This window comes from Hypomesus nipponensis, chromosome 1 (genome assembly GCF_054491055.1).
Source record: "Hypomesus nipponensis isolate SF chromosome 1, ASM5449105v1, whole genome shotgun sequence".
Classification (NCBI taxonomy): domain Eukaryota; kingdom Metazoa; phylum Chordata; class Actinopteri; order Osmeriformes; family Osmeridae; genus Hypomesus; species Hypomesus nipponensis.
In genome coordinates, this window is record NC_140361.1 from 16176403 (window position 1) to 16283504 (window position 107102).

Sequence of the window (107102 nt, forward strand, 5' to 3'; positions counted from 1 at the left end):
GGACGAGGAGAGTCTGCGTTACATCAGAGGCAGATTACCCAGAGACAATAGGGTGGCGGGTCTCAGCTAATCAGCGGAACACCGAGGTGTGTCCCGTTTCTCTCCTGACCCGCCCTCACCGTGCGCTCGCCGCACGCTCCCCGTACGCTCGCAGAGGAAAGGTTTTCTCCCACCCTTCTCCGATTCAATCACGGTCCGCTCCATCCCCTCGAGCGGACCATCGCCACGGCAAACGCGACCCGGGCGGCGCGTGACACCATCAATTCAATTACCCAGGAAATGGATCCATATTCAGGGCGTCGAGGCAAGGGGCCTCGCCCGGCAGGAGGGGAAAGACAAAGAAATGCACATTTACCGAGCGTAATAAGTTTCATTTGAAGTCGGTTTGAAAACAATTCGCTTCTGCATTTGTCCCTGTCAGATCACATTATCCGCAAATGAAGTTTACAAAATATCAATTGAATTTCTATAAGAGGAAGCGTGTGCTGGGTGCGCAGTGGCCGAGACGGCCGCATCATAACACTGAGGGGCCCCTGGTGGCTTTCAAATATGGCCAGTCAGAAGCAATCACACCCAGAACAGACCATGCTAATCCATTCAATTTCATCCTTTATACCAGTGTCTTTTCCCTCCATAAACACACACGCTCACACACACACATGCCATATCGCTGTTTGCGACAAACGCACACACTCACCCTCATATACTATCTCACTGTCTGACATACACACACACACACTCTGAGTCAAGCCGAGCAGCTGGTTGCCACTCTGTCTCTCAGAGAGAATCTCATCTATCTGTAAATGTCTGAAAGAAAGTTTGAGGCTGACCGGCTATCTGATAAAGCAGGAGAGGTGAGTAGAGAGAGGTTCTAGATGAGGCACCTTACCATAATCAATGTCATGGACAGGTGGAGACAGAGCTGAGGGGAGAGCTCTGACCATCTGCCCTTGTTTACCTGCTCAGCTGACTCTGAGAGCTATTACTGAGGAGAAGAGGGGAGGGGAGGGAGAAGGACAAGGAGAAGGAGAAGGAGAAGGAGGAGAGGGAGAGTGAGACGGAGACGGAGGAGAGAAAATGAGAAAGGAGGAGAGGAAAAGGACAGATGGGTAAAGGAGGATAAATAGAGGTAGATGAGGGGAGAAGAGAAGAATGAAAAAGGGAAAAAAGGGAGAAAAAAAAGCCATTCAATCAGGTATTTTGATGGTGTTGCCATTTAACCTGCTGATTTTACCGTAAAATTCTTCTGGTCGCAATGCCGCCCGACATCATTATCTCCTGTTAACGGTTGTTATTGTTGTTATATACACCGGCATCACCGTGCCCGTCAGAGTAATTACAAATTAAACATGTGAAACTTCCTTGATGTGTCGCGGCGGGAAGCGAAAGGCCGTTGGCCTCTTACTGATGTCAAAACGTTGCCACGCATTATGGAATTAGCCACAGATACAGGCCGACACACACAAGCACACATGCACACGAAAACTCATACATACACACACAGACACAGGCTGTTTGCTGTAATTACTTGCTCCTGGTTGGCTAAGGAGGATAGTGGGAGCAACAACTGGACACAGAGAAGCTGGAAAACGCTGTTTAACAAATCAATTTGTGAATGCTTACCTTGTAGAAGGGGCTGATTGTTCCAGAACCTTGTAGAGAGACCACATACTGGGAGGATCCATTACAGGCCTAACAGAGCCCCTCCTACCCTGCCAGCTCACTGGAAGTGTGTAATGGGAAGAAAAACCAGGAGCTGACACACATCGTCCTGGTATTGATCCAGCGGCGGCTACATTAAGATGAGAAAACACACATCTGTCTGACTGGCTGTCTACCTGTCTATCTGTCTGTCTGTCAGCCAGTCTATCTGTATGTCTGTCTGCCCGTCTGTGTTCTTGTTTAAAAACCAACAGAGTGAAGAGGGAGTCAAGTCAGTGAGGAGAGGAAAAGTGAAAAGTGAAAGTGTGGAAGGAAGGCGGACAGGAGCAAGTAGGTGAAACCTCTGACAGTGTGCAAAAGAACAGAGGAGATGGAGGAATGACATCAGACAAGGGAGTAGAGGAGGAGAGGAGGAGAGAGGAGAGGAGAGGAGGAGAGGAGGAGAGAGAAGAGGAGGAGAGGAGGAGAGAGGAGAGGAGAGGAGGAGAGAGGAGAGGAGGAGAGGAGGAGAGAGGAGAGGAGAGGAGGAGAGGAGGAGAGAGAAGAGAGAAGAGGAGGAGTGAGGAGAGGAGGAGAGAGGAGAGGAGGAGAGAGGAGAGAGAAGAGGAGGAGTGAGGAGAGGAGGAGAGAGGAGAGGAGGAGAGAGGAGAGGAGGAGAGAGAAGAGGAGGAGAGAGGAGAGGAGGAGAGAGGAGAGAGAAGAGGAGGAGTGAGGAGAGGAGGAGAGAGGAGAGGAGGAGAGAGGAGAGGAGGAGAGAGGAGAGGAGGAGAGAGAAGAGGAGGAGAGAGAAGAGGAGGAGAGAGGAGAGGAGGAGAGAGGAGAGAGAAGAGGAGGAGTGAGGAGAGGAGAGAGGAGAGAGAAGAGGAGTGAGGAGGGGAGGAGAGAGGAGAGGAGGAGAGAGGAGAGGAGGAGAGAGAAGAGGAGGAGAGAGGAGAGGAGGAGAGAGAAGAGGAGGAGAGAGGAGAGGAGGAGAGAGAAGAGAGAAGAGGAGGAGTGAGGAGAGGAGGAGAGAGGAGAGGAGGAGAGAGGAGAGAGAAGAGGAGGAGTGAGGAGAGGAGGAGAGAGGAGAGGAGGAGAGAGGAGAGAGAAGAGGAGGAGTGAGGAGGGGAGGAGAGAGGAGAGGAGAGGAGGAGAAAGGAGAGGCGTCAGGCCACCGTGGGAGAAGAGGAAGTCAGATTTGACCCTGGAAGCATTTGCATGTTAAGTGCAGTCAATCTGAATTGATCAGAGCCAAATTAAATGCAATGGGTTTCAATACCGTGCCTGTTTACACCCCAGCCTGCCGGCTGCTACATATGGACATATTGAATTCAGATTAGCAGGCCAGACCGCCACACACACAAAGAGCAACTTATCTTTAATTAAAATCATGCAGCAGGACCTTTTAAGGCCTGCTCGGTTACGCTTGAGAAAGCTAGAACAATCACACGCCTTCACGAAAGCTTCTAAAGGCCGCTAACCAGCTACAAAGTGGGTAGTAGGAGTAGAACTGTAGCAGTGTGTGTGTGTGTGTGTGTGTGTGTGTGTTAGGTGGGGGAGTGTTTGTGTGTATGGTAAGCAAGGTATGCTTGGCATGCTCTGAGAGACCATCATCAACACAAATTACAGACACACAGAAACACACAGTAGCAATCAGGACACTGAGTTCACACGCTTACATTGAGTTCCACTCTTTCAAACAGTGACTCAAATGTTGACGTAAACGGGCCTCCGTCCGTCTGCATGGCAGTTTTAACGAGTGCACTAGCTTGCTTTCTGCTTCAGATAATTGAAGAAGCTCATCTAATTAGTGAACAAGCTCGTCCAAGCATTCAACCAAGTGGTCATTCATTATAAGTGGTGATGTTGCCTTGCTACTATGGTTTCATTTACGAGCAAGCTGTTAGAGGGTACGTGGTGTGTGTGCGTACCCGCTGAGTGCGTATGTGTCCTCGTGTGCAAGCACACCAGTGTGTCTGTGCCTGTATTTGCGTTTGACAGAAGAGTTGAAGCAACGCAAGGAATTGAAAAAAAACTGAAGAATTCATACAAGCCACTCACATCAAAGAGGGAAACTGTCCTGGTTGGGTTAGAATTGAAGGTAAACATCATTTGGGTGAATATGATTGAACAGTAGGCACTTATGGGACAGATCTATTGATATCATTGTGCTGGATAAGCCCAATAGAGTGCACCCATGTATTTGAAAGCATTTCACTAACAGTAATCGATCCAGGTGTGCTAGCTATCACAGCTGGGCTCGTTGCTCGTATCATGGGAGTATCTAGATACTGGTTACCTCAGCTGCTTATCTGCTGCTGAACTAAAGGTGAAGGTGTGACTTTATTATGTAGGCATGCTGCTGACACCACAGCTGGGACTCCCTGTGTGTGTGTGTGTGTGTGTGTGTGTGTGTGTGTGTGTGTGTGTGTGTGTGTGTGTGTGTGTGTGTGTGTGTGTGTGTGAATACTACAGGGACAAGCAATTCTCTTTATCTCCCTGATAGCCACAGCCAGAGCTCAACGACACGGAGGGCAAAATAACTAATTAGCAGAATCCTGGCGTTCTCCAGCGGTAGCTCGCTGCCTCGGCGGGGCTTCGAGGGAGAAACAAAAAAAAAAGAAAAGAGAAAAAAAAAAAATGAAATCAATAACGTTGTGGGCAGAGAGGAGCGGAGCCGCTTAACATTAACAATTACTGTGATTAACAATGATACTCAGGAGTCATTTCTCAGGCGCAGGAGGGCTGATAAGCTTGTTTATACAGGCCTGCTTTTCAGCCACAGAGCTATTCATCACATGGAGACCAGGGAGGAGAACAGCAGCCCACCACAATTAAAACTCCCCCTGACCTTGTGACTGTGTGTGTGTGGGGGGGTTCCTGTAGGGGATAGGGTGGGGAGGGGGCTGGAAGAGAGAGGTTGAGGAGTATGGAAGAGAGGGAGGGGGGCAGAAGAGTCCATGCTGCCGTGAAAACACTGTCTCTCTACTGGGGATGGTCTTCCAACCCTGTTTGTTCAGTACTGAACAGGTCAATGATATGAAATGATGCTTCCAGATGAGTGTGTGAATCTGAACTGTTGATCCTTGTCTGAACCGTGCTTGACTCCCACCGATTAAATGACACACTTTAATATTGATGAACAAATTTAGAGAAAGAGATGAAGACAGAGAGAGAGAGAGTAAAAGAGAGAGACAGAGAGAGAGTGGAAGACAGAGAGACGGAGAGAGAGAGGGGCCAGCACGACAAAGACTGGCCTCACCTTCCCGCTCCAGAGTTCCATTACCGACGCTCTCGCCAACACAAAGTAATGAGCCATAAAATTTAATTCAGAAATGATATTACCACGGAAACGTGATGGAGCGATAGAGAGGGGAGGACACAAAAGAGTACTGGAGAGCTTGCCTTTGATCACCTCTCCTCTCTGATGCTGCTCGATTGATCCTGATGAATCCACTCTCTGTTTCTACACTTTGGTTACTCTCTCACACTTAATTCTTCTCTCTCTCTCTCTCTCTCTCTTTCTCTCTACCTCTCTATGTCTCTCTCTCTCTCTTTCTCTCTACCTCTCTATGTCTCTCTCTCTCTCTTTCTCTCTCTCTCTCTCTCTCTCTCTCTCTCTCTCTCTCTCTCTCCCTCTTTCTCTACACCTTAGTTACTCATACAGTCTCTTTCTTTCTCTCTTTCTCTCTATCTCTTTCTTTTTCAGGAGTGTAGGCCCTCGCTCGTCTGAGTCAAATTACTGGCATGTCCTCATCTGGGCCGGGTGGCTGAAGGCTTCCTGGGGATGGAGAGCGTCTCCTCATTCTCCCTGTTCTGCTATCTCATTGACATGGTCTTCCACTCCACTCCCTCAGTTAGGACGGGATAACAACACTGGAGGTGCCCTAACAGGCCCAGACACACACAGAGTAGAGCAGGGAGAGAGGAGGGAGAGAGAGAGAGAGAGAGAGAGAGAGAGAGAGAGAGAGAGAGAAAGGTGGAGGGCAGAGAGAGAAGGAGAGAGAGAGAATAAAAGAGAGAACGGGAGAAGGAACGGGAGAGGGAATAGGAAAGAGAATGGGAGAGAGGGAGAGAGTGAGAGTGAGAGAGAGAGGGAGAGAGCGAGAGGGAGAGAGCGAGAGGGAGATAGCAAGAGGGAGAGGGAGAGAGCGAGAGGGAGAGAGAGATGAATCCACACTAACGTGTACATCTGGCATGTACACTTCTGAGAGAGAAGGTATTAATTACTTGTCATAAAAATGAACATGTTGTTGAGGAGACAGAAATCTTCTGAACAAAAGTTTTGACATCAAAACTATCCCTGTCATTGTTAGAGGTGAAAATCCTGGATCAGAGACGCACACACAAACACACACACATCAATTTACACTAACTTTAGAGTTGACAGCAATCTCAGATTCATTTCATAGATTACCGCACCAGAACATGTGTGGAGTGGCGCAGGAAGCAGGGGTTAGGGACTTCCTGTGCAGCCTGATAGAACCCTGGATGTTGGGTAGGGGGGTGGCCATGGCATTAACCCTGTGTTTACATATGTGTAACCAAGAAAACCAAATTATGCATGGAGCTGGTCAAAGGTCAACATTCGAACAGAGAAACCTTGAACAGCCTTGCATCTCCCTGCTGGAACTACAATTGAATCTTAAGCTACAGTTATCCTACTTAAATTCCAATACATCAAAACAAGCAAACATTTACTTTTTGTTCTCTGAGAATTAAGTAGTAAGGTTAAGAAAACAAGTATATTTTTTATCATCACAGTTAAAGACACACATTTAGATAAAAACTTCAGTATGTTTTATTGTGTGCAAGCATTCAATTATTGTTATGACTTTGTGTGTGTGTGTCAGAGAAGGGGGCGTATTAATTTCTCCGTCTCTGTGAGGGAGCTGCTTGGGTGGGGGGGTGGGGGGAGGTGGGCGGGGTGGAGAGGGAGTGCTGACTGACCGCTGGAAATGAGATAGATGCTATGAGGGGTTCCCTATCACCCGGCAACCGGCCACAAGCTTACCCTTATCAGCACCCAGCGCCTCGTTTGTTATTTCTACTAGAGATACAACCCCCCCATCCTCCTCCCAGCCCCCCTCGCTCCCCGCACAAACACACATGCACACTCACTTAGAACAGTGGGGGTTAATGCAAGCCCGGGAGAGGGAAGGTGACTGAGGGCAGATTCTCTTGGCTCTCATCCCTGCTACATATGTAAGTCCATAATAGACTCCTGAGCTTCAGGCTGCCTCCAGACCCCTCCCCACACTCCGAACATCACACTCTTAAAGGGCTGTGTGCTTGTGATTAGGGGCCTCAACGCTGCGTGGCCATCTGGACACACGCGTGCAAGCACACACACCCACACACACATACAACAGTTTATTTAGAGACAAATATATGTGCATGGAGCAAAACCTACACACAGATTTATTCGACCCCTTTTGTCTTGCGTTTACAGCATTTCATCCTGCCTGAGTCACAGTTGAGACAGTCATGAGGTCACATCCATCTTCCTTCTTGTATTCCCAGCTGTGAGAGACTGTGTCAGGGGCATGACCCCCCCGCCCCCAGCAGACAGGTCGTGCCCCCCCCCCACAGCTCTGGTGCCAGGCATATTCCCTCAGGTGGGTTTTGAGCCACTCACCTCCTGGTTCCTACATGGTTCCCTCTCTCCCAGCATGCAGTATAATTACAGCAGTAACAGCACCGGAGCCTAATAGAGCAGAACATTGTAATGATGCTTAATTGTCTAAACATCTCTGCTTTGCTCTCCTCTCTTCGAGGCAGGTGGAGGGTTTTTTCTCTCTCTCCGATTAACCCCCCCCCCCCTTTCTCAATCTCTTTTTCTTCCTCAATTTTTTCCTCTTTTCCTCCTCTATTGTACTTTATTTGTCACTCCTCTATTTTTCTGTGTCTGTCTCTCCTCTCCTCTTCTCTCCTCTTCTCTCTCTCTCCCTGAGGGCCAGCACTTCACAAGCGTACCTCCCGGAAGCCGTCGACAGAATTAACACATTAACTAGTCTATTAATTGATAAGAGCTAATTAATGGAAATTGGGCCAGATGAGTGAGATAGCAGGTATGTGTGTGTTTGTGGGAATGTGTGTGTGAGTGTGTTTGTGGGAGTGTGTGTGTATTGACACCGCTGTCAGCCTGAGGGCAGAGGGTTTGACCTGAGCATGACCTGGCTGGACCACCTTGCCTTTTCTGATAGAGACCTATGACACACACACACACACACTTCCAACATGTTAATCTAAATAACTGGGCTGCAGGTGACTTGTGCGGTGAAAGAGAGGAGAAGAGAGGTGAGGGAGGAGGGAAGATTACCTTTCTTCTTATAGTCTCTCTGGTGTCTTTCAGATGTCTCTGGTCTGTTTAGGTTCTGTATAGAGTTCCTCTCGTACATCTTTAGTTTCTCTCTGCCTCTCTGAAATGTAGTCTCTCTTAAGCACCTTGGTTCTCTGGCCTTCCTATTGTCTCTCTGATGGTTCTCTGGTCTCTCTAGTCCTCTCTCTAGTCCTAATGTCGAATCTCCAGTGTCCCTGCTCTCACTGCTCTCACTGCTCTCACTGCTCTCACTGCTCTCACTGTCTTTTCACTCTTTTTTTGCTTTCTTCTATCAGAGTTCTCTCTGTCAGACTGGGAGACTCTCTCCCACCCCCCCAGCCCCCCCACCCCTCACCCGAAAGAGCTTTCTGTCACAATGGAGAGGCAGAAGTATATTGAGTACTGTCTTTTGTGTGAGGAATACATTTATCTCACCATCTTAATAAGCCTGACCATCATTTAGTCCAAATAAGACCCTCTCCGTCCGTCTCCTAGCTCTGCACCTTGGGCTCAGAGCCAGGTTTAATTATGACATATTGATTTTGTAGTTAAGCCTTGTTTGGCTTAATGAAATCTTTTGTTGGCTCTAATGCTGTCTCCTATTGTCCCCCTCCAGCTCTTTGATTTTGTCCTCAGCTTCTCTGTGCGTTCCCAAAACGTATAATCTCCCTGTGGTCAGCCTGCACATCGATGGCTCTCCCTGAAACAGGCGCTGTCGCCATTTATCTCCTGTTTCCTAAAGCTCTTGCATTGACTCGGCCGCAATCAATGTCCTAAATGATGTAATTATCAGCAAGTCTTTTTTTTCCCCCTGCACATTTAAAGTTGAGGGTTTATTTTAGATCAATTCAGACCACTTTGTGTGCAAATTGCACAATTGCATTGCCTTCAGATTCCCGGGCCAATCCTGTGTGGGTTCGAAACTGAGAGGTGAATGTCTAATGAGTGTGGAAGGAGGTAGAGGAGGAGCTGTCCTTCACAGCCTGCCTCGCCTGGAGGAGAGAGGCCGGGCCTGGGGATAGGGAGGCTAGGTTTACAGGAACTTCTCTCGACAGGACTTCCTCATTCTCGTACTTGCTGTTCCTATGATAAAACGGTTACATGGCTACCGAGCATGCTGAGGACGTGTTGTGAGGAGGCTGGGGGGGGGGTTGAGGTTGGAGGAAGGTGAAGGAGGAGAACAGAGCAGGGGGTGGAGGAGGCTCCACCGCCCTCCTCCCCAGGGCAGGAACAGGCTGATCAGGCCTGGGAGAACAGAGGACTGGGGGTGGTCAGGGAGTCTCTCAGCTCCGCTCCCCTTGACCCTGCTCCTGTCACCTCTCTGCTTCAAGACCAGACACTGATCTGAAGACACACACACACACTTTCACACACACAGGCACACGTTCACACATGTTCACACACATCAACACACACACACACAACACATATACCCAAACACATATTCTGTAAACACCCACACATACAAACACATGCACAAACATCTATGTTCTTCACCTCTCGGGGGGGGGGGGGTCTCACTCTGGGGTTGGGGGGTTTGTTGGGCTGGGGTGGAAAAGAGTGCGGCAGGCATACTGGTTGACTGGCTGCAGAGTCTAGGGGGAGAGAGAGGGAGGAGGGAGGAAGGCAGAGAGGAGGAAAGGGAAAGAGGGGAGCACGGAGGGGGAGGAGGTCTTGAGGCCAGTAAATCAGAGCACGCTTGTCAACATCCTGCCGGAGCAGGAACTAGTGGACTGAGAATAACAAATGGCTGTCATTGCAGAGGCAAAACGCTGTGATTATAATTACCACATCCCAACTGACCTTGCATAAACTTTCATCCCTCTCCAATGGAGCATTTAAATAGGCTGGATCTACCAGCAGCCCCAACAGACTGCTTCTGAAGGCAGCCTGTTAAGATCACTGCCAGGCTGTTTCTGCTGGACGGCTGTTTCTCACTGCTGGCTGTATCTACTGGGTGACAATGTGGACTGCCTTAGCTGTTTGGCTGCTGTTTTCCTGACCGGGTCAAGGTTAGGTTAGGACAATTGTCTGACTGTTTTCATTATCCCGAATCACTTTTACCTTAATATCTTGTTTCTACATGGCCATAGGTTAGAACTAAAGAGATAGAGGAGGAATGATGGAGGGAAAAGCTTGAAGATTCTAAAAACGCAAATCCTTTTTGGTCACAATGCCGCAGTTGCAGGTCTCAGTCCATGTTGCAAGGCAGCACACAAACATACACATACACACATACACACACACGTGTGTTCAGCATAATCAAGGTCCGTACGCACAGACACTGTTGTGCTCTCTGTGGTGTTCCTGAAAACTGGAGTACAGTAGCACAGCACCAGCAGTCACCACTGGAGGGCGCTTAACATGAGGTTCCGCTGTACCTCATACAGTATAATGTACTAAACAAATGTTGCCATCCACTACAGTGTATGGAATCATGACGTGTGTTTGTGTGTGTGTGTCTGAGTGTGTGTGTGACAGTCCTCCGTAAGGATCTCTCTAGGCTGAGCCAGGCTGAGCCAGAGGAGGTCAGAGGTCAAGTGCTTTGGCCCTCAGGGTCAATTGAGTGTCTCTGCTCGGTCTCCTCCATCATTAGACTGCTCTCCACAACTCCAGCCATCACCCTCACCTCAACACTAACACGATATGAAGACCTGAAAATCTGCTTGTTGTGGCTGGACAGACCATCCTATGTTTTAATAGGAACCCATTATCTCCCCCAACAACTCACCAGCTGACCTCTATTGGCCGAATGTCGCATATAGATTTTCAATAATGTCATGTTTTCCGCCATAGACCAGAACATGTCTGAGTTTACATTTGGAGGAGAAAGCTGGCAGCAGGTTCATGATAATGCAAATGTCATTTAAACGTTACTTTATTTTATTTAATGTCTCTGGTATGATAAACATATAATTCTGCATATTTTATTGATTGATGACAAAAAGGAGGTTTTACAGTGGGTTCTGTTCCCAGGATTCTATTCACAGGATTAGCTGGTTAAACCAATAACCAAATGTGTTTATTAGCATAATTTAATATGAACTCAGTGTAATTAACAGCTAAAACGTCCTTTACAAACGGCCTGCATTAAATTAGGAAATTGCTTACCCCGGCGATAATTTTACACAATATCACACTATAATACTGTGTCAAGCACACACACAGACACTCACATACACACAGCAACATAGCAGTGCTATATTACAAATACATAAATCATAATGTTTCAACAAAAGCAGAATTTCATTTTGTGCTGGCGGCCGTTATCTGGCCGGGCTGGTATATAGCTGTTTGGTCCTATAATTTATTACTGAGCCTGAGGAGGTGCTGGCAGTCAAGTCTATTACCACCAGCTTTGTTAGAGACCTCCACACACACACACACGCACGCACACACACAAAGACACACACAGACGCACACACTCACACGTAATCTGCCCTATCTCAGTCACTTACATATCCGGCTGGCATTATCATCAGCAGCAGTGTTGAATATTCCTGAGGTGTGTCATCCACTCCACACTCCTCTAATATATCAGCTTTACACTGATAACACAAGACTATAACAACAATTACCTCCCATTTTCTCATTTACCTCATCCAGACCTGTCTGACACCACCATCACAAATGGAATTATTATGAACAGATTAGAAAAAGTATTTTTTTAAAGGCAGCAGAATATTCAAATCTATTTTCACAGACAGAGAAAAGTGGACCTAATTGTTAGATTGAATTAGGTGGATATTCTTGTAGTGTGATCATTCTAAACTGTGGCAAGGATTTGCTATCTGCTCTAAATTGGTGTAGTTACTAGACGCGTATTGATGTGTGTATCGAGAGCAGTCACGACAAAGTATGTGTGCATGCGTGTTTGTGTCCGTGTGTGTATGTGTGTGTCCGTGTGTGTATGTGTGTGTCAGTGGGGTTGAGTGTGTAGAGCCTCACAGGTCAGGGCTCAGCCATGCATGTGATTGGCTAGCTGAGCTGTCATTAAGGCGGGGCTGTGGTGATGCATATCCTGTCGCTGAACGAGCATGTCGATGGTCTTCCAAGAATGAGATTAGCTTATTATTATCTCTATTATTATTATTGTTCTTCTTATTATAGCCGTATTATGTATCACCCTACATCATCATCACTTTATTATTGGCCGTGCAGTTTAGTGCAGTGCAGTGTTTTGCATCTCCGTTCACTTTCTGACTCCAATTTAAAGAGAAATGTGATAGAGAAAGGAGGGATGGGTCTGGCTAGTTTAATATTGTCTTAGAGCCAACATCCAGCCAGGTGTTTAAAGAACCTTCCACACCTCTCGACCCCTCACCGCTCAGATCCCCCCAATCTCATACACACACATTCACACACGCACCTCGACCCTTACCCTTCAATCCCCTGTGCACTGCACATAAATTAATTGTTCAAGTTCATGTTTTCCTGTCCAGACCAGCCACTCAGTGGAGCTTTTCAATCTCATGATTGGATGAAGTGAATTAATATTAAATGAATACAAAACCCTAACAAAAAACGTGAGGGTGGAATGACACAATATTCATTACCAGAACCTACACATTCCATAGACTATCTGGTGTGGTTTATACCTTGATGATGTAGTGTGCTTATAGTGTGTGTGCGCGTGTGTGTGTGAGTGTGTGTGTAGTATCTTGGGTAGGTCTGAATCCGGAGCATGGGAGGTCAGAGCCACCAGAGTGGTAGGATCATGTGACCCACCAGGAGTCAGACCCTGCCCTGGACCTGGAGGCCTCTGTTCAGTGTCAATGGTCTGGAACACTGGTCTCACTACTGGGACCACTGGGCCACAAGCAAATAAACACATAAACACACACACTGACCCTCTCTCACACACACATACACACTGGTCCCCTCTCTCACACACACATACACACTGGTCCCCTCTCTCACACACACACACACACACACACACACACACACACACATACACACTGGTCCCCTCTCTCTCATCACAGACACACACACTGACCCTTTCTCTCACATACATACACACACACACACACATACTCACACCCCTCCTACGCACACTTCGTCTCAGTGAGGGCCCAGTCAAGCGCATCTTTTTCTAGCAATCTGAGAATAAGACAGAATACCAGAGCGGCCAGATTAAAGTTTCCGCCCAAAGAGAAGAAGAAAAGCTATTACACTGCTGTTCTTTTGTTGGCCCTCTCAACGTGACACTCTCTCTGTTCTGGCTCCAGAGGGGCCACGGAGGGGAGCAAAATCTTTTTAAATGCAGAATACTTAATTAATTCTTCATGTTTAGTGAATTAAACACACATCAACGCAAGGAGCCTATTGGATAAAGGGTGTAATATTATTACGAGGGGGACATCTTAAAATAGTTTTTTATACCAACCCTACCCCCACCCAATCCAATCACACACTGTTTACACACACACACACTGATACATTTACCCTGAGCATTTGTGAACTGGACAGTTTGTTTATGGTAATAGAGAACAGTGTTTTTTTCCCTCATTCCCTGGGTTCACAGTAGTCAGCGTTCTGAGGAGCTCTGTGTGTGTGCGTGTGTGTGTGTGTGTGGGGGGGGGGGGGTTGTGAATCAGGGGGAGCAACATAAAGCTGCAGTACAGGAGACAAAGATGGAGTTCAAGAGGGTCTACTGGTGCTGTTATTAGAGAGGATATTATTAACCTCTCATCTAGGGCTGCAACACCTTACACACTCATAGATAGAGAGAGAGGAGGAGGGGGGCAGAGTACAGAGGAGAGCCGTAATCTATTCAGTGTATATTCAGGTTGTAATGGTGTTATTAGAGGAACAAGAGAAGATTGAATGGGAAGAAAATCCCATTACTATAATTATTGCAGCATATCTTTATGAAGGTGTGTGGTCTGGGTGCATTGCACTGTGTCCCTAAGAGCCAATCAGAGAGGGAGAAGGAGCTCTCCTGGCTCTTGCAGGGCCTAATGTGTTGTAATTGACTCTGCAATTTTCTAATTGTGATTGCCAGACTAATTTTACTCTTGGCTGTGCAACTAACACTGTGGCCTAATGAGAATGAATTGCTGATGTGGCACCTGTGGGATCCAGCCATGCCTGCATTACCAACATAAGTTCACAATCAGTAGCCTACATTTGGTGTAGTTAGTTGAAGTATTTCATTACGGGATTATATGCTTTGTGGTGGATATGAATCAAGAATAATTTGCAGCTGTTGTTCAGCAATGGCAGCTGTGTACATTTTTGATCAACAATAAAGTACAGCAGATTGGTTGGTACACAATTATTTAGTTAATTGTATAATTTTTGAGTCAATTTGATCATTCTATTTTGAAGAGAATTTCTTTACAACAAAAATCCCTCTGATAACACTGTATATCAAGACACTGGTTCAAATATCATCTTTGCTCGCTTGTTTGTGTTTGTGCGTGTGCTAGAATGCGTATGTGTCTGTCAGGCATGTGTGTGTGTGATTGCAGTGATATGTGTGAGCAGGCAAGCGGGTGTGTCTGTGTGTGTGTGTGTGTGAGCGTGAGTGTGTGTGTGTGTGTTTAGCTAAGCCCCCCGAGAGATGGCCGGTCTGTAATGAAAAAATGGTTCCTCCCGTGATTTTAAGTGCATGAGGAAAGTGGGCCAGACACTTTCTAATTTAGAGGAAATTTAAGAAAATGGTTCCATTCCCTTTTTCGGCGATCAGGTTGTTGGACGCATCCTGTTAGGTTCGGTGTGGGTGGGGGTGGCGAGGTGACAAATGCGTGGGGTTTAGCTGGAGACTGTAGGTATATTAGAGAGACAAGAGGCCAGATAGCAGCAGGCTGTAGCATCACAACTGGAGGGAACATTAATCTCCAGAAAATTAAAATCTCTGGCGAGGCGTTTAGGATGGAGGCCACGGGCTCTGACCGCCAACTTTGATAAAACTGCCTAAAGGAGAGGAGAGATTTAGATAAATGACCTTAGAGGGAAGAATCAACAGGGAGAGGAGAGGAGCAAGGGAAAGAGGTGAAGGACCTCCGAGACCCAGAGTCCCTCCCACACACAACCTACCAAACACTCAGTCAGTCAGCCAGCTAGTCAGTCAGCATGTCAACGAGTCAGTCAGTCAGCCAGTCAACCAGTCAGCCAGTCAACCAGTCAGACATTCAGCCATTCAGCTAGTCTGCCATTCAGCCAGTCATTCAGTCAGCCAGTCAGTCAGTCAGTCAGTCAGCCATAGGGACAAAGCATTGAGGCCTGTGGTCATGCCTGGTGTAGCATGTGAAGGGTGTCTGAGGTATGTGTGCGAAGTGGGTGTGAGAACTGTGAGGAGTAAGTGAAGACTGTGAAGTGTGTGTGTGTGGTTGGCCGGTGCAGTGAATAGTATGTCAGTCAGGCCGTGTGACAGTGTGACGGAGGCTTTAACAATGGGCTCTCTGATCCTCGGCTCACCTAGCTAACACAGTCAGCTGCAGGCTCTAAGCCTCTACTGCTCCAGTCCATCAAACCTGTCACACACGCAAACACACGCACTCACACACACCTTCAGTAGCACAAGCACCGCACAATGCATGCGTACACATACACTAGCACACACACAATTACACAAACACACAATAAATGCATGCTCACATAGACACACACATAAATGTAAGAACCCTGTGTGTGTGTGTGCGTGCGTGTGTACATCGTTGTACACCCCAGTTTGGGTCAGGTCTGACTGACAGCAAGTCATCCTCTGTTACTTTTTTAACCTACACTTCCTACCTTCGTTGAACTGCTTCCTCAAACACTGTACTATGTGTGAGCATGCAGGTGCAAGTTTGCGTGCATGTGTATGTGTGTCTAGCCACTCATTTCATTGTGTATGAGTAGAGACAAATACACAAGCAAACTCACAAGTCCTCCTTATCCGTTTTAACACGTTTGGAGGCTATTCTAGCAAACATTCTGGACTAATCTGTCCAATAGGCTGCCGTGAAATTGACATTTTAGAGTAATTGTGCTGCGACAACTATCCAATCAGAGACAGCGTCAGTCTGGAGGTCCGTAGCACAGCAGGAAGATGTTCATTCGTTAACGTGGCAGCGTTACCGTAGCGGCAGGCCTGGGTTGCCGCTGGCTATGGGAGGCAGATTACCATGGGTACCGGGAGAGTGATGGAGACCATGGCCTGTCGAATGGCTTATCTGGAACCAGGCCCTCAACACCACCACACACACACTCACACACTAACCTCTCCTCTCTCCAAACAACTGACACTTTATGTAATCTGCTGGGTATCAAACCCAGGTATCCCCCCCAAAAAAGCTACCTTTAGACCAAGAGAAAACAATAAACTTACTATTCTCAGACTCTTCTTCGAGGAGATGAGAGCACTTTCCCGAACCACCTCTCTACAGTTATGAGGTACTGCAGGCTGATAATCGTTTTTGTCAATTGTTTAGGTTATTGTTTCGTCTTAATATTCTCTAGACTGTAAAAACAATTGTCATAACTTTCATGGGACGTCACAATTCTATTGTCTACAAAATTTAGGTAAAAAGTTAATTGGGAAAGTTTATGGTTATTCTGTACAATACTGTAGTAAACAGAAAAAGGATTTGAGATGTTTTATTTTATTTGAACAGTTAAAAACATTTGGTCCAGTTTTACATATTTCTGATATTTCTCATTTACCTGGCAGGTTATTTGCCAGCTTAAGAGATCACAAACATTCAGTGTCATTGACATTTGTGGAATATTCATGTGTTTTACAGATTTTCATAATTGAATGGATCAGTTTGCATGTCCAGGCTAACATGATTAAGAATGTTATGTTAGACAGTGAAGAATATGACAATTTCACTGAGAATCAGTTCGACCTGTTCATGTAGTAATTGTGCAATTTTAGGCAATTGTACATGCTTTTGCACACTTGCCAAAACACATGCAATTTTCTTTAATGAATAAGACATTTAACTCAGGTAAGAACAAGAAATACCCTGTTTAGAGATTATACATTTGCTTCTGTTATTCTCATTCAAACATTTAGGCAAAAAAAAAAAGAAAAACTGTTTTATCTCCAGGTCAACACAGTCCCAGTAATTTATATATTAAAGGTTTAACCAGATAGTGTAGAGATTACTAGATATACTAAATTATGCCGGATAGCATAACAAAATAGAATAAAGAATAGAAAAGAGAACTGAATAGAATAGCATACAATTTACTATAAGATTGCATTGAATAGCATGACAGTACAGTGGAATAAGGCTGATTCCCGTCCTCTGGAGAGGATGGTCACAGGAGACCAGTCAGAAAAGAGAGATGGAGAGAGAGGTGGATGGAGGGAGGGAGATGGGGGTTTAGGAATTCTAGTGGCGTCCGTCCGTTTTAACTAGTCTGTCTACCTCTGATGTCTTCCTTTTCTCCTTCCATCCCTTCCTAACTCAATCCTCCCTCCCTTCACCCCCCACCTCTTCCCAGCATAGACAGGCCCTGGAGCCAGCAGCCAATCAGAGCTGATTATGGTCATAATTAGGCCTGTGATTTTTATCATGGGTGCTTGGCACCAAGGCTAAACAAACAGCTAGGTGGCTGGGTCCCTCGGGGCAGCTTTCTGTAATTAAAATCAATAGGTTCCTCTGAGGGCCTCGTTAGCACGCTAGGCTAGGCTAACGCTTCTCCGCTATTAAGCCTTCCTCCATTGCTGTAGCTATATTTACATATAGGTACCTCATAAGAGTTGTGTTTAGCCTGGTGTACAGAATGTAAGCTATTGTATTCACATCCTTTTGTTGCTGACCTGAGTGAAGGGTGTAGATGGCGATGGAGTGTGTTTATCTTTGGTCCCCATCTCCTAGACAACAAGGTGGGCCTGACCTTGCCAGTGTCTGGCCTCCTGTCCTTTCTTTGTTAACGATCACAAAACAACACTGCTACTGGCAATGCACACACACACACAGACACACGTACAAATGCACTCAGACACGTGCACACACACCAAAACACAGGCCGACAAACGCACACACACAAGCATGATCACGCACGCACGGTATGGGTGCTAGTTATACACTTTCTCGGTCTTTCTTCACTAACCCTCTCCTCCTCTAAAGCACCTTCCCATTAGCGAAACTGCTACAGTCTACTAACAGATTGAAACTGCACGTCCTTTAATGATTTCTTCCTATTTCCTCTCTGCTCCGAGAACAGGCCCAAAGAGGTCGACAGATTGGGGTAATGGTGTAAATTTTCAGTCCAATTGAAGTTTTGGATCTATCTGCCTCAGACTCATCCATCATAGAGCCAGCGTGTGTCTGCAGGCGTTCAGATGGGAGGTAAATGGGCACATTTGTCAAATGAGGCCTGGGTGAGAGGGTGGCACACACACACACACACATAAATCCCTGAGAGGCTACGTAGCCTGGCCAGCAACACACACACACACACACTTCTGTATAGCCTATGCAGTCTTGTACTGGACTGGTAGGGGAGGATAAGTCTGGGCAGCACAGATGAGATGACAGGACTACACACACACACACACACACATACACACACAGCTCTCACCCTCTCTCTCTAATAGTTGTGAGGCTGACAGACTCTGTGGTGATGCATCGTGCGCCTCTTCCACAGCTTTTCAGAGTTAATTTTCTGAAGATTGCTTGCCCATTCGAGAGGAGAAGCAGCTGAGTGGTACCCCCTCTCCTTCAGCCACCGCTGGTGATGAAATGTCAGTATTGTTCAGCAGGGGTCCAGCCACCCAGCCCTAACCACTAGTGGCTGCTTTTAAGACAGCGCTGAGAATTACTTGACTGGCGAAACTAAGGAGCAATTAGACAGCTCGCCCGCAAAGCGGAAATTAGAAATTTGCTGTTTTGGGGGTCTTCAGATGAGACCGGGTTTTCTCCTCTCACTCCTCTTCTCTCCTGCTTCACTTCTCCCCTCTTTTGCCTTCTTCCCTTTTTCCCGTGTGAAGACCCATGCAGTTTATTTTTATATTATATGAATGATGTAAATAAACCTGCAGATACAACAGAAAATACTTCTGAAGAATGGTAGAGGAGAGGAGGGGAGGAGAGGAGAAGTGTTTTGTCACATCCCATCTCTGTCAGTGTCACTCAGAACATTCTTCTACATTAGAGAAGTATCTCATCACTGTCCCCCATCCATATTCATCTCATCAACCAGCTCCGCCAACCACAGGCAAGCCCTGGACATGCTAGCCAATCACAGAAGAACCAAGATCGACTGGCAACGTAGTTTGGTTGTCCTGGAGACAGCAGACACCTGTCACTACTAATAAATGCTCATTGGAATTCTGATTGGTGTTTGGATTTAGGTTGGTAGTCATCGGATGCTGTAATTGAGTGAGGGATTCAATAGCAAGGAGCTGTTGATGTATTTCATATCAATAATCACATACATGAATATTACATGACTTGATTTCCTGATAATCTACATGTTGTGTCCATCTCTAGTGAGGATGTGTGGGAGGGATGTAGAAGGGAGGGAGGGAGAGAGAGGGGGAAAGGGGGAACAAAAAGAGAGAATGAACGAGGGATGGAAAGAGAAAGAGAGACGGGGAGATTGGGATAAGAAGGCAAACAGGGAGTTGCAGAGAAGTGGAAAGAAAAGGCTCAGACATCTGACCTTTATGTCGACTGAATGGATGCCACACCGACTGCTGCTCAGTATACTGAATGTAGTAGATTGTTTCAACTGAAGCCAGGGACTTGATGCTATCACACACATGCAATGCACATCCACAAACACTCATACACACATACACAGGCCAGACAGGAGTGTATGTGTGTGTGTCTGTGTCTTTTGGCCTCCAAAAGCCTGTGATGGCATGTTGCTGTGAAAACACACATACACACACACAAACACACACACACACCAAGTGACTGTCACCCTCTCTTCCTGACAAACGGCTGCCATTATAGCTCTCTGACAGAAGCTCTCCAAGGGCAATTTCTAGAAATTATTTCAACAATGAAACAAGTGAAATGTCACCATTCACTAATTATGTTTATGCTAATTGTTAATTAGGCCTTTAATGGGCAGGATCTTAATGAACAATAGGCAGCAGAGTGCTGGAGGATCGGCGGAGCCGTGGAAGAGCTGTAATTACCAACCTCTGGTGATTAACACAGTCTTACAGGCCTGCTACAGCCTCCGCTTAATCTATGATGGATAGAATAGCGCCTCTGTATAAATATATTCAACCAGTGACAAGGCCTAGGGCAGAGGATCATTTATCCTGCCATAAAACAACTCTCTTTTCTGTGCTGGACGTCTGAGTTTAGAAGTGTGTGAAGAGGGTGGTGCTTCGTGTTCTGTAGTTACCATCTCTCTATAGTTATCACCTCTCCAACACTGTCCTTCCTACTTGTCCTGGCCTTTTTATTGTTGTAGACATCAGCAGAGCTCAGTCTGTGTTTGTGCGTGTGTATGTGTGTGTGTGTGTGTGTGTGTGTGTGTGTGTGTGTGTGTGTGTGTGTGTGTGTGTGAGCAGGGGTGGAGATGGGAGTTGCCAGGTCAGAAGTATGGATAATGTAGAACGAGGAGGGTCACAGGTTCATAGCAAGACTAACCTGGAGTCAGGATTGTTACTGAATGTCTGTGTGTGTGTGTGTGTGTTTGTGTGTGTATTTCTGTGTGTGTGTGTGTGTTTGATAGCCCCTGTCTAAGGGGAATATGTTCAGCCATAAAAGCTGCGTGCAGGAGAGTGGATACATTGTGTGGGAGAGATAGAAGACGCCATTGAAGGAAATCAATACCATATCAGTGTGCTAAATTGTTGATAACACTATTGGCTTTATTTGCTTTTCTCCTATCCTGTCCTTGCTTCTCTGTGAGTGAATGTGCTTCAAGCCATGATGTATTAGAAGGCCCGAACACATTTGGGGGGGTTGGTATTGAAAGAACAGTGGGCCTATCACAGGAAACATATTGATTAGTTTGTCTGTCTCTGAGGTGAATTTTGTTGTTTTATAAACCTGGGCATCTCTGAATGAGGAGCTGTGATTACATCTACCAACACTGAGGGATATTAACCATTTTTATTCATTTCAACTTATCAGAAAAAGGGGGGACTTAGAGAGAACGGAAACAGATAGCTGGTTGTCTTTGTGGGTGATTAAATTAGTTTCAAGCATTTGGCGTCAAATTCCTTGTTATAATCATCATTAAGTTTCGCAACAGCGGCGACGCAAAGGTTAACTGTGTAAATGTCTGTTATGACAATGACATACCATAAGTAGTGATGCATTGTCAGACGATGCTATGCCCAGCTACCCAGAGACAGAGTCAGTGAGTCAAGATGCTGTATAATTGTCTCTCAGTGGAACATGCTGTATTAATTATCTCATCTCATGCTCACATTTTCGCGTTTGATTGGATCTGACGTTAACAAGATGGCCAATCAGCAGGTTGATATGACAGTTTCTTAGGAATCCTCTCCAGAGCTAATTAAGAACTACTGACCATATCTTCCTGCTGGAGTCTGGTTTATAAACTACATCACTTCCTAGCCCTTGGATCTGACCAGCAGAGACTAGGCCGGGACAACAAGCAGCAACCCGGGTGGGGCGGTGCTGCCCTGGGGTAGTAAACCAACATTTTATTAGCCTCCAGCCCTTGGGTCTAATAAAGGCAGAGTTATTGCCAGGCAAAGTAACTTCTCCAGGTCAACCTCCAATAAACCAGAAACCAATCAGTGACCAGTTCTGTACTCCAGCACGTTAAACCCTTCGTTCTGAGAGGATGAGCTGTAACTCTGACACTGACTGGAGCTGAGGAACAACAGATACTTCTGTCACCTATATGCTACCGGTTTGACCTCCTGACCAAACATGGAGTCATAAACAGAAAACACTGGTGTTTTTCTCTTTGGCCCTGTGTGTCCACTGAGAACTTTCTACCTGTCCCTGTCTCTCTCTCCTGTCCCCTGCTTCATTGGAGGCCATTTTTCATTTGTATTTGTCATTTGTATTTGTTTTAATTGGCCTGCCTGGTTAAATAACAATTCAATAATACAATAAAAAGTATGTTGAGAGACCAGTCCTACTCATCTGTGTAAGGTATTTAACCAAATAACAACTGTTGTCTTAACAACCACTATTCAATGAAGGCTTAGATATGTCACTGTTAAAGAACTTATCATATAAATAACACTCTTCGTTTGTTTCTGAAAACTAGTGATGCAGTGTCATTTTTTTGTCCAGCAGAACTTACTAAACATATCAAAACTGAGGAACTAAAACAAAACAAAAAACACTTAGAACTATCAGTACAATACCAACACTGCTGGAGTGTGATATCTGCCAATCAGACAGCATCTTGCCCAGCGTTACCAGGGCGAATACCGTGGTGACCTCCAATCAGGGGCCAGGGATGCGTGGCATGGCCTTTTCCTTCACCCTGAACATCCCTTCGCCTCTGCCACACCAGCATTTGGCTCAGCCAATAGCAAAGCTGGAACAGGAAACCTGAGCCACGGAGCGTGGAGGATTTTAAGACCTACCGACCGCAGCCTTGTGGATCCCACTCCTCCCCACTCCTGCTGTTGGGAACAGGAGGTCTCTTCCCCTCCATGCGCTCTGTCCAGGCCCTCTGTTCCCTGGAGCTTGCTCCACTCCTCTCTGCTCTCCCCCTACATTACTCTCTCCAGGAGAAGGGAGATAGCTACCCGTGTTAGCTACCTGTCCCTCCCTCCATCATCTGTCATCCCCTACATCTCACTCCTCTCCTCCTCTCCGGGTCTCTCTATTAATGACGTAAATACATGTATGGACAGAATACATATCTGTGTTTCTTTGTCACCCTCTCGCTCGTATGCCTCTCTTTTCTCAACTGAACCTCTCTTCCCCTCCCTGCACTGGTCCTCTCCTCCCTCTCTTCCTCCCTTCAGTGTTTTATATATATATATATAGTATGTCCCTGACTGGCCTCCGTCCTCAGATTTCTCATTACCAGCCTTAATAGCTCCCGTCGACCTCATCCACACAGCCGATACTATCTGACCCACAGAATTAATTAATTATAGCCCAAATATTATAGATTATTAAAAATAGCATAACTAATAGTGTAATATCTCAAGCTGTCTAGTTTAATAGTCAACATTGTCTTGGCGGCTCTTATCAGCGCAGGACACCCGGTCAGAATATTGATTTCTGCTCATTTTAACTGTCATGTGCCATCGCTACGGCGATGTCAGGGTTTTACCACTCAGACCTCATTTGAAATCTTTAAACTGCCCTGCATCGTTCACTCTCCTGAACCACACACCCAGCCTACTCCCCCCGACCCATATCCTAAACCCTGTCGTCCCCCCCCCCCGCGCCCCGCACCGCCACCCGCCCACACACACACATGCACACACACATCATATCCGTACACACAGAGGAATGAGCAAGCACACATAGATGCTGTAGAAACTGATTCACAACAAAGGACTCTGACCCTGGTATTCAATCAAACCCTGCAGGCCGGACAAGCGTGTTTCCCTGTCTGTGAGTGTGTACCTCGAGCGCAGAGAGAAGGGGGTGGTGCTGGTGGCAGTATGTGGAGAGCTGTTTCATCTGGGAGGAATGTCTCAGCCACTAATTATACTAATTATGATTCATTTATACGATCAGATTAATTTAATAATCTGGGGGCTGAGCCAAGCTCGTTAACCTTAATTAAGATCATTAGGGTGGGAGACGCTCCCTGATGCTGGTCGTGTGTGTGCCCGTGTGTTAACATATGAGTGTGTGTGTGTGTGTGTGTGCGCGTGTGCATGCGTGTGTTTGTGTGTCGTGGGTGTTTTAGAGGCAGTAATGTGGTTGCATAAGTGTGCATGTGTGCATGTGTGTTTGTGTGGTGAACAGGTAACTTCCCTCCCATTAGCAAGAGAGCAGTAACATGTAACTCTTTTTATGTTAGGTGCTTTGCATTATATTCATCTGTTTAACCGGTATGAGCCAGATTGACAGACTGGATTTATCTCTTTACCATATGATGCCAGTGTAGATATGTCTGATCTTATTTTGACTGGATAGACACTTAAGACACATTGTCTTTCGGTTTCTAGACACCTAGATCTAAATAAGGCATTATGAAGGCTTTGATATACGCTAAAAGGTATATTTACGACACACAAATATTTTATCTGGCCCCGTCACATTCTTTGAATGAAACAGACGTATGTTTGTTTGTGAGTGTGTGTGTGCGTGTGTGTGTGCGCGCGTACGTGTGTGTGACCATTTTTGTTTTATTTAATCACTTGTTAGTAACACAGAGAGCCGGTGCCCAGGTGCGGACCAGACTATTGTCTCTTAACAACAGATGACTCTCTCTGCCGTTGATTCCGGTGCCGTGAGATCTAACTTCAGTGATTAACGTGAAGATAATTGACAGGTCCCTGCCGGTAATTCACGCAACGTCACGGGCAACCCCTCTGAAGGGTCTGTTTAGATACACGCGAGGCTGCCGCGCATGAAAGTAGCCTCTGGCTGGGGAGCTCCTGGGACGAGGGTCCCAGAGGAACCCTTGAAAGAAACTATTTACATGCAAATGGCAGGGCGTGCTACATCTAAATCTGGAGAATAGACTGCGAGCTGAAACGTGGAAAATCTAATTATGACACCAACTCCCCTCAATCTGCCCCGCAACGGCAAGACCTCCGGACACACGCGGACCTCAGTATGAAATGTTGGTTAATTCAATGCACAAAATTGGGCTATTGTATTAACGTGACGTAATTTTGAAGGTACTTAAACCAATCCAATCACTCGTGGTACAAAAGTAGGGAAGAAAACAGAAAATAAATGACATTTTGAATAGTTTTTGTGTCAGATAGAGTTAGGCTATATGTGCCAGAATGAGCCGGCTATAAGGCCAAAGTGAGGTGGAGGTATTGCCTTTGATCCTACTGTGACCGACAGACACAGGGACAACGTTTTCAATGGTTGTTCAGAAAACATTTTTCCATGACACTGATATCAGTGTTATGTAGGGCCATCCATCAGCCTAAACGTTACAGTATGCATTAAGGTCAAATCAATTGGCCTACGTCTGAATTGGTCTCTACGGAGGCTAAGCGACGTTCATAAAGTCATATCAATGGGCTGCTTGAATTTGTATCATTCAGCAAACTCCAGTCCTCTCCTGAAGCAATTATCTTCATATTTAATAAAATAAACGGTGAAAACATTTTAAAAAACGTCGAGGACAGCCTATTGAAATCACTATTGGCACAGAGACTAGATACGATGTGAATCTAATAGCTGTTAAATTAAAGCTTGGCCTTGCGCTGGGGGGCTGTCTCCCGGCTCCCTCTGGGCCTGCCCCTCTGATAGGATAATCATGTTCATCCCCACCAAAATTATGGCTGATTGTTTTACCCATTATTTTCCCCAACTTTTAATTTCTAATTTCCAAAGGATCATTGCCCGTGGTAATTGCAAAGAACTGACCTTGTATATGCCACCAGGGCCCAGACGTGGGAAATCCAATTTTGTTAGGTTTAGCTCTGCCTTATTTTATTTATATATATATATAGCCTATACCCGCCGACAAAATGTGTCATATAGCATCGCCAACATTTTTGGTGCATAAAACGAGAGTAGGCTATATGGAATATTAAGTTCAAGATTGGAATAAACATGTTGTGTTTCAAATCAAAATCCAATTCTTTGGTCCTTTATTTTCTGGCACAATAATGACGTCTCAGATTAGAAATCAATATTTCACTGAGAGTGGTATTACTGAGTTTATTCAATGCATAATTGAGTTTTTGAAAGTGTCCCATAATTTGCATTAAAGATAACGAATCTTAAAGGTGAAGTTTATCAAGCACGAACTTTATCAGGAAAAAGTAATGTCTAGACAGAGATGTCTAGTGAATCATGTAGACTTTTTTGTTGGTGATGAAATCCTTAATATTAGGCACTTATAAGAACAGTACAATCAGAAACCATATAGGCGTATACAAATGGAACATTACTGACCAAATTAATTTGTGCTAATATTATGAAATGTATTAAACTGATAAAAGTAATTGCCTAGGCTATTATAGCCTAGCCTAGCCATAGTAGTATAATACTACTAGTATAATGCTCCTATGGACCAGTTGTAAAGTTTGGTATTATAATGCTTTTGTAGGCTACGTTTTTAAAAACATTTTTTACCTTTGTTGTTTTAGAATTCGTGTTAATACAGCTCTTACGAAGACATAATTTCCAAAGCGACAGTCAGAGATGATCGTTGCTTATTCTCTTGTAAATAATTCATAAAACAATCATTATCGTGGTCTATGATCGGGTCAGAGGCAAAGCCTATTTAGGCTCTTTCCAGTCCAGTGAACTTCAGTTGAAACCACGCGCTGACAGCTGAGTACATCACTGGCTGCACCATCCTTCACTACCTTGCGCCTCTGTTGGCCTCGCGTGCGCAAACGGAGATAATAGGCTATTAGAGGCATGGGATTAATTTGTAGCCAATTACAACCCGCAGTTGAATATGAATGCATAAATAAGGCGTAGCTTGTGTGTAAGTTTTGGCGACGGACCGAGAAGGGAGGGGGCGTGAGAGAGAGCGAGGTGCGTGCGCGACATAAACGTTAGAGGGTCCTGAGGGGACGGTTAAAAACCAAAAAAGGGGTTGAGCACTTGAGATCAACATCGAACAGAGCCCCGTCACCTGCTGTCATCCGTGTGTACCGCAGAGAGGGGAGCAGCGCTAGAAAAGATCTGGCAACACTGGCAGGGCAGGAATTCTAAGCACAACACACAAGACCTTAACCAGACTCTAATTGCATGCGCTATTATGTCTTCGATTGTGATAGTGGTTTAAGTTTAACGCTCGTGCTGGTAGACCTGATAGTAAAGCAGAGGAAGACCGCGCTCCCGCGCCTGTCTGGAAAGTCATGAATAGGGAGAAGACTGGGGACATCATCGTTCCGCCTGTGTCCGGTGTAGCTGCGCAAACAGCAGTGATCGTCGTGGCCGCCCCGGAGAGCATGGACAACCACGGGGAGAAGCGGCTCGTTGCCAACGAACTATCGGTTTTCTCTTGTCCCGCCGGCAGAGAAGTGCAGCTGGGGGACAGCCGAAACAATTCGCCGCCACAGGAACCGGCTCCGGTGGCGATGCCCACAGTTCACCGGACCACCTCATTTTCCGTTTTGGACATTTTGGACCCAAATAAGTTTACGAGCAAAAAGCATAATCCCAACCGGACAGGCACTGAATTTGCCTTTGGGGAAGAGAACCGTGGAGACGACTCAAACCATGCCTTGGACCAGAAGTCATATGCAGAAGATTACGAACCGTGTAAAAAACCTACAGGCTTAATAAGTGAGTATCTCTCCTTTCTTCCGTCTACATCGACGTAATAGTGAAGGATAAAGTTCATGGTCAATGTAATTGTAGGCCTATTACCTCAATATTGTATTAAATCTCTAAGGCTAGTACTATATTACAATGTTAAATCTTTCTCTCTCGCTCTCCCTCTCCCTCTCTCTCTCTCTCTCTCTCTCTCTCTCTCTCTCTCTCCAACTGTTTCAATAGCCTAAATAAAAATTTAAAAGCCAGAAAATAAATAATTATTTTACAGACCTATAGCCTAGATATTTCCATCTAATGTATTGCTGAAATCCTGAAAGGATGCTTGTCATTAAAGCATTAGTAAATGTCAGATGGATAACAGGCGAATAGATTCACTTAATAGCCTATTTCCCGAAACTAACTTATTGGTGAACTTATTTGGGGCAGAAGTTTCAGCTAGCCTTGGTGCCAGATCTACAGTTAGCTTTGTAGGAGCATATAGGTTGCTATTTCAATGGAAAGCACAGGAGTTCATATATATATATATATATATATATATATATATATATATATACTTATAATTTTTTGTTTATATTTTTTGTTGTGTATTTTATTCACTATGGACCAACGTTGAAAATGGTGCATACTATAGCCTATTTAGCTGATTTTGTCACTGAATAGCCTCAGACTAAAGGCTTGTAATATCTAAAGAAAAAACAATTAAAAGCCTTCGATTACATTTAATTGAAGGTGCCTGGCGAGGTTAAAGTTGCGAGAAAATGGTTGGAATCGGCCTAGAGTGACATGCATGCAACGGCAGATCAATATCCTATTATCGAACAGAGTATATCTCTTTCAGCCAGCTTGCCCACTCGTCTTCAACATCTAAATTATAAGGTTAAAATTTTGATGATTACACTATCAAAAGCTATTATAGTTATTAGGTAAATATTGATTTAAAATACAGACATGGATTCATATTTGTCTCAGCTGCTAAAATCTACTAAAAACTGGACATGTATCAGTGATGTGTTTCTGAAAAGGTATGTTAATCAATTGAATGTAAAGTCCTATTTGTTAAATGCTTGGTCAATGTAACTTCACCTCACAGTTACCTTGCCACAATAAAATCATGTCAGACACTGAGGTACAATTTTGTTAAAGGTACACACAAAATTATGACAATCCATGCCTAACAAACTATTGGACGTGCATACCAGCGCGTAAACGGATTTCTATGGATTTCTGTGTTAGACAATATAAAGTCAATGACATGTCACAGTCTTTAAACAAGTAAATACAATTGTCAGTAGGTTATTTTAGAAGAAAGACAACTGATGATGTATTCTTGTGTTCATAAAGCAAATGTGTTTGATTTTGCTGTGGTGTTTAAAACAATTTGATTAGTGATCAGTGTCTTGTAGTTAAAATTACCCAGACCAGACACAGGCAAGGAAAAAGTTAACTGCTCACTCTAGTTAAGGGTTGTTGACTTGAAGCAAATTAAGCCAATTTCATTCTCAATCAAAAAACGATTAAATGACGGTATACCTATATGCGTAAGGGCATAACAGTAATGAAGATGTTATTAAAGACTCATACAAATGGTAGTCAGAATGACATGTAGGCTATTAATGTTAACATTTTTACCTATATCCTCTTTGCTACAGAACTTTCATACTGGTAATATGCCAAGACATTCAATCGATAACATCACACTGAAGACAAACTATTAGCCCATCTCCTTTCTAAATGACGTATTTACTATAGCTATGATGATGAGATAAATCTTGTCGTTTTTATTTGGTGATGTGGAGTGGAGAGATAGTGGCCTAGTAATCACTCTGTTTTTTTTGAAAGAGAAGTCTGGTCGGAAAAAGTTATTCTGCATTGACTAATAGCCTACATGGCTTCGAAGCGTGGGAAGTTGTTTAAATATTAGGCTACATTGTTTAAATTTATAGAATTTCATTCGTTTTTCAAATATAGCCTACTCTAAATAACAACATTTCCTTTCATGTTTATTTACTTTCAGAGGACGGATTTGTGTTCAGGTCAGACGAGTGTGAGAACGACTTCAACCGAGGATCGCACTCTGACAGCGAGGCCCCGGACGAGTTGTGTAGTGAGGAGAGTAGCAGCGCAGTGACCGGGAACGGTGAAGGGGAGCTAGGACACCACGATGACGACGATCCTGGGAGCAAGAGCCCAGTGTCTGGAAGTCAGCAGAACCAGCAATCAGAGTCGAATGGACAAAGTCATCAAGCTAAGCCGAAGAGGAAGCGCTCTGGCTCGGACTCAAAGTCTGGTAAGCCTCGAAGGGCTCGGACTGCTTTCACGTATGAACAACTTGTTGCTCTTGAGAACAAATTCAAGTCCACTCGATACCTGTCGGTGTGCGAAAGGCTTAACTTGGCACTGTCACTCAGCCTGACGGAGACCCAAGTCAAAATCTGGTTCCAAAATCGACGAACCAAGTGGAAAAAACAGAACCCGGGAGCAGACACGAGCGCACCGACAGGCGGGGGCGGAGGGGGCCCTAACGGACAGGGTAACGGACTGGGGGGCCTGAGCCCCCTTAGCCCGTCTCCCCCCATGGGTGGTCACCTGTCAATGCACACGGGCTATCCGGGTCACGGGCCGGGTGGGCTGGTGTGCACCACGCAGTTACCCTTCCTTTCCAGTCACGCGGTTCTGTCTCCTTTCATGTTGGGGTCACAGGCGTACGGCGCGCCAGCCTTCTACACCTCACACCTGTAACGAGGCCCACCGCCCCGGAGAACTTTCGACTGAACTCTAATTTCAGACTGTGTTATTCTAACTGACATGGTGATATTATTTGGTTCACCATGAATTATTTATAGTTTTAAACGGACAGAGAAGCTTGGTCGGACCGGTTTCCCGAGGCACTACGTGCGTCATACGATCATCGTTAGTGCCTCGTTAGGTTACCATTTGAGGCATTAGCTGAGCAATGGGCAGATACACACACAAACACACACGCACACTTACAAATGTGTCCATGTTGTTGTCAAGGACAAACTACCGATAAAACGAAACCCGCATCTTCACCGCAGGTCGAAGAGGACTTTTCCTAACAATGTATTTTACTTTTTATTTTGATAGAATGTTAATACTCGGGGTCAAAGTGTAAATACAATTGTTAACAAATATATGTTTAGGTTTTAATTCTGAATGCAGTTTTAAAGATTATTAGAAAAAGTTGAAGATAAAAACGACATTATTATGTATCAATATTAAACATTCATTTACATCTGGAATGGCTTGAAATATTGTAAGTACTGTGTAACTAAACTGTGAACGTTTTAAACATGTTTGTTCTCCTATTATTTACCATATTTATTCACTCACTCTAGTTTCCTGGAAACCTATTGGCAGTCATGAATGCTCTTTCACTGAATTTGTTTTTGATAAGATAATAAACAAGTTAACTTTGCAAACGAATAATTTGATATTGGTATTTAGTAGCATAGGCGAGATTCTGTTTTGTATCAGTCGATTTATTTTCTCTTTTCTCGCAGCGAATTAAAACACTTTTGGAAACTAAACACCTTATTTCACTTTTTTCTTAAACAATTGTACGTCTGACCAGTCTATTCTATTTGAACACTGGACTAGGAAAATTGTCCAGTTTCAAATATTGATAGGATTGGAAAATGTAGCCTACACGTAAAAAAAAAAGCCTGCATCTGGCTAATTTATTCACGTCATGTAGGCTATGCTATTAGCCTACACCAAGCTATAGCCTATTATGTTAAGAACATTTGGCATTTAAGATTGAAGGAACAAATTCAGCCGAATGATTTTGGACTCATTGATGGGTCAGTACATTGACAAAGGCTCCCCTCGATCGATTGTAAAGGGGGTAAGCCCGTCGTGATAATTAAAACGGAAACTTGTTTTTCAAGACTGTTTAGTGTTCGGTCAAGTGGCTCCGTAAAGATGGCTCCCTATTTGGCGTGCGACACGTTTAAGGAGCGCACAAGCCTGAGATGCGTCTTATTGAAGAACATCGATAACAGAGACACAGATAGGCCCATACAGACTTGCCACGTTTGCAAAAAGTCAACGAAATTAATTATTGACACAACAAAGAATAGGCCTGGCCTACTATTATTTATGATGAAGGCCTAAAGCACAAACAAACTTGTAAGATTAATGTACAAATACATGGCTTGTGAGGCTTAAAACCCTGTTATTAATAATCGCCATAGTCTTGATTAAGATCATAGCCTATTATTAATTTTAATTACGCTTATCGAAAACCACATATAGGAGGAAAATGTAGGTTTGATAAATGCATAGGCTAGGCAATTAAACTAAGGCACAAATAGAAGGTGACACCGGGTCTAAGACCGGGTTATTTTATTTATACCGGCATGACAACTTACAATATGTCTTCCTGCAGTGCCCCACATTGAACGTTATTTTGAATGTTGATGTTTCATATCCCATTAATATGAAATGTTTCATTCCATAATAACGTGCGGAGGAATGCTTGTCCGCCAATAACGCCTAGTGTCTAGCATGCGTCTCCACAGCACACACATTATCAACTGAACATTTATAGAATACCTTCTTTAAACTTTTTTGTGAAAATAAAACGAATAATGATTTAGGCTGTTGGGCACATGCATGCTTCTATCGCAAAATTAAACAAAGACATTTGATCAACATTTTTGGCGCCGGTTTGAATATGTCTGTATATATAGGTATATATATATTGTATACAAAAGCAATACGAGTTGCTTTTGTATACAAATATATATATATATAGGCTGTATATAAAATATCATCTAAATATTACCAACACAAAAGATAATTATTATTTGGCCCATGTCAATCTTTATTATTATCTCATTTTATTATTATAGGCCTAATCCAAGTAGGTTTACTAATCGTATAGGCTACATATTTTGTTTGCATCATCGTTTAAAGAGTTATTAATTTGAAGCAGACAGGTAAAGTTTTTCTGTATTTTCCCCAAATTACAAATTGACAATCTCAATTGGCATATTCTGTCTAGCCTATGCATGTTTCTTATTATACTTTATGAATAATTATCCATGTGACATGCAGTGGATATGCAGTCTACTAATGCTCTATAGTGTGTAACCATGTAGCCTACGGTTTGATGTATTTTGCCTTGGTGTCTATGCAGCCTATAAGCCACCAAGCTTAGTTGCCATAGAGAAGTACAGATGTCAATGCTGAAAATATTACAAAAGTTTTGACTATCTGTATGTAGCCAGACACACAAAGACGACCACTTGGCAGTTTAAATATGATTTGTGGAATATAGGCTACAAAAGACAACCTAAAGTGTCTTGAACAAATACTTGTATCAGTTGGCGGCATTTCGAAAGAGGCATGCATGTTCCAGTAGTTTATATGCTTCTTTCGCTACTCAACAACTCTTGGTAGAACAATTGAATCAGCCCACTGCTTTGATGTTATGCTTTATTGCTCAGCTGTCAATGTTAAATATTTACTCAACATGAACATTATTTCGTAGGATATCAGTCCAAACTGGGTTGATACCTTGATACCTAAATGTTATGATTGAATAAAACCACATGTAACATGCCCACCTTGTTTAGTTCTCACAGTGGATGCACAACCAATCATCAGGCACATTTGTTAGCATCAGTATTAAACTTTAGGGTTTTGACAAAGAGGGAAGGACAGGTATGAAGAGATAAATAATAAATATAGATCGGCTGACCAGTTCTAAACTACACACTCAATTTTAACACGTCAAATGTAGAGGACAGGCTGTGTTAATTCTACACTTTTTGTACAAAAAAAGACACAGCAACAAATTCAGAATATCAACATGAATATATTCTTCAAAAATTCCTGAGGACGTTACAATAACAAACATTTTCGAATTCCAAATAGTTTCACAAGTAAGAAATGTATCATTTCATTTGTCAACCATTAAATTATTTAAAGAAAACATAACTCTAAAATAAATCTCATACATAGACATCAAAATGGCATACAAGTAGAGCATACAAAAGTCGCTACAGTAGTTAAGAGCTGTAGTTAATTGAGAGCATAGTTGAACTGGTTCGAAAACTTCTCATGTTTCCTTTTGTCCATTTTGTTCATGACTTCAGTGACTCTTCGCATTGAACTCCTGGAACAATGACACAAGGAGAAATATGAATGAAGTAATACACGAATAAATGAATGAACCCATAATCCATCAAGGAACAAATTCAGTGTCAATTTGAATGACAGGTCTCGATGGACAGTTCAAACATCTGTATGCTGTGTCAGTTGTCTCTCGGGACACAATCTACCACTTATCTTTCTCTCTCATCATCTCTGGAGAGGCAGCTAGCTGGCTAACTACTCACTTGTTGAAGACCTTCTTCTCCAGGCGTGAGCGGGAGGTGTTGGCGCTCTGTTTGAGGTCACTCAGGTTGGGGTATTTCTTCTTCTTCTTCCCCTTGCCTTTGCCCCGCCCTTTACCGTACGTCCTAGAGGAGCCCAGGTCCTCCCCTGTAGCAGCCTCGATGTCACGCATCAGCTCAGCGTCCCGCCACTCTAACACACACACACACACACACAGATACAGATACACACACACACACACACGCATAAACACGTAGACACAGACACACAGACACACACAAACACAGACACACAAACAAATAAACAAACAGACAAACAAACACATTATCATCCAGGACACCTTCACAACAAAAATGTCTGACATTGCTAAACATTGTGTAAACGAACAGCGTAAACAACAGTATATCTGTATCAGTGAGAAGGCCTAGTCGTTCCTGGCCGGTAATCCGATAATCCAAACCACAGGTACTGTCCTGCAGGGTGGCTGGACCCGTCTGATCTGGTCCAGGTCTATAGACAATGAGCCAGCATGTTTACAGAGGCTAAATGCGCCTTGGTTGCCTGAACAGCTTGTGTGAACATGCCGTGCGTGCGTGTGTGCGGTGTGTGAGTTAGTTGAGCGTGAGTTTACTGAGGTGTGTGAGCTAGCCAAGGTGTGTGTTGTGGGACTTCATTAAGTATGTGGGTAGGTAGCTAGTCAAGGTGTGTGTATGGAGGATTCATCTGTACTGTACCCCCCCCCCCCCCACACACACACACACCCACACACACATACCCCTGCCCCAGAGGAGTGCCCTTGGTGTGTGGAGGTTAACTGCTCTATCAGCTCAGCCTCATAACCGCCAACAAACCACACGGTAATTGAAAAAATGTAGTCTATTTTGGTCTGGCATTAGACCCCTCTCAATCACCCCCCCTCCGTACTCCCCCCTCCCCTCCCACCCCACCCCCAAGTCCCACAAGCCTGTAAAAGAGGGGCCCAGTTTTAGTTACAAATTAATTTGGGGAGGTGTGTGCGTCCCTAGGGGTGTGTGTGTCGGTCGGAGGGGGGGAGTGAAGGGGTGGGGGTGCCCGTTTTTTGTGTGAGGTGTGAGTGGGGCTGGTGAGGGGGTTGAGGTGTGTGTGTATGGGGGGGGGGGGGGGGGGGCTCTATTACACAAGGCCCATGATCCCTGAGTGGTTTAAGTCATGTCTATTGTGTGTTTTGATTCCCAGGCCAGGATGAGAGGGAGAGAGGGATGAGATGAGATGAGAGGGGAGGGAGGGAGGGGGGTCTTATTAAGTTAATCTGTCTGAAGCCTCTGCACCAGGCCCCTGTCCTCTGTCAACAGCCTCTCTACAGCTCCAGCTGTGGCCCGGGACACACACACACACACACAGAAACACGCTCTACAAACATGGCAGCTGGAAGTCTGCCAGCCCTTTAGGACCGGCAGCAGGACCTCCTAGTGTCTGGTCTGGTGTAAAAGATACCCTGGGATGGCCCTTGGCATTAGCCTGGCACACACACACACACACACACACACACATCATTCAAGTACGCACGCAAACACACGTATACAGACAGTGACACAAAAGGCAAACACGTCTACCCTACACAAATATTCACATCACACACGTTTACAGCAGACACACCTTCATGCCACACAACCCATTCTTCTGTAGATATCTCTCTTGTCCACTATCATGCAGCATTCTAGGATGACAATGACATCTACGCTATTCACTATCTAAAAGCTATGCTAAACCTGGCTAAGTATGCTAAGTACGCTAAGTAGGCTAAAGCGGCATCCCCAGCTAGCTAATTATTATCATGGCTTCATGTAAGAAAAGCTCATTAAAATCTGCTTGTGTCTTAATGTGTAAAGACGGATTGTGAGCCTGGTGTCGCTGACACGTCAAAGACGTGACTTGTCTGTGGTGCTAACGAGCTAATGTTGTTGCGGTCTGGGCAGGCCTATTCTGAGACAGGAGGGGGTGGACAATGGGGTTAGAAGGTCGGGTAGGCCTGGGATTGGGACAGCCCCTGGACCCTTTCAAACTGAGACAGACAGCCGTGTGTCTGCGCTCACATTATGAAAGCCAAACCCTGCCCTGGGACAAAGAAAACAAAAAAAACTATTTGCGTCCGTTAGAGACAAAATCAATACAACGGTGGGAGAGAGAGTGACCACAGGGAGGGCTGATCAGTTGCAGGTGCGCACGCACGCACACACACACACACACACACACACACACACACACACACACACAGGTGGTAATGGGGTACCAGCCTGGCCTAAAAGGGGAAAGACAGCATGTGTGTATAGATATATATATTTGAGTGTGTGTGTGTGTGTGTGTGTGCACGCATGTGTTTGTGACAGTGCCTGCCTGTCTGTCTGGATGGCTAGGTCTGATGAAGTAGTGGATCAATAGTGTAGTTAGTTACAAAAGATGCTATTTCACAAGCGAGTGGCCAGCAGGCAAGCCAGTCAGACACCTAGTACCTGTTTGTTAACAAGCCACTGCAGGGAGAGAGACCATATCCTCTGGCTACCTGGCAGTGACACACACACACACACACACACACACACACACACACACACACTAATGGGCTTTTAGCTGGGCCCGGTTGTGCTGGGTCAGGAGAGAGATGGAAGGACAGACAGATCTGGCCCAGTCAAGGCCAGTCTTTTATCCCTCTATTGGCCATCTCTCCAATTCTATCACCTCATCTTTACCTCAATCAAAAACTCCCTCATCCCTCTCGCCCTTCGTCCCTCCTCTTCCTCCTCAGTTCTGGGCTGGGAGGAAGGACTCTGTGTGCTCTGGGTCCAGCCATACACCAGGGTGATCATGGCACGGTGTGTGTGTGTCTCACCAGGCTGTTCCTCTCGCCGTTTCCTCTCCTCCCTCTCTAGGCGTGCGGCGTCCTCGGGGTTAGTGGGGCGGCCTAGGTCGTCACGGGGCACGATGACACCATGGAACGGACACTACACACACACACACACACACAGGTCAACTTGTCACCACACAACTGCAGATGTCTGCGTTTTTCCAGGTGTGTGTGTGTGCGTCTGACCTTGACCCTGTCCTGGCGTTCACACAGCGCCCCGTTGGACAGGGGCGCCCTGCAGGTGTGTGTGACGGGGGTGAAGCGCCCGGCGAAGGTGATGTAGCGAGACTTCATCTGGGCGCTCAGCTCCGGGTTCTCCACCTCCTCCTCCACCTCGTTAGGCACCCAGAACTGGTGCTGGGAGGAGTACCTGGAGGAGGGGGAGGAAGACATGGAGGAAGAGGAGGAAAAGGAGCATGAGGAGGAGGAAGAGGAAGAACATGAGGAGGTGGAGAAGAGGAGGAAAAGGAGGAGCATGAGGAGGAAGAGCATGAGGAAGAGGAGAAGAGGAGGAAAACGAGCATGTGGAGGAGGAGGAAGAACATGAGGAAGAGGAGGAAAACGAGCATGTGGAGGAGGAAGAGCATGAGGAAGAAGAGGAAGGGGAGAAGGAAGAGGATCAAAAGGAGGAGGGAGAGGAGGAAGATGACAAGCGCTTTAACACTCTAAAGGCGCTAAAGGTTGAGCCCAATTATTGAAAGAAAGCCTTTATTGCCAAGACATCGCACTACAGCCATTGCATCCACTGAGGCCTCTGACAACAGCACCCTCTTGTGGACACATACAGTGACTGCAATCAGAAACCGAAACGCCAAGCAGCAGCTCACCCAGTGCCCACAAAGCAGCACTGTCATCTCAACCAGCAATGTGATTCTTGTGGACTGAAAGTGTAAATAATGCTGCAGTAGTAATATGAGGCTATGGATATAATATGTACATGGTGCCCGAACGGCATATATGTATTGATAATATCCATGTCATATAGGGTGAGTAATGGTGAGTACTTGATGATCTTTCCAGCGGTGGGCTGCTCCTGGCCCCAGTAGTACAGGTCCAGGCCGAAGGGGACGACAGGGACGTCAGCCTGGCCCTGGCTGGACCCTGGGACTGCATCACCGGACGAGCCTGCTGTCTGCTGCTCTGGACCTGCTGAAACGCTATTGCATACAGAGAGAGAGCATTCATACTGGTGGTTTGAGAGCGAACGAGAGGAGGGCGGAGGCGAGGAGAGCAGAGAGTTACCGGCCCTGCGGGAGGCGCTGTCTGAGGAGGCTCAGTGTGGCAGCAGCACAGGTGGGGTCCTGCTCCTCCTCCAGGGCTCTTCTCTTGCTCCTAGGGAGCGGCTGGGGGTCCTGGGGAGGAGCCCGGGGCTGGGGCCGGGCCCAGGAGGAGGCTGGCTTCTTGCTCCTGGAGGAGCTGGTGGAAGGTTCGAGACCTGGTGGGGAGGAGGGGAGGGGGCCAGGGTGACAACAACACGTCTACAAATGAGCGGTTGCAGACCCCTGGGTGGTCTAGCGTGTGTGTGGAAGTCAGACAGGGCTTAGGGCTGGAGATGAGATCAAGGACAACCTATAAGCCAGCAGCTTGCCCCAAACAACCCCACAGCTTGCCAGGCCAGGTCAGACCAGGCTAGACCAGGCCAGGTCAGACAATATGAATGGCAATCCAACACAGCAGTTGTTACCTCAGAGAACAGACTGGCTGACAGGTCAAACAGTACCTCTCCTCTCTCCAATAAAAGGAGCCAGAGAGTGTGATAAAAAAAAGACAGCCGTGCAACAGCGGGCAAGTATAACACACCTAATGCAGTGCCAGTCAGTAAAATACTGCTACTGTGACACTCCACCTCCCCACAGTGACCCTGCTGCCCCATCCACCCACCACAGTTCAGCTGAATGCATTTATAAACCTGCCCACTCCCATGTACAAGTAGCCCACCCCCTACCCCTTGGCCTCCATCACTCCAACACATCACACCATCCTTCCATCCCTCTGAATTACCACACCATCCCTCCATCCTTCCCTACGTCGAGGCCAAGCTGAAATACTACCAAATCCTTTCTTTTCTCTTTAAATTGACCAAAATGGTAGCTATTTGTCTGCAGCAGTAAAGTAGCAGGTGTTAAAGAGATAGATCAATAGGAGGAAATAGAGAGGGCCAGTGGGCTGGCCTGGGGAGAGAGAGGAGGAGGAGGAGGAGGAGGAAGAGAGAGAGAGAGAGAGAGAGAGAGAGAGAGAGAGAGAATGAGAGAAAAGAGGGAGACAGAGAGGGAAAGTGACAGAGGGAGAGAGAAGGAGAAAGAGCCGAGAGAAGGAAGTAAGGGAGAGAGAATTAAAGAGAGTGAAAAAGAGAGAGGGAGGAGAGAGAGAGTATTGATTTTCCTGAGTTCAGCAGGCCTTGTAATTAAAATGTAAATTTGAAAGAGAGATAACGTCCTGACAGGAGAAGCAGGATAAAGGGATAGATAAGAGATCAGCCGTGAAAAGAGCAGAGCACAGAGTGGAGGAGAGAGAAGGAGAGAGAGAGGGGGGGGGGGGGGAGCGGAAAGAAGGTGGGGGGGAATAAAAGAAAGAAATAGGAGCTGAAGAAAAGAAGTGAGGCCGAGTGCTTTGTGATCTGGGTCCCTACAGATGAAAGCCGGGCTCTGAAAAGACAGACAGCCAGGAAGACTGTCCATAAAGAGATAACAAATATCTCTATTTTTTTTATTCTCAAAAACATCGTCAGTATCTATCATATTATATCCACCTGAGACACAACTCATTACGACAGAGGGACAGTTGATAGTCTGACATTCCTCCGAGACAGTGGCAGACTGACAGGATATCTGTAATTACACGCGCACACACATTCACACAAGTTTGTGTGTAAGGCTGCCATGTGTTTTGCAAAAGCAACTTCAGACTGCTAAAACAGATCTATCTACCCTCGCTCTCTCTCTTAAAATACTGTGTACACAAGAGGACCTCAATATAACCGTATAACTTCTAAGTCCAGTGTTGCCGGTGTGTGTGTGTGTGTGTGTGTGTGTGTGTGTGTGTGTGTGTGTGCAGGGGAGGATGTGTCCCAGGTCTAGGCAGAAGAAGGTGCAGGTACAGGTAGTAAATTACAACAGGCCTAATGGGACCTCATTAAGAGGGTGGCATTGTTAATTTGGCATGGCCTCTACAGATCATTACATAGCTCACTAATCAAACCCAGCCTGGCTCCGGAGACACACTCGCACACACACACACACACACACACACACACACACTGACAGACACCATACCATTAATGTCAACACACAGGAGGGATGTCTCGGTCTAACTCCAGACTTGACGAGAGCAGGTTCAAACAAAGACACAAAACAACATTTTCAGACGGGGGTCGTTGCCGGTGACAGGTGCAGTGGGCAGCACTGCGCTCTGTAGCACCTGGGCTAACAGTCTGCTGAGAGGGAGCGTGGCTGGCCAACCGCGCACACTGACCCCTGACCCCTGACCACAAGTCAGCCTTCCACAAACAAACACACTTTAAGGGGCATTCCTTCACACCTTCTCTCTGTTAATCTGTGCCTGTCCGCTGTAAGAAAGTGTGTGTGTGCGTGTGTGTTATGGTCTCCAGGGGCCAGGGTGAGATCTTATGAAGATTACTACGATGGCAGGTTCTCCTTATTGCTGTTTGTTTGTCTCTTGTTTGTGCACGTGTGTGTGTGTGTGTGTGTGTAAGTGGCCCTCCAGCTAAGTCAACTGACCGTACTCCTCTCTTAGATGCTCTGGAATGTGGGGTTCAAAGCCTTCCTTCTCCGGCACCTCCTCGAAATCCTCATCTTCATCATCCGATGCTCTCATCTGAAGGGTTGAAAGAGACGTTTAACTTTGTCATACATTACCGCACCCCTTCCGACCCCTAGACGGGTAGACTGGTGCTGGTGTGGACACAGGTGTAGAGGCTAGGTGGGGGGCTGTCTCGATGGTTGCGAGGAAACCTCAGAGTGGGCAGTCGGAAGGGGTGTGTGTGTGTGTGTGTACCCTAGTCTAGGGTAGACTGTCTAACTCCTGGGTCTCAGCCTGGCTAAGTCTAACTCCTGGGTCTCAGACCAGCTAAGTCTAACTCCTGGGTCACAACCTGGCTAAGTCTAACTCCTGGGTCTCAGCCTGGATCAGTCTAACTCCTGGGTCTCAGCCTGGCTAAGTCTAACTCCTGGGTCTCAGCCTGGCTAAGTCTAACTCCTGGGTCTCAGCCTGGATCAGTCGAACTGTTGAAAAGGGGGGTTTACTCCGTCTTGCAGGCAGGGAGTGGGATCTGGCATCTGGGATGGAGAGATGAGAGGATGGAGGGAGTGATTGGAGGAGTGTGTGTGTGTGATAAGGAGGCTGGTCAGAGAGAGGTCAGGTCCACAGAGGTAAGCTGCCTCTCGCCTCTCAGGAGGTAGACTGGAAACCCTACCCACTCTCACCTCCAGATATACCAAACACACACACACACACGCTCATGCTATCACAGCGCACACACCCGAGGGTAGCTGCCCGACACAACTTTCGACAAAAATGTAGAAGTGATGTTCGGGTTCGTGTTCAGACACATTGGCTGGTCTTTTTGACGTAATTTGACTAATTTCTTTTCAGTGAAAATACAGTGTAACAATAAATAAGAATGATGAACCTACTGCCTACCGGGTGTCAAACTCTTCCGCTTACATGAACTGTGTCAGCCCACGGTTAGAGACTGTGTGCGGCAGTATTCTGTCACACACCCATGCAGCACACACACCCACACATGTTGGGGAAGGTGGACGTGGTTGTCCCTCTGCGCGAATCAACAGGGCTGGCTGGAGCAGCTGACCAGTGGTACCGCCCCCTCCCTGTGGTCTGCAGCTACAGCAGATCTTACTAACCTCGCTCAGGTGAATGAGCTCCATCAATATAGCCGGAAGAGCAATGAGATGAACCCTCCCTCTCTTCCTCTCGCTCCATCGCTTTCTCTCTCCCTCCCTCAATTCTTCTCTCGCTCCATCTTTCCCTTTCTCTCTCTCTCTCCCTCCCTCCCATACTCTACCTCTCTTCTTCTCCCTCTCCCACTCTTACTCTCTCTTCCTCCCTCCCTTCCTCTTTTCCTCCTCCCCCCTCTCTCTTTTCTCTCTCTCTCACTCCTTCTCTCTGTCTCTCTCTCCCGCCCTCTCTTCCTCTGTTGTCCCCCAGTGTTGGGTGCCCAGTCCTATACGCTGTGCTGCATCATCACCAGTCAAGGAGCTGTTTTGGAGTAACAGAAACAGAGAAGGAGAAGGGAATTCATGACCTTTCGCCCTCCTCCCCCACAGTCCAATGACCTCCTACCCCGTCCTTTTCTCCCCCTTCACTCCTCCACCCCTCGTCTAAGGCTTTGCCCTCTTCCTTCTTCCTCTCTCTGTCTCTTTCTCCCCTTTTCGTCTCCTCCTCCCATGCTCTTTCCCCTCCTTCCTCCCCATATTATCTCTCCTCTCCGCTCTTCCTAGAAGGGACTTCACATCAGTGCTAAACAGAATTTATGCCTTTTAATTTCCTCTAAAGGTAGTTAACCATTCCTTGTGCTACAATGCATAACAGAACGTGTTTAAATCTCGGGGTCATTTTCATAAACACTCCACATAGCGCCCGTAACCTTCACTCTGGAATGCTGTGTAGCGGCAAACTGTTCTCGCTCGCACGCTCTCACACATACACACCTTCATTCAGCTTCATTACGTCCATCATAACACCTACGTCTGCTACGAAAGGAAAGAGAGGGCAAAAATGACTTCTCCTTTCCTTCTTTTCTTTGTGAGCGCGTGTGTTTATTAGCGTGTGGGCACAATGTTGACTGTGGCATTTTATGATCGTTGCTCTCTAGTACTACCCATCATTTAGAGATACAGAGACAGAGGAGAGAAAGGGAGGACAAGAGACAAAGAAAGGAATGGAGAGAGAGAGAGAAGCAGTGGATGAAAGCACAGGGAGAATCACAGAGGACTCATCCGCCTGCTCTGGATATTACAGACGCGGATGTTAATAAATTAAATCACACTTAATTAAACCACATAATTTTACAACACTAACAATTCAATTACAGCATAATTAACCCATAATTACCACTCTGTATATTCCGAAAGAGACAGAGAGTGACAGAGAATGGGAGAGAGGAGGGGGGGGGGGGAAGACTGCTAGGCATCGAATGCACAAAAAAAAAAGCTTGTATTGCTTTTAATGCAATTAAACATTTAATTACATAAATATCCCAATTAGAATTTGGTGCAAAAATTTGGCAGTGTCAACAAGCAAATAGCACCCCAAAAAATACTTACCCCTGAAAAGAGCTCGCAGTGCCAGCTAGTCAGCCTAACTAACTAGTCACCACCTGGCACACATCCTTCCCAGTCAAGCACTGCTTTACAAACACCAAACTAAATAAACCAAATACCAAAACTAACACGTCTATGTGGCGCACTGAGGGAAAATAAAAGACAAACACAAAAACAACGATCGAGCCCACAGAGATTATGAAATGACTGAATATCTATCTAAAGCGGAGATGACTCCTTTCAAAATATAGACTCAGTGACCTCACCCTGGAATTAAATCCAAACAATTGTATGGATGTTTTATAACTGATTGTTTAAGTTCTTAATATGTGTTAACAATTGCACGTGTTGACCCTTCACTGTGGACTGCTTTGGCAAAACCTTTGACATGAACAATCATGCCAATAAAGCACATGGTACTGAAAATAGGGAGAAAGACAGAGAGAATGAGAGACTCGAGGCCAAAGGCCAACACATGAGGACAGACAAAAGACACAAACTAGAAAGACAGTGTCTCAGTTTGTGATGAGACTACAATCGATTATTAAACGATAGGCTAATCTATTAATCAACCAATACGGATGACAGTTGATAAAGGACACTTTCTATACAAGCTTGATCAACAACAAATACTGAGAACGTTTGATACTGAGTACACAATGGCTTCTTCTGCCTATGAAAACTTCAAACACACCACACGCTACCCCACCCAAGTTTGATACAATCACTGAATACACAGCAACACACATTCACATGTACGAGACAGAGAGAAAGAGAGACAGAGAGAGGGGAGAGAGAAGGTGCTTCCTCCTGCACAAACTTTCTCTACATTTGTCCCTAACACAGACCCAGTTATTCACCTTCTGTGGAGGGAGGGGGGGAGGGTGACAGTTGCAGAGCAGGAGATTGTACTTTTGTTTATTCCGGCTGTCTCTCTCTACCGCAGGGCAGTTATTCCTCCACTGATAGATCCCTTTACTACACCCACACACACACACACACTACCACCTGCACAACAAACATTACTTTACTTTTAATTCACCTTAATTCTGGGGTGATAAAATCTGTGGTGTCGTGGAGAGGTGGCAAAGCTGTAACTCTTGTACAAACAGAAGAGGAGGGAATTAGCTTTTATATAGAAACATTTTGCTGACACAAACACAGTTAAAATATGGCCTCCGCTCCTCACGCACTCCTTTGCATTTAAACCAACCAGTTTCTTATCCGGCGAGGAGAGAGCTCTCCACCATTTCTCCTTTTTACAAAATACCGGAGGAAAGTTTTCTTGTGCGGGGAGATAAACTAGCAGTGCTAACTAAAGCACTAGGATGTATCACAGAAGGCTTAGCACTGCAGCTTCTGCTGAGCCTGCAAACAATACCGTCTGGGAAACCTCTCCATCTCCGTCTCTGGGTGTCTCCCTTCATCCTTTTCTCACTGTCTTTATCCTGCCTCAATCTATCTATCGATGTATCTATCTATCCATTCATCGATCCATCCATCTATACCTTGGTATGTTTGGGATTGATAAAACATTCCCCACCACTCCTGGTTTGTTTGTCTCCCGCAGTAGCAGTATTGACCGTGTGTGTCCCACCTCGGTCCCCTTGCCCGGGTCGGAGGCCTGGATAATGAGTGTGTTTAAATAACACAACACACTCCTGCAGGGTAAAGGACCTTTCTGCCCTCCTCCCTCCATCCCTCACCTCAGCCCCCCCTCCATACATCCTGTATGGTCTAATTAAGTCTCTAAAGCATGTCTATTGCTCCACCCAGGTCCCCCCCCCCCCCCCCCCCCATGCCCCTACACGCCCCAGCCAAGCGCTCCCCCTTAAGTAACTCTGTTATCCTTTTAAAAAATGATCGCCGAGGGCCGCCTCGGACAACTGAACTCTCAACTTCATTTGTCTCTTGGCAAGTTTGATGGCTATGCGTTTAAAAACCCATTCAATCTTATAAACTAAAAATTAAATGTGCTCAGCTGTGATGGTCTTCTGTGCATCTGCTATTTATATGCTAATAACCCCCTCCACTGTGGAAGCTCCAGCAAATTATTACAGCAAACCAATAACTCAGGTGTATGGCCTGGTTGGTGCGGTGGCGGGAGGGAAGGGGGGGTGGGGATGGAATGAACCATCGTACGCTGTCAGAAGGAGGGAGGGAGGGAGGAAGGGAAGGGAGGAGGACACGGAGACCTGCTGGAGGTGAAGAAAAAAAACTGAAAGTTGTTCTCTATTGTCTCTGCAGACAAGTTAATACTCTGCTCTGAAACAGCACTCGGGCCGTGAATACACACATAAGCACACACACACATTAGATTACATTCTACATTACCATGCAGGGAGATGGGCCAGTGTGAATATTGCCAGGCTTTAATGCGGCCAGGGTATTATCTCAATGCATTTACGTCCCCCCACATAACAAAATGTAGCAGAATGAGATGGGTTTCGGTCCGCAGGAGAGCCCAGCAGCATCATGGGAACGTTAGCTAATGAATATCTCCATCACACATACATGTATATGTAGCTGCTGTTTGATTGGTTCAGTGCCCAGGAGGCCATGACCAAATATGGTGTGTTATTCCAGCGGTGGCGTTTGATAGAAAGAGGCCTTCCTGTCAGGAAGTAATGAGGTGAGAAAGACCCAGGAAATAAGAAGGGAGAGGCTGGGACAGAGGCTGGGGAAGAGAGGCCATGGAAGAGGCCAGGGTAGAGAGGATTGCAGTGAAGGTGAGACAGAGAGACTTGGAGGAGCATTACTAAAAGGTAGCATAGAGGCTGGTACAGTCAGGCTTCTGGGAGTGAGGCTGGAGGACAGTCAAGAAGGATATTCGGAGAAGGAATGGATGGATGCAAAGAGAGAGAGAGATGGTTTAAGAGATCATGAGACCAGCCAAAGGTAATGAGGCCTGTCCCAGGTCTCAGTAAGGGGGGCTTGATGATTATACTTACTCTCCAAGACCCATGGGATTTCTACCATTGACCCCCCCCCCCCACCACCCACAACCTCGACTGTTCTCCCCAGGGACATCCACTGCTGGGGCCAGTCTGGTCAGCTGACACGTTAGCTTACATCTCCATCTCCTCAGCCACACAGACAGCCAGCTTATAGACCTGAACCTCAAGTCTCACACACACACACACACACACACACACCCACACAGACACCTCCTCATCATTACTGCCAGTTACCCTAACGCAAACTGTCACGACCAGCCCCACCTACCTTTAGCCCTAACACACTTGTCACACAGTTAACATCCCTATCATGGATGAAAGGGGGAGTGCCCTCTTATTCACACACACACACACACACACACACAACATCAATGATGTTTCTCCGTAGCCTGATAAGGTGCCTTATCGTAGGTAAACAACAGCATATCCTTGCAAGCTGCATGTTTAACGGCCTGCTGCTACAGGGACGGGGCAAATTTGTCAGATTAACACAAAAACACACAAACCAACACACTGGCAAACACCGTAGTGACCAGGAGAGGAGAGAAGAGGAGAGAGGAGATGAGTGGAGGAGACGAGTGGAAGAGAGGAGAGGACTACTGTCAGCAAGTACATTAAGTGTCCTGTTGTTTTCCTTCACTCTTTCTCCTTCATGTAAATCCGTCCCGCGGGACAGAGTCAGGCTGCTGATTCCTCCATTTTCCCTCCAATCAGAGCCCAGTTTATTGAGTCGCTGAAAGCAATCCCCCAGCGTGTCACCATGGCGATAAAAGAAATAAAGTAATGGAATGCTTTTAAGGGTAAAAAGGAAAAACTAATTATGATAAAGGGCTTTAAGTTGTAGCTTTATCATAGCGCGGGGCTGCTTGCATGGAGAATGGGTGCTGGCAGTGATAACCCTTTAGAGAGAGATGTGGGCTGCTTTGTCACTGTCACCGCTGGCTGGCTCCCCCTTGCACCCCCCTTGCACGCCTCCTACCCGACAGACTGGCATATCAGCTGTCATTATGAGACGAGCACTCATAACTACAGCTGCTAAGGATGGACTTGTGGAGGGAAGGAGGGGAGGAGGGGGGGGGGAGAGAAAGAGGACAAGACAGAGAGCAGAGCAAGAGAGGGAGGGATGGAGGGAAGGGTTAGGGAGAAAGAGGTCAAAGAAAAGAGAGGCAGTGGCGGAGATGAAGAGGTAGAGACACGGGCTTCCTCCCGGCGCTCTGTCCCTCACCCCTCAGCCTCTCTTCTCCCTGATGCCCCGACTCTTTTACTACAGCTGTCCATCCCTGTCTTCCCTGGAGCTCTCACTCTATTCTCCTGCTTCCAGTCCTGCTCCTTCTGTTCTCAACTCCCATCCTCCTCCCCCTGCTCCCTCCCCCTGTTCTCTCCTCCCAGCCCTGCTCCTTTTACTGTGTCCTACTACTCTCTCCTCCCAGCCCTGCTCCCCCCGCTCTCTCCTCCTGTTCTCTTCCCCCAGTCTTGGACCTCCAAGCCTTGCTATTCCTCCCTGCCCTGATCCTCCTGCTCTCTCCTGCTGTTCTCTCCTCCCTGCCCTGATCCTCCTGCTCTCTCTTCCTGCTCTCTCCTGCTGTTCTCTCCTCCCAGCCCTGCTCCTCCTGCTCTCTCTTCCTGCTCTCTCCTGCTGTTCTCTCCTCCCAGCCCTGCTCCTCCTGCTCTCTCTTCCTGCTCTCTCCTGCTGTTCTCTCCTCCCGGCCCTGCTCCTCCTGCTCTCTCCTCCTGCTCTCTCCTCCCGGCCCTGCTCCTCCTGCTCTCTACTCCTGCTCTCTACTCCTGCTCTCTACTCCTGCTCTCTACTCCTGCTCTCTACTCCTGCTCTCTACTCCTGCTCTCTACTCCTGCTCTCTACTCCTGCTCTCTACTCCTGCTCTCTACTCCTGCTCTCTCCTCCTGCTCTCTCCTCCTGCTCTCTCCTCCTGCTTGCTCCTGCTCTCTCCTCCTGCTTGCTCCTGCTGTTCTCTTTCCCCAGTCTTGGACCTCCAAGCCTTGCTATTCCTCCCAGCCCTGCCCTCTCTTTTTGCTCCTCCTAATAGCCCTGCTCCTAGCGGAAAGTGCCGCTCCCCTCTCTGTAGGACATCCAGACAAATCCTAAGAGAAGTTCACTGCATGTTTTCTTCTGTGAGGTCAGAAGAATGTATTATTACGCTGTGCAATACTGCCCTCTTCTGGTGAGGTCTCTACATGCTGCCTATGTGAATTACCATCCATTGAGCACCCCGGGTTGGTGCATGTTTGTACTTACCACTTTACGGTGCCTGGTGCAGTAGTCTATGTGCAGGTCCTGGTGTTTTCTGATGGCAGTCTCTAAAGCCTTCTTCAGGTCCAACGCCTGTCTTAACAACTGATCCTGACCCCCTGCTCTGGTAAACACCTGGACACAAACACACAGGTATGCATTCACACACAAAGTAATGAATGGTCTTTATGCTGCAATACTGTATTCCATGGGTTCATTTTTGGAGTTCCACCTGGACACACACACAAACCCCTCACCTGGACCCAGGCCTTGACAGCAGGCAGGTGTTTGGAGCTAATTAGCTTATGGAGATCCTTAACCGTGGTTACCACAGCCTCATTCTCTTCCGTCTCTTTCAGACGCAAATCTGAAATGAGGTGGGTAACAGTGAGTGTGTGGCCTTGTGTGTGTGCGTGTGTGTGTGTGTGTACAGTATGTGTGTGTGTGTGTGTGTTCACCTGTGGAGAGGTTGAGGTCGAGACTGTATTTGTGAGAGATGAGGCCTGTGTTCCGTATGAAGGCGTCTTCATCCAGAACCTCTTCCATTTCACTCTCTTCGTCGCTAGACTCCTTCTCATCCCTCTCTTCGTGCAGGTCTTTGCTGCAGCAAGGCTGTTCATCACGGTCTATGGAGGACATTTCTGTCCCATCATGCGTCACCTGGACCGAAGACCTTTTCTCATTGGTTGACTCTGTCATCTCATTTGCTGGCTTTGAGGACTCTGAGCTCTGATTGGTTGATACTGGTGTTTCAGAGGCTGGTTCTGTGTTTGGATTGACTGGTGCCTCCCAAACTGAGAGGTCAAACTCAGAAGGCAGCAGCAGCTTCATACAGGTGTCCATCTCAGTCAGACACTCTTGTATCTCCTCACAGGACTCTGCGAACACCCAGGGGTCAAGGGTCACATTTATGGCTGACTGAATTCTCATAATAGCACGTACAATACATTTTTGGTTGGAGCAAGAAAGTCCAGTTTTTAAGTTCCATGGCTGAGTGCAGGTAGACATATGACAGGAGAGGCATACCTTCCATCTCCATGGTGGCCTTCTCAACCTTCTCCTTGTAGATCCTGTCAAGCCTTCTCTGCTTCTCCTCCTCTCTCTTCCTCTCCGCCAGAGTCCTGGCCTGGACATCATTGAAGTCCACCTAGAGCGGGAGGAAGAGAGAGAGAGAGAGAGACAGAGACAGAGAGACAGGGGGGGGGAGAGAGAGAGAGAGAGAGAGAGAGAGAGAGAGAGAGAGAGAGCCAGAGAGAGCACGTTGGCAGGTGTCCTTGACTCTCTGGATAACTGAGCGCGGCATATCCTCTCACCTTCTTGACCTGTTTCAGGAAGTGGTACCCCAGGGCCAGCTTCTTGTAGGCCTCTCCGTATGAGGCGTGCCAGGCCTGAATCGTCTGAATGGCCAGGGTCTTCAGCTTACGAGCTACCTCTACATTAGCAACATTCAATAGCACACGTCACACTTTGTGAAGGAGGACTTTTTTTTTGGTAGTGAGCATGGTGCCATTAAAAAAGACACAGAGGCGGGACAGTAAAGCCCAATTTAAGACTAAGCCGTGTGAGAACATAATATTTTCATTGCATATTATATAGACTTTATGGAATTTAGGGGATGTTGGACATTGAGCTAACGACCCAATGAGGATAGTGTTCAGGTTACCTTTAGGTGGGGGGAGCGGCTGGTCGGAGTCTGTCTCCACGGTGAGGTCCAGAAAGTCCTGGAAGTCGGAGACGAGGAGGAGGCGGAAGTGGTGCGAACGGGAGAAGAGCTCTGCGGCCATGTGGAAGGCAGAGAGGCGGATCTCAGCATGCTCCTGAGCCAGCTGAGACATCAGCAGATTGTAGACATGCTCAATGTAGTCGTTAGAGGCTCTGAGAGAAGACAACCACAGTACAGTACATTCAGGAGGCTACAGTACAGCACATTCAGTAGGCTACAGTACAGTACAGTACAGCACATTCAGTGGGCAGAGTACAGTTGTAGATGCTCTGGGAGAGGAGAGTCAGGTTATAGTAAAGTATCATGGTATGAATGTGTCATTTTAATTGTATTTATCAGACACTCTACAGCAGTGTTTCTCAACCTCAGGTCCTCCTCAGGACCCACTTTCCTGCATGTTTTAGATATTTCCCTGCTCCAACACACCTGATTCAAATGAATGTTCATTATCAGGCTTCTGCTGAGCTTCATAACGACCCATTCATTTGAATCTGATCTACAGTGTACAGTAAGGTAGTCATTAGAAACACTTTAAGATGAGAATCAAACCAGAGTTGAGTAGACTAGATTAAGTAATTGTATTCCTTCCTAGTTCCTACTTGCATAGCTTCTTGAGCTCTTTCATCTTGTCCTGGTTTAGCTGGGGCTCTCCAGAGGTAGTCAGCTCCTCCACTAGCCCAGACAACTGGTCTCTCACGGCACAATCCATCGCTCTGCAATCTGACAAAAAGTCAGCCAGTAACCCACCATATCACATTTAAGCAGCTAGCAATTGGCATGTAAACAAAGAAATACATCTGTCTGTTGACTAGTTCGTTTTTACATATCCAGGGCATCACGTACGTGTATAAGGCTTAGAGCACAGCTTCTGGACTGAGGCAACAGTGTCAAAACATCATCGCTAAGTCATTTAACTAGCTGGTGACTGAAATACATCTTAGATCCATAGAGTTGCATAGATCTCCCGAGTATCTCTGATTTCTACGGCTCGACTGTGCTACGGGGTGGGGTGCGCATGCGTTCACTGAGCGGAGACGTGAACCTGTTTGGGCGTCGCGTTGTCCGGCTTCTCGCGACATTTTGCTTTAACACAGGAGCGGATTTCAAATAATGAGCGGCTAGCGACTTAAGGGTTCGGAGTGTGCTGCTGTGAATTTTTTAACTGGATTTTAATGTAAGCAATGTATACTGTGTTGTTGTAGATGCCATGGTAGATATATATAGAGCTTTTTTCAGCTATGTCATTATCCATGCAGTTTACAAATAGCTCGCTACTAGCTGTCGTTGGCTCTTATTTGTTAAGTTAGCCTAGCTAGCCTACTGTGTAATCGATGTTTGGTTATGGAAACGGTCGAGCTGTCGTTTTTTTGTTTTTGTTTTCTTTACGTCTTTTGATTTCTCAGATGTCTTCCGTGGAAGAAAACGAAGTCCCACTGCTGAAATGCAAGCTGAAAGAGATGGAGGAGCAGCTGCAGAAGTCTGCACAGTATGGCTTGCAGCTTCTGGATGGACAGCAGGAGCTGGAGAACCGTATAGAGGAGGAACGTATAGAGATGACAAACACCATGGAGGTAAGACAGGCCCGTGGAATGTCAGTATCCAGCCCTGAATCAGATTTATCAAGGCTCAGCTGTCATTTGTTCTAAATTTGGTGACTGGAGCACCCTGGTCTCATCCTCAATAACGATTATTATTTTCGGGGCAGTCTTTGGCCTTACCATCATCTCCCACTCCTCGTTCTCTCCATATGAACAGGGTTAGGGAAGATGCACGTTTAGCCCACATTCAAAAGTACAGCACAGTATAGCCAACATGAGAAAACAAAGACCAAAACGTCACTTGACGTCTGTCTGCTTTGAGACTTAATAAGCTGTGTCTCCCCCAGGCGCTGGAGCAGGAGAAATACTCCCTTCAGCGTGAGGTGGAGCTGAAGAACCGCATGCTGGAGAGCCTGCGCTCCGATTACGAGGCTGTGAAGAGCCAACAGAGGCTGCAGCTTGAGCAGCTGGAGGCCCAGCTGGAGAGGAGCCACACCGTGGCCCTCAGGGAACGCAGAGACAAGGTTGTTGAATATGTTGGGGGCTGTGTGACAGTTTGAAAGTGTGAGGTGTCGGAACAGCTGAAGACCCAGCTGGGGACAAGGGGACTTGGCTGTGGCCAGGTGGTACCTGAGGATGGTTACAGTCAGGATGGATTTGGATGGATTGTCTGTATTTGATGTGTTTTCTCGTGTGTGTCTCTCTCTTTCTGTGTGTGTGTGTGTCAGATTGAGCACCTCCAAGCGAAGCTGGAGGAGACCAGCTTGAGTGAGACGCAGCTGAAGCACAGGCTGCAGCTGCAGACGGAGGCCCTGAGCAGCAAGACGGAGGAGCTGAGAGCTGCGACGGAGCGCGCCCAGGACACCGTCTCCTCAGAGATGATGGAGCTGCAGGTGGAGAGGATGGAGCTGGAATCTGTAAAGGTGAGCTGAACACCCGAACACGGCAAACAGAGAACACCCAATAGCATGAGGTGGGGGGGGGGGAGTACCGTGGAGGTTGGCGCCATTGTAAAGAATAATTATAATACGACAGCGGTGCAAGACAACTGGAACGCACTAGGTGGTACAACACGAGAGACTGCAGGTGGAGAGGATTTAGCTGGGAGGTTGGCAGGGTGTGGGATCAGACGTGCAAGCCACATCCGCACCCTTCTGAGCTCGTTAGGGTTTACATACACCCGTGTACGTACATAGGAGGGTTTCGTTTGTGGACGAGGAACTTTTATTTCTTCTTTGTTAGTTCTTTAGAGCAGCCTCAAGGAGCCCTGTGTTCAATCTCTCAAGGACACCTAAACTGTCTTGAGAAGCTCCTAATGGAACGCGTGATGCGAGCGTTCTCCTCTCTGGTCCTCTCCCCCCAGGTTGAGCTGGAGAGCTCCCTACAGGATGCCCAGTACAGGCAGCAGCAACTGGAACTGACCAACAGCAACCTCCAGCGGTGTCTGGAGCGCCTCACGGAGGAGAAGGAGGAGCGGGAGAGGGAGGCCGTCTCTTGCTTCAACGCACTGGAGGTAGAGGCCCACCCCCCACAGGAACAAACGTCTTGTCTCTGTCGTAGAAAAGCGGGAAATTCTGTCGGTGAATGAAAAGCTATCTATGGTTGAAAAACAAACATGTTTCGGTGTGTAGAAAGCCCGGGAGGCCAACCAGGACCTGCAGATCCAGTTGGACCAGGTTCTACAGCAAGCCCAGGACCCCAACAGCAAGGGAAACTCCTTATTTGCTGAGGTAGCTACTTGGTCTGCTATACTGCTGCTACCTTCCAAAAACATCGACGTCATGCTGTACATAGACGGTGTTCCAAATAACGTGTGTCTGTGTGTAGCTGGAGGACAAGCGGGCGGAGATGGAACGCCAGTTGATCAGCATGAAGGTGCAGCACCAGTCGCTGCAAAAGCAGCATGCCTTCTCCAAGCAGCAGCTACACCGCGTGAAGGTACCCCACACTCCCCACACACACACTGACCAAAGAAAAGGGAGCACCGTGTCTCACAGCAAAACCATCCCCCACACACACTCGCGCGCGTCACAGATGTCATACCATCACTCGCCAGTGTCACGCCACTGACCATCTTTCATAGAGACTGCTTTAGCAAGCGACACCGCCGCAAAGCTAGCCGTTCGTTGGCGTGGTGGTGGTATTGAGGGAGGGTGTGAGTTTAACGACCAGTTCTACAGTTACACTTATCACACACACACACACACACACACACTGGCCAAACACAGAGAATCCCCAAATAAACTGTCCTTTCCTTCTCCCACACCTGCCCTATCTTCTACACTCATGTTCTCTTACTGTGTGTGTCAGGTCCAGAACGCCACCCTAATGCAGCTGCTGGGGTCCCGTGCTGACCCTGCCCAGCTTGAAAGACTCCAGTCCATGTTGTCAGAGAAAAACAATGAGATCCAGGCCCTCATGATACAGCTACGACGCTTGGAGAAAGTGGAGGTGAGGACACACACACACACAATGTTTAACATGATGAGTCAGACTCTCAAACAACATCTCAAATGTATGGATATCATGCTTTGTTGTACAACGTTATCCACCCACTGCAGAGAGTGTGTGTGTGTGTGTCCAGTTATCATTGAAGGCCCAGCCGTCATCTGCCCCAGCGGCAGAGGTTGCAGATGAAACTTACTACACTGACCTGCTGAAGATGAAGCTCTCCAACGCAGCGTGAGCGCTCACCCCTAACCCCATCTCAGTCACATCCCACACAGCTACATGCTCACGCCGCTAATAACGGCCCCCCCCCACCATAGCACAATTTGGCCGTCATCTTAAGCCTGGGATGGAGATTTTTTCCTCGTGCGTGTGTCCTAAAGGAAAGATGCAGAGCGTCTAAGCGAAGAGCTGTCCATGCATCGGATGAAGGCCTTGGCTGAGAGCCAACGGGCCCTGGAGTTGGAGAGGAAGCTGTTCAGCTCGGAGCGGGCCCTCAAGCAGAGCCAGAGTGACAGCATCCGGCTGCAGCTCAGGCTGGATGAGCTGCGCCACAAATACGAGCCCAACGGTAGCTAGGACCTTCTCACGCCGCACTGCTCTTGTCTGTGAGCGTCGTCTGTTACTTGCATGAACCCACTTTTAAAAGTCGTTTTTGGGGGGATGTTATAGGCTTTTAGCGTTTTTGTTTCCCACCCCTAAAGTTGTATAAAGTTAACCTTTCGTTCGTTCATCCCTGCCGTGTCTAGAGTCTAATAAGCTCCGCCCCCAGAAGAGGAGACGGGAGAAGATACCCTTGGATCTGCCGCCTCCTGCCCTCCCTCTGGAGATCAAAGAGGAGGAGCCCGTTGTCACGGCGCTTCAACTGTTGAACAGCATGATGGAGGAGTCGAAGGTCAACAACGGTCACCCTGTTGCCACGGAGACTAGTGTTGTCAAGGAGACTCCCGCTGTGGCTCTGCAGCCCCTCATCCTCCCTCAGCCCCACCACAGTAGGACCGTCCGCATCTGTGACGACCCCCCCACCACCATACCCAGGTGAGTAGTCCTACACACACACGCACACCAACATCACCACGTATACACAACACACACCATAACACACACTATAACCAACACCCCAGACACAAGCTCACAGCAACAGTCTCCATCTCTCAACGGTCCCCCGTCCCCCCCGACACCTCACACACTCACCACCAGCAACCATAAGAACTGTGTCTCAACCATGCTCCAACTCCAGACTGTACAGGCCAACCTTGCAGAATAGCTCCTGGTTCTCCAGAGTCCTGACTTGGTGCCCCTACTGTCCCCAGGTACCCAGATATTGACTGCATAGCAAAGACGGAGGTGGTCGTGGATGAAGACAGTGCGAACGAAGAGAGGAGGATGCTGGGAGGAGAGCAGGGTGGGGGAGTGGAGAAGAGGATAGAGCTGGAAAACATGGAAGGAGAGGAGAGGAAGCCAGAGGAAGGAGAGAACAGACAGAGAAGGAAGAAGCAAAAACACCATGAGATCATCCATGTCACATCTGAGAACACTATGGAGAATGAGTGTGCTCAACAGTAGTGTCTAGATACTCCTGTCTAGAATGGAGATTTTGTAAACTATATACTTTTGTTTATACCTTTTAATAAAACATTAAAGATTACATTTAAGGAAATCTATAAGGTACTGGAAATTTACGAATGTTTTAAAAGGGTTGGATTTATTTCGATTTTTGGATAATTTACCAAATAACAATGATGCTACTTCAATACGAATTTTGGCAAATTCATAATATATTTAAAGACGAATGTCACCCATGTCCCATCTGTAATCTAAGAGAATGAGCACAAGCAGAGGCGTTGTTAGACATAAAACTACTGGGGCACAGGCCCCTATTCATATTCCTTTTTTCTGTCAAGCTTGCTGCACACAATGCACAATAGGCTAGAAACTCCCCTTGCTTAACCCACTATACAACAATTAAGGGACGCAAGTTTGATATCCGCTTTGGAAGGGACATCAATAGTTAATGCAAGCACGCATATTTCTATTGCATTCATTTCAACGCAAATACTGTTTATTTTAAGTGTTGATTGGGATACTGCGTTCATTTTTTCAGAGATTATCAATCTAAATGAATGCACTGACTAATAAAGTAAATTGTTGTAATTCAAACTTTAAATTTTACTGGGGCACAGCTGATTTATACTAGGGCACGTGCCCCAGTAAAAATGGTCTAACGACGCCCCTCAGCACAAGAGTCAAATAAATTGTCTCATTTACATGTATGTCATTGTCAATACAATTATTTTATGAATATATGTTTCGTAGGATCCTTAGGTGTGTCACAGAATTTAAATAGTCCATGTTTTGAATTTTACGATACGAAAGCAAGTGATTCATCAGAACTTTCAGTGTAAAATTATATTTGAATATGTAAGCCTTTAGATTGGAACAATCGGTTAATTTACCCGGGTAGCACCATGTGTGGAGTTTTTAGTGGTGTCCTTGAAACGCATGGTTCTCGATTTTATCAGGGATTGGTGGAGACAAAACGAGGTAACCCAATGTGCATCGTGATGACGGTCCGGGGCGGAGTTACATATGGCTAATGTCAGCCTTCCACGTCCATTCGTGTACGCAAATGGTGCAATCGGAGTCATATTTGTTGCAACAAAGTATATATAATCATAAGTATTATGATTAGGGGAAGTTGATGAGTATATTTTCTTACTGCTCCGTTTATTTGTTTTTGGTTTCTCCATTTGCTAGGACAGGTGAGGGAACATAGCTAGCAAACTGAACAGCAGTATCGTCAAGTCGGGAGTTTTGAAATTGAAAGGGGTTTACGTTACAGTAGATAATTTTTGTGGGGGGGGAGCCGTCATAATGTTTGGTCGCCCCAAAGCAGGCCCTAGTAGCCACCTGAAGAATTTAGTCATCTTCGTTGTGTTCAGCCTTCATTTCGTTGATATCCTGACCGATAAAGTATGTTATTGATCAAAACCACGGTTAAATGCAGTCAGTCTGTGTGCCGAATTTGTTGTATTAATATGGTGTCTTGTTTGCAGTCTCCATCTGCTCTGACCGTGGTGGATAACCCTGAAAGCACCGTGGAGGATGAGGAGGTTCACCTTGATGGGAAGGGAGATACGGAGGACCTTGAGGTGGTCCAGCCGACACTCTTGTGGCAGACTCTGAAACCAGGCAAGTCTTCTCGATAGGCTTAGACCTCTCATGTGCAGGAAAGTGGTGTATTGTAGCAGTAAATCCCTGCCCACATTAGTTAACCGAGGATTGAATCCCACCTGCAGTTCTAACACTCTTCAAGGTCTTCAACCCTGGTCCTCAGGGACCCCCTGTCCTGCACGTTTTAAATGTTTCCCTGCTCCAACACACCTGATTCAAATGAATGTTCGTTAACAGCCTTCTGCCTAACTCGATAACAACCCAATTCATTTGAATCAGGTGTGTTGGAGCAGGGAAACATCTAAAACGTGCAAGACAGGGGGTCCCTGAGGACCAGGGTTGATAACCTCGGCTCTAAAGACCTCTGTCACAGCCTGAATGAGACAGGTTATGGTGACTGGGTTACACTGGCCTATGTTTTGACATTCTTCATGTGCTTTGTGTACAGGCCAGGCGGTACCGAGAGGTTCTCACGTGAGGTTGAATTTGCAGACTGGACAGAGAGAGGTTCGGCTGGGGGAAGAACAGCTTAAGTACCTGGGAGATAAACACAGGTACTGCACACAGTATGTGGTACCAAGTCAACTCTTATTTATTTCCTAAACGCTCAGTTCCCTAGCCACAGACGGATGTGTTTGCTGTAGAGTCCTGTGATGCTAATCAGCTTTTTATATGTGTGTGTCAGGGAGGTGGAGGACAATGGCAAGGCTCCATTCTTTTCCACTCAGGAACTGAAGAACGCACTCAAAATGTTAAAAGAAGGGGTGGAGCCAGAGACCACAGAACAGGAAGAAATGGCCAAGGTATGTTTTTTTGATGAGTGGAGCTGGATTTGATAATATATCTTTATTTTATTTTTTTATTTTTTTTTTACCGTGAGTTTTAGTACTCCATGCAAGTAAATCATTCAAACTCATTCATTGGTCTGCGTGTTTTTTTGCATGCGCTCGCACCAGGAGTCGGTGCGGTCCCAGTTCCGTCCTATCGAGGAGCTGAAGAAAGACATGGCCCAGTTAGACATCCAGGTGGAAACGGACTCCCAGATCATGGCCCGTCTGGTGGCCCAGTTCAACAGCTCCTCAGCCAGCCCGGAGGAGCGTCTCAAGGTCCTGCTTGACCTGGAATACCTGGTGCATCAGGTTAGCAGCTCGAAGAAATTAAATACTGGAGGAATACTGTAAGGGTACTTAGGACATATTATGTAAATAATGCGTGAACGTTGTAAGGCTACCTTGGGAATTAGGATAACTGTAGGCAGTCTACTAGAACATTACATTGTAATGTTTTTGTTGTTGTGAACAGAATTTAAAGTTTGAGTATGTGTTTTCCCGTGTTCCCAGGTAGACAATGCCCAGAACCTGGCCTCTATGGGTGGTCTGAAGCTGGTGATAGAGAGTCTGAACAGCACTGACCATCGTATGCAGGAGAACGCTGCCTTCGTACTGGGGTCTGCCCTATCCAGGTATACACATACAGACACACTCACAACGCAACATAGCAAAAATATAGTCTATAAACACTACTGGTCAAAAGTTTAAGAACACTATTTGTATTGAAATATATGTTGTATAATGTCTCAATGTACTCTCAGTGTAATACAATTAAAGAATAGAACAAATAAACATTCGGATATATAAAATTACAAATTAAAGTAGTTGCTTTCCCCCTTCTGCCCAGTTAATTCCCAACTAGCTGGATGGGGTTTAAGTCTGCGTGCGACTGTGGACTTCCGACTCCAGACTGAATGGACGGTTCTAATTACTTTACAAAATGCATAATTTAATTTGCTCCTACTGCCTGCAGTAACCCAGTTGTCCAGGTGGAGGCAGTAGACTCTGGAGCGTTACAGAAGCTGCTGACCATGCTGGCCACTCCTCATCCCATGGCCGTGAAGAAGAAGGTGAGACTCCCTGAAAAGATCCTTTCTTGACTCCAAAAACTGCGTCACGCTACAAAGTACACATACTCTTTATTTATTTGAAATAGCTGTTTCCTCTAACAATTTTCTTGCACAGAATGCATCTGTAGCCGCCTCTAATGACCCTGTGTGTTTGTCTGCATCTCCAGGTGCTGTTCGCCTTAGCTGCTCTGCTCCGTCACTTCCCCTTTGCCCAGAACCACTTCTTGAAGCTGGGGGGTCTGCATGTGTTGGGAGAGCTGTTCCGTGGCATGGGGGGCGAAGTTCTGAGAGTCAGGGTGGTCACTATGGTCTACGACATGATCATGGAGAAGGTCCGTACAGGTCGGAGGTCAAGGGTTATCCGTAGAGTGGGGAAAGTCACCTTCAGTGCTCATCATATGACCCCCTCCCCACTCTCTCTCTCTTCTCCAGGAGCTGAACTCCCAGACAGGACTGGACATCATCCCTGACACTGCCCACCAGGAGCGCTTGCATCAGTACTCCCAGATCTCCCTCCTGCCCTTGTTGGCGGAGCAGGGCTGGTGCGGCCTAGTGCCCGAGCTGCTGGAGTCTCCAGAGCACGACTGGAGGGAGAAGGCCCTGCGAACCCTGCTGGCCATGCTGCGTCCCTGCCGGGGCCACTTCCGACAGGACCGGGGCCTGACGGACGTGCTGGGGGCCCTGAGGGGCCAGTACCAAGAGCTGGTAGTGATGGAGACCAGTTTGGGGGAGGAAGGAGGGTACTTTGGGGAGATTCTGGACCTTCTGGATACCCTGGTACTCAGGCTCAAGTGACCCTAAGGCTTGGAGAGAGAGTATGTAGAGGGGGTGAGGAGGCAGCAACCTGGGACAAGAGCCTGGGGTTGGTTCGTGGCTGAATTGGGGGGGGGGGGGGGGGGGGGGGGAGTGGACCTCCAGTAGCAGGGTTAACAAAACCTCCCTAGGTTTGGGAAAGACTCTAAAGATACGACTGGCTTAATGCCTTCATTTGTTCTGAATGAAAGGGGTACCATGTTGCAGACACTGGACCTATTTTCAGACAGTGCAAGATACATTACCTCTGACGAACACACAATACCACAACGCTGAAAGCAACAGCCTAGCCTTGGATCGTCTAAGCTTGCCCTGCTGATAGTGAGGCCAAAAGATGGACAGGTATTGCAAGGTAATACATGTATGTATGCAATGGGTTGTGCTATAATTGTTGATAGGAATTTGTCACAGAAATGGCTTTGTCTTTTATTGAGGGAATGTGAAATAACCGTTTTTTCATTCAATGTCAGGAAGCGTTGACAATAACAGATGATCTTCTTCCTTCCAGTCTAAGGTGTGTTTGGTATCCTTCATGGAGAGACTCAAAGATAGATATAGCAGCCTAGTGACCCTGAAAGCCAGGTTCTAGCAATCAGGAGGACTGACATAATCTGAGCTATCCCACCATGCCTTGCTGATAGTGAGACCATAAGATATTGGAGAGGTAAATGTACTGTAGCTTTAGCAAGAAGAAGGTCAAACAGTGGGGTATGGATGATGTAAAACTTTATTACATTTAAGTGCTACATGTATTATAGCCAACCATGGCTGTGATTGGGTGGTCAGTTTGGAGACCATCCTCTCAGATAAGTTTCCTGTCAGGCAGACTGGGTGGATGACTAGACCTTGCACATCCCACTGTGCACCACCATGACATGCAGGTTCTTGGCCCTAGAGGGAATCAGAGATGGTGGATCACAAATGTGACTGATCACTGAGACAGAAGAACAACTTGAGGTGGATGCAGACCAGTATGGTGGATTCTACTACGCAAAACAGATTTAGTGTACAAATGCATGTGTCTCTTCCACTTTCTACATAAACTTCTGTACATAAAAGTATTTCCTTGTTGGTCTCAACACTGCTGTATATTGTGTATTATTTATTAAAGCATAATTAATGAAGACAGTAGTTGTTATGTCAGTCGTAATAGTTTGAGTCTCCAAAGAATGCCCATATGAATTGCAAACCATGGCTACTCTGATGATAAGATCCAGATTGTTGTTGACGCACGTCAGAGGGTCTCGTCAAACACTGGGTCCAGAGTAGCTGGTCAGTATCGGTATCAGGGTCAGATAAACACCTGCTACCCTCGAGTCGTTTCTCACAATACTGGTGAAACGTTTTCAAGTTCATGTGTAAACCGGGGGGGTGTACCAACATTCTTATTGGAATATTCCTAAAAACATACTGATGCCCTGTTAAAAAAAAAAAAAATTTAAGCTACGCATTGCGTCCGACTTACATGTTGTTTTGACAGAGGATACACTCTGTGCTGTAGGTGAGTCCATCACTCCCACACACAGGATCAAACTCCTTGGAGCACATTGTTGCATCATACTTGTCACACTGGGGCTGGATGGAAGAGAAGAGCATGGGTTTTGTGGTTATTGCTACTAACTAATATGTTACATCAACGTTCATCATCATGCTGTCCTTTTAAAGCCACACAGAGTACAGGGCTGGATGGCAGGTGCCAGTGTAGTAGAGATGGTTTGGTATCATGCCTTTATGATAGTTTTGCTTCATTATGAGACTGTGGTTCCAGACCAACTGTTGTAAGTCTGACTATATAAACATTGTTTACTTATGTCTGCATTCTGATACAAAAACCTAATATAAAGGCCTGGCTTGGTGATAATCCTGTAGTTATCTCACCTCTCTGGCCTGAAGATCGGTTTCGTCCTCAGCGAAGACTGTAAAAATAGATAAATACAAATTAAAAATAAAATCTGAAGCTGTACTCTCAGTTAGTGTTAGGTTGTCTCAGGTGCGTGACATTTAAATTTTGTCTATGTTCATAACCTTGATCAACGGAACAGTAGTCATCATCAGTCATTATGATTGTGTGCAGTGCCGGTCCTAACACATTTGGCGCCCGAGGCAAGGTTTACCCACACACCGCCCCCCCCCCCAGGGCATAAGCCTGGGTGAGTGCCCCCCCCCCCCCCAATGGTCAACCACAAAACGGACATATGATCTGCTGCAGTTGGCGCCCTTTGCTGGTTGTGCGTTCGAAACTCGAGGACAGCAGCAGGGTTCATTTAAATGGATGCACTTGAGAAATTGCCGCACCCCTCTTCATGCCGCCCTAGGCAGCTGCCTATCACCTGTAGGAAGGACCGGCACTGATTGTGTGGAATGATTTTTGATAGGAATGTGGCAAAACTGGTTTTTCATTAGTTGTCGGTAAGAGTTGAAAACAATACATAATATCCCTCCTTTCAAGACTTTGAGGTGTGTTTGGAATCTTTCACGGAGATCTATTTCCAGTAACACGGTCCACAACACTGTGACCTTCACACGACTTCACGTCAGTCTGTTGACCACAGTAAATCACAGTTTCACATCCATCCTTTATCTAACACTAAATGTTTTGTCAGGAATGCTGGCACGCTCCATGTCAGGGGGTCTTTAGCTTGGCAGCCAACCGAGGAGGAAGCGCTGTTATTGAGGTGAGAGAAAGAAGGCTGCTCCCTTTTTCAACAGTGTCAGTGACAGGGACCAGACAATGGGCAGGCCAGTAGCCAACAGTGCCACAGGAACGCCAGGAAACAACTAGACTGAGAAGCCTGGTTAGAAAATGGCATCCGTGTATGTGGATGTTACTCGCTGACAAACAGGGTTTGTGAGGGATTTTTTAATGGGCTTTCAATCAATAAATGGTTTACTACTTCAAGGATGCAGCCGCTGTTTACAATTTCTTCTTAGTAAAGTGTATTATTATCAACAGAGAGAATTGTTTAAATCTCACTGCTGAACAATGTTGTGTCAAGAGACATGTAGGCTATAGACAGTCTCGTCTTGTCTCGTCATCTAACGCTTATCTGGGGGTCGGGTCGCGGGGGCAAGCAAGCAGAGAGGCCCAGACTTCCCTCTCCCCGGCCACTTCCACCAGCTCTTCCTGGGGGACCCCGAGGCGTTCCCAGGCCAGCCGAGAGACATAGTCCCTCCAGCGTGTCCTGGGTCTTCCCCGCTATATACAGTCACTAAGTTTTGTGTTTTCTAGCAAGAATGACACATGTAAACACATAGGTAGCGGTACAGACTATGATGTCCCTTAAGGGCTAACACATTGCTATTAGTTGTGATGTTGATGATGGTTCTAATGTAGGTCCTACAGACGGTTTTGGTGGTACTCACCTGAGAGAGCCAGGAGCAGAGTGCAACAGAGCACAATGGTGATCTTCATGGCTTCAATTAGGCTGTTCTGTTCTTGATTATGTAATATATCGTAGTTTGGCTTCAGAGGCTGCAGGTATCTGTGTTTCAGTCTGTTCCCTGACTCTCTTTTGTACATTCCCTGACCTGTCTGTCATGAGAGACTCCACCCACATTTCCCCATTACCCCTCCCCCCTGGTCGGATGGATAGTTGATGCTGTCATGGTAAAACAATTACTTTGTCATTGCTACAGAACAGCTGTACGTTGTGAACCCATAACTTGTTCACTGAAATATTTCTTTTTGAATAACAGACTAATGTACTTTCTTTTCAGTTTTTGGTAACCAAAACCCTTTTTTGTATACCTCTGGATGTTTACTCCTTACCTTTGTAACATTTCCGGTTGTTTACAGGACTTCAATGGTTTAAATATAAATTTAAAAAACAAACATTCCGGGATTTCTTAAACTTTTGTCTGGTAGTGTGCATATCTGTGTAGCGTGTGTTATGTTAACTTAACAAAATGCACTGATCTACAAAGCACCCCATTTAGATTGTATTACTTTTAGTAGATTTGTCAGATTTTCAGCTGTGGAACTGGCACTGAGCTGCACTACAGTAAGCAATTGTGACAAGGATCTTATGAGCCACAAACGGGCATGCGAAAAGAAAACACTTCTGACATAAAAAGCTCTTCTGACGTTAACCTACTTAGTCGATTGTCGGTGTCAAAACAATTCATACAAACACCATACAATAGATTACAAGCAAGACAACCCATAACTTGCTCAAAATCATCATCATTAGTTCATCTCTCCAAAATAGATAGGCCTATGTAGGTAAAAAAAAAAAATCTGTGCCATCAAAAGAGTCCTTGTTCACAAACAAGATAGTCAAATTGCTTAGCCATGTTGTCCAAAGACTATAACATAGTATTCTGAGTATTTTCTGATCTAAAATATGGCTCAGGTTTTCATGTCAACAATGTACCCCATTGTTGACATGAAAACCTGAGCCATATTTTGACTAGACTATATTTGACTATATAGACTATTCAACAGAAGACCAATATACATATTGGTTTTCCACTGCCTCATTATCAGACTGTTGTTCCAGACCAACTGTTGTACATCAGACTATATGCAAATATTTACTTATGTATGCATTTTGATACAAAAATGTGATTTAAAGGCCTTGCTTGTAGTGAAATCCTGTAGTTAACTTACTTCTCTGGCCTGAAAACTGTATGAAAAGAAAAAGACAAATAAATCTAAACCTCTCAAACTTTCAGTTAGTTAGGTTGTTAGTTAGGTAGTTAGGTTGTCATCATGATTGCATTCAACGATTGAACTTGAATTGCATGAATGTGGCAGAACTGGTTTTTCATTAGTTTTTGGTAAGAGTTGAAAACAATAGATAATCCATTTCCAGTAACATCCCTGTCTCTGTTCCACTGTTGTCTTCATACCACTTCACATCAATCTGTCGACCAGAATAAATCACAGTTGTCTTAAAAGCTCTTCTGACGTTAACCTACTTAGTCGATTGTCGGTGTCAAAACAATTCATACAAACACCGTACAATCGATTACCTGCAAGACAACCCATAACTTGCTCAAAATCCTTTGTTCATCTCTCCAAAATAGAGAGGCCTATGTAGGTAAAAAAAAAAATCTGTGCCATCAAAATGAGTCCTTGTTCACAAACAAGATAGTCAAATTGCTTAGCCATGTTGTCCAAAGACTATAACATAGTATTCTGAGTATTTTCTGATCTAAAATATGGCTCAGGTTTTCATGTCAACTATGGGGTAAGACTATTCAACAGAAGACCAATATACATATTGGTTTTCCACTGCCTCAGTATCAGACTGTGGTTCCAGACCAACTGTTGTACATCAGACCATATACAAATGATTTACTTATGTATGCATTTTGATACAAAAATGTGATTTAAAGGCCTTGCTTGTAGTGAAATCCTGTAGTTAACTTACTTCTCTGGCCTGAAAACTGTATGAAAAGAAAAAGACAAATAAATCTGAACCTTCAAACTTTCAGTTAGTTAGGTTGTTAGGTTGTTAGTTAGGTAGTTAGGTTGTCATCATGATTGCATTCAACGATTGAACTTGAATTGCATGAATGTGGCAGAACTGGTTTTTCATTACTTGTCGGTAAGAGTTGAAAACAATAGATAATCCATTTCCAGTAACATCCCTGTCTCTGTTTCACTGTTGTCTTCATACCACTTCACATCAATCTGTCGACCAGAATAAATCACAGTTGTCTTAAAAGCTCTTCTGACGTTAACCTACTTAGTCGATTGTCGGTGTCAAAACAATTCATACAAACACCGTACAATCGATTACCTGCAAGACAACCCATAACTTGCTCAAAATCCTTAGTTCATCTCTCCAAAATAGATAGTTGTTCACAAACAAGATAGTCAAATTGCTTAGCCATGTTGTCCAAAGACTGTAACATAGTACTCTGAGTATTTTCTGATCTAAAATATGGCTTTGGTTTTCATGTCAACAATGGGGTAAGACTATTTAGCACTATTCAGACCATTGTTAAGTCATTTTACATATTGATCTTACTCACCAGCTGCGTTATGGGAGATGCACTATCTATATTCCTAGAAATCTGTGTCACTGACATCTCACTCACCAACTGCAACACAGGCATTGTGTAATATCTATCTATATTCCCAGAAATTGTGTCACTGACATCTTACTCACCAACTGCATCCAGGGTACTGTGCCCTATAATTACAGGAATCTGTGTGTGTGTGTCTCATTAACATCTTAACCCTTGTGTTATTTTCGGGTCATTGTGACCCTTCAGTCATTGTAACACCTCCCACGTGTTGCGACAACTTTACCTCATACAAAAATTCACCAATTTTTGCAATCGTAAAAAACTGTAAGGTACTGACAACAGACTGCACAATTAGCTACATGAGTTCAGGCAACTGAGAACTTTGTTCAGCCAATGGGTTTTGTGTTTTAGCAATGGAGAAAAACTGTAATTCCCAACTAGCTTGATGGGGTTTAAGTCTGGAGACTGAACTCCAGACTGTATGGACGGTTCTAATTACAGAACGCATAATTTAATTTGCTCCTACAGCCTGCAGTAACCCAGTTGTCCAGGTGGAGGCAGTAGACTCTGGAGCGTTACAGAAGCTGCTGACCATGCTGGCCACTCCTCATCCCATGGCCGTGAAGAAGAAGGTGAGACTCCCTGAAAAGATCCTTTCTTGACTCCAAAAACTGTGTCACGCTACAAAGTACACATACTCTTTATTTATTTGAAATAGCTGTTTCCTCTAACAATTTCCTTAGACAGAATGCATCTGTAGCCGCCTCTAATGACCCTGTGAGTTTGTCTGCATCTCCAGGTGCTGTTCGCCTTAGCTGCTCTGCTCCATCACTTCCCCTTTGCCCAGAACCACTTCTTGAAGCTGGGGGGTCTGCATGTCTTGAGAGAGCTGTTCCGTGGCATGGGGGGCGAAGTTCTGAGAGTCAGGGTGGTCACTATGGTCTACGACATGATCATGGAGATTAGGATTAACAAAACCTCCCTAGGTGTGGGAAAGACTCTAAAGATACGACAGGCTTAATACCGTCATTTGTTCTGAATGAAAGGGGTACCATGTTGCAGACACTGGACCTATTTTCAGACAGTGCAAGATACATTACCTCTGATGAACACACAATACCACAACGCTGAAAGCAACAGCTTAGCCTAGGATCGTCTAAGCTTGCCCTGCTGATAGTGAGGCCAAAAGATGGACAGGTATTGCAAGGTAATACATGTATGTATGCAATGGGTTGTGCTATAATTGTTGATAGGAATTTGGCAAAGCAATGGCTTTGTCTTTTATTGAGGGAATGTGAAATAACCGGTTTTTCATTCAATGTCAGGAAGCGTTGACAATAACAGATGATCTTCTTCCTTCCAGTCTAAGATTTGATTCTAAGGTGTGTTTGGTATCCTTCATGGAGAGACTCAAAGATAGATATAGCAGCCTAGTGACCCTGAAAGCCAGGTTCTAGCAATCAGGAGGACTGACATAATCTGAGCTATCCCACCATGCCTTGCTGATAGTGAGACCATAAGATATTGGACAGGTAAATATACTGTCACTTTAGCAAGAAGAAGGTCAAACAGTGGGGTATGGATGATGTAAAACTTTATTACAGTTAAGTGCTACATGTATTATAGCCAACCATGGCTGTGATTGGGTGATCAGTTTGGAGACCATCCTCTCAGATAAGTTTCCTGTCAGGCAGACTGGCTGGATGACTAGACCTTGCACATCCCACTGTGCACCACCATGACATGCAGGTTCTTGGCCCTAGAGGGAATCAGAGATGGTGGATCACAAACGTGACTGATCACTGAGACAGAAGAACAACTTGAGGTGGATGCAGACCAGTATGGTGGATTCTACTACGCAAAACAGATTTAGTGTACAAATGCATGTGTCTCTTCCACTTTCTACATAAACTTCTGTACATAAAAGTATTTCCTTGTTGGTCTCAACACTGCTGTATATCGTGTATTATTTATTAAAGCATAATTAATGAAGACAGTAGTTGTTTTGTCTGTCGTAAGAGTTTGAGTCTCCAAAGAATGCCCATATGAATTGGAAACCATTGTTACTCTTGATGATGAGATCCAGATTGTTGTTGACGCACGTCAGAGGGTCTCGTCAAACACTGGGTCCAGAGTAGCTGGTCAGTATCGGTATCAGGGTCAGATAAACACCTGCTACCCTCGAGTCGTTTCTCACAATACTGGTGAAACGTTTTCAAGTTCATTCTGTAAACGTTAAGGTGTGTGTTCCACCATTCTTATTGGAATATTCCTAAAAACATACTGATGCCCTGTTAATTTTTTTATTTTTTAAAGCTACGCATTGCGTCCGACTTACATGTTGTTTTGACAGAGGATACACTCTGTGCTGTAGGTGAGTCCATCACTCCCACACACAGGATCAAACTCCTTGGAGCACATTGTTGCATCATACTTGTCACACTGGGGCTGGATGGAAGAGAAGCGTATGATTTCTGTGGTTATTACTATTACAAGTCTCTAATATGTTACGTAAACGTTTGTCGTCATGCTGTCCTTTTACAGAGTACAGGGCTGGATGGCAGGTGCCAGTGTAGTAGAGATGGTTAGATATCATGCCTTTATGATAGTTCTGCCTCATTATAAGACTGTGGTTCCAGACCAACTGTTGTACATCAGACTGTATAAACATTGTTTACTTATGTCTCCATTTTGATTTATTTATTTATTTATAAAGCCTTTGCTTGTAGTGAAATCCTGTAGTTAACTTACCTCTCTGGCCTGAAAACTGTTTTCGTCCGCAGCAAAGACTGTAAGAAAAGAAAAAGAGAAATAAATCTGAACTTCTCACACTTTCAGTTAGTTAGGTTGTGTCAGGTTCATGACCTTTAAACGTTGTCTAGGTTCATGACCTTAATCAACTGAACAATAGTCATCATGATTGTATGCAATGATTGTTAATATGAATGTGGCAGAACTGGTTTTTCATTAGTTGTCGGTAAGAGTTGAAAACAATAGATGCCCTCCCTCTTTTTAAGACTTTTGTTTTTGTTCTGAGATGTGATTGGAATCTTTCACAGAGATCCATTTCCAGTAACATCCCTGTCTCTGTTTCACTGTTGTCTTCATACCACTTCACATCAATCTGTTGACCAGAATAAATGACAGTGGCACATCCATCCTTTATCTAAATGAAATGTTTTGTCAGGAATGCTGGTAGGCTCCATGTCGGGGGGCTTTAGCGTGGCAACCAACACAGGATGGAGCACTGTTGTTGGGGTGAGATAAAGAAGGCTGCTCCCTTTTTCAACAGTGACAGGGACCAGATAATGGGCAAGCCAGTAGCCAGCAGTGCCACAGGAATGCCATGAAACAACTAGACTGAGAAGCCTGTTTGAAAATGGCATCTGTGTATGTTGATTTTACAAAACAAGGGTTTGACAGGGACAAACAGGGTTTGTGAGGGATTTTTAAATTGGATTTCAATTAATAAATGGTTTACTACTTCAAGGATGCAGCCACTATTTTCAAATGTTTTCTCGGTAGAGTGTATCATTATCACCAAAGAGGTTTGCTTAAATCTCACTGCTGAACAGTGTTGTGTCAAGAGACATCCAATGTCGGCTACATACTGTCACTAAGTTAAATGTTTTCTAGCAATAATGACACATACGTAGCTGTACAGACTGTGATGTCCCATGAGGGCCAACACATTGTGATCAGTTGTGATGTTGACGATGGTTCTAACGTAGGTCCTACAGACGGTTGTGGTGGTACTCACCTGAGAGAGCAAGGAGCAGAGTGCAACAGAGCACAATGGTGATCTTCATGGCTTCGATTAGGCAGTGTGTTCTTGAATATGTAATATATCGTAGTTTGGCTTCAGAGGCTGCAGGTGTCTGTGTCTCAGTCTGTTCCCTGATTCCTATTTTCTACATTCACTGACCTGTCTGTCATGGGTGACTCCACCCACCTGTCCCCATCACCCCTCCCCCCTGATCATGGGGGTATCTGATGCTGTCACTGAGTTGTGGTAAAACAAATCAGTAAGGTACTTCCTTGATGACTCATTTAGCATTATGGAATGTGATGATCTGAAACAAAAGGCATAGGCTTGGTATGAACATTGGTGGGGGACTAAACGTTCTTATTACCGTATGTGTTAACACTACCCCTGCATGCCATTTATTATTGGTGGAAAGGTTTCAATGGTCTCTTGACAGTAAGGAATATGTCCCTTATGTACACCCCAATGCCTATTGAATAAAACATATAGTGAAAGTCAACCCCAGATAAGAACACTTCTCAGCACACCCACTTGTTGCACAGTTTTTATTTAATTATTACATTACATTAATTATTGGATTGCTTTAGCACGATTTTCAAAACAGGGCCCGTGTTTTCAAAACACTACACACAATTAGCACAACCACACACCCAATTAGCAAAACACTACAGATCCTTTGCATAATTACATTACATTTACATTTAGCAGACGCTCTTAGCCAGAGCGACTTACAGTAAGTACAGGGACATTCCCCCCAAGGCAAGTAGGGTGAAGTGCCTTGCTCAAGGACACAACATCATTTGGCACGGTGGGGAATCGATCCAGCAACCTTCTGATTACTAGCCCGACTCCCTCACCGTTCAGCCAAGTTTCACATTACTCTGTTTGCACGAGTTACACTCTTCAGTGATAAACCTAAAACACTTTTAGCACTTCTACTTCCCTATGATTAGAGTAGGCTACCATCAACAAAGTACAAATATAATGTACATTTACCAAACACTACACAAGACCAATGTCGCAGACTGAAGAAACCCATTTATTTCTCAACACACCCAAAATGTTGACATTGAGATTCATAATACTGTTAAAAAAAATGTCACTTTACGTATTGTACTGTAAGTTTACTGTAAAAACCAAACACAACAAAACTAGACATTGTCTCTTCACCTGGATCTGGCCAGAGCATTTCATCAACATCGCAGGCAATGTTGTCATTAGCAATACACCTCGGAAAGAAACGTCTTGAATGACGAATCCATCCTTGCATTGCTGCTACCTCCATCTGGTCACAGGCCTCCTCCATGGCTTGGATTAGGGGTACCTCAGCCTGGAGACGGAGATCATATACCTTCCACCGTCATGACGAGAAAAACTCTTCTATAGGGTTGAGGAATGGAGAGTATGGTGGAAGATATAGGACGGTGAAATGTGGATGTTGCTGAAACCAGTTCTGAAACAGAGCGGTGGAAAGACACATTGTCCCAGACGACAATGTATTGCATATGATCGATTTGATTTGCTGCGGTTATGTTGTGCAATTGGTCCAAGAATGCAAGTATGAGCGCTGTGTTGTAAGGGCCCATATTGGCATGGCGGTGGAGGACCCCATTCTGTGTAATGTGTTATATTACCCCCACGTTGCCCTGGGACATTGACTATAGCCCTGTGGCCAATGATGTTTCTTCCCCTCCTTCGTGCTCTCGTCAGGTTGAACTCAGCCTCATCTACGTAAATGAACTCATGCTGGATCTCTTCTCCATCCATTCGTAAAGCTCTCTGAAGAACAATCAGGCAAAATTGTGTAGTTCAGTGTAGATGTCGTATACATATTACAGTACAGTAAAAGATGATGACACAGTATGCAAAATCGCACTGCTAAAGTTAATACATACCTCTGCATAATCATGCCGCAGTCGTTTCGTCCTTAAGAAATTGCGCTCATAAGGCACTCGATTAATTTGCTTCATTTGAATGTTTTTTTTTTAGGATGTGTGCCAGTGTTGATGTTGAGACCCGATGGATACCGTTGAAACTGGCGTGGTCATTGACAATGTTAGTTCGGAGCTGATTGAGTGTAATAGCATTGTTGGCCATAACCATGTTTACTATCTCCCTCTCTTGCTGTTCTGTGAACATAGGAGGCCTTCCCCCTTTGTCGTTCCTGACCCTTAATCCTATGTAGAAAAAAAAACTATACAATAGTACAGTAATTTCACAGGAAAAGGTAACAGAAGTGCTGATAGTGCACATAATACAGTACTGTAAGCAGTTACTGAAACTGTGCAGATGTGTTTGATATGATATTTTTACGATACCTATTTTCCAGTCAAAATGTTTTTATCACACTTGCCACTGTGTATCGGCTTAAATTTGGCTGTACTCGCAGTCCAGCCTCCCTCAGCGTCAGGCCATGGCTGACAACGTGGTCAACCAGTGTTGCGCGGATCTCATTCGTCAGATTCGGTCCTCTTTGAGCACCTTCTTGTCTTCCTCTTCTTCCTCTTCCTCTACCTCTACCTCTACCTCTTGCATGGCCTCCATCTCTTACTCTGTTGATTTCTCCTTTGTTGATTCCTCTTCCTCCCCTTCTTCCTCCCCTTCTTCCTCCCCTTCTTCCTCCCCTTCTTCCTCCCCTTCTTCCTCCCCTTCTTCCTCCCCTTCTTCCTCCCCTTCTTCCTCCCCTTCTTCCTCCCCTTCTTCCTCCCCCTTGTCCTCCTCCTCGTTCTCCTTCCCGTCTTACTCTTACTCGCATCAGATACCCCTATGATCTTCTCTGACTCTTTCCATTGTGCTTGAAAACCGATGAACTCACCTGCTGCTTTTTATAGTGCTTACACACCTGATTGGTGTGTCAACAATTAAGCAAACAAGTGTTTGCACACCTGTTGACTGTGTTGAACCAATTGGTTGGAAAGTGCGGTCATTTGACAGTCAGTGCTTGGGTGTTGCAAGGAAGTGACTTCATGATAGATTTTTGTGTGTAATATATGTTAAGTGTGTTTAGTGTTTTGCAAATCACTGTGTGTAGAGTTTTGCAACAAGTGTGAGGTTGTCAATGTGCTCATAGTTGTGCAAATATGGGCTGATGTTTTGCTTCTTGAGTGTAAAGTTTTGCTAATACTTTTAATTTTAGTGTGTAAGCTATCCAAAAAAACTAAGTTGTTTTCTACTCTGCGGGAATACTTCCTGAAGGACTTAAAAGGTCTAACTTGTTATGTTGTCTTCCTTTGTTTATATGGCCATTTTAAATGTAGAATCTGGAGCAATCAAAACTCCAAACTCGAGAGGCAAAGTTATTGCCAATATTCACATTTTCATTCAATATGTTCTCTCCATGTTGTCTGTACCAAACGAGGAGACCATTATGTTCATGTTGAGGTCAGTGCTGCTGACTGGAGCTCTAATGAGTGGCTGAAAGTTGAAGCAGAATCTTAACAAGACTAAAAATGTACGTACAAAGTTGAACTGTAACTTCTCTAAGGATGCCATCTACAATGACAGACAATAATAACTATAGAATGTCTGTCATCGGCAACGTGTCTTCAAGAAAAAACAGCCCTTTTGTTTACCTCTCCTATTCAGTACACAAGAGGACTACACGTACATTAGAAATTATGTTGCAGTCGACTATACTGTCTTTCAGAGAGCAACACTTATTTGAGTTTCAGTTTACTTAAGTTTGCTTTAATAGCAAAGATGCTACATGAATTGCCTACGCACACCTGTGTGAATGAGTACTGTTAGCAACAGATGGCACCAGTGAGCCACATGTGGCAAAGAGAGGACTGGAGAACCAGCCTTGTTCAACACTACAGCCTAGCACCTGTCACCTCTGTCGCAATGACTAGTTTGTACACACAAACTGATCTAAATAAATCATATGAATGCATATGTGTACAGAACATAGATTGAATGGTAAATGGGTAGCCAACACAAACCTTACAAAGCTTTTGTTTTAGCCCATTTGTTGTGTGTGCTTTTATATTTCATATGAATTGTTTTCTATTCCCCTTTGTTATCAGTGGGTGATCAATAATGTTATGAAAAACATTTGGGAAAAGGTTTCTGTTTAATTTTAAATCCAATTAAAGTGAAAGAAATAGAGCTTCCGCAAATGAAGCCTTGTCACGTCACAGCCCTTCCTCTGGCCTGCAGTTACAGTCCGCTCGTGCCCGCATGAGCTCGTTCTGGGAAAACTGAGCGCGAGCTCGAAGGCACAGAGACAGGCTGAGGAGAAGCTAACTAGTGACAAGAAGATGGCGGAGTGAGTGGGTTGCGCTTTGAAGGAAAGCTGCGACCCTTCAATTCGGTAAAATATTCTCTTGGAACTGGAGAATTGTATCGAAATTGAATCAATCGTCGGAAATTGAATATTCAAGATTCATATCGCCCCTCTCGTGGAGGTGGTTCGAAGAGATTATCGAGTGGGGCTTCGAGTGACTGGTGTCATTTTTCGTACCTCGACGCTAGCTAGCAGCAGCCTAGCTAGCCAGTTACTCGAGGCCACTGGATGATTGTCAACGTAATCCGGTCACATTTGGATTTCTGCTCAGAAGAACTGTTTTCATATCTTTCGTGGATGAGTTATTTCCACGAATATATGTTTACAAGCTAGCGAAGATATAGATAGCTGCCGAACAGCAAAATTGCATTCTAGACCCATTAGCTACATTGTTTCAAGTGATCGCCCACGGCTAACCAGGACTCTATGTTCTGATAACGAGCTGCGAGAGAAGGGGAACCGACGGAGTAGTCCCACTGAATCCTGTTTAACCTGATCGGGTGGTGCTCGTGAGTGTGTGGATATGGCCAGCAGCAGCGGCTCGAAAGCCGAATTTATTGTCGGTGGAAAATACAAGCTTGTCAGAAAAATTGGATCCGGATCATTCGGAGACATCTATCTGGCAATTAACATCACAAATGGAGAGGTAAACTTGATATCGTTCATCAAATGTAGCGTCAAATAGAGCTGAATTTGGTTAGCTAGTTAAAATAACTAAGTTCGCCAGATCAACTGGCCAACATCGGTCTGACTCGCCAAGACCTCAGTTTTGTTCATCTTGGTGGCATTTTTTGTTACTTGGCTAGTATGGTATTGAGTTTCATGCTATTTAGCCAGCCATCTCGTTGGCTGATACAACTTTCCAATCCTTTAAAAATTACGTTTAATTTGTTCAGTACATCCAGGTCTATTAACATTGGTGAGCTGCACTGACTACTTGCAGTTATGGAACTGGTGCAGTGTTATTTGCTTAGTCAGTGATCTGGAAATGAGTTATAAGACTAATCAATTTCTTTCCTTTTTAACAGGAGGTAGCAGTCAAATTGGAATCACAGAAAGCCAGGCACCCACAGTTGTTATATGAAAGCAAACTGTATAAAATTTTACAAGGAGGAGTTGGAATCCCACACATAAGGTAAGAACATACATTTTAAGTTAAAATTCCATTCAGTATCCTTTTGTAATGTGATGCCTGCACTGTGACATTAAAACATTTATTATTAGGGGGGCTACAATATCTTTTTTTTTTTAGTTTACACGAGCTTGTCAGGCTAGCTGGTATTAGCCATAATCTCCTTGCTGTTCTATTCTCGGTGTTTTAATTGTAGGATTTTTGGAATCCTCTAATATATCCACGGAACATCATTTAGACGTTTAATACTAATTATGTCGACGTTTTAACTTCGAAAATGTGGACTGAATGTGTAGGATTGATTACACATTCATAAAGGTAGCTAGCTAACGGCGGTGGTTGGAAATGGCCGCTTGTCTTTTGTTGTGTTTGTTCCAACATGTCTTCCTTCTGTTAGAAAATGGCGGCTCAGCATTGGGGAAAACAACTCTTAGGGCCTAGTGGTTTTGTCTATCAAGGTGACTTCAGCGCTCCAGTACCACAGACTTTGAGCCAGAAACGATATTTTTTTTTGATACATTTAATTGTATTTAGTGACTAAACAGCTAGGTTAGTCTTTCGTTTTGAACATTGTCAGGCAGGTTCTGGCTGCCTGTAAAGGACAGCATCGTGTTAATGATACATGAGGCCTCCACCCCTCATGCTTCACTGTCTCTGATTGAGTTATACTGACCTTTGCTCTTATGGCAAAAGCATCTAATTATGTAAGAAGGAAGGCATGTTTTTGGTTACAGCAGGCTTGGTGAAGAAAAGCCCTCATTTGAAACATACTTTGGCCTACTGCAGAAGCTGTTCTCTTAAAAAATTATTAATTAAATGTTTAATTATTTGGACAAGTCTTTATCTTTGGCCTAGTAATTATTATATATTTTCACAGATGGTCACCAAATTGAAATTAAATTAGTCTCTGCTGACTAGTATATTGTTTAACTAGTGCAGGGCCACATGGTGTGAATTAAAAATGTGAACAGACCTTGGAAGTGTGTGTACTATTTACATGTTTTTGTGTATGCATAGGTGGTATGGCCAGGAGAAGGACTACAATGTCCTAGTGATGGACTTACTGGGGCCCAGCCTGGAGGACCTGTTCAACTTCTGCTCCCGCAGGTTCACTATGAAGACTGTCCTAATGCTGGCAGACCAGGTATGCACACCCACTGTCAAGACAGTTTCAAACAGTGCAAAATGTAATACGCAGATTAAGTTTGGTCAAAAAAGCCACATTGGTTGTTTCTTAATGTCAGAGGCCATTTGTCATGACAACTCCTGATGTGTCAGCTGACCCCTGATCCAGTACACTATCAAACTTAATTGGCTTCAGGGTATACTTAACGTACAATACCAGGGAGTTAACCCTAGTCAAATAAAGCTTTTTTTTTTTTGTTCTTGTCGGGACTTGGCTGCTAACAACTTTAATCTTGTATGGTCTTGAAAGCACACCCTATTACCTTACTGTTAAATACACCAGGTATAGTAGTCTGGACTTTAGTCTCTTGCTCAACCTCTAGTTTCCCAAGTAACAGTCAGTTTAAAACATTACTCTACAGTTGAATGTTGGTGCTCAGCCATTTTTTTCTGCGTGCAGTGTCTCAATACTCTGTAAAGACAGCTTCAAACTGACATGCGAGTGGAACTTTGAGAGACAAACTCAACGTTGTTATGGTGAATTGTTGCTACTCCACTGCACGGTACCATCTAGACGCCACTCATTCTGGTCCCAGGTGCTTGGATCGTGGTCTTCAACATGACACACAGCACTTAGTGGATCCTTTAGTCTGCAGTCACAGAGAATGTCTGCACCTCCTTAAGGCGTGGTTCTGCGGCCTGCCATTCAATCAAGTAGTCCAGTGAATGAAAAAATAAAATGTAGCACCCGCTTTTATAGACAGCTGCCGCTATAATAGTAGCTTGGCTATTTTAAAATGGCGGGTATGTGCAGGATGCCTCAGGATGTGTAGTCAAGTCTGTACAATGCAGTGGAAAACAACCACCGCTTACATTTGGATCTTCCTTTATTTCATCCCTTCGACCATTCTGAAGCACAAACAGTTGGTTACACATGTGGTTTGCTATTGCAAATGTGTACCAAATGATTTGCGATGTTCACTGAATTTAAAGTGTGTTGGAATGAACATATTCTTAGAAAGGGTTGTGAGCTGTTTTAAGAGGGTTCTTAAATAAATCAACTTATTTCCACAAAAGACCACACATGGCATGTGGCCCCCTCACAGGCTTAATCTGACAAGGAGAGTTTTTTTCCCTCAACAGATGATTAGCAGAATCGAGTATGTGCACACAAAGAACTTCATCCACAGAGATATCAAGCCAGACAACTTCTTGATGGGCATTGGGCGTCACTGTAACAAGGTAAGCCTCAGCTTCTCAAGCCCTGAACCTGCCGCTGCTTCCAATAAAATGAGTTTTGTTCATAACAAATGTATTGGTTTGGTTCGTAAAGGGATAATTCACTTCAAATGAATTAAATGGTGGAACCATTTTGTTTGAAATGAGTCTAGTGGAATCCCTCAGACTTCAAGTGACTTGGCAGAGTTGCTTGGTTGCTATTTAACAGTGAGTTTATATTTGTCTAGTGGCTGTAAGGCACCATTCATTTTAAATATATTGATTGAGTTGTAAGTGGACTACCCCTCAACAATTTGAGTGAACTATCCCTGTTTAGGTTAGTTATTAGTTTGATCATTTGTTTACATTCTCATGATCATGGCCAAGTAAGTAATAATAAAACGTATCAAGGACTGTCACCTCCCCACCTCCAGTTCTAATCCTGCAGTTATTCATTATTAACAAACCGCATTTCCTCTGAGTGGACATTGAATGTATCTGAGGGAATATAACTTACCGGGTAAGCCCGCCCTCCCTCGCAACCAGTGCTTTCCTCAACAACATGGCAGTTGTAAGGCAGTGGCACCTATAGAGATCAAATTGAACACGGTAGTTACTGAAAAGTAACAGTGTTACGCATGTCTCTATGGTTCTATTGTAGTTCTACTGCATTTCTGGGTCTGACAGCCATGCTCTGAATTACCACAGGCATCTGCATGTTGTGTAACCCCATTTATTCTTTCCCCCCCCCCTCACAGAAAAAAAAATCCTTAAGACGTTTTTTTAACTTTGATGATTTTTTTTACATATTTAAACTGTATCAAGTTGCCTGATTTTGTACTTTTGTTTTAAAATTGACTATCCTGAGCCCTTGCAGACAGGCAACATTTGGCAAAGTTAAAGCATGAACCGTGAATTGACCCTGACCAGGCCATAGTAACTGGCGGTCGTTAGTGTTCCATTCCATAGCTGATTGATACATCAGCTGATCAGACCAGTCCAACCAGAACCAAGCAGCACCTGTCTGGGTAAATTAGCCTCGACTGAAGCCTGTGTTCCCATTTTTGGCAGTGCTCTCTGGAATCAGTGTTTACCATTGTGTGTCTGTGTGAATGCCAGCCTCTCCAGCTTCTTTCTTTTGACATACACATGAAATTGTCCCTTTGTTTTATACTAAACTCCACCGCCTCCGTCGAGAGTGGCTGCACACCCCACCTGTAGGACGTCAAGCTCTGATTCGCACCCACACCTGAGAGGTCCTGGGCAGGCCAAGGTGGCAACTCTACCCCCTGGATGGAAGCCGATCATAGCTGTTGGCTTAAGCATCTAGCCTAGCGGCTAGTTAGCATTTGCATCACCACCTGGCCTAACGTTAGCCTTAATGTGAGCATTAGCGTTATCCAACCCCACGCTGTCCTGTTGTCCAGGTCTACTGTATCTCTCTTCTGCTTTGCTGCGCACTTCACTTCCTGCCTTTTGTCTCACAACGGTTCCGGAAGCCTAGCTGCCTCCAATTCCATGCCAGTAGAACGCAAATGTTTCAGACCCTATCTTATCTAGACCCACACTCCATTCAGACCAAACACATTCAGCCAACATTGTTCATAATTCAATTCTGGATTTAGACATCCTTTCCCATCCACCTACACACCGCCAGTTTCCTGTCAGCTTGGCATCCCTGCAGACTAACTGCTTGTCCCATCGCTGTGTCCTTAGTTGCTGTCTACAACTTGCTTTCTTAGCAGGATCTGCTCTGTCCACTATCTGCCTACACCTACAATACCTTAAGCCTCAGACACTTTCTATACTGCTTTGGAAAAACTCTTACCCTGAATTGATACTCTACTATTTCCTCCTTGATAAACCAAATCCACAAAGGCCTCCCTGCCACAATCTTGTCTATGGTATCATTACATGATACAAACACATTTTACACAGTAATTACTACAAAACCACCCTTGGAATGCCATTGTTTTATTAGACATACTAGCCAGGTTCATTAGATTCTTGAGATGGGTGGGGGGAGGGGTGCAGGGTGGGCTTTTGGGTGGCTGCGTTTGTGTTGAAAGCTTCTCACGCCGCCTTGTTGTCAGGGCGCCATGTTAGAGCATGGCTTGTAGTGGCTAGCCGTCTACCTGCTTCCTCGTTTTAACCCTAGTGGTGCCAGTCAGACAGCTGTAGCACGGTGAGGTATTTTTCCACTCCCGGACTGTTTTCCCAACCTAGCGAAGCTAACCTAGAAAACTGAGGCACAGCTAGCGTTAAATGTCGCAACATCACCAAGCCCAATGCAAAGTTGAGTGAGAAAACAAACACAAAACAGGCTTACAAATAATGTGTTTCAATAATAGTTCACAGAACACAGTAACGGCAGGTGTGGCAGTATCAGCCAACATTCTGTCTGTGTGACTGCAGCCAGTCATTCAGGCAGCGGGGCCTGTGTATCTGGCAGGGCCTACTCCTCCCCCGCCCCCCTTCTTTGCCCTGCTGCAGCAGCCCAGGCTGGCCTCTTAAGCCCCGGCTCTCTCTCAAACGTCAGCCCCAGGAGGAGTAAATGGAGCTAACGCTAGCCAGTTAGCAAAAGGAAGGAGAACAGCCCTCGGTGCGCTCCTTCCCTTCTCCTCCTCCCTCCTCTTCCTCACCCCACCCTCTCCTCCTGGTCTTTTTCCGAGCCTTGGTGTTGCCTGTCTGCGCTGGCCGTGCGTTAGCGCGCGTACGTTCGTGGGGTTGGTTGTCAGCGTTCCTGTGCTGATGCAGTGCACCCTCTATTGTCTGTTCAGTGTTTAGAATCTCCCGTGGGGAAGAGGAAAAGAAGCTTGGCGCTTAGTTCTGCTCAGGACCCATCTTTCTCAGGATTAAACCAGGTCTGAACACCCATACAGCCGCCTACCGCTCCCCCTGCACCCCCGACTGTTGCCTATGATTCTGACACTGACTGGAGGGGTTTCTGTTCCACAGACCGTTTTATTTTTGTTGGTTTCTCTACCATTTTTTTTATTTTTTTTTTATCTTATTTATTTTTGTATGTCATTATTTTCGTCTACAATTATGTTGGCATTAAACCAGACACACATGCTAAACATCTCTAGAGATTATAATCTAATTCAGATGGCAGTGGTGTGTGTTTGTGGAGATGTCTGAAAGACTTGACTGACTGGGGATGATATTTTCGGAATCTTTTCATTTCCACGATTTTCTTGTTTTCTACGTCTGGTTGCAGTTGGCTATCTGCCCAAGCAAACGTTTTTTGGTTGCTGAGTCACATGACCATTGTTCTGTAGGAAACCTCACAGGCCCCAAGGAGGGCAGGCCCAAAGTGTCACATGACAGCCCCTAGAGCAGGAAGTAGAACAGTAGCCATGATCTTGCCTCGGAAAGCATTTTTCCAACACCTCCATAATCAAAGGAAATGTCTCAAATGTCAGTTCTTTTGTTTTTCTATTTTCTACACCCCTCTCTCCCCCCTCTCCTTTTCTTTTTTTTCCCCCTTCCTTTGCCCCCCCCCCCCCCCCCCCCCCCCCCCCCCCCCCCCCCCCCCCAGTTGTTCCTCATCGACTTTGGTCTAGCCAAGAAGTACCGTGACAACCGAACGCGACAACACATCCCCTACAGAGAAGACAAGAACCTGACCGGCACCGCTCGCTACGCCAGCATCAATGCACATCTGGGCATCGAGCAAAGGTAGACATCCAGGGGCCACACCCTGCCGTGCTAAGTTGGGCCTACACCTCACTCCCCCAGCCCAAACACTCCCAGTAGCTCAGCCACTGACCATACTCGGTACATTCCTGCACCACTAGTAGGTTGGACAGTTGTATTTTTTCTTGGATGCAAATATGTTATGATGTAAACTAGGATTGTGTTAAGTGAAGACATGGAGAACACAGTGAGACTGAAACATTGGAACACACTGAGGTAGTCGGGCTAGCCTGTAAAGCAAATCTTGATCACACAAATGCCTTTTTATCAGCTAGAGATTAGAGTTCAGACATGAATATGTTTAATGTGTCATCACTGGTTGGCAGGAAAGAGTATAAAAGAGTCCCCTGTTAGAATACTCATCCAAAAGCACAGTTCCCTTTTTACTCTTCTGGAAACTACGGCCTCAGATCTGAAACGACTGCAAAGGTGAAGACATGTTTTCCAGCTGTCTGCCTGTTACCTAATCCAGCAATTGTAAGATCCGTGACAATCTGCAGTGTTCCCGGGGAGATGCGGAGAGAGAGAGAAGGGAAAATCGGATGCATCATCTGAGGCCTCAGTCTGACTCCCTGCAGAAGCAAAGCCACGTCCCAAGGGGACGGGGCCTCATGGCAACAAGCTGATCTCATTGGTTCACTCTCAACTGTCACGAGCAGCTGTCTTTCTCATTGACCCAGAATCCAGTCACTGACTGACAGTGAAGTGTGCTCTCTCTCATGCTGTCCCCCCTTCCCCTCTCTCTCTATTGATCTGTGATGACATATGTACTGACCGCTGTCCCTCTCTCTCCCCCCAGTCGTCGGGATGATATGGAGTCGCTAGGCTACGTGCTGATGTATTTCAACAGAACCAGCCTGCCCTGGCAGGGTCTAAAGGTAGGCCAGGCAGGTACTCTAGGGCGCCACGTCCAGACATTTAAGAGCCTAACTTGCACCCCCTCCGAAAAGTATGGAACACTGTTAGCCGTTTGCAGAACGGACATCATTTGGGAACTTCAACTTTAATGACATTTTTGCTTGTTTACAACTGTTTTCCAAGGCCAACCTAAGCAAAAATGAGGTGATTGTGAACAGAGCCTGTTAGCAGCTAACGCATACATGTGGGGTGTGAATTGGCCTTGTGGGGGTTGAGTTAATCCCAAGGGGTAAACGAAGACACCCCATGTAACCAAAAACTTTCAAGGTGACACACTTGTTTCATTTACCAAGTCACACTGCAAACAGCTAAACGAATGTGTGTGTGTGTGTGTGTGTGTGTGTGTGTTCTTGCCTGCTAAACAAACCATACTAAAACGAACTACAGGCCTTCAGAACTGAAACAACCCCCATTTGAACAACCCTCAGTTACACAAAATGGATACTTCTTACTGGCGTCACTAGTCAATGTATCGACCCAAGGTTAGAACCCTTGAACTAGCCACTTAAGGTTAGATACCTGCACACCTAGCGACCCCCAGCCTAGCAGCTCTGCAGCGTAATGCTGCTTCATCCCCTAGCGCAGCCTCATCTCCTCATCCCCCACCGATCACTGTCTTTGTGAGAGGGCTGGTCTTATTATAGCCTGGCAGGGTTATATAGGGAAAGCCAGGCGTCTTAATGTAATCGCGGGCCCTCCTTCACACCTCACCGTTACGACCGGGTTGAAACCTTAGTCGTCTGTTACAAACCCTGCCAGTCAGAGAGCACAGCTAGTCGATAGAACCAGCCAAGAGGAAGGATCAGGGAGTGGATCAGCCCCGCAAGGTGTGCCCTGTGACTGAACGCAGGCACTGTAAGCTTTGTAAGAAGAGCATGGAACCTGATGGACCGGTTTGGATTGACGTCGGTTTGGAGCCGCGTTAACCGTACAGAACACGGGCTCCCACGGCAAGACCTGCAGTAGTTATCCAATGAAACGTTCAGTCCGCATGTGTGAATTGAGGTGCAATTTCGATCGCCAAACATGACTCTTAAAGGCGCGGCACGCGTGGGCCGAGAGCGTCCGTATGGAGCGTGTGCCGTGTGAGGCCGGCCGGCGTCGTGGTGTCGGTGTTGTCCGTTTGCCCTGTGTGGTTGAGCCTGACAGCGTAGTGATAAGTCTGCGGTGCACAACATTTTCATTTCTCGTCCACATGTTCCACAGGCTGCCACAAAGAAACAGAAGTACGAGAAGATCAGTGAGAAGAAGATGTCCACGCCCGTGGAGGTCCTATGTAAGGTGAGGCGGCAACACCACCTCTTCCCTGGCTACAGAGCCCCTCCCGGTCCCCTGGACGTGAGGAGCCTAGACGGGCGGAGCTTAGTGCCCCCGCTTCCTGGATAAGCAGAACTGATAGGCTACCCCGGGCCCTGCAGAGAAGGACTAACTAACCTTAGATTGGGACTAGGGCGAGAGTAAGTGATCCCAGGGTTTAGTCATGGCTTAGTCGGGACCTCCTGATCCCCCAGTCTGTCTGCCCAACCTGCTTAACCCCACCCCCCCCCCCCCCTCTCAGGGTGCAGGCTATCTATAGAAGGCCTGTGAACACCAGGCTATATACAGCCCACACCAGGGAGGCTAAGTAGCCAATCACAGACCTGGCTTGACTTTTAATGACGGGTGTCATGGTTCTGTAACCTCTTCCCCCCCCCCCCCCCCCTCTCCTCCAGGGCTTCCCAGCAGAGTTTGCAATGTACCTGAACTACTGCCGTGGCCTGCGCTTCGAGGAGGCTCCAGACTACATGTACCTCCGCCAGCTTTTCCGCATCCTCTTCAGGTGCTCCTCACACACACACACACACACACACACATGCAGTCTCACACACACACACGCAGTCTCACACACACACACGCAGTCTCACACACACACACATGCAGTCTCACTCACACACACATGCAGTCTCACACACACACACTTGCATTATCTCATCCACACAGAAATTCAAAGGTTTATCCCTAGGAAGGAAGTGGCTGGATAAATAAACGAAAGAGGCTGAACTGAGTTGCTCTGTTTTGGTGTCTTTGTGCGTTCTCTGTGTGTCCGCTGTGTGCATGTGTAGGACCCTGAACCACCAGTACGACTACACGTTTGACTGGACGATGCTGAAGCAGAAAGCAGCCCAGCAGGCAGCCTCCTCGGGGGCCCAGGGGCCCCAGGCACCAACCCCCACAGGCAAGCAAACTGACAAACCCAAGACTAACATGAAAGGTTAGTAGCAAACAGCCAAGCGACGTTTTCAGCAAAAAAAAAAAAAAAAAAAAAAAAAACTAAGCAAAAGATGAAGACACCAATTGCTTTTGTTTTGTCATTCCTCCTCGACCCTCCCCACATCACCACCCCCCAGCCGTTAAAAACAAACATGGATTTGGACATTTTTCCCCCCTTATCATTTGTGCAAAAACAAACAGTTAAAGACATCAGTGTTGGTGAGAAAAGCCGCCCCTCCACCCCCCTCCCCTCCCTCCTAAATATAGATAAATACAATTTGGACAATTCAATTGGTCTGTCTTGCCAATGCAAAGACGTCCTTGGGAAATTTGCCTACTAACTTTGTACCCAACATGTGTGTATTCTTTTGTGGGACAAAGGGCTTTATGGGCTCGTCTGTGGATGTTGAACCAGCGTCGCTGCTCTCATTTCCCTCTTAAGAACCCTTATCTCTCTATTAACCCCCTCCCTCTCCAAGCCCCAGGGCTGCAATCAACTCTTGCCTGATTCCTTTGACCAACCATTGTTTCTGGATCTTGCAGCTTTTTGTTGATCTGCTAAATGTTGAGAGAAGGGGTGGTTGGGTTGGGTGTTGTGGGCGTGGGGTGGGGGCGTAAGGGGTCTGTCTAGTCGAACTAACCATCTTCTCACTATACCTCATCTCATGTCACTGTGGTCTGGTTTCTTCACGGTGATGTCATTCTGCTGTAACCCCTCCCCCCCCCCTCCTCCTCCTCCCTCCTATCCCAGAGGGTCTTCTGGTTGCCAGGGGCGATGGCGGAGGCGTCCAGCCCGCTGGTATCCTGTCCTGAGGCGGGGCCAGGTCTGCCAGGTGATGACCAGGACTAGGATTAGGCCTGGGGATTATAACCCTGCTAGAATAATAATCTGGGGGGTGGGGGTAACCTGCCAATGACCCCTGACCTGTGTGGTATCCACTGTGTGAAGTGAATGAGTATTGGCATCTTGAGGAGAATCACAGGGATTACAGCCGGCATAATAATCTTTGGTGGGGTGAATGAGTGGAAACCAGCCTTATGGCCTATTATGGTGAGGAAGAGGAGGTCTTGATTTGACCTCCTCAAGTCTTGATTTGAGCATAGCATCAGGAGAATCTCATACTCTTTTGAGCTCTCCCCCCCTCCCCTCCAATCCCCTTTTGTGCAGCCAGCCCCCTCCATGACTGTGCTGCTTAGTACAGCCAGGTTATAAATAGGATTTGCTGATGACGTGGTCGGGCTCTAATCCTTTGTGTACACAGTTCTGTTACAGCCCTGAACTTCATGGTTAGCCATTCAGCTCTCCTCCAAACCCAGCCCTCGCCATTCAGCTCATGTCCTCCATCGGTCCTACCAAGCAACTGCCATTCATCTTTTCTGCTCTACACCTACCTTCTCTTTATCCCACACCTGGAAAGGCCTTAAATAGACCGATTAGAATGAAGTTCTCACTTGCCCGTAACCGTAGCCCACCCAACACGCTTTTTGGTGTGCATTTCTCCCGTCCTTGTCTTCAACACATTAAAAGAGCTATTTTGACGTGTTGCGGAGGCTGTAATTTTAGTCCTGTAGCCAGGCAGTGATAGTATAGAGCTGGTTGGTCCAGTCTGGAATCTGTTTGGATCAGCCTTTTGCCCTGGCAAATTTTTAGTCAGTATCAGCCCCTAACCACCATGGAGTCAGTATCAGACTCCAGCCTTTATGTAGCCAATATCAGAGAAAGAGTCACTACGAGACCAGCCTGTAGCCTAAGATGTTGAACCAATCCCAGACCAGTCTAGCCCCTCAGTCCTAGCCAAAGCTAGGCCAGACCAGGCTAGCTCCTCAATCCTAGCCAAGCTAGGCCAGACCAGTCTAGCCCCTCAGTCCTAGCCAAGCTAGGCCAGACCAGTCTAGCCCCTCAGTCCTAGCCAAGGTAGGCCAGACCAGGCTAGCTCCTCAGTCCTAGCCAAGCTAGGCCAGGCCAGGCTAGCCCCTCAGTCCTAGCCAAGCTAGGCCAGACCAGGCTAGCTCCTCAGTCCTAGCCAAGCTAGGCCAGACCAGTCTAGCCCATCTGTCCTAGCCAAGCAAGGCCAGACCAGGCTAGCCCCTCAGTCCTAGCCAAGCTAGGCCAGACCAGGCTAGCCCCTCAGTCCTAGCCAAGCTAGGCCAGACCATGCTAGCCCCTCAGTCCTAGCCAAGCTAGGCCAGACCATGCTAGCCCCTCAGTCCTAGCCCAGCTAGGCCAGACCAGGCTAGCTCCTCAGTCCTAGCCCAGCTAGGCCAGACCAGTCTAGCCCATCAGTCCTAGCCAAGCTAGGCCAGACCAGGCTAGCCCCTCAGTCCTAGCCAAGCTAGGCCAGACCAGGCTAGCTCCTCAGTCCTAGCCAAGTCAGGCCAGGCTGCTTATTGAAGCAGCAGCCGTTTTGGTCTCCTAGCGACCTGGCTGGTTTGTCCTCTCCGTTGGGTTGTAACAATGAAGACATTGTTTACCCGAGTCTGCCTAGTCCGCCTCCTCCCAGCCCCTCTGGCGTCCCAAGGGCCCGCACTGCTCTGGAATGTATCTGGAGAGGCCTGACCCTTCTCAGCCCCAGCCTCAAGCACTCCCAACACCTTCTGTACACAGCCTACATCTGATGGCAGCTTGTGTTGCAGATCGCAGGTATTTAACAGAGAGATGACAGTCTCGTGTAAACGTTTGTTGCGGTGGAAATGTCATAGTGGTGAGGCGGGGAAGCCAGCCTGCTAAAGGGTGATGGCTTTATCCGTCTGGTCCTATGAAGAGCTTGTGTGAGGGCTAGTCGTCCACTGCCGTAGACGCACATCAGCAGCTCTTAGGACCGTGACAGACAGCTATCAGCAGATACTGACTGACTGGAGCTATCCAAGTCTTCCTGAAGTCTGCATTGGCTAGAACTAAAGCCAAAGAGATTCTGTCTATGTTGCGCTCTTATCTTGGGTAGGCTAAACAACCGAGCCTACAACTAGAGGCAACAAAACTGGTTTAAGTGCTTTTTCAGCGCCGAGCCCCAGGCTGAAAGCCTTCAATCAGACGTCCTGCTACCGCCTCATTTAGCCAGGGAGATGGGTGTGGCCAGGACCAAACAGTGTGATAACCTACCCAGAGCGGCCTATCACATAGGGCATCTGCCTCTGACGTGTCCTGTTTTGTCATTGGTGGGTTCTTGTGGTGTTTGTTTGGTTGGGCGGTGCCCTCCTCGGTGGTACTGTGGTGGTGATGTTGATCAGATCTGCTCAACGTAGTCCAGCACAGAAGTTTCCTCGTCTCCTTTATGAGTCAGGATCAGATGGATTGGGACACACTTGCCAGACTACTGTGTGTGTATGTATTTGTTATGAGCAGACTCCACAGATAGTACCAGTTGTTTGTTTATCCCAGGTAGTCACATAGGGTGCAGGAAAGACTGGATCCTATTTCCCCGGGTTGTGCTGGAGCAGTCCAAGACTGTGTGTCTCTGAAGTCAATGGGAGCAGAGGTGCCTTCATGAATGATGCATGCATCCTCTTCATCAGGCACACTCAGGCCGGCTTTATTATGGAATCTCCCTCTCTCAACATCTCTCTCCTGCACCTCTCAACACCTCTCTCCTACATATCTCTCCTACATATCTCTCCTACATATCTCTCTCAACATCTCTCTCAACATCTCTTTCAACATGTCTCTCAACATCTCTCTCAACATATTTCTCCTGCACCTCTCTCAACATCTCTCTCCTCCACCTCTCAACACCTCTCTCTCCTGCATATCTCTCTTGCACCTCTCAACGTCTCTCTCCTGCATCTCTCTCCTGCATCTCTCTCAACATCTCTCCTCCACGTCTCTCTGCATTTCTCTCCTTTACTCTCAGCATCTCTTTCTGCATCTCTCTCAGCATCTCTCAGCGTCTCTCTCCTGCACCTCTCTCAGAATCTTTCTCTTTGCAACTCTCTCAGCACTTCTCCCCCTGCAGCACCAGCTCAGCTGCAGAACAGACCACGGCTGAACCATGACAGGGCACTTTTTATTCCAGGGCTGGAGTTGTCTGGCTGTGTCCTGGCTGGCTGATAGCCTCTCAGTCCTGCTGGCTAGAATTATGCTGTGTGTCTCGTAGTTTGACCCCTCTTCTCTTTTTTTTCTTTTCTTTTTTTCCTCTTCTCTTTGCTCTTTGCTTTCTTTCTTTCTCACTCTTGCTATATCACTCCACTTTTTTGTACCTCCTTTTCTCTCCCATCTTCCTCCTGTATCTCCTTACTCTGCAGGTTTCTGAGTAAGAAGCCAATGATGTGAAGCAGAGCAGTGTGGTCGTAGCAGGATATGCCTCCCAACCAATCACAACACCAACCCCGCCCACCTCGGCATCCAGGACACACCCACCAGAGCCTGTCAGCCGGTCGCCGTGGGCAACCCTTTCTCCTGATAAAGAACTTTTGTTCCATATACTATATATGTTATGGCTCTATATAGATACCATGCTCAGCATATATCTATATATTGGTATGTATATACTATATCTTCAACACACAGAAAGCAGGCTTGGTATGGAATCTGTAGCCTTCTCTATTGTCCTGTCCACCGAAGACGATTTTTGTCCTTTTTATTTTGTACGTTTTTTTTTTTTTTTTTTTTTTGTAAGAAATGGTTGGCTCACTGTTGATGTGATGGTGCACCATGCCAATGCTGTTCCTGGCCCACTCCTCCACTGCTACCCTCCAGATGTCTAGCCCCCAACCGCTCATCCCCACCTGCCCTCTGGCAGCCTCCTCTCTCCATGTTCCCCTTCCTCACCCCCCTCACCCTCCCCAGCCAGGCGTGGCCCACACAGACTCTCCCTTCAGGACTCCTCAACCAACCAACCATCTTCTTCCTGGTTCAACTCCTTGTTTATTTCTCCCTGCTCATTTTGAAGCGAAATGAAAGTTGTAAAGTGAAACTGTTCTACTTTTGTTGTTATGAATGAATCCTGGGGTAATACTAAGCAAATGTTGAATTTCTTTTCGGTTTTTTTTCTTCCGTTTTTTTTTTTTTTTTCATAAAAAGGTAATTAAGATTCTGCCTGCTGATATGTGCTAGAAGAGCTTCTAATGTCAAGATGAAAAAAAACATTCTAGTGACTACTAGATTTCTCCTTAGGGCGCTGCATTAACTATATTGTACCTGGTATTCTGACGTCTCAAACAATGAATAAAAACCATAAACTCCGCACAAGCATATTCATTATCGATTAGGCACCACTGAATTAAACCTCTGTAAATTGCTTGGGGTGGGGAACAAAAAATCAACGCATCAATAATCGTAATTTTATTTTCTTTCTCTTTTGAGATGTTATTGATGTCTGTTGAGAAAATGTAACCTTGTTGTTTTTTTTGTTTTTTTTTTAGTTTAATCGCTACAATGGCCTCAGTGTTCTGTGTTTCTGAGACAGAGGAACATGTTCACTCCTCCCACCAATCCCGGTTTCAATTTTATATACATATATACACATTTTTTATCAGAACTTACTTTTTTTCAGTTTTATAGAGTTGTCTTTCCCTGTTATTGAATCGATGGTTTTGGGGACGGGTGTTGTTCCGTTGTTGCTCCCTAGCCTATGGCTCTTACCCTATGCTCTGGGAAATTCTCTCCTTTTCGCTGGTACTCCCTCACCTTTCTCTCTTCCTCAACTTTTTTTATTGCTAAGAAAGTTTTGGAATGGGAGTTCTTTTCTATCTGAGTCTTTTTCCAGCAAGGATGGTTTGAAGATTCTCTCAGCCTCTAGTCATTGCAGCTGCTCATCAGTACTGGCTGTCCCTCCTGACCCCAGGCCTAGTGCTAGAGTAAGGACTGCTGGGCTCTCTAAAAGTGTAATTTATTCCCTTCTAGCATGTCAAGAATAAATGGAAATGACTTGTCAGAACCTGTCCCAGTCTCTAATTTGAAGACTTATTCTAGAGGTCCGTCTTACGGTCTAATAGGTCTGACATTTTTTTTTTTTTTTCTCTCTTCCCATTTGCTTCTCTTGGCAATCACGCTGACCAGTATGCTATCACACACAGCCCGTGTCTGTGAGCAGGTTATACCCGATAACACCTAAGACTTGGTCAGAATAGAAAGATATTGATAAAATGTCTACTCTGGCCAGGGGCATTACTTCTCTGGAGGTTTGGTCAATGGAAGGGATCCAGAAGATGTGGCTGTAATCTAGAGACAGTTCCTGGGAAATGACAATGGTATTGTTGGGGTGGTGGTGGGTAGTTGTTAGGTGCTTGTGGTGTTATGAAAACAAAATCTTCCAGGATTTATATCTGTAAATATTAAAATGGCTTCAAATGGTTCTTGTGGAAACTTCTTTTATCATAAAAATAAATCACCATACTCGGGTGTAATGTGATGAGTCTGGTTCAGAGAGGGAGGAGTCTGGGTTTCAGCTCCTCTCCATCCTTGACACAATAAACCCAAAGTGATACGCATGTAGTTGGTCAGCTCAGTAGCTATGGAGTAGACAATGGGGGGGGTGGGGTCAGAGTGACAGAAGGCCCCCCAGACCCCCAGCCTATCCTGTCCCCCCTCCATGTGTGTGTATTGTTAGACCAGTGTCACTATAGCTCTTTTCTGAGGTGCTGTCGAAGTAGTAATGCCAACTTCCTAGCATTGTTTCACCATAGCCTGGCTTGTTTGGTTCATTTCTAGATGACGTACGTGGCTTCTAACACTGTTCTGCCCAGTGCAATGCTCTGGCACCAGGTTCTCCAGTTTACAAGGACTATTATCTGGTGACAATAAATGGTTCAAACGTTTGTGTGAAAGCCAGTGATCCCTTTGTCCATGTCTGTTATATTTTCTTCTTGACATTTGTGAATTGATCAGTATTTGGGGTCCAAGTCTTAATTAGGGGGGTCAAATCCCCCCACCCCCGCACACTGGTTCCACTCCTGACCTAAATCTATGCAAGTTAACAATGGAAACTGGAGGTAAAGTATTAGTTGTGGACATAATCGGTTAATTTTCTCAATTCGCAATCGGCCTGGAGTTGCATAAAGCAACCTGCCTGGTTCTTTACTGTTTACAGAGCCCACACCCAGTGGAGCAGCCTACTGGCCTGGTCAGAGCAGAGAGAGGCAGCTGTATACATCAAGTGCTGATCTGGCTTCCCCCTCCTGTCGTCTCTTCCTCTTCCCGTCTGCCGCCAGTGCTCTAAACGTAGGCTAATCCCTATTCCGTTTAAGCTCTCTCGGGTCTTTTCCTCCCTGTCCCCTCACGGCTCTCGCAGCACACAGGACATGCCAAAAAGCTATCATGTTGTTTCCCATCGCGTAGGCAGCGGGAGTGAGGAATTACAGAATAGTTTGCCCGTAGGAGGGGTGGAAGGAGGGCATGGTCCGTTGCAGGGAGGTGTGGGGGAGAAAAGAGAGCGAGATGGTTGCCATTTACCGAGGCAGCAGGATTGGGGGATGGGCAATCCATTAAAACGATATGTCGACAGCAGAGCTGGTAGACTCATGACCGCCGCAGTCAGTTTTGCCAGTATTCCCAGGCAATACTACTTTTTCGCAGACATTATGGCGTTTATTTCATTTAGAAAACCAAAGTAAACTGTAATGAAAACCAAGTTTCAAGTATCTAGTGACGAATTTAGTTAAATCTGGTGCGATAAATGAAAACATTAGACTTTTAAATGTGTTTGTTTGGTTCCCAACACGTTGCGCCATTTGTGCGCATGCGCACGAGTGGCAGTGCGCATGCACTGTTGCAAATAGGCAGTTCAGGGGCATCGCTGGACCCTGCCCCAGTATGCCTATAAACCTGCTGTGCCAAAGTAAAATCTTAAATTTGAGTTTTAACTATTTACAAAGATTGTTTTTATATTAGCCAACATGAAGTTCAAAAAACGGAATTTGCTCTCAAATTATGCGAAAACAAATTTCTTCCCTGTTACATTAGGGTTAGTTAACGTTATTTCCATTTGCAGTTTCACTGGCCCATTTTACCTGAACAGCTGGCCCATTTTACCTGAAACTGCTCGTGCAAAAAAAGTTGGCACAGCTGATGTTTCAAGAACTGTAGGGCCTGAATAATTATATTTTATTACATCATTTCAACACAAAATTACCAAAAACAATAGTAATCATAAAAACACATAGAAAAGGCATATATGGTATTGTATTATTATCTCAAACGATTTACCAAAAAGTGGCCCATTTTACCTACATAATTACACAACATACAATAAACACACAATAGAAAAATATGTACCTTTTATGATTTTATGCATCCACCATATTGTGTCTGACGACAACATTTGGCAATACTACTTTTACAGTGGTGATGGCACCTCTGGGTATATTCTCGCTCTGTGAATGTGTAACGGTACCAGTTAAGTTAGCGCGTGGTTCAGTTGGCCTGCACATTTAACCCACGGCCAGTTATGGCTGCCTGCCATATAGGCTATCACTTCTCTTTAATGTAGGCTACTGAAAGTAGATAATAACCGCGTGTGTGTGTGTGTGTGTGTAAAATTGTTAAGTGATCCTGTTTTTCTGCTGGTTCGAGAAGCTTTTATGTATGTGAAAAGTGCAGACAGGTCAGATTGTTGCCTAATACTCAACATCAAGTAGCTAAACAGAACATAATGAAACGTATTAGTTACCCTACCCATAGTTGGACGGGCCTTAAAGACAAGTTAAGGGAATACTTTTTACATTATTGACTTTTGACGACTACATGATCAGCTAGAACACAACACAAGGCACGAATACGGTAATTTTAAGATGTAGCTTACTTTGTATCCACATGTGTGTATTGTGGATAATAGCATTTTGGTTTGCATTCATTAAGACTACGTTAACGTATACATTCTACGCTCCTGTCATACTGAAATCGCCAGCTTACAGGCCAATTGCACCGAGACCGCGCCCCAATGTGGCGTTCGTGTGAAACTGCGCTACAGCATTGTGTCAAACAGGATCAAACAGGAGAAGGGATCGTATGTCCATGCGTCAGCTGGTAGACAGGGACCACAATTGCAGCTTTATACTTCGGCTCACATGTATAAGCACGCAGGGATCTTCCAATAGCCCACAGAAGATCCTGTGTCTGCAGCTCAAAGGTTATTCACTCTCTTTCACTGCCTCACATACAGTTAGCGTGTTCTAAAATTGGTTATCTGTCATGTTATCGAACCAGAAGTTCTAAACAGTGTGCTACTGCCTTGCTATATAATATAGCTATACATTTTTTAAAGAGTTACGTATGCGTTTCTAAAGCTTTTTCACATAACCATTGTCATGTCATGAGCACAACTTAGTGTGTTAGTCACATACAATTATGTGTTGAATAACTAGTAAAAGAGCGGCCACAATGTAAATGCCCTACATACTGGCCTCTCCAGAGTCCTCCATAACCATTGATTTAGATTGTCTTCTCATTACTGCCATCTCCAGATCATCTTCTCTCTCCTGTGTGTGTGTCTGTTTCCAACGTGTTGTCGATCAGCATTGTCTCTGTAGACCCCCCTCCTCTCTCCTGCAGGTGTTGTAATCATCCAGTGACCCAGGCAGGCATCACCTTACTTGCTGAACGGGGTCGTGCTCACATACTAGGTATCGCCCCCCTCATGTTACAACACTGCTATTATGAAATATGATTTGGAACACATGGAGTGCCACCCTCCTGAGGGATGAGAGGAATGAATGGAAGGTAGAGAGAGGCTTTAAGGGTGTTTTTTTTTTTTTTCAAACTCTGGATAGTTCTAAATGTTCTCTTTGCTCTCTCTCTCTCTCTCTCTCTCTCTCTCTCTCTCTCTCTCTCTCTCTCTCTCTCTCTCTCTCTCTCTCTCTCTCTCTCTCTCTCTCTCTCTCTCTCTCTCTCTCTCTCTCTCTCTCTCTCTCTCTCTCTCTCTCTCTCTCTCTCTCTCTCTCTCTCTCTCTCTCTCTCTCTCTCTGGGTAGTTCTGAATGTTCTCTTTGCTCCCTCTGTCTGTCTGTCTCTGTCTGTCTCTTTCCAAGGCTCCTCTTCTGTATTTCAGATTCCTGTGGTGAGGACTTGCTTGTGCATGTGGATCTACCTGGAGCAGAGAAGAGTAGTTGAGGCAGAGCTGGGGGATGTGTTAGTCTATTATAGATGAGCTGCTGTTCTTCTGGTAGGGCACCTCCGGTGGGCCACTCTAACAGTCACTTTCTGTTCCTGCGGAGACCGGCCACCTGGTGGTGACGCTGGCTGGACGGCTGGTGTGCTATAAACCCGTTACAGGGCACTAGCACACCGATACCCAGCATGCACCTGCCAGACTGAGGCAGAGATCACAGGGAAACACGCCTTAGGGAGTGCTCATTGTGTGCATGTTGGAGTGCTCCTGTGTGTTTGTGTGTGTGTGTGTGTGTGAGTGATTAAGTGAGAAACTGTGGTTGTGTTCCTGGAACACAGTGAATCAGAGAGACACGGTATGCCAGGGCCGCACCCAAAGGTGTGTTAATCTTGGCTTATCAGCAGGTTAGGGGGAAGTACTGTAAATCTTGTACTAGTAGGCACAGCAGAGAGAGAGAGAGAGATAGAGAGAGAGAGAGAGAGAGAGAGAGAATGAGTGCCACGTGAGTGACAGAGAGTCATTGAATACATTCGAAAGAAAGTGAAAAAGTTTGTGTGTGTCTGTGCATACATGTTTGCATGCATGCCCCTCCCTTTTGTCTGCGTAACCTTTAAGAGTGGCATGTGATATTTGTACCTTTACAAGTCATTACCTGTACTCCCCCTCCTCCCCCCTCCTGGCCTCCGACCTTTTAATGAGTAAGAAGAGCAGGTTACGGAACCAGAAATACCCGTTCTGATACAACAGATTCAAAAAAACATGACTTCCCTTGATATGTGTTCTGTACAGTTCCATTCTCAGTTCTGTTTCACACCCATAGAGTTGTTCTTAGCAAATAGATATTCTACCTGAAACTAACTTGACCTCAGTATGTGTAATTTAGAAAAAAGGCTTTTTGGTTATCTTGGTAGAGCCTGAGGCGTTTAGAATACCAAGTCACCTTCTTGACATCAGGGTGCTGTTTTCTGATTTTTTGCAGAGAAAAACTACAAAACACGTACAACACCTATATGTCTGTATTCAAAAATAACGTGTATTACGAAATACAAAGTAATGTGAAACGGTGCCTGTTTTTCTGTGTAGTCATGCTTTATGAACCAAAAATTAAAAGCAAAATATAGTTTGTCGTTCGATCTGAGTGGTTTTGGGAGATGTCAACAATGCCACCAACATGATGGTTGTAAGGCGTGGTCGAACTGCATTCCTCATCGCCTCCCAGCCTTGATATATCCTAAAGTTCTGACCCCCCAGTTTGTGACCTGTCTCAGTCAATACCTCGTACAGCCTCTAACCCCAGAGTTTTACTTTACCTCTCCTTTCCAACACAAACATGATTATAGGAAGCATTCAATGTGTGTGTGTGAATACCCCAAGACCAATAGAGCTACATCTTATCATGTGGATCTATCATCCAAGATTGTAGAGACAGGCTTACTCGATAATTGCGGCCGATACCCGAGAAAACAAGCAAACTAGCTCACCTGCGACCCCTGGTGGCTGTAGTTCTTATGAGAACACATAGAAGACGTTTCCTCTGTTTAGGCCATGAATGAGATGCTACATTTGCTTTCCATCAACACAGTTTCTCACAATTCTGCAGTACTGACAAATTGCAAGGACAACACAACACGATGAAGACATTTTAATTCAAGTTTAATAATTGAATTAATAATTGAAGACCACTTCAGAAATGAAGTGGTCTCCGCCACAAAGCCCATAAAAAAATGTTAACCCCTGAAGACAACGTTCAGAAAGTTCAACAGAAACAAACATGAAGCTTGACATACAGCCAGTGTGGATTGGATATGACTTCAGCACAGACGTACAGCAGAACTAATATTTCATCTTCATGGCTATTAGTTGCCACATGACAGCCAAGAACAAACATTCACAACACACAGGGGTGGTAATCTATCAACAGAGAATACATTGGTCACCACGATGTTAAGCCCCACCCCCAAGAACAGTATTTCCAGGAATCCCCCTAGTGATTGGCCAAGGGATTCCTGGGAAAACTGGACCCCGGGAGCGAGGAAGGAGGAGATGAAGATCAGGAACAGTTGAGGATGAGAGGAAAGGGTGGAGATATGAATGCTGGTGAGGACCAATTGAGGAGTTCATTTGCGGTCTTTTTTTGAAAACAGTGTCACAAAGGGCTTCAGAAATGCCCAAAGATCTGCCCGAATAACCAACCTAAACCTTCACAGTGGAAAAAAAGAATGAACCCTCAGAGAGAGAGAAAAAAAAGGAAACATTAAAGGAGGTTTGATGAAAAGAGACAATCGGTGACGCAGAAATCTCTCTCCTTCCCGAGCTACAGTGCTTCATCTCAGACTCCCAACTGACCAGAGATGCAGCACTGCACCTAGGGCTGGAGGAACCACAGCCTACTCCCTCACACTGGGCAAGAAGTTAAGGACCTACCCCCCTCCCCCCCACCCCTCACCTGGATGTGGGGGACTAGGGTCTACCGCCTTGAGGAAGGCATGGGACATGAGGACCAGACTGTTCTCGTAGATCCTTCAAGATCCACACAGACTCTTGTACCTTACCTGTCTTCTCCTCTACCAGGAAAGAGAGAGATAGATTAAGCTGTTGAACTCAAAATCTTGCTTTTCTTCGTCACTGTTCCCCTCCACATCCTTTAGATTGACCCTTAGTGGACCCTGTCCACACACCTGAAAGAGAGAACAAGGGAGGATCATTGGAAGGATTGTGAGTATCACAGAATCACCATCACGTTTCTGTACACACACAAACACAAACATGCACAAAGACGATAAAAGATGTCTGTGTTGAGGTGTGTGGGAGCTGTAAATGTTCTGTGGAAGTATGTTTGGCGTGGGCAGTGTATACAGGAAATAGCTTTGACCCCTGCCTGTAAAACTGCACATCTAACTGCTGTGACTTCCTGTCCCTCTGCCCTCCACCCCAAACTCTAGCCCCTCATCCGCCTATCTCCCCCAGGACTCCACTCCTGCAAACTCCTACTCACATTCCTGTCTGTCTGTCTGTCTGTCTGTCTGTCTCTCTCTGTCTCTCTCTCTCTCTCTCTCTCTCTCTCTCTCTCTCTCTCTCTCTCTCTCTCTCTCTCTCTCTCTCTGTCTCTCTCTCTCTCTCTCTCTCTCTCTCTCACACACACACACACACACACACAGACACAAACGCAAACAACATGCAGCCAAAAAGCCAAATCAAAAAAGACAAACCACAGAGAGGCAGCGGAGAAAGACAGGTCAGACAGACAGGCAGGAGAGAGAAACAGACAGGAGAGATAGACAGGCAAGAGAGAGTAAAGTCAGAAACAAACAAAAGACAACCAGACAGAAAGAAAGGATTGATGGCCAGGAGAGACAGTAATGTGTGAAAGACAAATAGACAAGAGAAACAAGCCGCAAGGAGAGAGAGACAAGCAAGAGATAGCGACACAACCAGCCTCACGGTCCAATCCAAACATCAGCCCTGCAGGACACCTGACCACAGAACTAACAGAGCAGAAGCACGCTCAGCCGGGTAATACACACGCGCACACACGCACACACGCACACACACACAAAACGGAGGCACACCACATGCTCTGGGATAGGGATTTACATTAATACTCTCATACACTTCCCACTGTATTATATTTCCCCTACTTTTATACCTTGGGTGTGTGTGCGTGTACTCACCCCTCCACTGTCCCTGGCAGCAGTAATGGCTGTCACTCACTCCTGACCCTGTCCTCTAGGGGGCGAGAGAGGGAGTGCTTTGTATCTTTGTCTCTTTTTGAAACTGTTGGATTGACTTAAAGATTGTGTTCTTTCCAACTGGACAACATATTTCCATGCTGTTAAATTATGATGAATTACCCACTCAAAATGAGAGAGAAAGAGATAGAGACAGAGAGAGAAACAGAGAGACAGGCTTTATCAGTGTCTCCTGCTGTTCTGATGAGCTTTCTGGTGGAGCGCTGTTCCAAATCTCCAATCTAATTTAGGGACCATCGACCTCATCTCAAAGGAGGACCACAGGACAAAAAAGGAGGTGAAGAAATAGAAGAAAAAAACGAGGACAGAATTCCTATGGAGTTTTGAGCCGCTTCCAAGAACTGGGAGCTTTAGGTTGTCTCTATTCCGTCTCCTGGAATCTCCCCCCATTAAGACCTTATAAGGAAATCTGGAGCCATTTTATTTTTGGGATCATGGAAAATGTAGCAGAGCTTTCGATAAACATTCCCTGGTTCGGTCTCTCGCAGGCTGCGATCGCAAAGAAAGATAGTTTGTCACTGCTGCTGTTCAGACTGCCAGACCCTCCCCCACCTCTCTCTCTCTCTCTCTCTCTCTCTCTCTCTCTCTCTCTCTCTCACACTCTCTCTCTCTCTCTCTCTCTCACACACTCTCTCTCTCTCTCTCTGTCTGTGCCTCTCATTGCCTTTTCCAGGCACAGGCAACAGCAGCCCCACTTAAAAAGGAAACGAGATACAAGGTGATTGAGAAATCAAAAAAGCCTCTCCTCTCCTGTATACTCACCAGATGTGAAATAACCTCTCTGCATGTCTGTGTGTTGGGGTCTGAGTATGTGTGTGTGTGTGCGTGTGTGATGATACTGATACCACCCAACGTCACAGCTAATCACAGTCATTAAACAGGACAAACAGGACCCTGATCCCACAGCCTGTTTCCCAGACTCCTTACTCTCTGGTTCAATGTCACCTTCCTCATCCTCACAGTTTCTCCCCCACAGCCCTTTGCTGACCAGTGTCGAGGAAGTGGTTCGGTTAGCAGCCCTGGCTGAAACTTGAGAGCCTAAAGTTAATAGAGGTTTTAGCTTGGTGAGCTGGCCCAGTCTCACAGACATAGCTGTAAGGAAACCCAGAGATGTCAGCACCCTCCTGCAGCCTCACAGACACCCTGACGGGTAGCCCAGGTAAGGACGTCCCTTCTACCAAGACTTCAAGTCTGCTCAGGCTGAGACAGCCAGAAGACTGTCAGAGGTGGCTCTATTGTGGTTCTGATTCCTGATTGGGCCTGCGGGGTCCGAAACATGGTTAGCCCCCCCCCCCTTCCCGCCCCCCCTCCATCACACAGCCCCCCACCCTCACCAACACCCCCACTCTCACTCTCACCCATACCCTCATCCCCTTAACTCTTCTGCTTAGACAGCCAGGAAACTCTCACTTGAGAAAGACAAGCTGAAAAAGACATCACCACCTGCTCACACCGTTTGTGTCTGTAAAGCACTCTGTGTGTGTGTGCCTGTGTGTGTGCCTGTGTGTGTGCCTGTGTGTGTGTCTGTGTGTCTGTGTGTGTGTGCCTGTGTGTGTGCCTGTGTGTGTGTGCCTGTGTGTGTGTGCCTGTGTGTGTGTGTGTGTGCCTGTGTGTGTGTGTGCCCAGCGAAGTGCTCCAGCGTGTAGCAGAGCCTCACCTCCTCAGCTCTGGTCATAGTGTTTAGACAGACACAAGCTTCTCCTGATAACAACCCTGCCGCATGCCCAAACATTACCATATATGGTTGCCTCTCATTTCTCCCATCTCCCTAAATCTCCAGGACAGGAAGGGCCAGCGTGGGGGCAGGGGGGGGGGGACTGGGGGTGGGGGGGCTCCCTCTCCTTTACCCTTCTTCTCTTTCTCTGTTTTCTCTCTTTTCATCTTTGTGGGTTTGTAAGAAATAGGTATGACAGGAGGGTGCGTGGCAAAGGGGGTTGTGATTCAGAAAGCCTCAGGGAAGAAATCAGAGAGAAAAGTGTCACCAGCCTCCATACAGGAGGATGAGGATGATGGGGATGAAGGTCAAACATCACCAGTGTCATCACACTCAACACTCCAACCCAAACACCCCAAACCTCAACACTAATGACGTGGCGCTGTACAGAGCGGATGCCAGTTATTGTTCTCTCTCACATGACCTGTCCACTTACTGTAGACATTACTGCCTACTGGGCCCCTTCTGGATCAATCACCTCTGGGTGGGCCGGGAGAAAACACTTCATTTAGCAGACCCTTTGATCAAAATCGCTGTACAAACAGTATGTGTGTATGTTTGCGCTTGTCAGAAAATATAATATGTAAGGACACCTTTTCCGTTTTCTCTAGCATCAGTACAGAGATGGGGAGGAGGAGTTTACTAGCCAGAGAGGAAGTGACACAACTCTTGAAATATTCCCAGAATGCAGAGGGATAGGATCTGGAATGTCAGTTAGGGAAAACAGGGTAGAAGGTCCTGCTACTATCAGCATCTAAAGACACACAAACTTAACCTGTGTGTGTGTGTGTCTGTGTACAGGCAAATCTGTGTCTGTCTATGTCTGTGTATAGTGGGTATATGTGTTTGTGCCGTTGTGTGTTTGTGTGTCCAACAGAGCCCATATGAAGCCTCTCCTCCTTTAGCCATGTGAACAGACGCCTCTGGCCAGTCCCTGAGGAGTGCCCCCCATCCCCCCACCCTTCTGGTGTTCATGTGAAAGTGACCCTGGGAACGGGGGTCCCCTGGGCCTGGGGGGGCAGAGATGCTGGGGGGGGGGGGGGGTCGGAGTGACGCAGGGGGACAGGCTGGAGACTGAGGGCCACTGGAGGGTCATGGGAAACCATCCTCAGTTACAAACACACACACACACACACACACACACACAGACAACATGATACACACACAGGGTCCCGAAGCTCTCCAAACAAACACAATATTTCCTGTCATCGCTCTATCATCCACAATTTCATTGAACTGTCCATGCAAGCCTTCCATCATTCCGTTTCTCCATCTGTCCATCAGTCCATCCTCCCATCCATCCTTTCATCACAGTTGAGATCTACACGCCATTTGGCACTTCAGCTCTACAACGGCTTCTGACTCACATCGCAGATGAGGAGCACAGGATTCTATGTATAGTTCAACAAGGTATGTGTGTGTGTGTGTGTGTATGTGTGTGTGGCATCACCACATAAGCATGTCCTTCCAGACCCAGGAACACCCAGCTGGATACATCTGCTATAGCTTCAATCCATCTTCCTTCCCCTCTGATGTCTCTTACCTGACATCTATCCATCTCTTTAGTCTGATAAAAAGGCCAACACCAGCCTATTCATCCACATCACTGCTTCAAAAGTGACTACATTACCCATTAGCCCCACCCACCCTGCTCTCTGTCTGGCACGTCTGGCGTGTCGCAGGTGTGTGTCGGCCAGACAAAGACCCCCTGACCCCCAAGGGGGGAGGGAGGGGAGGGGGGTAGACCTGTACGTTGACCTGGAGCCCTGCCCCATTCCCTGCTGTCTGTCTGCCTGCCTCCCCCTCCTCTCCCCAGGGTACAGCCGTACGCTAATCAATCACCGCTTGCTGATGAGTGGGCATCTCCATGGAGACGACTGCCGGAACTTCTGTGTCCCTGAGTGAGACCACTACACGCCCGCATCGACAACCCCAGCAGAGAGCAGAGACATCAGATAAACCCCAAACAGCAGAGAGACCAGCTGAGAGTGGTCTTACCTGAGTGCTGGTGTCTCTCTGATCCTAGTCCTGGTCCTGGCCTGGTCCTCGCCTCCGATCCTGCCCAGGAAGGATGAGGTCTGCTGGAGGAGGCCTGGAGGTCTGGGCGTACAGGAACGGTTGAGAGGTACAGAGAGATAAAGACAAAAACAGACAGAGGGAAAGGTAGAAAGAAAGGGAGAGAGAGGGAGAGAGCCAGTATTCGAGGTTCCTCCAGACTCCAGACTGCCTTATGAAGTGGGGCCGGCCTGAGAACCACACACACGTCTGTTACCTTATAAGACCACAAAAGGCGGGTCTGCAGCCTGACAACGCCCCTCTGGCTTCACGATTGGCTAGCATCAGGGCCCCCCATGACCTCTGCTGTGACCTGTGGCGTCTGGGGAGAGGGAGGGGGAGGGGCAGGGTGTTGGATGGGGGGGGGGGGGGGCAGGGCTTGTTTCCCCTGCAAAGGAGGCAGCATTTGACCATTTTCATATTTCTTCTAAATTTGGAGATTTCTGCGCGTGCAGGAGCCTTGGCCGCCTCACCCGAGGTCCATGTGGAATCCATTACAGGGAGAGGGCTGCCTGCCTGGGAACGGCAAAGACTACACGCACACACAAATACACACGCAGACATGCATTTACACACAGGCGCGAGGACACACGTTTGCACACACATACACACGGATGCAGACACATTCAAACGCGCACACAAGTACGCGCTGACACACGCACAGCCACACACACATTCTGACGCTACTTGCTGTAATGGACTTCCACTCCTAAGATCTTACTGCCCCATATGGGCAAACCTCTGGCTGCAGACAGAGCTTTGAGAGAGGGGGAAGGAGGAGGAGAGAGGGGAGGGGAAGGCGGGGAGGGAGAGCAAGAGAAGAGAGGGAGGCTACGAGGGGAGCGAAAACGAGAGGAAAGAACAGGGAAAACTGAGAGGAAAGAGAGTTTTGCTTGCTTGGTAAGTGGAACCGTTGAGAAAAAAATGGTACCGACTGTCTTTCCGGCATAAGAATCTCTCTCAAACATACACATAAACACACAAGGATGCATACTGCATGTACACATACATGCATAGACACTGTGCCCCCCCTGTCAGGCTGTGTCACTCAGACAGCAGGAGAGACCCCATGACCCCGCCACCGACCCGGAACAGGAAGCAGCATCACAACCGTGTCCACAAGGATGTCCTATTGGTCTAATGACCAGGAAAGCTGCACCGGCAAGGCCAAGAAGCCAGGTGGTGGGGTTCGATTCCCACAGGGTTAACATACCCTGTAATAGGCAGACAGACTGGTCTGTGTCGCACACAGAGACTACTGCACTTCTGCAGAGAAACATTCCAGGGGGAGTGTTTGTGGGGGGGGGGGGCAACAGGAAGTGAGAAAAGCCAAGGAATCAGCTCATCAAACTAATTGGTCACGGAAATTTTTATTTTATTTTTTCTGTGGCTGAGTGAGTATGAGAGGGCAAAACAAAGAATGAGAGTGAAAGAAAGTAAAATAAAGGGGAGATGGAGGCGAGAGAGAGATTGAGAGTGGGAGATGGATTGACAGTACAGAAAGAAAGGATTGAAACAGTTGAGAGCAATATTACCAGAGAGAGTGACAGAGGAAGAGGGAGAATAGACAGACATTTTATAAAGAGGGTGACAACCGAGTCTAATGTCTATCAGTGTATCATTTGTGTCGTCGTGTCATGTTTGTTGTGTCTGTGGTTCTGTCAGTGTCTGTTGTTGTCCTCATGTCCTGACTCACTGACTCACACAACTAACTACTCAGGCCAAAGCCTTGACCTTGTTTCTCTCTCACACACATACACTCACACACACATACATACAGAGAGGATTTCTCCTTGCCGTGTCCAGCTGCGAGGTCAGAGAGATAGAAAAGATTGGTCTCCAGAGGTCTGCTGGGGGGTCTGGGAAATGTCACTCATTCAGGGAAGCCCCTCCTTCCCACACACATAAGGGGGATAGAGGGTCTTTATTAGTGGAGTGAACTTCGGAGCTAGTCTAGGTCAACCCTCTCCCCCCCACTCCTCCCCCTTGCCTCCCTTCCACTCATCCTCTCCCTCCCAGGCCTTAAAAAGGCAATGTTTGGAGTAGAGAGTATGTTTACATCAGGAGAGACAGGGGCCATTAACCAGACCAGCCAACCAGAGACTCACGTCTTGGCAGCCCCTCCTCTCCTCTGCTCCCCTCCTCTCAACAAGGACAAAAAGGATGGATTTAATAGAATGGTTTTCACGTGAAAATGTCTCAATGAAGAGCATCAGAAGTCTCCCCTCCTCTCTTATGCATGGGGACCTCTTTTCCTCACATGGACTTACAGACCGATGTTTAAACTGTGTTTATATGTGCATGAATTATATGTGTGTATGAACTACTGTCTTTACATACGATTTGTGTCAAGTTCTGGAGATCATTTCAACATGAGACAACAAAATCGAAATGCTTCATGTGGACATGTTCTCCAAACCGAGACACACCTTTCTTTTAATCACACAATCACACTTTCTAGACCGCTCCATCTCAGAGAGATGAGTCACATCAGAGAGAGTCACCGTTAGTAAGTGACGCAAGATTGCTTCTAAACATTCTTGTTATATGGAAAATATTCCATAACATATATAGAGAGCAAAGACCCTCATGATCTTGGTCAGAGCCAACTCCAGTAAGCTTCTTCATCAGAGCTGCAGGGCTTTGGCCAAAGCACTTCACAAAATCCTTTCTATTGCTGTTAAGACCCAACTACAGTAGAGTTTGATTGTGTAGTTTGAGCTCCATTTCAGTCTGAGTTCAGCCAGAAGACTACAGATCCCTGGTCTGTCTCGCATCCAATGCGATTTTTCAGGTTTATCTCTCCTCAGTGGAGTCAAAGGGGGAGGAAGGGGGCGACAGAATCCCAAAGAAGATCCAGACACCAAAAGGAGGGGAGGCTGTAGAGGAGCCTTTAGAAGAGGTGGTGGTGTGGGTGGAGGAGAGATGGGGTCATGGGGACAGATAGACAAGCGTTCAGGCAGGCACACAGGCAGGCTGACGTTGAGAGACAGGTCTAGGACTGACAGACAGAGGTGGCAGGACAAGGTCCTTATAAGGGTAGATCTATCAGCCCTCAGCAGAAAGACACAATTTATCTGTAGGAACAAACCCAGCACTTCCAAAGGAAGACACAAGAGGCTGTTACCCTGCAGACTCATTTAATGCCATGAAGAAAGCGAGAGGGTGCACAAGTTGTGTTGGAGAGTTAAAGATGAAGGAAGAAAAATATTGACAATGAGGAATTTTAAGAGTCACACACGAGCAAAGAATAGACATATTAGTGCAAACACTGATATCTGTTCTATCTGGACCCTAGATTCCTTCCTCTTGAGGCCAAAGTACAACCAGCTTTTTTCCTCTCTTACTCTTCTCCCTCTCTCTTTGTCTCTTCCAGGTTTAGTTCAGCTCCAGCTACTCTGAAGGGGACATAACTTGCCTCTTTTGGTAATTGTAGCGTGAACAGCGAGAGAAGAAACCTGTTTGGAGGGTTTGCTGTCTGCATCTCCAAGGCGTCAACAACCTTGACGACCATGTTTACGTTCCAACTGGCACACTGAGGCCCTTTAACGCGGGAGCCAATCAGAGAGCCAGATTGGGAATCAGGAAGAGAATGTGTCTTTCTCAGAGCTCCTCCCGAAAATCAGCTGATGTACGAGGATGACTTACTGGCACAAACTTCCAGTTTGAGCGTTATTACAGGGTTATGTGTTTCCTGTTCCCTGGAGGATAGGAGCATCTGAAGATGACACAGCTTCATCACCTAGACACACCACAGGTCCCAGGAAGACAGCAATGTGTTAGTGCGTGTGTAACCGAGTGAGCTTGTGTATGAGATGTGCTGGGCCTACCTCCACAAATCTCTCCCGTCTTCCTGCTTAGACAAGACGAAGGAGACGGCTCGTGGATATGGCACACCTCACGTGTGTCACAGGAGATAAACACCCAGACAGGAGAGAGTCCAGACCTGCTCACGCTGCCTGGCTGGGGGGGGGGGGGTGCAGGAAGACATGGAGGAAATAGATATGTCCAAGGCGGGTGAGTGTGAGGCAGGAGGAGGATGATATAAGTAGTGAAGCAAGAGGAGGCGAGGGGTTGGGGGAGGATGAGAGGCAGAAGGATGAGATGGGAGCAGGAAGAAGAGGAAAGTAGATGAGGAAAAGGAGGGGCATGTTTGAGTCTGTCTTCTGTCCTGCTGAGAGGCTCATGGGTAATCTGAGATGTTGAAATCTAACTCTCCTGAGTGTGTCATTCAGAGCTCCGTTTCTTCTACCTTCATCCCAGTTCAACCCAATACACAGACTAGTTATCTGACTGGCTTTCTGGGTGGAAAGGAACCAAATCTCAGACGAAAAAAAAAAAAAAGATCTCAGAAAGCCAAACCACACAAACACAATAACACAGACGCAGTGCATTTGATTCTGTTTTCCCTTTTTATTATGTGAAATAGTTGTTTTTTTTATATATAAACATATAAAACAAATCTTGGAAGATCAACGAGACACAGGGATGTCTGTACACTGGGCTGTGTCCTGCCTGACCAGCTGGCCGGGGTCTGTACAGAGGAGAGACATGGCCGGAGCTATGAGCACGGCCTGGGAGGGGGGAGGCACCTATACCACACACACACACACACACACGTGTACACACACACAGCAGCAGCAAACATGGGCCCATCTTCAACGTCATTATCCCCCCATCTTCATTAGCATCATCATCATTATACCTCTGTTGGTCCGAAACTCCAGTGTGCTTCATACAAGCCTCCATGATGACAGTCCCAATATGACACAATATACTGATTCAGCAACCCCACCAGAGACCTGATGCCTATGCCACCTCTTACGTCCTGTCTCTCATGAAGGACAGGAAGCAGAAGGAATCGTCAGAAGTCACAAACGACAGACATGGCCACCCTTTCCACAGCATCCAGGGTTAGGGTGAGCTCCAGGTCCACTCCCACAGTAGCAGCAGTATCCTAAGGAGCGTACGTGTGACCCCTGCACGTTTCCTTTACAGGTCCAACGTCTCCTGGTCTGTTGGAACTAAATCCCAGTCCTGCAGGAAAGAGTCGTCCAAGATCGGACGCCCGGCCAGGACGCGCTGAGAGACGTGGCGTGGAGATTTGAACAGGCTCTTACAGAGGGGACCACTCTAACATCCCCGCCTGGCCTCCTCCACAAAGCCACTCCACCAAACCTGGGTCAAAACACTACATGAAAGGTCCTGAAATATCTATCTGTGCTCAATTGATCTTGCCTGTCACAATAGAGCTCATTGGCTTGTCTGAACATCAGCAAACTCTTACGGTATAAGGATCGGGTCGGATTAGTCCTCTGCTTCAGTCAGACTGTGAAGCTACTGGTCCACCCCATAGATCCAGATGATCAGTGAAGGTGTTCTCTGCTCTGCTGGGCAGCCATCATCTATCAGGCTCATTCTTTATTCTATTCATTGGTTTCTTCTTCCTGGGTTAGCATAATTGTGCCACACATCCTATACCAACACAATCGCCACACAAGCTCTGAAACAATATACCACTCATGCACACACACACACACACACACACAACAACGGGAAAACTTAAAAGAAAATAAA

General features: G+C 46.1%; 7 protein-coding genes and 1 long non-coding RNA gene across 22 annotated transcripts; 5 read left to right on the top strand and 3 right to left on the bottom strand.

Annotated features, from left to right (window-relative positions):
• Positions 1 to 27041: 27041 nt before the first annotated feature.
• Positions 27042 to 30370, top strand: nkx1-2b (NK1 homeobox 2b). Its single transcript, XM_084697284.1, has 2 exons — positions 27042 to 27264; positions 29270 to 30370. Exons 1-2 carry the CDS (start codon positions 27057 to 27059, stop codon positions 29992 to 29994), a joined length of 933 nt encoding a protein of 310 aa, XP_084553410.1. The 5' UTR covers positions 27042 to 27056; the 3' UTR covers positions 29995 to 30370.
• A 2335-nt stretch (positions 30371 to 32705) lies between these two features.
• uvssa (UV-stimulated scaffold protein A) lies at positions 32706 to 50725 on the bottom strand. 3 transcript variants are annotated; one of them, XM_084697282.1, is made up of 15 exons: positions 50567 to 50725; positions 50323 to 50436; positions 49664 to 49875; positions 49314 to 49432; positions 49027 to 49147; positions 48459 to 48878; positions 48258 to 48367; positions 48007 to 48135; positions 40234 to 40330; positions 37739 to 37931; positions 37501 to 37653; positions 36683 to 36866; positions 36482 to 36593; positions 33621 to 33810; positions 32706 to 33397 (listed from the first exon to the last, which is right to left on the bottom strand). In XM_084697282.1, the coding sequence occupies exons 2-15, from the start codon at positions 50430 to 50432 to the stop codon at positions 33304 to 33306; spliced, it is 2244 nt and encodes a 747-aa protein (XP_084553408.1). In that variant the 5' UTR covers positions 50433 to 50436; positions 50567 to 50725; the 3' UTR covers positions 32706 to 33303. The 3 variants fall into 3 exon arrangements, with proteins under 3 accessions (XP_084553408.1, XP_084553407.1, XP_084553409.1); XM_084697281.1 differs by having other exon boundaries at positions 50323 to 50443; XM_084697283.1 differs by lacking the exon at positions 32706 to 33397 and having other exon boundaries at positions 33654 to 33808; positions 50323 to 50443.
• An 81-nt stretch (positions 50726 to 50806) lies between these two features.
• Positions 50807 to 55959, top strand: spdl1 (spindle apparatus coiled-coil protein 1). Of its 2 annotated transcripts, XM_084699183.1 has the most exons (12): positions 50807 to 50897; positions 51127 to 51294; positions 51609 to 51785; positions 51990 to 52184; positions 52625 to 52774; positions 52893 to 52991; positions 53089 to 53199; positions 53572 to 53712; positions 53846 to 53943; positions 54093 to 54280; positions 54459 to 54747; positions 55023 to 55958. In XM_084699183.1, exons 2-12 carry the CDS (start codon positions 51127 to 51129, stop codon positions 55273 to 55275), a joined length of 1869 nt encoding a protein of 622 aa, XP_084555309.1. In that variant the 5' UTR covers positions 50807 to 50897; the 3' UTR covers positions 55276 to 55958. The 2 variants fall into 2 exon arrangements, with proteins under 2 accessions (XP_084555309.1, XP_084555308.1); XM_084699182.1 differs by lacking the exon at positions 50807 to 50897 and having other exon boundaries at positions 51055 to 51294; positions 55023 to 55959.
• A 322-nt stretch (positions 55960 to 56281) lies between these two features.
• On the top strand, positions 56282 to 60720 carry sil1 (SIL1 nucleotide exchange factor). 2 transcript variants are annotated; one of them, XR_014754246.1, is made up of 10 exons: positions 56282 to 56682; positions 56766 to 56901; positions 57332 to 57437; positions 57569 to 57686; positions 57840 to 58022; positions 58224 to 58345; positions 58687 to 58783; positions 58951 to 59115; positions 59216 to 59948; positions 60105 to 60720. XR_014754246.1 is itself a non-coding variant. In XM_084697285.1 (9 exons), the coding sequence occupies exons 1-9, from the start codon at positions 56584 to 56586 to the stop codon at positions 59576 to 59578; spliced, it is 1389 nt and encodes a 462-aa protein (XP_084553411.1). In that variant the 5' UTR covers positions 56282 to 56583; the 3' UTR covers positions 59579 to 60720. The 2 variants fall into 2 exon arrangements, 1 of the variants encoding a protein (XP_084553411.1); XM_084697285.1 differs by having other exon boundaries at positions 59216 to 60720.
• Positions 60306 to 63114, bottom strand: LOC146302818 (trypsin inhibitor ClTI-1). Its single transcript, XM_084697286.1, has 4 exons — positions 62960 to 63114; positions 61475 to 61512; positions 61062 to 61171; positions 60306 to 60487 (listed from the first exon to the last, which is right to left on the bottom strand). Exons 1-4 carry the CDS (start codon positions 63006 to 63008, stop codon positions 60436 to 60438), a joined length of 249 nt encoding a protein of 82 aa, XP_084553412.1. The 5' UTR covers positions 63009 to 63114; the 3' UTR covers positions 60306 to 60435.
• A 4038-nt stretch (positions 63115 to 67152) lies between these two features.
• Positions 67153 to 69469, bottom strand: LOC146302819 (trypsin inhibitor ClTI-1-like). Its single transcript, XM_084699184.1, has 4 exons — positions 69336 to 69469; positions 68327 to 68364; positions 67914 to 68023; positions 67153 to 67334 (listed from the first exon to the last, which is right to left on the bottom strand). The coding sequence occupies exons 1-4, from the start codon at positions 69382 to 69384 to the stop codon at positions 67283 to 67285; spliced, it is 249 nt and encodes an 82-aa protein (XP_084555310.1). The 5' UTR covers positions 69385 to 69469; the 3' UTR covers positions 67153 to 67282.
• Positions 69470 to 73504: 4035 nt separating this feature from the next.
• On the top strand, positions 73505 to 90258 carry csnk1a1 (casein kinase 1, alpha 1). 11 transcript variants are annotated; one of them, XM_084697288.1, is made up of 12 exons: positions 73528 to 74272; positions 74655 to 74761; positions 75776 to 75902; positions 77027 to 77125; positions 79882 to 79965; positions 80643 to 80782; positions 81600 to 81687; positions 82925 to 82999; positions 83431 to 83537; positions 83821 to 83969; positions 84720 to 84801; positions 88208 to 90258. In XM_084697288.1, the coding sequence occupies exons 1-11, from the start codon at positions 74150 to 74152 to the stop codon at positions 84779 to 84781; spliced, it is 1161 nt and encodes a 386-aa protein (XP_084553414.1). In that variant the 5' UTR covers positions 73528 to 74149; the 3' UTR covers positions 84782 to 84801; positions 88208 to 90258. The 11 variants fall into 11 exon arrangements, with proteins under 11 accessions (XP_084553424.1, XP_084553414.1, XP_084553417.1 ...); XM_084697291.1 differs by having other exon boundaries at positions 83821 to 83933; XM_084697289.1 differs by having other exon boundaries at positions 81600 to 81678; positions 82916 to 82999.
• A 2366-nt stretch (positions 90259 to 92624) lies between these two features.
• Positions 92625 to 95127, top strand: LOC146302821 (uncharacterized). Its single transcript, XR_014758123.1, has 3 exons — positions 92625 to 93030; positions 93417 to 93523; positions 93948 to 95127. It is a non-coding gene; the product is annotated as an uncharacterized LOC146302821 (long non-coding RNA).
• Positions 95128 to 107102: the final 11975 nt, after the last annotated feature.

Bases quoted from the DNA above. Each gene is read 5' to 3' on its own strand.
- nkx1-2b (XM_084697284.1), top strand. From the start codon at position 27,057: ATGCCCACAGTTCACCGGACCACCTCATTTTCCGTTTTGGACATTTTG. The intron at 27,265-29,269 runs GTGAGTATCTCT...ATTTACTTTCAG, and splicing joins AAAACCTACAGGCTTAATAA to AGGACGGATTTGTGTTCAGG.
- uvssa (XM_084697282.1), bottom strand. From the start codon at position 50,432: ATGGATTGTGCCGTGAGAGACCAGTTGTCTGGGCTAGTGGAGGAGCTG. The intron at 49,433-49,663 runs GTAACCTGAACA...TTGCTAATGTAG, and splicing joins GCCGCTCCCCCCACCTAAAG to AGGTAGCTCGTAAGCTGAAG. The intron at 36,867-37,500 runs GTACTCACCATT...CCCCTCCTCCAG, and splicing joins ACCGCTGGAAAGATCATCAA to GTACTCCTCCCAGCACCAGT.
- spdl1 (XM_084699182.1), top strand. From the start codon at position 51,055: ATGTTTGGTTATGGAAACGGTCGAGCTGTCGTTTTTTTGTTTTTGTTT. The intron at 51,786-51,989 runs GTTGTTGAATAT...TGTGTGTGTCAG, and splicing joins TCAGGGAACGCAGAGACAAG to ATTGAGCACCTCCAAGCGAA. The intron at 52,775-52,892 runs GTAGAGGCCCAC...TTCGGTGTGTAG, and splicing joins CTTGCTTCAACGCACTGGAG to AAAGCCCGGGAGGCCAACCA.
- sil1 (XM_084697285.1), top strand. From the start codon at position 56,584: ATGTTTGGTCGCCCCAAAGCAGGCCCTAGTAGCCACCTGAAGAATTTA. The intron at 58,346-58,686 runs GTATACACATAC...TACTGCCTGCAG, and splicing joins CTGGGGTCTGCCCTATCCAG to TAACCCAGTTGTCCAGGTGG. The intron at 58,784-58,950 runs GTGAGACTCCCT...CTGCATCTCCAG, and splicing joins CCATGGCCGTGAAGAAGAAG to GTGCTGTTCGCCTTAGCTGC.
- LOC146302818 (XM_084697286.1), bottom strand. From the start codon at position 63,008: ATGAAGATCACCATTGTGCTCTGTTGCACTCTGCTCCTGGCTCTCTCA. The intron at 61,172-61,474 runs GTGAGATAACTA...TCTTCCATCCAG, and splicing joins CCGATCTTCAGGCCAGAGAG to CCCCAGTGTGACAAGTATGA. The intron at 60,488-61,061 runs GTAAGTCGGACG...GATTCCCTCTAG, and splicing joins ATCCTCTGTCAAAACAACAT to GGCCAAGAACCTGCATGTCA.
- LOC146302819 (XM_084699184.1), bottom strand. From the start codon at position 69,384: ATGAAGATCACCATTGTGCTCTGTTGCACTCTGCTCCTTGCTCTCTCA. The intron at 68,365-69,335 runs GTGAGTACCACC...CTTTTCTTACAG, and splicing joins TCTGCTCCTTGCTCTCTCAG to TCTTTGCTGCGGACGAAAAC. The intron at 68,024-68,326 runs GTAAGTTAACTA...TCTTCCATCCAG, and splicing joins ACAGTTTTCAGGCCAGAGAG to CCCCAGTGTGACAAGTATGA.
- csnk1a1 (XM_084697288.1), top strand. From the start codon at position 74,150: ATGGCCAGCAGCAGCGGCTCGAAAGCCGAATTTATTGTCGGTGGAAAA. The intron at 77,126-79,881 runs GTAAGCCTCAGC...TTGTCTGTTCAG, and splicing joins TTGGGCGTCACTGTAACAAG to TGTTTAGAATCTCCCGTGGG. The intron at 80,783-81,599 runs GTAGACATCCAG...CTCTCCCCCCAG, and splicing joins CATCTGGGCATCGAGCAAAG to TCGTCGGGATGATATGGAGT.